Consider the following 144,179-nt stretch of genomic DNA (forward strand, 5'->3'; position numbering starts at 1 on the left):
CATGTGCTTTCAGTTTCTGGGCAATAGAGAGACATTTCCCTGCATTTAGAATTAACAGCTACCTTTTACAGGCCTCAAAGACTTAAGGTATATTTTATAATAGACATAAAAAGGCAGTGTCTTGAAGCACTGAGGAAAGATCCAAACTCCACTATCTCATTAATTTTAGATGTCCATGTGTAATAACCTATGCTACAAGCTATAACGCTCTCTGAGTTGAGGCTTGCTCATTGACAATATGAAGATGATACCATTTTGACAAAATATTCAATCAGCTAGATGAAATGAGCGAACAAGATTCTGTACCATAGCGGACACCATAAGATAAGAAAAAAAATAGTTTCATTAAATTCACAAACATTTGAGACTTAGAAATAATAGGACAGCAGGAATAAAAACTAATCGTCTGTCCACTCAGAGTGGATGTTGCAACTACTAGGTACTGTGTAGTCTTGCTTCCTCTGTGACTAAACAGATACGCAAGGACTCATTGCAAAATGGAGTAGCTCCAGTCAAGTTCTACAATACCCGGCCAATGCACATTGGGTGAATCACAGGTGTGGCAAATCATGTAGATGATGAGTACCTACCAGGCCAGTGTTCTCTGAGTGTAGGTGGCAATCCTTATTCACTCTTGCAGAGATTGTAGCCATCTTCAGTGCATTATCCAATATATAGATCAATAATATAGATTAAAGTAATCACAGACATGACCTTTAACCAATAATTAAAGAAAATAAAACTATGCAAGATAATTTTTAACTTACTAACTGCAGCTATGGCTGGAAATCATAGGGAGAGCTTCTATTTCCAGCTCTGTTGTTAGATTGCTGGTTGACTTTGGGCTTTGACCAATTAAATTTCTGCTCCTGTCTTCAGTTTCCTGTTCTTTAAATGGCAAAATGATGCTGCTATCAGTCAAAAGAATAAGCTTTGAACTACCTGTTTAACAAGTTTCCTGCTGAGTATAGAATTTTTACTTATGGAATTCTTACATTTATTAACAGTATTATGTCTTATTGCAAATTTATCAAGAAGTCTATGTGGATTTCATTTGCAACCATAGTGGATGGTACAAAGCAGAAGTTCTCACAAACAAATGCAGAGGTTCTAGAACGTAAAATAAGAAGCACTAGAAGATTTTGGTACCATATGAATTCGAAAAAAAATTGATGTGTTAGAATCAAAGCACCAGACAGACTTGTCTGTTAAAAGAGTGAAGAATTAATAGTTCACACAGATAGGTAAAATAGTTCTGGGTCTTTTCAGTATGCAGACTGGAGGACACATTATTACCACCTTGCAATTGTATTTATTTGCAAGCACTTAAAATATTGTAAATTTAAAAAACAAAGTAAAATTACAGAATACATTCTGAGAAAAATGACAGATAGTGCTAGGTTCTAATCTAAACTCCATAGTAAGATAGTCATTACACATTGAAAAATGTTTTTATTTTTATTTTTGAGAATTATTATTTAAGGCTCTTTCTTGTCTGTGTTTGGATATTAAACAAGAAGGTGTTTCACTGTGATCTGTACTAACTATATCATAAGTTGTTATTTACCTTCAGAAAGTATAATAAAATAATGAAATAATAAAAAGTTAATTGTTTATGACAGATGTGCAATCTTAGAAACAAGGGAGCCTCTACTTTTTAACTTGACAATATCAATAAGAGTATGGTACACTAATTCCCTATTAATGCACTTGATTGTATGAGTTTCACATATAAATATCTCTGCAAATTTTCAGATGGTAAACTCAGTACTTCTTTCAGAAAAAAAGAAAAAAAAAAAAAAAATCTTGCATTAGGGTGCTCCTAATCACCCAGCACTGTATTTAATTTTAAAATATTACCTGCCACTCAAGACAAAAAAAGCTATATGGGACAAAGAGTTTTTAAGACATAATGTTAGCATTCTGATACTGTGATTTACAGCCTATAAATAGGAAATTTCAAGAGCTAGGAGAAGGTAGGCATCTAAAAAGCTTAAAATTCTCATTTTCTTAGGTCTCTTAGACAACTCAGATTTAGATGTTAGAGCAATTCAAACAAATATGAGTCATTTTAGTACTCTCTGGTTGAACTATTTCACTACCTCAAAATAGAAATTTGTTATTAAAAGACTATAATAAATGAATGAATCTAAACTAATTCCAGATTCAATCAGTTCTGCTTAAAGAAGCCCCTTATTTCTTTATGTATTTCTTTGTCATCTTAATTAAAATAAATTAAAAAAAAAAACACCACCAACAACAAAAAAATCTTGCTTGACTCCTTGCTTTTTTGAGGAGTACTACATAACCAATAAGAACAGCTTGTTATTTAACTTTTTTGATGTAACCATGGAAACAATAAAAAATATATATCCTCAAGCATGGAGTTCACTTGAAAGCAGTCCCCCTGATTCTGACCCTAAAAGTCTCCCCGCAATGTTGGAAGCCTATCATTGCATACCATTTATTTTTTGCAGCTTATGATATTGTAGTAAGCTCAAAGGGCAATCTATTGCTGCAGCCTTAACCAGTATAACTGAGTCTGGTGGTGCTGGATTCTGTATTATTTGAAGCTGAACTCACAGCTACCGTAAATTGATCTTCCTAGGCAATATCTTTTCTCATATGGAAATGATTCAATGACTTTCTTTTCTTCTTGATTTTCAGGCTGCTACATATACATGGCACATTTTTTTTTATGTTCTTTCAATATATATTCCCTCTCACATAGCACCGAAAGAGACCAACTTCACAGTTTATCTATGGTGTTTGAAATTCTTTTATTTTGTCCATTTCCACAAAGGACAAAAAAATACATAAAAGATGTTCTTTTGATTTTATGAAAGAAAAGTTTCCTAATCAAGTGATTTTTTTCACAAATATTGAATATTTTCAGTATTTTTTCTGAAATACTCTGTGTGTGTACATATACATATACATATACATATACATATACATATACATATACATATACATATACATATACATATACATATACATATACATATACATATACATGTACATGTACATGTACATGTACATGTACATATACATATACATATACATATACATATACATATACATATACATATACATATACATATACATATACTCTTAGTGTTATCATGGTCTATGATAAATTAACTTTCTTGACAAATTTAACCTATAATACACAATGACCTCATAAAGGATTATTGAGAAATATTGAGAATTAAAGCTCTGGTAGATCAATGGCAAACTAAACATGACTATTCATTTTGTATTGTTTTACTCATAATGTGATTTTCAATTCACCAATATTTTGGGTCTTTGGGGGTCTGTATAACCTGCAGCAATGAGTGACATTGGGATCCAGAGGCAGTTACTGGGCAGACTTAGTGCCTGAGTCCAGCTGATGAAGGGGTGTGCATTGTATATGCATGTTTTTATTTATATGTTTGGATGGATGGATGGATGGATGGATGGATGGATGGATGGATAGATAGATAGATAGATAGATAGATAGATAGATAGATAGATAGATAGATTGATTGATTGATTTCTGGTGACCACTGACAGGACATGAGGAAATTGAATGAAATTGTGTCAGGAGAAGTTTGTATCAGGCATTAGGAAAAGGCTCTTCACTGAGAGGGTGTTCTTTCACTGGAACAGGTTCTCCAGGGAAGTGATCATGGCACCAAGACTGTCAGAGCTTAAGGAGCACTTGAACAGTGCTCTTAGTCATATGGTTCAGTTTTATGTAGTCCTGTGAAGAGCAGGGAGTTGGACCCAGAGAACCTTATGTGTCCATTCCAACTCAAGATATTCTAGGTTTCTATGATGTATATAATATAACCTTTATATATATATAAATATTTCCCACTAGCAGACCATCATCCTGATCAGCCATGGAGAGAAGCAGAATGAGGCCATTGCTGTTCTTTGTGTTTGTGTGAGCATGGAGCCTACCTGTCTGTCTGTCTTGATAAGAGAGGCCACCAACAAGTACATGTGTATATACTTATGTGTGTACTGTATACATTTGTTTCTGTGTCTACTGGTTGTACATGCTCAGTTGTGCTGCTAGTTGGACCTAAGGGCCTGGAGCCCTTATGGCCAATGGGCTGCTAGATTCAGCAAGACACAGCAACATAGGCCCATGGATCAGATGGGTCACAAGAAGAGAGCAGGAGCAGCAGTTCAGGAAGTCTCACCAGCTCCAGTTGAGGATGCAACAGACTCTTATGGCCATCCAGAGGGCAGCTGACCACCCCATGTATTACCCTATGCAACAGATTAGCAGTAAATTAGTTCTTTTAACAAACTGCTGTTTGTGACTGTGCAATGAAGGTACGTGATGTTAATGATGCACCATGCATAATGAGAAGAAAATACTCTCTTTTAACGCTTTTATAATTTTACCTAAGCAGAAGTAGCTAGGGAGGATGAGGATGAAAAATTTTAAGAGAAAGTGAACATACACGCTTTTTTTGTTTGGATTCTGATTTGATAAAAAGTCCTTATGCTTCATTTGGAGCATTATGTGCTATTTATATATGAATATGTAACTCACAAATTAAAAGCCCAAAATGAAACTTGTTAAAAAGTTTATCTGAAAGAGTAATGACTGTCATTTTCCTAGATAACTTCTGACATTTCAGACTAATTGTGGCAAATGTCAATATCCAGGGTATGTTACAACTCACACATTTCAAAGCAAAATTCGCTTTGTTGCTTACAAGAAAATGTTGTCTTTAATCGTTGTACATGTAAAACATTGAATTTTTTGAGTATCAAGTACTTCTTTCTTTCTATGTGTGTGCTAAAAGCTTATTATGAAGCCTAAGGATCTAGGTTATACTGTCACCTCTATTTTTTTCTGCCAAACAATTTTTTATCTTTCTCCTTTGCAAAGCCTGTAACAAATTAATTATTATGGCAGACTTGGTGCTGAAATTTTCACCATGCTTTGCAGCTGAATTCACTATATATTGATTTTATGGACCTAGTGGTTTTTCATTTACTTCTAACTTTTTAGGAGACTTAGAGTTTACTTTTATTTCTAAAATTTTCTTCCAAAAGACCTATGTTTATGAAGCACAAATCAGACCTTCCCCCCTCAAAAAAACCCAGAAAAACATGGGGATATGTTGTTGTCAGAAAACAAAGAAATAAACAAAAACCTCTCACACAAAAATATATGATACTGTTGTTTGAAATGCAATTTCCTTTTCTATAGATTTTCCCAGAAAGACAGAAGAATGGCAAGTTTTTGATATATTTTCTGTACTATGGAATATCATAACTTCACTTCCAAAATTAATCTCTTACCAACATAATTGTAACATTTTTTTTAAAGTACTTCATTCATTAGGTTTCCTCATTAGTGACAAATTCTGAAGTGAAAATTATGACATGACCTTATGGAAGTCATACTCTAAATAAGTAATGCCCAGTATTATAACTTATTTTGTAGAATAAAACAGACCACAGGGAAGAAATACAAGTAAGAAAAAAAAAAAGGTAAGCTAGGAAACATGTATAAACACTTCTACCTTGCTTGACTAAGCTTTTATCTGGAGGGTTTAAATCATATTCCAAAGTAATCTAAGTATTTTGTGTTTCAACTTAATATAAGATGATCTACTGTATATCCAGACACAAACCTACTGAAGTTTTTCCTACACCACAGTTGAACAGATGTACAGATGCACAAACAACTATTTTTTCCAAAAATACATAAGGGGGTAGGGGAGGGGTGAGGAGAGGTAGAAGATAGAGGGAGAAAGAAATGAGTGATCTGTCACATTCTTCAGCAATTCTCAACACACAATGTAGCATGTTCATATTCCTAAAATATTATTCACGGGAAAATAATTGGGCCATGTCCATGTTGTCTTCACTATGGCAAAATAAACATCAAAAAGTTTGAAATATGAATCCGTATATCACCTGAGAGATCTGACTAATAATACAGAACATCAGTTAACAAATCAGAGATTATCTTGAATACTTATTTTGAGAGTAAAAATAGTCTTCACAGAAATGTGGTATTGGTAGGCATTTCTTAATATTTCCTAAAAATCTTTTTATGTAACTACAAATGGAGATAAAGTATGAAACTAACTTTTATGACCAACAAAACAGATTTAATTTGTTCTAGTTTTTAAGGGCTTTTTAGGGTTTATATGTTTATATTTATAAAATAAAATTCTTATAGATGAAAAAGCAAATTCTATTACTTTGAATATGCACTGTATTTTAAAAAAGCTGCAGGGTAAATACGAATTCCCTAGTCTCATGTTATAAGAAACTTTCTTGATTTTATTGGACCTTTTTTTTTGCTATGAAAATTGCCAAAATTGAAGGTTCCATTTATTTTATAGAGTAAATTAAATTCTGTCATTTTGTATGACTTATCAACATACCTGTAAGCTATCAGATGAGAGCAATGCATTCAGAAAGGCTACCATATCCTCTTTCATAGCCAATTGTATTCAAATAACTAGTAAAATTTGTTTAACTTCCTTCTCATTATCATTATAGTTGGTCTCTTCGCATATTTAATCTGGAGCATCATGAATACTGCAGTACTTAATTTTATTTACTGTAACAAAAGCATTGAATACTGTTTAAATCAATAACTTGCAATAGAGAGAGATGTAATGCTTAAATTCTTTCATTTCATGACTTCTCATTAGGCTCTATTGACTTCCACAGCTCAAAGTGTGCAAAAGAAACTGTGAAGCTTTATAAAGTTTTTTGGTTTGTTTCTTTTCTTTTTCTTTTCTTTTCTTTTCTTTTCTTTTCTTTTCTTTTCTTTTCTTTTCTTTTCTTTTCTTTTCTTTTCTTTTCTTTTCTTTTCTTTTCTTTTCTTTTCTTTTCTTTTCTTTTCTTTTCTTTTCTTTTCTTTTCTTTTCAAGGAAATGTGCCGTATTACCTATGGTTTCAACATAAGTCTAGGGCTGCATATTAAAGTGTGATAGTTGGCACATACAGCCATGCCTTAGAAAATGCTTATACATCAGTGGAAAACACAACAGAGATTGATGCTGAATTCTTCAGGGAAGCATGCTATGGTGCCTGACAATGGTTAAAAGATTTAGGTTTGGGCCAGTGCAAGATCACTAACTATAAGGAAGAGTCCCTCAGTTCTTTACTTGCCTTGATCATTTATTTGCTGTGTGATCTTAAGCAATTCTGTTCCTCTCACTGTATTTTGCTGTGTTTTGTCTGGCACATCTTCAGGGCAAAGGTCATTTCCAAAAGCAAGTCACACAGTCTTCAGCTCTATTAATAACAGCAGTGGTCTGGATCCACTGAAAGGTATTTTATAATTTATTTTTAGTTAAGTAAGTTACTATAACAAAAAAATCTGTACTTAACGCTTTATTTACTATAACGAGTTACTATCATGGAATCACCAATATATAACACTATACTTATTTATTTGAAAATAAAAAGTAACAGAGGGTGAGGGAAGCTTTTTACAGCTTCTTTAGCTAGCTAAACGTGAGGATGTGACTACTACAATCTAGTTTTCATTCCATGGTAAATACTTTCAAATAATGATTTCTACACTATGTGTGGATATACAATGAAGTCATAAATACCTTAAGACTCCAATCTAGAAAAGAAATTCATTTCACAAATAGTCCCATTGGGTTCCACTGAAAGATTTAGGCATTCAAAGATAAATGTATGTTTCAGTGTTTAAATGTATCGTACATTTGATGAGTACAGACAAATGGTTTGTACACCAAAAGATGTTAATATGGTAGAAAATCTCCAGAAGCTATTTTGATTGAAGTAAAGCTATTGTTTGATGGCGGGGGGGAGAAATCTTAAGAACTATTTCCTTAAAATTAGTTACGTAGAAGACCTACACTACACAACAAGCAAACAGAAGTAAACCACTGTTTTCATTTGCGCTTCTTCATTTGGCTTTCTGAAAGAGAAAATTAGTACTATAAATGAGTAAGAACTAATTAAATTAAGTAACCGTGACATTTGTGCTAATGATACCAATTAACTAAGAGTGAAATAACATATTAAGTGAAATACAGAGCTACTGTCTAAAATATCGTAATATGAGACTGCAGTTCATACTGCTGTATTTTATTTAAAGCTGTGGTGTCTATGCAGAGGTGAGCCTTTCAAGGGTGAAATTCAGCACAGGATAAGAAGAAGCTTTTTGAGAGTTGTTCCTGCTAGCAAAAGGAGTGTGATCTGAGTATGACTTTCATTTGGCATCACTGCTGAGGTCTGCCTTCATACAACTTCTCCATCTGCTCTTTCAGCAGTTGGAAGTCCTGGCTGAGTAGAAGTTTGTACACACACAGAGGCAAACACAGTAGAACCTCAGATACTGGTTATTGCCAAGTAAACAACAGAAATAAACATTTACAGCAATTCATCAATGAATCACCCATTCCCATCATCAAACATTTAATAGAAATCTGTAATGAAATCACAACATATTATGTATTATGAATGAACTGCAAACTACTGTCCATGGTAGTGTGGACCATCAGTAATTTGCAGATCAATTAGACTATAATAACCCCGAGAGAACCATCTTGTTTTTTTTTTTTTAATATACAAGCAAAACAAAAATAAACTCTGCAAACCCATTTCTCAAATGACAAAGGGCAAAAACAAGTTAATAAAATAAATAGAGGCATAAAGAGGTTATTAACAGTGCAGGATTAGAACATATTTTTCAGTGTTTAAGTTACTCTATCATAAACTTTTTGGTCATTTAGGTTTCAAGTCAAGTAGAAAATGCACAGTATGAACATTTATTCAAGATTTGAATGTGAGTATTTAGACAGACCTGAGTATTTAGGCACCTGTTCGAGATGACTGGTGTAAAACTTTAATCTTGCCATACAGTCACTTAATTTCACATGTATTTACTATGATAAGTAAAAATTAATTTGCAAGAAATCTTTGAGATGCGAGACTAGAGAAAATATAATTGTTTGTTTGTTTGTTTGTTTTTAATTTCATTACTGAAGGTTTTGTTGGTTGGTTTGTTGGTTGGGGTTTTTTATGTTTTATGTTTTTAGTTGCAAAAGTTAAATTTATCTATAGACTAAGTTTTTTTAGATCACCAGTGTATCACCAAAACCAAATATTTAACTTAGCTTTTATTGTTTCTTTGGTTTTAGATACATATTTTCTATCTAAAAAAAATGTAATGTCCCATTTGAAACCATAGTGACGTAGTATATTGTACAGCTAGTGATGTGCAGAAATCACTTTACAGCCTCTGAGGTTATAAAGCTGGTATGTTTATTCAGCAATGGGGACAAACACGGATAACTCCTCCAAGGTGTGGCACTCTCCAGCAGCTGCAAACCTGGTTAAATGCTGTAAAGTATTATGTATTCATGAGAATTCTAGGAATGTCTATACATATTCATAACCTGTCCCCAAGAAGGCCGTTCTTATTACAATGAGTTCCGGGAAATCATTTCCACAGTTTCCACCTTCGGCCCCTTCTGGTTGTGCCTGTGCAGTGCCATCTGGTGGTCGTGGGCTGGGGTCTTTGGATGAAGGCTTCTCGGCTTCCTCGCTGTGTGTGTCCTTTTTACCTCTGGCCTGGTGTGCTGAGTTGGCCGGAGCTCAAACTGATGAGGTGGTTAGAACTGGCTTATGTCCTCTCCTATGCCCAAGATTCTCGTTATCTTGTCCACCCAAGGATGTAGCTGGGTTTTTTCTCTTTGCAAAGCCTGTGAAGTCGTCAGCGAGTTCCTGTTTCTCATGCAATAATTTACGCAAGGCTCTAAGCTAGGCAATTGCTATGTGGGTTAAGGGTTAGCTCTTTAAATGTTAGGTCTTTAAGTGTTAGTTCTTTAAGTGTTAGATAGTTCCCTGTATCACTAGCAAACATGATTAAAAAAAACAAAAAAAATCCGGTAAATGCTTTAAAAATAAACATCTGAAGACTTTAAAATAAAATATGAATATTTACATAAATCTGAATATAAAATGTGAGCAAGTTAACTATATAAATACATGAATATACTGTTTTTCAGTAAAAATTATGGAGGGCTGTTCATACATGTATTGTTTTGGAAAGGGAAATAGATGAGCATTTTTTTTTCTTAAAGGTGCTAAATTATAACATATTACAGATTGAGAGGTAAAAAATAATATTATTGGTAAAAATAAGGCCAATTAACATGGAAATGTTTATTACAAAGTAGCCGTAATTGTTTTCAATGGGGCTCAGACTGTTTTGATATTGATCCTGCAAGTGAAGCTAGCCTTTATTATGCCCATTGGTTCATTACTACTGAATTTCCTTTGGCCAAAAACATAGGCTGATTTGTTTGAAAGCTGTAGACAGCATGTTTCTAAATGGCTATCCTAAATTAAGTTTAACCAGTTAATGAAAATGGCCTCTTATCTTCTTCAGCTTTGAATGAATGCTAGTTGAGAAAGAGCGAGAGGGAGAGCTCACCATAATCAAGATAGAGATGGGGACAGTAGGTTTTTAAAATGAGTCATCTAATGTAGATATAACTTTTACCATCATCTGGTATATGATTAGGAAATTGGCTTAATTATGGTTATGTACCTTATGGTTATGTCAATGATGTTGATTGATATAATCCCACTCCATAGCCAAGACCACAGCTGAGGCTTCACATGTAAAATTATGGTAACATGGTAAACTGTAACACACAATTCCTTTAAGTGTTGGCTAAGATCAACATTGTCAGTTGCTGCAGTCTGTTGCATTTTGTATTGTAGCAATCTGATCACATTTCTGAGACTGAAATGGCTTTGAATACTGTTGTTCAGCACATCTGTTTTATTATAAGACTTTTTTTTCCAATAAAGGCAGATATCTAGTATATTGGATTTACTGAAGCAGTAGGTAAATGAAAGATTATATTAAATTTGCATACAAAGATATTACATCTCTTTTAAATATCTATTTCTTTAGTATATATCTATTTCCTTTTTTATATATGTAAATTTGACACAAAGCTCTAAGATAGTTGTGAGTTTGTATTTTTTCTATTTTTTATTATAATTTTACTTCAATTACACTAAAGGCTAATAATATAATTCATAGTTTTAGTGACAAAATGATCCCCTAAAAGAAAATAGGAATACATATAACTGAATAAGAAATGAATAAAAAAAGCTGATGACCACAAAATGCATGCTAACAAACAACCTGTCTGCACTCTTCCACACAAAAGAAAATTTATATTTGAAATCATCATGACAATATGAATAAGTAATCATTAATGAAAATGTGATTGTGATGTGATGCAATTTCAGATGTATGTTAATTTTAGTTTGTAGTTCAGATTTTGTAGCACTCCCTATTAAAATTCTCCTTTGGTCTCTGTGGGAACTGGCATAATTTCACTGGGGCCATGCTGAAGTTGGTATTTTTATGCAACATTCAAGGATTGCTGCTAGGCTTATCTTAGGAAAACAAAACAAAACAAAACACCACAACAAAACAAAACAACAACAAACAAAACCAAACACACACACACAAACAAACAAACACCAAACAAAATAACTCCCACACAGTGGCTGTAATAGTAACAGAAACATACTAACAATAAAACTAATGAACAATGGGATTTTTTTTTCTACTTCTGTCTTGAAATAGTACCTAAAACTCAAACTCCTCAAAAATTTTTGTTTCCTGCCCAGGAAGTAAGAGATTATATTGATTGTCTGCTACATCATTAGAATAAAGAATCAAAAATGTTTTTAATTTCATATTAGATGCCATTGATGCCATCAGTGAATGCTAAGGGACAGCTATAATTCCCAAGAGGAATTATTTTCCTGTTAAACAGATTTCTTCTGAGCAAGTCATGCTGGTGCATCCCCTGCACAAGTTTGTAAAAAGCTTTGTGGTAGCCACAAAAGTGAAAGCCTTTCTATGTGCCCTCTGGATACCTTGTGTCCATAGAAGACAGTGACATCTCAAATGATCAGGGTAATTAATCTTTCACTCAAACTTTTTATGCTTTGGAGCCATGTTTTGTTAGTAGAAGAAATTATAGAAATCAATGATTGCTACTACAGTGTAAGAATTAAGAGATGCTTCTAAGGAACAGTAGTAGTCTTACTGTTTGTGAATTAGTTCTTACTGTTAATGAATTGTTATTGGCAATGTTAATTATGATAAATATGTTATATTACTTACATTACATGTTTTGCATTTTAATTATAATGACTCCTGGAACAGTGGCTTTTGTTATTCTAGTTTTATCTTACATTAGATGTAGCTAGACCATTGCTTGAATAAAAAGATAACAATAAAAAGCTGCTTTCAAGTCTCTTCTTTCTTTTTTTTCTGCCTTTTTTTTCCCCAGAAGATTGAACTTCTTGGCTGGATACTCCATTTTCTTTAGATTTCCTATAGGGTCTTATGAATAGACCTAAAGAAGTGTAGTCTGATGAGCATCAGCCATCAGAGATTCATATTGGTAATGCCTTATGGACTTTTGTGGTGCTTTCCATTTGATGGGGTATATTTCATGCCCCCAGGATGCACATGTCACATACCGATAAGGATAATGGCGAAACATTGTGGCAAAACCAGTTCATCCAGCCACACGAGATTATACAGTCAGTATAGGGTGAACTGCGATTTACATATCAACAACAAGCTAACGAGCCACATCCCAGGCCGGCTGGCCAATACTGGAGGTGGGGGATGTGCCAAAGGGTAGGTACATAGCTCCATCTTCTGATATGCCCAGCATGGCACAAAGGGAAAAGCTGAGACCCTTCAACATGGCCTGAGACTTGTTGTTCTTTTGCAATCACTCTTTCCCCCACAGACTTTTCTCTTTCACAATAACACCTCCACAAAAGACCAGAAGTTACGCAAGCAGGCAACCCAGAGGGCTATAAAGGCCCACCTTCTGCAAGCACTGGAGGCACCCACCCACCATCCCAAAGATCACTCTGCTCACCAGTCTCACCACATGAACTGAACAAGATACCAGAGAATGCCGCATATCGCTGGACCTGAGACTGGGAACTCCATCACACATAAAGTGGAGCTGTAAGTATGGTGAAATCTTTCTCTCTCCTTTCTTTCCCATACTTCTACCTGCTTGCTTTCCTTTTTATATAGTAACATAAGTTTTACAGCCCCTGCAAACTTTGAATGTTTACCAATTGAACCTACAATAACATAAATCCTTCTGCCACCTAATCATATACCATTTGGGCCAAGCTGCAAAATAAAAGCCTTTGTTTGCAGACCTTAAGTACTGTGTGTACTGTTTTCCAACTGGGCGGGGGGAGGGGTGGAGTGGACCCATGAATCTGAGTCACTTCTCCCACACTCACACCTGAGGGCGGGACATGACAGCATAGCAACAAGACTTTAACACATAATTATTTCCACAACAGGTCTTAATTGTTCCAGTACTCAGCATGTCTTATTTTTAGATGACTATAATACCCAGCACAGCAGGTAAAGACCAAAATTCCCAGTATTGTGTGACAGAAACCTTGAGATACCTCTGTAACTTCTGTACAATTAAATAGCCACATCATATTTCCTACACAGTAAATAAAAAATGTTCCATGTGTACTATCCCTCCTTCTCTTTTTGATAGCTAAACATACATGGTCATGTTAATGTGATGCAAATACAGGTATTCTGGGAAGAAATATGACGAAGTAATTTTGTTAGGGTGAAACAAAGTTTACTTACTGTTGATAAATCAGCTCTAATAGAGACAGGGATTGCTTATACTGCAGTCCAGATCTTTAACACTGTAAATAAACATGTATATTTACTAAAGACAAAGTAAGCCAAAGAAACCTGTATTCTGGTAGCATTGTAAGTAATACCTAATTCAGGTAAGGAGTGGAGCTCTCATCACTGCCTGAATGGCTATTTCTCATCTCTAGCTCTCAAAGTTTCATCCACAACTGTTCTTTAAGCACTAATGAGTCTTACAGGAGCCCTTCAAGAAAGTGTATCACACCATGTGCTGCAAACAAGACAGAAAAAGGAATTTATAATGTTAAAATTTACAGGGACTATGAAGTGAATATGAGCTTCAAGTATTTAGGAGTCATGAAGGTTTGATGACCATTTTTATGCTTGCTGGAAGAAATGTAACTGCTTAGGGATACTTCAAGTATAAATTTACATGTCCTTCAAAATAAAAGAACAGATTAGCAATTTTTATGGATTTGAGTATTGCTCTGACCATTTAAATTTACTAACTGACATGGCATTTGGGTACACACCTAAACCCTTTTATGCTAATTCTTCTAATGCTTGTGTGGTTGTGCAGAGGACAAGAGCTATACCTTCACAAACATATTAGTCAGGATCTGGTCCATGTTGAAATTATTTTTCAGATCTGAGAGCCTTTTCATGCCATTTTGACTCATGCAGAATGCTACTTTACTTTGCAAGCATTTCCATTAAAAACAGCAAGACTACTGATTCATTTAAAAAAATGCATTTTTTTCTTGGCTTGCAAATTGTCATGAGCTGCTCAGCAAGACACGTAACAGGAACTTTTATCAGCTGACCACTCTTAAAAGGCCATTTTTACATATTATACCAAATGGAATCTGTGTCAGCTACAAAATGAAAGAAATATTTAGGTTAGAATGTGTCTTCAATAATAACAGTAATTATATTTAGCACTTACTTAGTAATTTTCATCTGCAAAGCACTTACTACCAGCAGTAGCTACCTAATTCTCACAGACCTTCAGCAGGGTAGGCAGATATTCCACCTCCCTGTAAGGGCATGCATTGTTGGTGCGGAGATGATTGTTCACTGAATAGAATGGAAAAGGGAAGAAGAAAGGAAAGGAAAGGAAAGGAAAGGAAAGGAAAGGAAAGGAAAGGAAAGGAAAGGAAAGGAAAGGAAAGGAAAGGAAAGGAAAGGAAAGGAAAGGAAAGGAAAGGAAAGGAAAGGAAAGGAAAGGGAAGGGAAGGGAAGGGAAGGGAAGGGAAGGGAAGGGAAGGGAAGGGAAGGGAAGGGAAGGGAAGGGAAGGGAAGGGAAGGGAAGGGAAGGGAAGGGAAGGGAAGGGAAGGGAAGGGAAGGGAAGGGAAGGGAAGGGAAGGGAAGGGAAGGGAAGGGAAGGGAAGGGAAGGGAAGGGAAGGGAAGGGAAGGGAAGGGAAGGGAAGGGAAGGGAAGGGAAGGGAAGGAAAGGAAAGGAAAGGAAAGGAAAGGAAAGGAAAGGAAAGGAAAGGAAAGGAAAGGAAAGGAAAGGAAAGGAAAGGAAAGGAAAGGAAAGGAAAGGAAAGGAAAGGAAAGGAAAGGAAAGGAAAGGAAAGGAAATCCAGAAGTTATGAGAAGAAAGACTTTAATAGTTTTAGGAGTCAGATGAAGTATGATGGAATAGTTCTGTTCCTCAAGACATACAGGAAGCTTAGTTTAATAAATAATCACTCACTAGACTCATAGTTCTGTGAAATATTACCTCCATACAAAAAGTATATTTTCTAACCTACCATCTTGAATGTGAAAGTCAAATGGAAAACTCTATCTTCAGAAGGTGTTCTGCTGAATCATTGTTTTCCTGAGTACACAGAGCACAAGCAAATTTCTCTCAGTCCCTTCCCTACCCGAGAGTCTTACAGGTTCTGCAAGTTCTCCACTGCTTCACTGTTACCTCAAGGCAAAATATGTCTGGTGTGTACTATACAAGATGCACCTCTGTTCTTTACACTTGGCATTTAGAAGATTGTGGCTGCTCTCTAGAGGGACACAAAGGAGCTAGAATTTGCCTGGCTGTTTAATAAAGAATTTAATTTTTCCCATTCCATGTGTATTCTATAACTGTGTTGGTATTGCCTGCCATTTATGTAAGCATAAGAGAACATATTATTGTAAAAACAGTTGTATGATCTAAACAGATGTCATTTCCATTAACAGTCCAAATAGATTGGGAGTGGGAAATATGACAAATAAAGAGCTATGGACTTATCTCTAAGAGAGGAATAATAGTAAAAAAGTCAACTTCAACAACTAATTAGGAGAGTTTAAAAGTAACCTGTCTTGAAGGAAGTGCAGTACATAATAGTAAGTTTTTAGTTGGTAGACCTAGATTCACATTTTTCTGCAGATTTTTTTTCTTTTCCGTTGAGAAGTGTTTACTCAATAGCACTGGAACTTTACACTAATCAATTTTTATAACAAGTGGTTTGTAGGACTGCATAGCTGGGGCATCTTGAAAGGATCATTATTCCATATTGTAATTATATTTGAATATAATCTGCCACTATGAAGATAATATAATGTAAATACCTCATTGTTCCTTCCACTTGTGCCTTTTCCTGCCAGTGCCATCTGAATTCCAGTTCAGTTTTGTTACCTTCCATGATACCCTGTTTATTGCTTTGATCTCTGCATACCTATCTTTCCTCACATTTTGCTGTGTATTGCTCCTTATCATGGCCTTCTATTATCTTTACTTATTCTAATCTTAGATATGACCTTTTGTTTTAATTTTGCCCACCATACCCCATGTTCTCTCCTTCAAAGTTTCTGTTTCTGTCCCAGTTGACTGTCATGTATTTGCTTCCTCTAGTCTGCAGCAGACAGATATCCTTCAACACTTTAAAGATTTCAATCTTCTCCCTCTTCTCCTTTTCCTTTTGCTCTTCATATCAGCATGTTTGGTTCCTGCTGCCTGGATGGGACATTCTGTCCCACGCTACAGAAAGCAGAATCTAAGTTTGTTTAGTCTATCTATCCATCTGCCTGTTGATCCATTGAAATTTCCACTATTCAAGTATTTCCAGTATTCAAGTTAGGCTAAAGAAGAATTTTCTGAACAAAATCCATCAAATAATTAGACTATATCTTTAAGCTATGTTTACACACAATCGATCATGACTAGTTGTAGTCACACAATAATACACAAATAGTGATTATATCAAATAATAAATGAATAGAAGTATATATAAACACTGTTTTCATAAAAATTTGGAAAGTTATTCTTCTTTTCAAAAAGCAAGACCTCTTTAGGGTCTATGGATTAATTCAGCATATACAGCATGTTTTTCTCTAACCATTATGATACAACTAATTTTGAGAAAGTATATTCTATTTCCAACACACATACCAGAATTAAATAACACAAGATAAATACAGTGCATGGAAGAAATTCTGCATGTACTGGTGTAAAAACAGATGATGAATGCAGTTTAAATTAAAGCATTCAGTCACAAAGTCAATAATGGAGATAGTGGGAGGGTGAAGGAATTAAAAGAGGGAAATGAGGACAAGCTTTTATTTTTTAATTAGATTTGGTGTGAGATGGAATATAGATAAGGTAGAATTATGCCCTTCTCCCAGATATTCCAAATATTATGGACTGCAGAAAAGAAAGCCAACAGGGGCAATATTTAGGACACAAAAGTTAATTTAGATATCATATTTGAGTAAAAAGTTATGAAGACCACATCTACTAAATAACAGAGCTGGACAAACTACTTGAAGTCAACAATTTAAAAAAAAAATATCTTTATTTTGTGTCTTTGGCAATCTTAGGTGTTTATAACTTGATTTGCATCTATGTAGCTGCAACAACATATTGTCTGAATATATAAAAACTTTCAAATTTCCAAAGCCAGTTAAATCTTGTTTTGTATTTTCTTACAAATCTCTCATTATTTAACCTTAATAAAGTAAGTTTTCATTTTCTCTGCAACTGAAAAATAGCAGCTCACTGTCACCATGACCACTACCAGCCACTTTTTCTTCTTCTTTTGAAATTTTCTGAATGAGTTATCTACAACCACTAAACTTTCTTCCTGTCTATTTAGGATTGCCTCTGATCTTCTTAATCTTTCTTTCACTTATTAAATATTTAAAAATTACTTTTTTGTTATATTTTGAGGCCTCATCCTTTCCTTGGCAAATGTTTTTACTACAGGAAATTGTACACCCTTGTTATCTTTTGGAGTTCAGAAACAGGCTCTTGTTTCTACTTTTATTTCTCTGCATGGCTTTAACTTTTTATTTGTCATTTTTTAACTCTCTGTCTATTTCAAAACTATTAGCTCTGCAAAGAGAAAAAATACACAAAATCAATGTTTGGCGCTCTGCCCCCAAAAGTATGGTAATAAGCTCCAAGGTTTTCACTTGGTTTCCATGAAAACACTATCTCTGGAACTCAAAGACTGTAAGAGGGAAGCTTTTAAGTAATTTGGACCAAATCTTTGAAATATATAAAGCATCAGGACAAATTAAAATATTATTTAGGATTGATATATATTAATTGTTTTGGACTGGTGTCAGAGATTTGCTATTTATTGAAACACATGATTTGTTATATAGACTTTCTAATGAGTGCCTCCATTAGCAGAAATGAAGGAATATGCATCTAAATTAGTATAAATTAGAATATACCTGGTACGATTTTCTGAGAAACCTAGTTTAATATTTTTTTCTTTTCTCCATTGTTTCAATGAGTTGTCCATTTGTTCTGCAATTTATTTTAACTCAAAAATATCCCTAGAAAATTTTATAAATATTTATTAACTTGGGGTGTTTACATTTTTGTATGTTTGTTTGTTTGTTCTTATATATGTATTAAGTTGCTTGAGCACTGCTTGAGCAATATAGATTGTCTTTTAAGTTACCTTTTGCAACGTAGTTAATAACACCCTGGCAAAGGCTTTAAAAAATATGTTTAATTACATAACTTGATATAAACTTTACAATAACATTCGTTTGTGACTTACATAAATGTAAATTTTAACATTACTGGACAAAAGCAAAAAATAGAGCTCAATAAACTCAAAGGTATTAGATTCTTTCTATTAATTATATACTTATTTTAAAATGACCCGTTCAGCATCAGGCAGTTAAATTTATGTTGTTGGCAAACTTTCCTCCTGGGCCATATTTCCACTACTTCTGGACATGTCTGTAGGAAAGGTGAGGAGTTACTTCTGGTTTTTCTGTCTTTCTTTTTCTTTCTTTCTTTCTCTTTCTTTCATTCTTTCGTTCTTTTGTTCTTTTGTTCTCTCTTTTGTTCTCTCTCTTTCTCTCTTTCTCCCTTTCTTTCTCTCTTTCTTTCTTTCTCTCTCTCTTTTTTCTTTCCATCTTTCTCTCCTTCCTTCCTTCCTTCCTTCCTTCCTTCCTTCCTTCCTTCCTTCCTTCCTTCCTTCCTTCCTTCCTTCCTTCCTTCCTTCCTTCCTTCCTTCCTTCCTTCCTTCCTTCCTTCCTTCCATCTTTCTTTCACTCCCTTGTATATGCCATAAATTTAGCAACAGCTCTTTTGATCTCAGGAGCCTGGCTAGACAATATTAGTCAAACATTCATTTTAACACAAGATTCTAGGTCAAAAAAGATGTTTTTCTTCTGGGAAGATTGGTAGCCACAGCTTGTTTTATTTTGAGTCTTTGCCACTTCCTTTGGGAGCTGCTATCTACTTCTCAGGATTATCTGGACATTTTCACTCAAATTCCCTGCTATGGGAATTAGTGCCTCAGAACATTGTCAATGCCCAGCAAAATGTGTGACTTCCTCTCTGACTGCAAAACTTTTAAAGTTGTTGTTCGAAAGATCTTAAGTTTATAAATTCTTGTGTGAGACGTGCTGTATGCTAAGTAAGAGAAGCTGAGAAAGATATGGAGTTAATATTGTATAAAGCTTTCAGTGCTAAATGTTAGAGGTTCATTTCACCTAACATTTATGTGTTAGGCATCTAAGTCTGAGCTGTTCACCTCAGGCTTCATTTATGGTTGTTGAAGATAAATATGCACTTCCAGAGGGTGACTGCTTTGATCTAATTTGGTTGCCTTTCATAGGGTGAGATTAATCTCTCTCTGGAGATGCCTACCTCTTTTCATTGAAGATAACACAAGCCCAAAATGACTAGCACAGCACTAGGCATTGAATTTTAAAGCATTGATGTTCAGGCAAACCAGTCTGACCTGACATTTCTTTTATGACTGTCTGCACTTTGATATAATAACTAGTCCTTACAATTCTGTAAGAGTAGGGGATGTTAAATATCTTTTAAGTCTCTCTACTTTGCCATTCTTTAAAAACAGATAAATAAATAAATAAACAGTATAGAAATATAGTTGCAGTCACGGACACATGATGGGATGACTTGCACAACTGGTAGCAGAACTTCTCCCTTGGACTTCCAGAGGGCAGACTTTGATCTGAATAGGAGACTGGTTGACAGAGTCCATTGGGTGGCAAAGGAGTCCAGGAAATCTGAACATTCTTCAAGAAGAAAATCTTCAAGGCACAGGAGCAGGGCGTCCCCTGTGCCAAAAGATGAACTGGCAGATAAGAACACCAGCTTGGCTGAACAGAGCGCTTCAGCTGGAACACAGGAATAAAGAGAATGTTTAATACCTTTGGAAGAATGGGCAGGCAACTCAGAAGTACTAAAGGGATGCCATGAATTTATGCAGGGAGAAAATTAGAAGGGCTAAAGCCCAGCTAGAACTTAATCTGGCTACTGCCATAAAAGACAATTAAAAATGCTTCTATAGATACATTAGCAACAAAAAGAGGGCTAAGGAAAATCTCCATCCTTTATTAGATATGAAGGGAAATGTGACAAAGGATGACCAATAATCAACTGTGTACAATCAAATTTCCTTCTAAAAATTTTTGCTAAAATTTGTGTATTGTATACAAGCCTGGAAAGGTAAACCAAGAATTTGGCAGTCTGTGTAAGGAGAGAGTTTGATTATTTTATATAATGAACTTTTCCTTCAGACTTCCACTGATTCATTTCACCTAGCTTTATACTCCTCATAACTGAAGTGCTCTGCAGAGAAACTGCATCTATTCATGGACAATGCACAGAGACTGGAGATAACTACAGACAGCACAATAAGTTTCTTGGTTAAGTATTTGAAAGTCAATGGCATGTGTCTAGGCCAAATATCATTATTGTGTAACTTACCTGTAGAAAAAAAGTGTGTGTATATGTGCGTACATGAAAATGTGTATCATTATCAAAAAGACATATAGATAGGTTAATGAGGCCTGTGAAGTATGTAAAACTTGGCTTTTCTTGTACATAATTTTCCCCCTACCAGATATTTTATAACAAGATTTTGTCCTGCCTGCCATATTCTCCTCTTTTCTTGCTTTTTACTCATATTATTCAGAGACTATTGTTGTAGAACAGGAAGTAAATGAATGTTTTATTCTGATCTCTTGTTGCCTGGAGACTAGATCCCAGAAGTACAAGATGTCTCTCCTGTTCAAACTGAAATATTAGATGCTTTGCTCATCTGTCATTTCTAGTTCATGCATTTGTTGTCTAAATACATTTTTTCTTGTACACCTATTGTTCTTAAACTTGCAACCTGTATATTTTATGTTCATTTGAGGCACTGAAAGGTGATTATTAAAGAACTCAGTTTATCACAGAGGACTCAAAATATTGCCTATAAATTATAGGTTCAGAGTTTTATTCAAAACTCAGTAGGAGTGTAAACACCCCATAAATGGCGATTCAAAGAAAATCAATACACAGGCACACTCTAGCTACAAAAATAGAAAATAATATATGAACTATTAAGTGGAAGGCTTGCAGACTTTCTATTCTATATTTTAAAATACATGCCAACATAGGTTTTCTGTTTTTTCCTGTTTACTGAGGTCAGATGTTACATTTTATTTTACTGTTAAACAACGTGTGTGTTGCACATCTGTAAAGGTAAAATGATTATGTCGGATTACTACAACACTAGTTAGACCATTTATCTTGAAGTGGTTTGGATGAAAGACAATTAAGAGTATTGCTATCAGAATAATGCAGAAATGAATTCTTATTCTCAGTAAACAATGAACTGCAGGGATTTGGGGTAAGGAGTTACGAGTAACACACACACACACAAAAGAATAAAGGACAGAGATTAACACCTTTATTTAGGATGAGTGGATGAACAGAACTATGTAAACATTTTTCTCTTGAATCCTTTCTGCAGTTGCAAGTAGAACAGCATCATACCATGACTGGTGATTTTTGAGGTTTGCAGGAGCCGTAGCAGCTCATGCAGACAGTAAAATACGGATGGATGTGACTTATCCTGGTGCATCTCATCCACTGTAATGCTGAATCTATACAATTGCCTGCCTTGAAGAATGAGTCAAAGCAGACCTTTACCTTAGAGTTTCTATCGAACCTCCTTGTCACATTTTTTTGTTTGTCTTTTCTAAATGTGCTATGCTAAGTAACTGTATTCTTGCTCTTGAACATTTTTTCCTACTGTATTGTCTTATATAATTGTTTTCATTGCAGTTCCACATGAAAAAAAAAAAAAGTACGTCTATGAGACCTTTGAACAAAAAAACACCAAAGCTATTTGTTCTTGCTTTGGTAATCTTTATATAAAGAGCAGAAGACTTTCTCCAGTGCAGATGATTAAATGGAGAGGTGAAAAAAAAGTTTTAACAGAGATGAAAAAAAAAAATAAATTCACAGCAAATAATAAATGCAGTAGACATTAAATTTAAAAATCATAAGGATTAATCTATTTGTGAGTCTCCAGAAAATGAGGGAAAATTGAGACCATCTTAGATTTGAATATGTTTAAGTCCAGTTTTCAGACTTAAACTTAAAGATTTCCCATTAAAAAAAATATATATATATATATATTGCTATATCTCTGCTAACCTTTTTTACTTACATGTATACACCTTTGACTTAAAGAAGTTATGTTCTAAGTGGGATACTACTGCTTAACAGTATTAATGAATAGTCTTTGTGGAAAGATCAGAGACGTAAATCCAACTTTTTTTCAGATTAACAATTTCTGTCTGTCAGCATAGATCAGACAAAGGCATTCAACAGAATTTCAGCATGCAATCAAAATATAAAATTAAATAAAACATTGAAAACAATAAAAAGTAGAAGAAACATACGGATAAAACACAAGATTAGTAGAAAGTTATATGGTAAAGGAAAGAAGAAACAACAGAGATGAGTGAAAAAATGTTAGAATTTAGAAAAAAAAATAGAATAAGAAAGGCATGACATAAAAGTAAGATACACAGATTTTTTTAATATATATGTAATATATTAAAAGTCCTGTGCATGGTCATTTTCTACTGTGTTCATTGTTGTTATTTTTATGCTTTCATTCTGAAGTTTGACAGAAACCTTGCTTAATAACTGTGCAGTTTTGATACCATTCAGATGAACCATGACTTTACCTTCTCTAGGACTAGATTTTCTTTCTTTGGAAATTAGAGGGTAAAACAGAAACATGAATGCAACTGAGACACATCCTAGTAAATAGTTGAGATGTAGCTGGGCATTCATCTAGACCAGTAGTATACATACACTTCCATGTGCTTTCTGTCTTCCTCAGGACAGCCCTTCACAAAGAAACTGGTACATCTTTCCAACATTTTAAAGGTCTGCACTGCAGGTTATGCTAATTGACTCTTTAGCAGCTTGTACTTGTACAAATCTTTCTATCCTTCACAAAGGCAATCTTCATGAACTGTGGCCAAATCGAATTGTGAAGCCACCTGTCATGTTTGTATTTGTCCTACTGAAATGTATTTTCACTGTACTTATCTTACAGAGGTATGTGCATTAAAAGCACCTGGAATGATATCTGGCATGAATTGGTTATATTGGATCACAAAAGGATAGCCTGCATAAACTAGCATTCAAGCTGAAACCATGCAATTCTTAACAAAGCCAAACTCCTGTGAAAGTCCTTGGTGTAACTGAGGCCTAAAGTTGTTTAAAAAAAAAAAAAGGGGGTTGTGAAAATCTGTCTATTTCTAGAAGTGTATCAGGATTGTTCCTAACTGCATATTCACATCAACAATATATACAAGCATCTGTTGAAAAAAAAAAAATCTCGTAAATTTGGACCAGTTTCATATCTCTGAAAACCTGAATGTTAGAAGAAGCAAGCAAAACAGTTAGCCTCTCACAGACTTTTGCAGGCTTCACTAGTTAAGTAACAGTTGCAGCTAATGATCTCACCAGGTTTTAACTAACAAATCAGTTAATTACTCATAAAAAGGTGCACTGCCTAAAGCTTCCTTATCTGAAGGATTTCAATCACTGTTGTTATTTACCTGCTTATCTGACTCAATTTTGCTGAAGAACAGGTTGTATAACCTAAAGGTGTATGAACTGTAACCACCCCATTTTGGTGGGGTTCATGTCTACAGAGCCTGTCACACTGTTCCTGCTGTTCTGACCTGATCGAAATCCTATTCCACTTTTCTGTGAGAGGTGAATGAGCAAGAATCACTCCAGGAAAGCTAATGTATGGCTCAAGTTAAAGGACTAACTTCACAAAATGAGCAATGTTCATCTCTGCTGGTGAGCCCGTGTAAGGAGCCAAGTGAATGTAAGCTGAATCTTACCAATAAAAAAATTTTAGAATCCAAACTCCAACTGACAAATTGTCATTTTTAGCATCAACCATTCTTTTCTTTTTCCAATCTATGTTTCCTCTCACAAAGAACCGTTATTCTTTAGCATTAAGGAGATCAAGACGAAAGATCTTTCAAGCAGCTGGACAAGAAAAGTGTTTGCAGGTGTAGAAAAGGAATGAAAAGTCATATACACTTCTCTAGAGAGATGAGGTTTTAACATCTCACTGAAATACATTTTTAGTGAATCTATGGTGGCACAGGATTCAAGGTCAATATGACAACAAGCTAAGAAAAGACAACTGCTTAAAGGAGAAGCAGTGATGCTAAACCAACACCGCTTATTTTCCCAGCCTCCATTCAGAAGCAGTTCTCCAGGTAAACACTTCTGCCTTTAAAGATAATCTTAAGGATAATCATAAAAACCTTCAATGAAAACTTCCTTACGCTGAAGAGTATGATTAAACGTGGCATTTCATACGCTGCGTTACAAACAGTTGTGAACAGAAAGCTTGGAAAAATAGTAATTGCAGTTTGGTGGGCTATTTTTTTATTTGTTTGTTTTTGCTTTTGTTTTTGTTTTTTCATTTAAAAGTACTTTTACTTGGAAAAGTAGCAGAAGAAAACTTGAGGCAGTAGGAGAACGCCATTCCAACTTCTCCAGTATTATATTGGAAGGTAATTTTTATTGCTATATGTGCAGTTTATATTTAAGGTTGACACAAAACTATTAAAATGACTCAGTTTCTTCTAATAAATATATAACAGCAGAGCTGCTGTGGTGCTCCATGAATTACATCTTCCTATATCGTGCTTCTAGGTGGGATTACAATGAAAGAGAAAAAAAATCCTTCTCCATTATCAGGCTAATTAGTTCCATAAATTCCTTTATGTCTTCAGTGAAGAAATGGGGTAATTACATTGTGAAATTTCATTTTCCTAAGGGGACACATTAATTTATGGGCACATGTAATATTTGTTTCAGCACAAGGTTTCCACATTCTGTACATGTACTTCATTATGTAGAAAAGATATCTTTTAAAGTGTATAAGATTCTACATATAGTACGATGTGTATTTTTTTTTTAATTTAGGCAATTTATTTTTAGCAAATCTCTTGGATTCTGACCTTCATTAAGTACACTATAAGGCTGAGAACAGAAAAACAAGTAATTTTACTTTTATTCCTTGAGAGAAGAAAATATTCAATTTCTAGACAGATATAAAAGTTCATAAAATATCATTAAAAACAGTAAGTGTGGTGGCAACTTATTTATTGCAAAACACTATGAGTAGGGTCAGGGCCCATGTTTTATTAAATTTTATTGCATAGGAAATATACTGTGGTAATTACTAACACAGCTTTATCTATCTTTCTATAAATCAAACAGTAATATCACCTCTGTTAAAGGTTAATAATATTATTATTATTTAATCCACTAGATTTTATTGAATGCTTTGAGACCTCTGAGGTAGATACTAGTCAGTCTGAACAGACTGTTTTCTAGTGTCCTCTTGTTATGCTCAAAATCTTGTGAATGGACAAAAAGGCAACACATCCTACAAATAAATTTGGGAATTTATTATTGGTATCATTGAAATCTTAACAGTCTAATTCAAAATCTAGATCTGATTATTACAGGAAAAGTGAATAGTAAGGTGGTTTCATAACAGTAATGATGTTGGGGATGCTGTGGTGCATCATCAAGCAGCTAGAGTCCTTTGCTGAGTAGTGTGGTGCTCATGTTCATGGTTTCTTGTTCCTTAATCTAAGTTCCACTTGTGGTCCTTTTTCTGTGTTTGTTAACACACTTTTACACTTCTTCTGTTTCTTCAATGATTTGCAGTTTAATATTATATCAAAAATTATCATATATTGTCTCATTTATGTATATCATATATATATATATATATATATATTAAAAAAAAGTATTTTTAAAAATTTTTGCTACCAAGACCAGTTTTGCTCCAGGTCTGTGTTTCTGTAACTGTCTATTACAGAGTTGTTTGTAGTTGTGGATTCGCCAATGTTAGCCTGTGCCCCATCCCTTATGGGGGGTGTACTCCCACTCCTGTACTCCTCTCTGGCATACCACAAGTTTTCACTTCTCAAGGACATTATTCCACAAGGTCTATATTCCTCCGCTCTATATCATTATGTTAGTCTCTAGTCTCATAAGCCTCTCATTCTACATAGAATAACTAATAACTGCTATATATATATAAAATTATGTTTTTACCATACAAAGACAACAGAAGTCAAGTAAGTTAGCCATACGTATCTAATCTATGAGAGAAATTGGTGTTACAGATAAACCAAGTGAAACAAAGTTTCAGGCAGGTCAAGACAAGTTTAGGCAGAGCGAACATGACAAATGTCAGCCTCGAGGCTGTGCAAACTTAGTACAGAGCTTCTGGCCTGTTACTAGCAATGGCAATATGATATTACAGGGCTATACAGTTACGCTATAAAGTTAGCAAGTAACTCTGCCTGCAGTAAGTAGTGACTTTCCCTGGGAAGCGAGTAAGGTGGCTTTATGCCTCTATGCACAATAAGCCCAAGCCTGTGATATGGAGAGTTCCCTGGGTGTGTGTTATGAGGCTGATTCACCAGATTTGCTGCTCAATGTCAGCTGGCTGCTATTTTCAACCTGGATACCTGGACCCTAAAAGTCCTATTGCTTTCAGTGCTCTTTGGGACAATTAGTAGTCAGGCTCTGATCACTGGTGGGCTTCCTTTACAGCAGACTCAAACCGCCATTGAAGTTCTGCCCCTACTGAGTAACACGATAGGTTTCAAAAGAGTCTGAATATCGCCCCAACAGTAGTTCTAAGACTGAACCGGACTATTCCCTCATCGTTAAGTGCACATAAGTAAAACAGATGGGCTGTAGACCCAGGGACTTTTTTTAAAAGACACCAGATTATTAGATTTTTCATCATGGAAATGGGTCAGTTGTGCAAACATATCTGGCTGTGTTCCTGCTTCCTAGCTCTTATTCATATAGCTCTGTTCCCACACTACCTTGCTCAGGGGAAGACACCTCAGCAGTATACCTTCTAAAACAGTTTATTTTATAAGGGTTAAGAGACTTATAAGGGTAGCACCATCTGTTTTTGCAGCATAATGTTTTATTACAATATGTTATAATGCAAATGGCTTTAGCACTTTCCTCAGGTTAGTAGGCAAAGTTCACAATTTATCTTGGCAGGAAAATACTGACCTTCTCTCAGGAGCTGGCTGTTACAGTCACTGTTGGTTAGCACTAAATTGCTGATTGTCTTGAATAGGTACAATTGATTCCAGGGAAACCTCTCACTGAGGACTAATTTGGGTACAGATCTAGAGTACACTGGAGCACGGTGTGGTCATAGACTACAGGTTTTTGTGTGTACTGCACTGCATAACCACTGTATAACTAACATGCTACTATTGGCATCTAAGGCAAATGATTTTGAAGCAAACCTTCATGCACTTGTATATCTGTCTCACTGCTGTCTTACTTTGAAGTAGCTTGAGAATATATCTAATGTTACACATATGGTTGGACTCAATGGTCCCGAGAGTCTCTTCCAGTCAAAATGATTCTATGATACCCACAACTGTTCTGCTAAGCCTTTTGTTGTTAGGTCAGGAACAAGTGTCAAGGTCCATCAGTTCCAAACTACTGTTATGCTGAAGTGGTTAATTGCTATTAAGCTTCTCCACAAAGACTTACGAAGTTGATGTCCGAATGTTTAATATTTTCTTCAGGTGTGATTGTTAGTTTATGTTCAGTGGAAGAACAAATCACAGTAAAACAGGTGCACTGAGTCAACAAACAGTGAAAGGAAGCACTCTAGACTCCTGTTGTGTAAGACACCATTATATAAAATGTAAGCAGCACTTCTTCTGTTGACTATATTTAAAAAAATCAGCTCACCATTATTTTGAAATAGGCCTGATTCAGTGAATGTGCCATGTTCTCATAACAACTTATTGGTCTGGACCTGTCAGGGAGCCAAAACATCACCCTTCTTAGTTTCTGTGTCCTTCACATGCCCTGCTAGGACCAGAGACTCATACTGAAGAGTATATTATCTCCAAAGTCGTACTAAGGCTCCTGACTTCTTGTTGAGTGAAGTGTGCTACTGTTTACCCCTGGACAGTGGCTAAACAGTAAACAGACACTCTCACCTTCCCCAGGTGGAAGGAAAGAAAAAGGAGGAAAGACTTGTGGGTTGAAATGGAACAGTTAATTTGACGCTCAATGTGGGACACCAAATTAACTGTTACCGTTTAGGCCTGAGCCAGCGGCTAAACAGTAGACAGCTTCTCTCCCTCACCTTTCCTTCCCCGGAGTGCAAGAAAGGGAAAAGGAGAAAAGACTCGTGAGTGTAAATAGGAACAGATTTAATATAACAATAATAAGAGTGACACAGAGCAATACTTAGCCACTGAAATGTGTGCTCCCAGCAATGGACAGCAGAGAGTAGACACTGTTAGCACAGCAAGTCCAGCAAAATGCAGAGGTCATAGCAAGTGTAGGGGACCCACAGGAGAAGGACTCCTCATGGCAGTCATTGAAGAAGAAGGGCCATCTCCATTAACTTCCCACTCATTTATGAAGTGTGAAGTTCATGGCATGAAATATTTCATTTATCAGTGTCAACCCAGGTGCTGTCCCATTATGTTCTCTCATAGCTGCTATCTTGCACCTACAGCTGGACAGTTGAGAAGTCTTTCACCTCCTTGGCAACAGCCAAAATACCAGTGAGTCCTTACATTCTTTTCATACCAACACCCAAACACTGGAAATCTACTTGGAGAAAACATTAACTCTATCCCAGGGTGCTATCTCATTATTCTCAAACTAAATCCAGAACAAAAGACCATGCTAGCTACTAAGAAGAAAATATTCTAAATGCATGGAAAATTACTTCAATTTAAGCTAACCAGCACTCAGTGGTATCCATTTCAAAAGAGACTGAAGACAGCTATTGAAATTTAAAAACCCTGAACCTCTCCTTAAGAACTTGTTTTTCACACAGGTGCTTAGACACTTTGCTTGTTTTTTTACAACCCTACATTTTTATTTGGGTCTAACCTTTAAGTACTTTAGACATATTTTTTTTTTAAAGCAAATTTTAAGCAACTTATCTTTCCCTTTTTTGCTTGTTTTGTTTACATGAAAGACATGTGAGATACTTTGAAAATCAAAATACAGTAACTTATCACCACATTGCTTGAGTGATTGTTTGGTTCCCCAACACTCAATGGGTTGAACCACAGCCCAGACTAAACCTTCATGAGAATTTGTCAGACAAGATATTTCTAGACACTCATGAACTTGCATTTTATTATCTACAGTTTATGACTATTTATGAATAATTGAGCAATGACTTGTATATTAATGAATTATCCACAAACACTGAAAATCTGAAGAAAGTATACTGGAATGGGATTATCCATGACTATTATTATATGGCTTCTCATTCTTAGTTTAAATATATTTTTATTCTTATTCCTAGAGGTCTTTCTCTTCTCTTGAATTTTCAACTATCAATCACTAATCAGAAAGATCATTGCATGATCAAGAAAATTACTGATCAAATTCCAAATATATAATAATATCTTACATGCTATTAATTCTGTGATGAGAAAATAGCTTGTCTAACATTCTGTGTATATGATACATAGGATGCACCCACAAAAAAGAAAACAAAAATGTTAGTGAATTAGTCCCATAGCTATAATCATCTCCAAGTTTTATAGAATCTCACTATTGACCCTTATTTACTCAAACTTGTTCTAATCAGCAGAAATAGCTTCTTGTTTCTGCCTTAAAATTATTCTTAGAGAAATAATGCAAATGCCAACTGCAACAGTGTGACTCAGAATCGTGGGAGGCATCATCTCAGGAAATGGTACATATCTGTGAATCTTATTCCTGTAATGAAATAACTTCAGACATTACTGTCATGAAGCTAAAGTCCAGAATTCTTCATTATAGTGTTGGAGCATGATGTTATAGGTATTTTTATTTTTAATTTCTTTGCACTTTTCTGGTGGTGAAGGCAAAGCTACAATGGTAAAAGAGGGAAAACCAGGACTACATCTGGATTACAGAACACAGAGATATTCTGGTTAGTATTCAAGCTAAGAAGACTGATTGCTTGATTCTTCAAGATGTTCAAGCTAAATGTCATGTTAGTATGTCCCACCCAAGCATCACCTCAGGTCAAATGCTGTTATACACACACCTTTTCCTACCTTTCCTTCTTTTCTCAGCAACTCTTCATTTTTCCATTGACAAATGGAAGACAGAATATTTTTATGGGCTAATCCAAATGATAACTCTGTTAAAAGATTAAAAATAGATTCTACAGTAAAATTCCTTTGTATTTTATAACAATTGTAAATCGGAATATAAATGTTAGAAGCTGAAACTGCTTCCAGGAGAGTCCTGATTGGGTGTGATAGTCAAAGCAATCTGCAGAACTCTTATTGACTAGTAGGGGTAGCTTTCCTGAACTTCTACAAGCAGTGTTTAGGAACTTTGCATAAAATGGGGCTGAAATTATCACAAATAATGATGAGACTAAGCCTAGTTCACTAATTTATCCATTGTCTTGAAAAATTGTTGAAACCACTGATTTCCCAACTTGTGTTAGTAATCAGAATATGAGTGGGGTAGTAATTGTCACTGTCTGTATCTTTGCTATTATTAAACACAACAAGAATTGCAAAGATAGAAAATGAAAATATGAAAGAAGTTTTAGGTTTGGGAGTTTTTTAGAGAGTTATTCCTGCCTCTTGGGTTCATTTCCAGAAGAAGCAATGTATAATAGCTGTATATAAAGCAAACTATACCTTCATTTCAATAGGTTTTTATGTATACTCTACCAGAGCAATGGTCAAAATTACTTTAGATGTGGTTCAAACAAATTGCTCAATTATATTTTGGAGAACATTGACACTCAAGCAGGGTATTATTATCAACTCAGGCATTAATTATAGCCAACGAAGGTCATATAAAACATTTTGCTGAAGTATTTGACAAGTTTACCATACAGTTAAAGTTGAGCAGAATTTATTAATGAAAGAGAAGTCAAATGACTGAGAAACTACTGACAGTGTATATAACAACACAGCTCATTAAAAAAAAAAATTAAAAAGAGTATTTAAATTACATGTTGTTTTCTATTACTTTCAAATATTGCAGAACAGCTGCCCATGCCTGGCATACCCACACAGAAATCATAGCCTCATTTATCCTGATTTTCTGAAGTGTAGGTTGTGCAGTAAATTCTATGTTTTCTTTATTCTTAAAGAGATTACTAGGAAAGTCCAGAAAAAGGGGAAAAAGAAGGGACAAGTTCACCCAGAAAAGCTTATTCAGGGTTTTAAGAATTAATCCTTTTGTAAAAATAATTCACACTGTAAGAAGGAAATTTTAGGAGGAGTGCCAAGTTTTATTCAAACAGAAGTAAATATGTAAAATAGCTAAGCTTCAGGTGGACATCTGATCACATAAATCAGACCTTGATCAAAGATCAACAAAGGTTCAAAATCTAAAGCAAGCCAAACTGAAACTGAGTTTCACTATAGGAAGGCTTTCGCTCAGGAAGGGTTGAAATGACTTCTTTGATCAAATTAGCTTCATCTTCTTGTCCTGACAAATAGTTCAATAAGCTTAAATAATTTTTGTAGAAATTCAGTGTCAGCTTCATGTCTTTGCCTGGGAAGATCATGGAACAGATCCTCCTTGAAGCTATGCTAAGGCACATGGAGGGCAGGAAGGTGATTCAAGAGAGCCAGTATGGCTTCACCGAGGGTAAGTCCTGCCTAACCAACCTACTGGCCTTCTATGATGAAGTGACTACATCAGTGCACAAGGGAAGGGCTATGGATATCTCCTGTGTGGGCTTCTGTAAAGCCTTTGACACAGTCCCCCACAATATTGTTCTCTCTAAATTGGAGAAGTATGGATTTAATGGGTGGACTGTTCAGTGAACATATAGAGGTGGAGTTTTCTGTTTCATTTTTTCTATCCAATCGCATGGTTTATAAACTCAAATTTCAGCATTTCATAAGATTTTACTACAAATGTGTTGTTTCTCTATATTCAAAAATGAAAAAAAACAAAAACACACACCAAAAAAAAAAACAACAACAAGAACATACACACACACCAAAAAAAAAAAAACAAAAAACCAAAAAACCAGCAATAACCAACTTACAAAAAACAGAAGTCCTCCAAAACAATTGCAGTTACAATCAATATTCAACCTGTGTGATCAAGTTTTTGTATAAAATGTAAATATAATACTTCCCTCATTTGCTTGCCATAGAACATTTATTTTTATTCTTTTCCCTACAAACTCATCAATTTTAAGGTGGACAGATTAAGATGAAACAAATTGGGATAGTTTCTTTTCCAGGAAAAAACAGCAATGTACAATGTGAAAATGTTGAGAACATAGAGAACTGTATTTGAAAGCATATAGGCAATGGGAAATAGTGGACCTTTCTAGATTTGTAGTCAGTATGATTAAATGGTACATCCACTTTATTTAAAAGAAAATGTAATATTTTTAAGAGATGTTACCATTTTACTGATTTCCTAAGATTCTCTGTTAAGTTACATCTTGAAAACACACTGTCACAGAAGGACCCCAAAGTTAGTTTTAGGTGGACAAAAAGGTCCATAAAAGGCTTTTATTTTGTCTGGGAAAGTCCAGGCAAACAAAAAATTAGAAATGGGGTTTATATAATCAGTTAACACTTCAATAACATAAAATACAGATTCGGATATCAACTTGAGGAAATTATTGGGGTACAACAAATAAGAATAATGGAGATCCACAGCGTGAATATATGTGGCTCACCAAAAACAACACCAGAGCTGTCCCTGACTTCAGGAAAATACACGTGCTTATATTTAAGCACAGAATACAGTCACTGGTCTAGTGAGGAAAACACCCGCCCAAGCAGCGAGGTATTATTTAATACACTCGCTTATCTGGAGAAGGAAATATGTAAGTTATCACTCAACCACACGCAAAGATGAGGAAGTCCCATTTTATTTTTGGGAGGTTACCTTAGATGGTGTCCCAGTCCCAGGATGGCTCTCGACGGCAGCATTTGTCCTGCACTCTGAGAGGACCACACAAAAGGCAGCCTCAGTGGGAAGTCCCATTTTATAGTCTTGTCAGACCAGGCTGTGGGCAGTCTAGAAGCTTTGCGGCTTCTCTACATCCCCTACTGTGGCTACATGTACCCCTGCATCCCTATACTGTGGCTACATGCGCCTCTGCACCCCCCTTCTGTGGCTGGTGCGCCCCTTCCTCTCTCCTAATGACTCTGGCCTGGGTCTCACAATAAGAGCCATTAACTTGTCCCATTGCAGGAGAGGGAGGAGGTGTTGGGGAAGAGGGGGGTGTGCACACATGCAGCTGCCACATCAGTTCTCAGCGGAGGGCGGGGGGGAGAGTGTACTGCCACACATGTTATCTATCTGTCCCCAGTCCTGTTGACTGTGGCTAGCAATTCAGCTGCACAGTCCATAATTTGTCTGTGTTTGCAAACTGTGCATAAAGGCACATTACTGACAAAAGTGTGAGTTGCTAGTGCTGCATGTTGAAAATATCTCCACTGGAGATGTCCTTTCACAGAAAGGTGGGCATGGGTGGAATTCATTTGCCCTAAGTGAGGACTTCAGCAAATTAGGTGTCTGAGCTGGTCACCTACATGAGAGTGGTAATTAAACCTGAGACATTATGTCTAGTGATCCTCAAGAAGTATTTAAGACAGGATGACTTTCCCTCTGAAGATGGCTGTTCCTCACTGCTGACAGTGTTGTAACTAGTTCAGAGGGCAAGCAGGAAAAGCAGGGGAGAAGTTCAGAACCAGAAGTTTAGCTTTCGGACACCAGCAGGGGAGGACCTCTGTGTGTGCATGTGTCTGGGCCAAGAAGATTTGTGTCTGTGTGGTGTATGTGGTCTCTTTCTAAAGCAGTCCCACTTCTCTCAGAATGAAGCAATAGGACCAAATTTAAGTTTCTGGTGTTGAAACTGTTATACAGAAAATTGATTGAGAGGCTGATGCTGTTAATATTGACTGAGGGAAAAGGGTACAGGCTTTTCTGGTAGTAGGTCATCTGTTTGGAATCCAGTCTTGTCATTCACTGAAGTACTGGCTCCTCCCAGTTCCTATGGCTGATAGGAAGGGGCACATTATGACTTGTTGGTACTCCTAAGACACTCAGCCTTTTGTTTTAATGATCTAGTTATGACAAGCTCCATATTGCCTGTTGACAGTCTCCAGAGCTGTATAGTTATGGTAGACACAACAGCTGGAATGAACCTTCTTGATACACATAAAATCTTAATCTACTTTAAGCAACTAAGAACAGTTTCCCCTTTACATCTTCTTGAGCTGGCTAACATAGCTGCTTATAGTCAATGATCTATGTTACAAACAGATATGACAGGGGAAAAATACAGTAAACATTGACAGGTCATACACCTTAACACCGCACTTCCTTTAATAGATACACAGAGATCACACGCCAGAGGACAGAAATGAAAGCTTGAAAAGGCTAAATATAAATATGTTAAAGCATAAATAATTTATGCTACCAAGGCAATAACATAATTAAGGTGACATTACCTTTCTTCCAGCCAGGAGGCACGTTTGTGAAAAGGTAAACAGAAAGTCACGTGGATTTATCCACAGACAAAACTAACATGATCACTCATAAATATTTGTGAAAGTGTTGCCAAAGTGGCTTATTCTGCTGTTATGCTGATATCCATATGAAGAACTTGCTAACAGTGTTGCAACACAGAGATTTAATGTGGTTTACGGATCAGAGGTTTACTTTTTAATGGATATGAAGATCATTTTACATTTTGCATTGATTATCTCTACAAGAGTGTTTTGCTTATGTTATGTGTTTATTGAGGTCTCTGTAATCAATTAAATAATACATTTGAAACTGTTAATAAATCTAATTTTTATGCCAGGAAGTATCTACCTCACACTGAACCTTGAGAAATAGTTTAGTAAGTGAAAATAAGTGGAATTTTAAAATGTCCTGTCTCTAAGCAATTTTGTTATTAAAATTAATATTTTTTTCTTATTATTAATACTAATGTTATAGCATAACATTCTGAAAAGGTGAACCTCAATAACTATAAGCACTAAGAGAAGTCAGTGGGGTTGTATGACTTTGTTCCTGATTATGTGGCTTTGCTCCTGAAGCTCTTAGCAATGAATAGGGAGTCAAACTGGGAGAGCAAAATAAAAGGACTGACTATATAAACAATTTTTTCTCTGTATTAGATGAAAAAGTATTGTGAAAAGACACTGTTTTTTCTAAGAAAGAAATTACTCCTTTTTGGTAGGAATAAATTATTTATGATGAAGATGGTAAGACACTTCAGAAACCAGAACTAGACCTAGCACTCCAGTTGTGTCTCTCCAGAGCTGATCAGAGGAGAAAGATCACATCTCTTGAGCTATTGGCAACCCTTTTCCTAGTGCAGACCATTACACTTTGCTGCAAACGTATTTTGCTGGCTCATGATCTTGTTTTCCACCAGGACCCTAGGGTCAATTTCTGCTGAGCTGCTTTCCAGACAGTCAGCCCCCAGCCTGTACTGGTCTACGGGCAAATTCCAGGACACAGAAAATTATTTCCCCTTGTGGAACTTGAAGAGCCTGTGGAACTCTCTAGCCTATTTTTCCAGCTTGTGCAGGTCCCTCTCAATGATAGCACAACCATCTGGTGTACCAGACTACATTAGCCAGCTCCCTCTGTATCCATGAGTATATTTCATCAGATGCTGTGGATTTATTGATGTCCAATTTGCATAAATGTTCCCTAATCTGAGCCTCCTCCACCAAAGGAAAGTCTTCACTGCTCCAGACTTTCCCACTGGCCACAGACGTCTGGGATTCCTGAAGTCCATCTTCTCAGTAAAGATAGTTTGATGGACCTGATACTCACGAATAAGGAGGGATTGGTCAGGGATGTGAAGGTCATGGGCAGCCTTGGTTGTAGTAATCATGCAATCACGGAGTTCAGTATCCCAAGAGAAGGAAACCAGGCAAAAAGCAGGATCACAACCCTGGACTTCAGAATAGGAGACTTTGACCTGTTCAGAGCTTAGAAGAGTCCCATGTGATATTGTCCTGGAAAGAAGAGGGATCCTAGAAAACTGGTAGATTTTCAAAGAGTTCCCTCCTCCAAATTCAGGAATAAGCAGTCTTGATGAGTAGGAAATCAAGTAAAGGCAGATGGAGGCCTGCATGCATGAAAAAGGAGCAGATATAAGGGTGAATAAAGTCCACCTTGAGGACCAAGTTCTGCGATTGTGACTTTTCCCCCATTAGGTTGAAGATACCCACTATTAGGACAGCCGCATTGATCTGGCCTCTAATCTCAACCCATAACCTCTCAGCATCACCTATTCCTAGACAGAGATTCACAGAATCACTGAACATTAGGGATTGGAAGGGACCTGGAAAGATCATCTAGTCCAATCCACCTGCCACAGCAGGAACGCCTAGATTTGGCTGCACAGGAAGGCGTCCAGGCAGGTTTTGAATGTCTCCAGAGAAGGAGACTCTACAACCTCCCTGGGAAGCCTGTTCCAGTGCTCTGTCATCCTCACTGTGAAGGAGTTTCTTCTCAAGTTTAAATGAAACCTCTTGTGTTCCATTTTATACCCATTGCCCCTTGTCTTATCATTGGCTGTCACTGAGAAGAGCCTGGCTCCATCCTCGTGAGACTCATCCTTTATATATTCATAAACATTAATGAGGTCGCCCCTCAGTCTACTCTTCTCCAAGCTAAAGAGCCCCAGCTCCTTCAGCCTGTCCTCCTAAGGGAGATGCTCCACTCCCTTCATCATCTTTGTGGCTCTGCACTGGACTCTTCCCAGCAGTTCCCTGTCCTTCCTGAACTGAGGGGCCCAGAACCAGACACAACATTCCTGATGCGGTCTCATCAGGGCAGAGTAGAGGGGAAGGAGAACCTCTCTCGACCTACTAACCCCCCCCCTTCTAATACCCCCCAGGATACCGTTGGAATTCTTGGCCACAAGGGCACAGTGCTGGCTCATGGTCATCCTGCTGTCCACTAGGACCCCCCAGGTCTCTTTCCCCTACACTGCTCTCCAACAGGTCATTCCACAACTTACACTGGAACCTGTGGTTGTTCCTGTCCAGATGCAAGACTCTACACTTGCCCTTGTTATATTTCATTAAATTTTTCCCTGCCCAGCTCTCCAGCCTGTCCAGGTCTCGCTGGATGGCAGCACAGACTTCTGGCATGTCAGCCACCCCTTCCAGTTTGGTGTCATCAGCGAACTTGCTGACAGTGCACTCTAGTCCCTCATGCAAGTCTTTGATGAATATATTGAATAGCACTGGTCTCAGTACCAACCCTTGAGGGACTCCACTAGATACAGGCCTCCAACTAGACTCTGCCTTATTGACCACATCTCTGGCTTCTTCCCTTCGGCCCTTCCCTTCCACCTCACTACCCGATCATCCAGACCACACTTCCTCAGTTTAGCAGCGAGAATGCTGTGGGAGACTGTGTCAAATGCTTTACTGAAGTCAAGACAGACCACATCCACTGCTTTGCCATCATCTAGCCACCTAGGTATGCCCTCATAAAACTCTATGAGGTTGGTCAAGCATGACTTCCCCTTGGTGAAGGCATGTTGACTGCCATTAATGACCCTATTATCCTTGATATGCCTTGAGATAGCACCAAGGATAAGCTGTTCCATCACTTTCACAGGGATCGAGTTGAGGCTGACCGGTCTATAGTTACCCAGGTATTATCAGTTTTTGGCAGTTTTATCTGCTATCTGCTATCTTTCTGTTATCTGCTTATCTGCTATCTTTCTGTTGTCATTGATCCATCTTGCAAGGTTTAGTTCTAAGGAGGCCTTAACTTTTCTAGTTGCTTCCCTACATCCCCTGACAACAGTCATATATTCTTCCCAAGTGGCCAGCTCCTCTTTCCATGATCTGTAAACTTTCCTCTTCCACTTGAGTTCGTTCAGCAGTTCCCTGTTTAACAAAGCAGGTCTCCTGGCTCCCTTCCTTGACTTCCTATGTGTCGGGATGCTCTGATCTTGAGCTTGGAAGAAGCAGTCTCTGAATGCTAACCAAATATCTTGGGCCCCTTTACCTTCAAGCACCCTTGCCCATGGAATTTCCCCTAGCAGTTACTTGAAAAGGCCAAAGTTGGCCCTATTGAAGTCCAAGATTGTGATCCTGTTTGGTATTCTGTTCCTGCGACATGAGATCCTGTACTCCACCATCTCATGGTTGCTGCAGCCAAGGCAGCCCTTGACCTTTACCACTTCAACCAGACCCTCCTTGTTAGCAAGGATGAGATCTGGCAAAGTTCTTCTCCTAGTTAGCTCATTCACCATTTGTATCAAGAAATTATCATCAATGCACTGGAGGAACCTCCTGAACTGTGACTGGCTGGTTGAGTAGTAGTCCTTCCAGCAACACCAAGGTAATTAAAATCCCCCATGACAACCAGGGCCTGTAGTTGTGAGGCTGCTCTCAGCTGCCTGTAGAAGTCCTCAGCAACTTCCTCACCCTGGTCTGGTGGCCTGTAATAGACACCCACAACAGTATCACCCCTGCCAGCCTGACCCTTAATTCTCACCCATACACTCTCAACTCGCTTCTCATCCACCACTGGACAGTACGTAATACATTGCAGTTGCTCTCTCAAGTAAAGAGCAACTCCACCACCATGCCTGGCTGGTCTGTCTTTCCTGAGAAGGACATAGCCGTCCATGACCACATTCCAGTCACGTGAGCTGTGCCACCATGTCTCTGTAATTGCCACCAGATCATAATCACCTGACCGAACACATGTTTCTAACTCCCCCTGCTTATTCCCCATGCTGCATGCATTGGTGTACAGGCATTTCAGGGAGTGAGCTGAGCACACAGATTTCACCCTAGAACTATGGGAAGCCTTCCAGTCTTCATCAGTTCTAGAGTGCTGCCTCACTGGTGCAAGCCCAGCTACAACCCCATTCCCCTTCAAATCTAGTTTAAAGGTCTCCAAGTGAGCCCCTGCTAATTCCCGTCCCAGCATCCTTTTACCCCTCTGAGATAAACCTTTCTCATCTGGACTGGTGTCTTACTTACCAGCCATTATCAAAGAAGCCAAGCCTTGCCTGTAGCACCAGTCTTGTAGCCAATCATTTAAGGACTGAATTCTTCGATTCCACCCCATGTCATCACCCAAAAATGGAAGGAGGGAATACAAAATTGCTTACACCCCAGACCGTCCCAAGGCCTTGAAATCTTTCTTCATTCCCCACAGACTACAGGATGCAGCTTCCTCCCCACCTGTATGGAAGATCAGCAACAGGTAGTAGTCTGTTGGGTGCACCAGGCTGGGGAATGCCCTGGTGATATCCCTGATTTGGGCTCCAGGTAGACTACATATTTCCCTATGATGAGGGTCAACTGCATATTGGACCCTCTGTCCCCCTCAGAAGGGAACTGCCTACTACAATGACCCTTCTTTCTTTCTTATCAGAAGCAGTCTTGAGCTGTGGAGTCAATTGCCTCTTCCTATGTGACTTTGTAGGTGGGCCTTGCACCACATCCTCACCTACCTCTTCTTCAAGATCCAGGACCTCAAACCTATTACAGAGGGGCGCTTGGGGAAGCAAAGCAGGTAGGGAGGGGGGTTGCCTGAGACACCAAACTGGAACTTTCAACCCTCCTCCTGTTTTTGGTCCCCTGGCTCTGCTCAACAGCAACAGGGCAGGGGCTGTCTCAGGTCTGTCGCCTCTGCCCGACAGGACAGGGGGTCCATCACCTTTTAAGCAGTATTTCCCTGGGGCCTTTCTGACTGGCACGCCAAGGAGTTACTCCACCAATCAATCTCCTTTTCACACTCCCTGATGGTAATCAGTCTCTTGACCTCCTCCTTAAGTTCCACCACCATGCTGAGCAGATATTCCACCTGTTCACACCTCACGCAGGTGGAGTGCTGGCCTCCCTTTCCTGGCAGCAGCAGGCTCTGGCACTCCCTGCAGCTGGAGACCTGAACAGCCACGGTTCAGGAAAGGTCCTCGGTCTGGGTCACCACCGTCTTTTTGTGGCAAGCTCTCTTTCTGGAGGAGACCACGGTCAGCAGCAGTCTGGGACGCTGGCAATAGGTGAGATGGTCTAACAACCAAGGCGTGACAACCTCTGCACCCTGCTGCACGAACAACCACACCGGTGGCTGCTGCAGCAAAGTGTGGGTGGTGCTCACTTGCTTCACAAGCTGGTCGCTCCTCGCAGCACCTGTTGGGCCCTCTCAGAGACTTTTTCAAGGCAAGGGGTGGGGCTGTGATTGCCATCACCGTGGTAACGCCTACGCCACATCAGCCACTCGCAAGGGCTGCCAGGTGCTTCGAAACTCAAAAGCCGAAAACCCTCCCTGTACCACAGGATCTGCCGTCTCGGCTCCAGCTGAGCTGACTCTGGTCAGCTGACCTCGGGGACTGAAGAGCTGGTTTCGGGTTTTGACCGCTTTTAAATCTCCAACTATTGATTAATGCACTCGTGCTCCTTTCTCACAAAAGGGCAATTGCCTATCCTCACTGTCCTGCTCTGTTCTCCTAAAGATGCTGTATCCATCCATGGCATCACCCATTTATATTTTCTACCCCACCACATCTCCATGATCCCACTGAGATCCCTTGAAATGCATGCAAGACGTTGAATTCATTCTTTTTTTTTGATTCAAGTTTTGTGCAAACACTTCAGAGAGGTATCCTATCATGCTGACTTCCCAGAAAAGGTACAAGAGCTTTCCCTATAAGGTTCTCTTGTAGGCATTTCCTTATTTACATTTACACTCTTGGGATGGGCTGCTGTTATGCTTGTATTGTTGCTTATGAAGTGTCTCTTGTCCTCCCTTTGCTTGTCATCCCATTTGACTGTCATCCCACTTAGTCCAAGTCACTATTTTTCTGGTATTTTTTGCTTTTCTTGAAGTAGATGGATTTTTTCCAACTTATTCTGATCATGTCTTTGCAGCCACAGACTTGATGATATAAGAAAAAAAAAAGAAAATCTCACATTTTTTAACAGAAGTTTACTTCAGGTTACTCTAAGTCATCAGTATACAGGCAGTGTAGTAAATAAATTGATATTTCAGTCACCATGGTTCAATCTATATAATTTATTTCAAAATGTTATGATCTACTTGAATAAAGTAATCTAGTCCAAAAAAAAACAAAACAAAACAAAACTGAAAAATCCTATGGGCAATTCACTTTTGATCCATTGCTCTGTATATGATCAGAATTATAAAGAATCTTGCTTTTCTTTCTTGTGTGTTGGAGAACTGTGGAAATACAAAGTACAAGCATAATTTTCAAGGGATTATATCTCTGCTGAATATAAGCAACTTCTATTATTCACGCATAGTTTACTATAGTGAATATTTCACAAACTGCATGACTCTGGGAGCAATTAACTGTACTCAGGGATCTGAATAATTCAAAATTCTTGATACCCTTTTGGAAACCTATAGAGCTTTAGCTAACTGAGATATATAATAAAGTAATGTTTCAGCTAACAACTGTCTTTCTCTCTGCTAAAATTTTCAATTATTTGTGCTGTGCCTAATAAAAAAAAAAAAAATAGTTCAAGCATACTTTCCAAAAGAGCATCGAACATGCTTACTACTTACTGAGGAGTACACAACACAAATAGAAAACTGAAGTACTGGCCTGCTTTATTCTTTTCTGTTCTTCTCAATCAAAGGAAAATGCACTTCCTACTACTAGATTTAGTGGAGTTCTAGCTGTGTTCCATGTCCATCTCTTTGCAGTGCAAGTTGCACAGGAACTATTGTATAGATTCTCTATCATCAGAAAATCATCCCACATTCAAGTTATACATCCAAGGAGTCTGTAGCACAGGGAGGCTTGTTACTTACCCGAGATGTGTCATGCTGTATGAAAGAACAAGGCTAATATTTCCTTTATAAGTCTTTCAAAACTATTTCACTAAATCCTGTTCTTTTCTGAGATCCTACTTGAAATCCATTTCCTACAGGAAATCCATTCAGTTTTACATGTTCCTTGTCCCATCCCAACAGATGGGATGAGGGATGAGTTAACTCTGAACGCGACACGCGCTCTGACTCAACAGATGAGACCAGGTGTGAGTTAACTCTGGGTTAATTCTGCACGGTTGTGTGAAGTGAATGGCAGACAGTCACTCCAGGGGTCCAATTCTATTATGAGTTTACTAAAAAGCACATGGTGGAAATACTAATTACAGTGATTAGTGACTTGGCAAAAATATTTTATGATGTCACAGAACTTATCATTAAAAGCTAAAGTCCTTCTACAAGTGATGGATTGGCACCATTAGTAGCTATAATACAAAACTTAACAAGACTCTAACAGCAGAACTTAAAATGATGTTACTTTTATAAGTTCAAGAAAAAAGGAGAGAGAGTGGGAGAGAGGGAAGGAAAACTAAGGTATAAGAGAGAGAGAAAGAGAGTAAGATATCACCACTCACAGAAGAAGAGACAAAGAAATAGGGATATAGAAAAAAAAAAAAAAGAAGGAAAGAGCAAAGAGAAAGGAAGAAAGATAACGTGAGGGATCCAGTCACTCTTACAGCTCTGCAACATGGATGATGAGACTTGTCTGATGATGCGTGGCCTCCATTGTCCCACGGCAAGGATGTTGGGGTTTGTAGTTCTGGAGCGCAGCATCCTCCAGTGTCTGGTCAAGTTCCCACGGTGAGGCTGGTGGGCGGAGAGGTCCTCAGGGTGGTGGGTTCCCTTCCAGTGTTGTTTTAGGTGAGCTTTTTATGGCCCTCTGAGTCACTTACTTGTGTAAGTGTTCTTTTGTGGAGGTGTTATTGTGAAGAAGAAGAAAATCTGAGGGGAAGGGGTGATTGCTAAAGATTGATGAGTCTCGACAAGTCTCGGGCCATGTTGAAGTGTCTCAGCATTTCCCCTTTGTGTGCCAAGCTGGGCGTATCAGAAGATGGAGCTACGTGCACTCCAGCATGTCCCCCAAATCCACTATCGGCCAGCCGGCCTGGGCTGTGGCTCGTTAGCTTGTTGTTGATATGGAAATTGCAGTTCACCCTATACTGAATGTATCATCACTTGTGGCTGGATGAACTGTTTTTGGCACAATGTTTTGGCCATTATCTTTATGAGTACACAACACACCTGAAAGTGCTTAATTTGTGGATTTCAATGAAGTTGTTGTTATTCCAAATAAGAGGTACTAGCCAGTTTTGATCAGGAATACACCTCAGTTTGCTTTATTGTGATGTAGAAGAAAATTAAAAAGAAAACAAACCACTACAATATAACTCAATGGAAAATTTAATAATTATTTCAGAAATATTTTTATATGAAAATATTTAATAGGTTGCACATTTTTTGAACCTTTTCACTTTGGAAAATAATGTAGAACAAACATTTACTAATTAATTCAGAAAGGAATATAAAAATGTATTCTTTTCACTAAAAGTATTCAAAGACAATAAGAAGAAATAAAGAAAATATCACTGATGTGTGTGCACAGCTTTGCACAATTTTAGATCTATTATATGGTGAGATGTTTTAGGTGCCATTGAAAATAAATCTTGAAGATACATCTAATACCATTTATAAAGAAATGACATAAAGGTAATATGTAAGAAGGTGATTTTAATTTAAATTGCCATGGAGCAAATAGATGAAAATACTGACTTGTTGTAGGAGAAAAAGGTATAAGTTACCCCTCTTGCTGACTGTTGAAAGTATCCTTTTTAATAGCAGCTAAATTTTGTTAGGATGGGTCGTGTGCTTTGATTCTAGCTTCTTATAAAATGCATGATATTTGAGTTCCTAATACATGGCATTAATCCCAGGCTTTCAGATAGGAGTGACATCCATTTAAAATAAAATCTGTGTTTGCCTGTCCCTTTGAAACCTGTCCCTTTGAAAGAGCTGCCATTTTATCTTCTTTCTTAGTAAAGATGGAGAATAAAAGCAACTAATATCCGGGTGGTTTATTACAATTGTATCTGAACATTTGCTCATTTGCTGTTTTCCTAAAATACGAAAGAGTATTTATCCACAGCAAAATATGTCAGTTGGTCATAAGGAAAATATTTGAAGTTCCTGGCCCATTCTGTAGCATTGGATCTATTAAGTTCTTTGTTCTTCTCTAAGAAAATTATCATAGTTTATTTTAAACAATCAAGCTGCTGGTTAACCTGCTTCCTAGATAAGGCAAAGGAAAAATGCTGCACTGCATTCAGAAGTTTAATTCCTGAAGCACAGGTAAACATTTTGAGAGTAACAAAGGCTGGATAAAAAATAATTGAGAAGACCAGGATTTGTGTGTGTTGTCAGGTAATAATTATTCAGGATAACAGTTTCAACAGTGCCCTAAATTCCCGTAATCACATGGATGAAGTTATTTAAGCCTGTTATCTGAACACTGAGTTTAAAAGTACACAGGTTCATTTTCAAATGCAAACAGATCTGCAGATCAACTGTAGACTTTACATTCTGTCACAGCAAAAAGGCTGCATTTCCAGCAGAGGTCTTCAGGTTATCCCCTCAAGGTACTTCAGTAATCTTACTGACTCCATTTGGCTTACGGATATATAGTTTGGTAAAACTGCGCTAAATACTCTTTTGACATTATTTCAAAGAAGGAATTCACACGATTCATCCCCTAAGATGTGTTTTCTTTCCAAACCAAGATATACAACAGCTACGAAGTGTAACTTGAGACCTTGTTCAAGTAAAAGAGTAAATTTTAAAAGAAAAGATATAATTTTCTCACAGTCATATTTCAAAACAAATAATGCAGGACTTTAAAACAATTATATGAAGGAACTTAACCTCATTTTTAATTGATAACAAATTATTTCTGTAAGTGAAATCTTCATCTTCCTTGATGTATTTAAACAGAGATGGACACACTAACATATGATGAGTAATAATCTCACTTTACACACAGTGGTTAGACAATCTATAAGGAGATGTTTTGCTTTTCTTTTTCATTACATATGTTGTTAAAACAAAAATATAGCTGGCTAGTGAGTAACAAATGGATTGTGTCTATGAAGACTTGTTTCAGTCTGGATGTTAAATTTGCAATATCGATCGTGAATTGTATTAGTGGTGTGGGGTTTTTTTTTGGGGGGGGGTTGTTTTGTTTTTGTTTGTTTGTTTGTTTGTTTAATTGAGTCTTGACATATAAGTTTGGTGCCTGCTAATAAAACATCATTTTAATACCAGGTGAAATTTTATTAACATGCAAAAGCCTACTTAAATTGCAGAACTTTTATAATCAAAAGGTAAAATATACTGTTTGCTTGGATATCAAAATGAGGGAGGAGAAAAAAGGCATACTGCTAAACCTACTTTTTGGTGTCCATCTCAACTAGCTGCTACCTTTAAATAATGAATACTGGTCAGCAAACTGAATGCTATCAAACATAGTGCTAATATTTTAGTCTGCTGTGCTTTCTAGTGAATTTCATACTGACCTGTGTGGCTTGTCCCAGTATTAATGTATCATTTCTTCTCATAGTCTGTGTGCTAAAAGATAGAAGGCTGCTGTTTAGCTTGCTAAATAATAAAAGCCAGATGCCAAAATAGAGTTAAATTAAATGCCAGGTCTTTGACAGTGCATTGCACATGTCAATGTTTTTCTGAATCATGCAGTGCAATATGCCCAAGTATTTCTAATCTACTGTTGCTCAGATAAATTGTGGAACTGGAGTCAGTATCTGTTCATCAAGAATGCAATGAAATATTCAAGAAAACAAGCCATGCCAAGTAGGGTTCATGAACCTGTATAATTTTGAATAATGCAGTAGCATCTCTGTACATTACTACCCTGTCATGTGACTAGAATGTTAATTTTGGAGAAGACCAAAGAAGATTTGTGACCTATGGTATTATGTAGGGAAAACACACCCTTGGATCTTTCACCTGTAAAGAGGCCCTACAAGCTGATTTTCTAACAAGGAATGTGCAGTACAGGAAAATACCTGAGTTAACCAATAAGAGATGGCATAGAGAACATGTGCCCCATAAGACTTCATTCATCACTGAGTTACAGAATTTTTATTTTTTTTTTTTTTTGTAATTATGATTCATTCAGGATCACATAAGGTACATGGAATTCTACTTATGCAAGTTCACAACCACAAGGTAATGCTTCGATGTTCAGATCTCTCAGGATTTTGGCAAGTTTATGTATGTAATGTTCTAAGCAGGTTCCGTGGTGACATTAGATTGGCATACAAACTTGCAGACTTAAAAGCCAGTTAGTGAACGTTCACTAGGTTGCTCAGTTTGGATTTAAGATCTCAGAGGAGTCATATATTAGACACATTGGCTCTTTGGGCTTCATCCTTAGCTACTAACAAGAAACTCTTTGAGGGAGAGCTTTTCTACTACCAAAATACCAATGTGAATGGCATGCCTATTTTAGGGACTATGACTGTAAGCGGCACCTTAAAATTATGATTGAGATTTCATTAATCATTAGATAGAGGCCTCTTCCTCCCTCTTCACAGAATCATAGAATGTCAGGGATTCAAAGGGACCTTGAAAGATCATCTAGTCCAATCCCCCCACCGGAGCAGGAACACTTAGAGGAGGTTACACAGGGAGGTGTCCAGGCCTTGACTATACAGGAAGCTTAACTTTGTACTCTAAAGTATAATTTCTAATTTAACAGTGTCTGAAGACAGGTTTCATGATTCTAGTTTTCTGTCTGGTGATGTTTTAGCAGTTAAAATGATTTACCCACTTGGATATATAAAGGAAATGCAGTGGTACTGTTTCTACGAACCACCAAATGCCTGTTTTCTCTTGCTTCTGTCAATATTTCCTATCAGGTAGCCTTATATGGAGTTGGAGTCTAGGGCTTTTAACCAAGAAGTTGCAGCTGGGCATAAATTGAATATTGTTATTGAAGCTTATATGAAGCATTTTCAAAACTGTTCACTTCTTGCTTTATTTATGTCTGATGTCTTTTTCCATACCTATAAAACCAAACAGATTTCATAAGAAACAGAATATATTTTCTAACCAATCCCTCAAATATTTCTGTGCCTATTCTTGAGAAACTGACTTATAAAAGAAGAGCTGGTTATAAACATGAAGTTGTTACCATGTGTTTTTCTTTTACTGGGGGACAGATTATGCCTTTTGTATTGGGAGACACATTTTGGTGTCAATAAAATCCCATCACTTTTTCTCTCATATGATGCTCAGATTTAAAGACCAAGAAGAAAGTATGGGAAAAAACAAAACAAAACAAAACAAAAAAACCTGCAGAATTCTTTCAAAAAACCTGAGTTTGAAAGTGAAAAGAAATTTCAAAAAGTTTTTATGTAAAAGAAATTGTATTTCAATGTGTTGACATTAAATATAATATTGATAATTACAAAGAGCTTACCACTTGAAATATTAATTAGAAATAAGGATAGGCATAAATTTACCCTAGGCAGCGTAATAAATTTTTTTATCTTTCTACTGGAAGGAAGAGATGATAAGGAGCTTCAGAATAGTTCTTGAAATTCCTGGAGTTCCATAGTTTCTGTATGGCTTTAGCAGGTACTGCAAAAAAAAAAAAAAACAACAAACCAAACCAAACCAAACCAAAACAAAACAAAAACTCTGTTCTGTCATGTCTTATGATAGTACATATAAGTATATACCAATTATTTTAGTGGAAATAATAAGAATGGAGTTGAATTATGTTTGTTTGATTTTTTTTTCAGTTTAAAAAGCACAAAGTGCATGTAATTAAATATGGGTTTTTTATTTAAGCTTCACCAAAGCTTAGAGTTATTTGGGTATGGGGTTTCATTTCAAATAACTTTGTGATGAAACCTGAATTTCTGCCAGTAATAATAATAATAGCGATCATTGTAACAATAATCATCATAATCTGCAAGAGCATGCTTGCCAAGGATAGCGATATATAACTGAATAAACACCAGTAAAGGAAGTGAAACTGTTGTTTGTGTAAATGCTGCAAGACTGGTCATCAGAATATGTTCCAAAATTACTTATTTCTTGGGAAAAATTTTCCACTTGCAAATCAGTTTTTTTTTTTTAGGAAAGCGGTGGAAAAGCCAAAATCTTCTTACACAGCTTTGGGGTCTCAAGATTTTGTGACTGTCATAATTCTATTCTAGGATATTCCCAGGTGGCTACGTATGCATACTCTGAATACTGGTTTCAGGATTGGACCTGGATTGGGAAATGAAAAGTTTCTCTGAAGACATTGCTCTCTAGTGTGACATGTAGGTTCACTTTCATGGACTTATTCCTGTGAACATTTGTTAAGAATTTGAAAAAAAAAAATTTTTTTTGCAGAAGGATGCTGTCTAGCATCACCATTAATAATGAACTGTTTCTGTTATCTTTACTAAGATTTTGGGGCGATGTTTGACAAAATTTTCAAAATATCTAATTCTCAATTAATTAAATAGAAACTAAGGATCATAGCATTTCTGAAAGTACCTCTAGATATCCGTCTGTATAATTACATACTCAGAGACTTTGGAGAACTGTGACAAATGGGATAAATGGGAGCCATTCATGGTAAATGAACATGCGGTTTGAAGAAGCACAAATAGCTTAGAAATTCCCAGTAATCAAAATAAAGCAGGCTCACTTTTCTTTGACCTAAACCTACACATTAACAGGGTTGTAAATTATGGAAGCTGTATTAGTAGACAGCAATGTGTAGCAGAGCTATGTGAGTATACAGAAGTATACTTTATAACATGCACCTAAATCTTTATCTGAATTTGCAGAAGTTCTCTATAAAGTCCATAAATAGAGATCATTTGCTGCTGAGCTGTACAAAACTGTTGTCCTGACAGGTGTCTAAACATAGGAAGACAGAATTTCTCTCCAGGTACCCACCTCTCCCTAACACTTACGTACTAATCTGGTGACCTCTATGCTACCTAAGGCATTAATGCCAGGATCAATCAATCTCTATGCTACCTAAGGCATTAATGCCAGGATCAATCCTGGCCTCCAGGTACAAAATGGCTTATGTGTAGGTCTAATGTCTTCTAGACTGACCATATATACATTACACAGGACATTCTCCAGCTCTTTGCCACATCCCCATGTCTCTAAAAAATAATCACTAATTAGTTAGTTAGTTAGTTCGTTTTTCCATTTGACATTCCTGAGAAAATTGAGCTGTGTCATATCTCGGAGGAATTGTTTCTATGGAATAAATCAAAAGCAACCTTAGTGAGACTAGAATTAGAGAAAAATTCCAAATGAGTAAATGTGGTAAAGAGGCAATTTGTTATGTACTCAGATTAATTACAACTTTCTGAAAGGTACCCTCTAAGGTCTCTGGGCCTTGGAAGTGAGATGTCTATTATTTAGGCATCTAAATCTGAGCTTTCACTCTAGGCTTCTGTTATAATCAGCAGAACAAAATAAAAACTTCAAAGACAAAGTTTATCTTATCTTAATGTTGATGTCTGAAACAGAATCCAACTTTCATTCCCTAGAACTGTCTATTTTTCTCCCTTTCTAATTAAGGAAAGAGTCTTATGGGGAGCAATTCAGTCAAAGATATCTGTATGATAGGTTTCTAAGGCTGAACAAAAAAGATATCCTAAACTGGCTTTCATCTCTTAAAGGTAGAAATTCACATTCTTCAGCACTGGGACTTCAAGCTACAGGCAGTCTGTAGGTTTCTCATGTGAACTCATTCAAAATGCTATTTGTCATAATACAAGTCATTTCAGAAGATCTTCTTGAAAACTTAAAACTTCCTTGTCCTATAAAATATGATTTCTTAGATATGAATTTGGGTTTGGGGTCTAAGCAAAGAGGGAAGATATTGCATTGTGTGTCTAGTTATTTTTGTGGTCTTACTTATCTCTGTTACAATCTCAGCAGAAATATAATAGCACAATTCAACATCTGGAAGTGCATGAAAAGTAATGTTATTCAATTAATCTTATTTGTTTTTTCATGGTGGTCACTGGGTATTGTGGGTTGTTTTACAGTTTTATTGACATTTAGAAAATAAGTGCATTTCTAAAGTAACAGAATAGGGGTAAATTAAATAAACTCACATATCCAATGGAATAAAATTAAATTATCCTGATTTCTTATTGCAGTGAAAAGAATTAAATGTTAAATTTAATTTTTCATAGTTGTTGTTAAAAGGCTGAATAATTTCAGTGTCTTTGACATCCATACATACCAAAAATTCTGATCAATATTAAAAATAAAAAAGAAGGATATGTTGGAATGTGAACGTCAAATATAGTCACTTAAAACAAACACTGCATGGTTACTATACGGACCACTAAAAGCCCTGCTTAGCTGAAAGTATTATAGTCAAACAAATATGTTAAATTAGACTGCCTATTTTTGTAGTATGAATTCAAAGCTATGGATACAGCAATAGATAAATTGTGTGCATCAGAATGAGATGTAAGAATTGCTGGGGATTTGAAAAGTCAGCAAGGTAATAGTTTCACGTGTAATAAGTTTACACTAGAAAAGCAGATTTAAAATTTGCATTTATCGTACTTGTTTTCTTTGTGCACATACAGTTTAAGAAAAAGTGTTCTTAAACTTCTTTCTTTTGAACAAAACCTGTTTTGTAACTGAAGTGATACACAGGGCCATACAAAATGTAGCCTTGGTTTTTTAACTGTTATGGAAATGAAGTCTTATTCATCTTGATGCAAAAATGAAACATATATGTAGAAATTCAATTTGTTAGTATGAATGTCGAAATAAATATACTTTTGAAAACCAAAGCTTGGATCAAAATGTTTAAGAAGAATAACTATTAAAGCCATATTGTTAGAACTTTAACAAATTATTTATTAATCAGCACATAGACATGCTAGTAGTGGAAAGAAGAACTTAGGGAGAATTGGTTACATAAATATAGGCTAGAGCTTTGAAATTATGAGGAGGGCTCTGACAAAATATTAGAGAATTAATCATTAATCACACTTTTATCTTGGGATTTACAATATAATTTAGTTTAATTATTTCTGATGTTTCAGTATCATGCTAAAAGTTGCAAGAGACAAAGAATTTTAGAGGACAGGCTCATTTAAGACTTGCTCCCCAATGGAAAATAATATCTATTAGAAATCATAAACAAAAGTTGATATTCTTGGCATTTATACACAAAGGAGATCAAGGAATGAGCTGGCATAGAAAGGCCCTTGAGAAAGTAGTCCTGCCAGTTTAGTGTTAAAAGACTTCATGAAATGGCTTGCCTTGTTGCAGTTCTGTGCATCACAAGTCATGCATGAAGAATATAAACAGAATTCTGGCTTTGCTTCATATCAAAATTTGTAGAATACCATCATGCATAAATAGCTTTTCTTTAAAGTTAATATATATAGAAGAGATTTGGCTTATTTTTTTGTATAGCAAGATTTATCAAGCAAGTTCTTCACTAATACTTGACTTTTAAATTTTAGGCATAAAAAAAATTAGACAATGTGTTTTCCTTTAGGGAAAAGGTTTAATTCATTGAGCTTCTTAAGTAAGTAAGTAAATAAATAAATAAAATGGAAAGGGTTTTTTTTCCAGTTTTTCCATGTCTGAAATAACACGCTTTGTAATATAAATTAGCTATCATTATTATTATTCCATGTAAAAGAGAGAAATTAATTTGACCTTTTTTTTTTTTCTTTTCTTGCTCAGTCCCTATATAAAGTACTGCTTTTGTAACCTGAGAAAAAAGGAAAAATATAAATTATACATGGATAAAAACATTCTCAATTTCAATCTATTAACCATCACCAAATAGGCAAATATAGAATATAAAATTTATAAAGTAAAATGTTTTAAAGTTTGGTGCAAAACCAAACTTTTTTTTTTTTTCCTGATTTATATATTTTCAGATTTATATGTAATGATGTTTAAAAACACTACCACTTTTAATTTCTCTGAAATTGCCAGTGTTGTAATTCCTGTTGCTATTTTGAGAAGAAAAGACTAACAATAAAGTTTTGTAAAACAGGAGAAAAATTGTTCGACAAGAAATGGGGGAAGATAATGAGTTCTTCACAGAAGAACAAACCAATTTATACACATAACAAAGCAATAATTGCACAACTAGTAAAACAAGGACAGAGGAGGATGAACTGTGGAAGATGAACAAAGGACTAACACAGAAGAAAATGTAGAAAAGTTCCCAAGTAGTTTTTGGAAGAATCATGTGTTTGTAATGGTTATGTGAATTTTTTAACATAATTTTGTATAAGCTTTAAAGAACAGTGTGTGTGTCATGAATGTCTTTTTCTTTACACCGAGGTGGTGCCTATTCCTTTGGCATCTCATGAAGAAAGGCACATAGACGCAAGGCTGGTTAATGATTTGTTCTATAAAAAAACAGAACTGGAAGGAATGTGATGCAAATTTTATGTCACTTCTGTAGCATCTGATGAGCCTCTCCTGATTGACCATGGCATCCTGTGCAGTTACTATCCATTGTGAAGTTCAGCAGCCTCACTATTCTTCACATTTCTACCCCTGTAATCTTGTCTCTCCTTTGTACCCCTGCAGTTAAAGTGGTTGTTATTACCCTCATACTATCCAACTTATGAGTCAATACTGACTATGAAACTGAGCAATTCTGTCTTTTGGGTAGTCCCACTGACTTCTGTGAATAAAACTGCATACAGTATTTTCTGTTCTCTACCAAACAAACCTCTGTTTGCTTTTGTTTTGTTTTGTTCTGTTTGTTCATTTAAGTGTATCTCCTTTTCTTTCTCACTATTTTTTTGAAATTTTACACTTAAGGGAAAGCAGCACATTTTTATAGAATAAATAAAATTATTCATAAGGTTAAAACCTGAAACAGTAACTCAAGTACAACTTATATTGTTAGTAACAGGACCTTTAACTGGATAAATACACCTACACTGTCTTCAGTGATTAAAGTTTCTGTCTTGGCAAATATTCACTAAGAATTCATGTTTTAAATGTTTGGTGGGAGCAGCATAAGTAACAAGGAAAAACTATTTTTTCTGAAATTTTGATCTTTTGTTGTGTATTTTTTGTCATGTGTCTCATTTTTTCAAGATGAGAGCTCCTTAACACTGTAATTTGCAGTAATAAGATGCTTTCAGTATCAGTTGTCTTCCACTCTTGAATGAAAGAAAACCAAAAGCAATGACCCAGGAATTAGTCTCAAAAGGTTAGTTTCCAGATAAGCCTACTTAATCCTAGGCAGGCTCTTTAGTTCTGTAGTGATTGGCCCAGTTACACAAGAACAAAGATAACATCATTGGGCTTAGAGGTGAATTCCCAAGGAGCTGATTTTCAAAGATGCTACGGTTTTGGCTGGTCATTTTCATAAAAATTCTTTCTTTTATGCATAGTCTCCTTTCAGGCTATCTTTACTGTAGCAGTGTAATGATATTCTGGTGGCTCTATTGTGAGTTGGGAGAGAAAGCAAAGTAAAAACATTCCTTCCATTTCAAGCATCATGATTAACAAGTGGGGCAGAACTACAAACCATAAGAGTTTTCAAGAGGTTTGAATCAGAAGACTCAAAGACAATAAAGAACATGCTGTAAATGTTCCAGTAATGTAAGTAAATAATATAAGAACTCTCACTGTAAGGAGCAGTGTTTACATTTCACTCAATGTTATCAGATCCATATAGTCACCCAGACATAGTCTCATTAGAGAAGCCCTAGATATACCACCTGACATCCAGCTGATTGTCCAGAGAAGGACAGACATACTTGTAGGCTTTGCTTATAATTGTCTTTCCATGTAAAAGTCTCAAAATCCTTTGATGAACCTGAATGGTGTTATGTACCCCTGTTTAATGTAATTAAATTAAACCCCCAGTGTGAAAGTCCCACACAGATATGGCCACGTGAAGCTTGTTGTGTTGAATTTCCTTTATAGTGAGAAGAAGGTGAAGAGCCGGATTCATCTGGTATATTTTACACAGGTACTTGATGGTGGATGAGTGGTGACCTAAAAGTACCAATTTTCCTACAGTGATTTCCTTATAACTAGTTGAGATGTAGATGTAAACACATTTCTACACCTGTTCAGAAAAATTGCCACCCAGAATGCTACAAGTACTCTCTCTAGAAAACTACAGCTTTCTGTCATCCCAGATGCTTAGCTATATTTATGTGACGAAACATTAGTAAGCAAGCCTGTACAGGATTTAAAATTCATTTTTAGGGCACACTGAGATTTATTGAACCACTAACTCCTCTACTCTGTGATAATTCCTGGAACTGGTTCAGAATTGGTTCTTCATTTTTAGTAATTAATAGGAAATTTGCCTGTGAGATACAATATAATTAGACAATTTATGTACTAAAATAACACTCTGTAAATTAGATTCATTTCTTTATCAAGAGGATTTTTCTTCCTAACTTCCTAAAGCTTTACTCATCTTTGCCCTATAACTCAATTACTTACATCCACTTGAAAAGCTCTTGACCTTAAGGGAATAGTCTAAGCCACTCCCTTGAGATCCCTTTCTAGCAGTTGAAGTAATGAGAAGTCAGCAAGTGTAATCATGAAAAGAAAATTATTTTCATCAAGAAAGTGTATGTTTACGCTTGTCAAAATGATCTCTGTATGGAGTATAAATTAGAGATATGCACAAAGTTGATCATAATTAAAAAGTAAGACTGAATTATTATTTTTTTACAAAAGCAGACAAATTCTATCTTCAGAAAACTCATATGGAATTATAAAACTTACTTTAATACATTTTTTTCTTGTTTCTAGGTAACCAACATTTAAATATTTTGGCCTTCTTCAGGCTTCCCAGAGGGAATTAGCTAATTAGCTCACTAAGCTAGTGTTAATAATTATTCTGAAAAGCCATGGACATTGGGGCAGGTATCAGAGGATTAAAAAAAAAAGGCTGGAAAAAAAATCCAGTTATGACATTAGTCTTTTAAAAATGACAAATAAAATAATGCTAGAAGTTCTTACCAAAAAAAACCCTGATCCTCATTGCCTTGGGGACAAAAATACCTAAATCATTAACTAAATACTAAGGTAAAAGAAAAATCCTCAAAGATTTGATATCATCTAAACATAAGCATTAATTAGTGTGGCTGTATAAGTAACACCGATAGTTGATGTTTTTGTGCTTTAGGAATGGATAGAGAAGTTCCCACTGCTTCAGACAAGAGAGAAGGCTGCACAATGCTTTACATGTTTCTCAATGCCTCACAGAACAACTGTTTGATTGCCAAAGTGACACGCAGACTTTATCCCTGCTGAAAGATGTTTATAATTCTTGCTCAAAAGCAAGGGCAGTTTTCGCCTTGAGGATATTAGGATCCATTTCCACAGAATTTTATAACCCTCAGTAAAAATCTTTGTGAGTTTTTCTTCCCTCCGGTGCTGAGCGCAGACAGTGCACATGAAAGCATGAAGCCAAACACTGTCACACACCAGAGACGGGGATTGGAAGGATGCTGTACCTTTGCCTGCACAGTAGCCCTCAGCAAGGGGGATCTCCACTGCCTCTAAAGCATTACAATTTTTACTGCTCCAAAAAACAAAGAAGGAAATCGAGACAAGATATTATATGTTTAGCCAGTGACAGAATCAGTAGCAGAGAAATGTTAAATATCAGAACTGATATCCTGCTCCCTCTGAAGTTATTGAGACCAGTCAACACATTTTATTTTAGGGTAGCTAATGCAAAAAACACCATGGCACATGGCTTCTTGACCTGGATATGGATTTATTTTTTTTTTCTTTTCACAGAACACATCATTGTGGCATAAAACTGTAAAAAATGAGTAAAGAAAATATATTAGAGTATTCTAAAAGAAGCAGAATTTTAATACAGTTTTACTTTTTAATAGTTAATTTCTGGCAAAAAAAAAAAAAAAAGCAAATTATTCCCGTTATATTTAATATTTTTTAAAAGAATTTGTTTGAACTATTTAAAATTAATGGGATGGCTAAACTTCTTTTTGGACACCATTAATACCAGTCTCTTCTTGGGAGATTTTGATGAGAGCCAAAATTTGTCTAACAGTAAAAAATAGTTTTGATTATGGAAAAGCTGCAGTCTCTCAATAAATTTGTATCTTTACACTATGAAAAATAAACTGTAGGATTTCTCTTTTTCTCCTTTAGCATGTGGCTGTTCTCTAGATTATTTGCATATTTTAAAAAGTATAGTAATTCTCTCACAGAGCATAGATTTGACATCAATATTGATCAACAATCTAGTAAAGAGAGGAACCAGGAAACTGCAATATGAATCTGGGTGTGTTAGGAAGAATACAGAAAGACAGTAAACACTTTCTTTGGGTTAAGAAAATAAAAACAAAATTCAAAATTCATAAACTCTTTAAGTTAACTATTTATTCTTATACCCTTTGAAAAATACTAATAGCCGCAGAGCTGCATAAAAATATTCACACCGAAAGGCTTAGATGCACTTATACATCAGCTGGGCACCCTTCATTAGTAAAACTGTGAACCTGATCCAAAACCAGCTGAAAATTCCTGATGCTTTGTATGACTTTAGATCAAGCATTTTGAATGATTATTTGGGGAATCACCACGCTAAAGTCTAATTCCTTAAAAATATTGGGTATTTCTATATTCTTGAATAGAACTGAACAACAGAAGCAGTAGCTCAAAAAGAAAATCCTGTAGACTTACAACAGAAGGTAAACTTTATTTGAACTGCATACAAGTTTGTAATTCTTGAATTACAAATTTGCTATTAAAGCTCAGAAGCAGGACTGGCCAAATGCACAAAGCTGCTTAAAAAATGCATTTTCTGAGTAGCGGCAGTACAATATCGATGTACAGAGCAAATGGTTGGTTTATAATCAGCACAATCTAAAAGCCTTTAGTTTTTCTACAGGGACTGAACAATTCATCATGTCAGACCATAAGGTCATTATATCGTGTAACACACCATAATGTCACAGTGCCCCTGAATGATGAAATGCCAGCTCCCAGCCAAATATTTAGAGTCATATGCTTATGTGCAAGAAGCCAAATTACTACAAATTTCTGGCCAAAGGCATTCCAATTGAAGCAAAGATGCAAATCAGTATCAGAAGAGTCCATTTTCAAAAAGCAGACTTTCATAGTTATTAAACAAGAAATTATGTATATGAGGATTAAAAAAAAAAAAAAGTATACTTATCCAAGTTACATCAAAAGATAATTGAGACAAAGATCTATAATATGACTGTGCCAATGAAAGGAATAATACTAATTCTGTTTCCTCCCTACCCCTCACACACTTGATTGGAAGTAGAGAAACAATGAAATTATGAATTAATGAGTTAATGACATTACAGATATTAAAAAAACTACATATGTATAATGCAAAGGTTAATATAAAATATCCAAACCACATAGAAAGTTACTCAGTGTGTTTTTACCTCTGTAGAGAATGCTTTGGTTTTCATTTTCCAAAGGTAGAAAAAAAAATCCTGAAATGTAAATGTTATTTTAATTAATTAATTGTGACTATAGGTAGACTACAAGTAGCCTAAACAGTGGCTGTAAGGAAAGCTTAAGAAACATGATCAAGGCCATAAGACTAGATTTGACTAATACATACACAAAAGAAATAGTACTCGCCAAAAAGTCTTGTTTGTGTTCATTAATCTCCCTGTTACACTGGTGTATTTTTTCCCCCTCCATTTAGTTTGGGAGCATTGCTAGCTCTGACTTAAACATTTTGTTCAGAATTTTCCTCTCACTTTTCTTCTGCAAATGTTTGTAGATACTTCTTCCAAATTACGTCCTCACCCATTTTTACTGTTAGACAAATTTTGGCTCTCATCAAAATGGGTGAGCTTCTTGCTTTGATTGTCAACCATCAACAGCTAAATGCACCTGAAAACACCAGTTTTCATATCAGAGAACTGACAAAATTAACATAGGATGAATGAATGCCATATCTGGATTTTATTAAAAAAATCATACTTTGGAACAATTCAAAATGGCTTCATTTTGAGATCTAATTCTCTGAATGGAGATCAGAAATAAAAACAACAGAAAAAAAAAAAGGCCGTGATTATCGAACTGTTACAGAAGATTCAGCTTTACTTACTTAACTCTAAACACTAAGGTACACATCCATGGGTGTATCATCTTGCCATTATTCTCAGGCAGTGTCTCATTAATTCAGGTAAGCTGGCTATTTCAGCACTTCAAGAGTTTATGCCACATTCTCATCAGAACTGGGTAGGTTTAAATAGCTCACTGCACATCATGCATATTTTTTTTTCACTGATTGAGATATTCTTAAAAACATAAATATTTCTTAAGAACATGCATGCAAACAAATGATAAAAGCCCCTCAAAAGTCTCAAAATGTTTAATTGAATAACTCAAAACACCTTAGAAATTAAGTAGAAATATGAAAGAAGAGCTTGTGGTATGCAATAAGACCCTAAGTCCTGTCAAAAGTCGGGTGTAAGAAGGATGTTTATGTAAAGTGGAAAAAGAGACAGACCCTCTGGGAGGAATACAATGAGGCTGTTAGAGCATACAGGGATGTGGTGAAGAAGACCAGGCTCCACTTGGAATTAAATTTTGCCAGGGATGTCAAAGACAAGGACTTCTTCAAGTATATCAGCAGCAAAAGGAAGGTTAGGGAATATGTAGGTCTGCTACTGAATGAGGTGAGTGCCCTGGTGACAGATAATACAGAGAAGGCAGAGTTACTGAATGTCTTCTTTGCTTCCATCATTACTACTAAGACAGACCCTCAGGAATCCCAGACCCTAGAGATAGGAGAGAAACTCTGGAAAAGGGAAGACTTTCCCTTGGTTGAGGAGGATCAGGTTAGAGGTCATTTAAGCAAATTGGACATCCACAAATCCATGGCCCCTGATGAGATGCACCCATGAGTGCTGAGAGAGCTGGCGGACGTTATTGCTAAGTCACTCTCCATCATCTTTGAATGGTTATGGAGAACAGGATAAGTGTGTGAGTACTGGAAGAAAGGCAGCATCACTCCAGTCTTCAAAAAAGGCAAGAAGGAAGACCCAGGAAGCTACAGGCCAGTCAGCCTCACCTCCATCCCTGGAAAGGTGATGAAACAAATTCTGGAGGGCACGTCCTAGCATGTGAAGAAAAAGAAGGTTATCAGTAGTAGTCAGCATGGGTTTACCAAAGGGAAATCATGTTTGACCAACCTGATAGCCTTCTATGTTAGTATAACTGGCTGCGTAGATAAGGAAAGAGCAGTGGATGTTTCTTACCTCGACTTCAGCAAGTTTTTTGACATCATCTGTCACAAATCCTCATAGGTAAGCTCAGGAATTGTGGTTTGGATGAGTGCGCAGTGAAATGGATCATGAATTGGCTGGATGGCAGAGCTCAGAGGGTTGTGATCAACCGTGCAGAGTCTGGCTAGAGGCCTGTAGTTAGTGGGGTTCCCCAGAGGTCAGTGTTAGGTCCAGTCCTGTTCAGTGGGTTCATCAATGACCTGGATGAAGAGACTGAATGTACCCTCAGCAAGTTTGCTGATGATACCAAACTGGAAGGAAGGCCTGATACACCAGAAGGCTGTGCTGCCATTCAGCGAGACCTGGACAGGCTGGAGGACTGGGCAGAGAAGAACCTGATGAAGTTCAACAAGGGCAAGTGTGGGGTCCTGCACCTGGGGAGGAATAACCCCAGGCACCAGTACAAGTTAGCAGTGGACCTGCTGGAAAGCAGCATTATAGAGAGGCACCTGGGAGTTCTGGTTGACACCAGGTTGATCATAAGTCATCAATCCTTCACATTGAATATTATTTCTATTATATTAATTTCTCTACTGGAAAAAGGTCCCAACAACTATGCAAAACTGTCACATGGGAAAATGATGGGGTTTTGTTTCATGTATTTGTATGCCTCTCCTATTTGTCAAGTTGTGGAAAGTATATTTTCACCCCTTTTATGACACACACCTTGCCAGTGACACCTTTGGGCACTGCTGGAGTGATCAGCTGCTTGAGGGATCATGTCGTTGGAGATGGACAAATAAGTACTTTCCCTCCTCTGCCTTTGCCAGAGCCCTAGAAAGTCAAGCTGGTTGCTGCTACCGAAGATGTGGTAGGGAAACAGAAGGTGGCAGATGTCCTGTGGTTTAAGCATCATTTTTTGTCTTTATCCTTCCATGGCAATAGTGGGAAAAGTATGATGGCTTTTTGGTGTTCCTCCTGTCCCTTGTCCTTCTTATCTATTTGTCCCACATCTTCCACCCTTTTCTTTTCTCTCTTTCTCCAGGGAGGAACATTCCAGTTTTGGTTGATCCTCATCCTGGAAAGTCAGGGTGGCAAAATTCAGCTATTTTGCTGGGAAGCCTTGGAATGATTTCATGCTTTGCAGTAAACCAGTAAAAGTCTAAATATGCTGGAAATTAAAATAATACAAGACTTCTGGGAATGTTGAATTTCTGGTGAGCACTTCACTTTGGGACAAATCTTTCCTTACAGTGTTACATATCTTCTTTCCTTTTTTAAGTAAGTCATACTGTTTGTACAATCCTGCTGTCACTGAAATTGAGCTCTTTGATTGTCCTAGTAAGCCTGAGGTACTAACCTAAATCTTTCCTCTTGGTAGTGCCATGCGCTAGCAGGCGAGTCATCAGACCAGCTTTAACTAAAGCCTTGAAACCATGTGCTGTGAAAATAGTCATGAAACAAGTGTGTGATTATCTAGACTTCAGGAATTTCTCTTACATGATCACTGTCAGTGAAAGTGTAAGCATTTCATATGATATTTTGAAATATCCTGAGAAATGTTTTTACAGTTAACTAACAGGAAGTTGTTTCATTTATAACTCAGAGAACAAAAGGCAGTGATTTGTAAATGAAATGTAATTATTATAAGGGGCTTAAAACTACATAGGGTCTAAACTCTTTAGAATGGTGCAAATAAAACAGAAATATAGTGCAAACTTTGTGAGCATTGTAGAAAAATGTGAGAAAAAGTAGGGAAAAATAGTAATTTCTAACTCCTTACTTGATATTAATGACATGTTGGGACAACAGCTTTCAGCATGTAAACTCAATCAGAAAGGAAAACAAAGTTATTGGAATGGATGCACAGTCCACATCTGTGCCTCTGACTGACGTCTCTGAAGATAGAGATCCACTCTTGCATCGTTTTGTAGTAGGATTGCTCCTAAATGTTTTATTAGCCACATATTATCTTTCAGACATGCAAATAAATAGTAGTAAGGAAAAGCTTTCCCCTTCCTTTATGTAATAGAACAAAGAATTTGTCTTGCCTCAAAGCTTCATATTATTTAGCTGAGAGGCATACTTTTTGAGTGGTTTTGGTACTGTTTTCTTTCTGAATATAAAATATGCATTACAACTGAGCTCATAACTTAATTGGTCATTACCCATCCCACCAGAACTGTAATTAATGCATAACTTTTTGTCATTTCACTGGGGTATCATTTCATGACGCAGTGATCTATTTTGATACCATTCTCTGCTCTGCCATCTGTAAAGCAGATTTTGAAGTAATGTGTTTAGAGCACATGGCTGGCTGTGCATTAGAGAGAAGAAAGAGGCAGTAAAAAAATTAGCCTCCTCCTTGGTCCATTTTCTGACCTTGAAATGGCCATAAATTTGTATGGTTTTACATTATTGCTATAATATTTATATATTTTTACATTATCTTTTCCACTACCACTGGGGGAAATTTTCCTGGGCTTGAAAGACAGCCCTAATATCCTAGCACAGCAGAAAAACTGAAGTATGAGATTAGTCACCACATATAATATATCTTCTCAGATATTAATTTGATTGTTCATCAGTTCTCCTCCTCCTCCATTTAGAGTTCTGATACTTTCCCTCAAACTCCTGACCCTTCTCTCAGCTCAGTATGTAAAGTAAAGCTTATCATTTATTCATACTTATCTCAGTATAATAAAATATTGATTCTAGAAGGTTATACAACTTGATATATGGCTTAGGTTTCTCCATCACATTCTTCAATACAATATTTGTCTTTACTCACCCCAATATGCAGCTTTAAATCCTCTAATTCACATCCTGAGACAGAATTCCAACAAGAAACTACAGAAGTATTTGCTTAGATATGAAAAACCAATATTTTTAACTGTCAGAAGTATCTAATTAATAACTCATAAGAGCAGGATACAGTAACTGGCAACTTTTTTATTGTATGCAAAACAGTCCCCCGAGAACAGTTTAGTTAAGTGTCACAGTAAATGATCTCATTATTGATGTTGAGTGGCAGCATCCTAGTTCAGGGCTCTCACTAGCAAGATATGGCAGATCTAAATGTGGAAAAAATGTTTGGGGCTGGGTTACTGATACTTTTATTTCAAAAATTTAGTTTCTGTGTTAAAAGAGCACTACTTATAGAACAAAATGTAAAAGGTTGAAATAAGATGAGTTGACACCCAAAATGTCTGTGTTTGGGAAACTGAATCTCTCTTTGAAGATCTAGTCAGTAAAATGAAGAGAATCTAAGAAGTTTTACATGTCCCTGCAAGCAGGCAACTGATTAGCTAAATCACTGTGCAGACATTGTTGATCATAATGCTGAAAGTATTAGATACCTATCTTTTATACAGATGTCTGTGTGAGACACATAAATTTTGTTACATAGTTTTGGAAATTAACTCCTCTGTGAATTTTTGTTCTAAGATTTCATGGAAGAAAACCACATCTGTTATTTTGTATTAATAGTTAAAGAACCTTCCAGTTTAATTTGAAAGTCATATCTATACCATATATCTAGTTAAATGAGATATTACATGGACCTGATATGGGTTTATTGTGCAAAATAAAAAAAACAGGAAAAAAAAAGAGAAATAAGCCAAACTTCAGTTTTCCAGAGTATCCTTGAATGGTTATACAGAGCATACACATTTGTTTTGGTCCTTGGTCTTTAGAACTGCCCCTTTTAATTTGCATCCTGGGTACTCAACAGCTCTTATTTTTTTTCTTCCCAACCTTAAATACATTAAAGATAATTTTATTCTGTGAGAAGCCTATCTGGAACTAGTGGAACTTTTAATGGATCAAGTTGTTTCCATGTGTGAGGAAGGATGGCAGAATTGTGTGTTGTATTGTTATTACTCCATTCAAAATGTTTAGATAGATAATATTCACAAAAACTGACAAGCACTAAACTAACAGCTTGAATTTATCCTCAGTACATTTTTAGAGAATGGTATTTAAATGCAACACCGAATGACAAACAAATACCAATATATACTATGTACGCTTCAACTACCAAATAACTTTGTATGAATTAAAACCTAAAAGTAGATGTTAAAATTAGTTCAGAAAAATTGGAGCTGTTACAATTCTTCTATAATTAAGGACATGATTATGGTGCCTTTTTATTTTCATTGTTTTGCTGCATTTATCTCAGACATGGCCTTTTGTTGTTACTATACTGATATAAAAATGATAGGTTTGTTTATTTATTTATTTATTTGCCTTATTACAAGGCTGTTTTCAAATAATTATTTTTCTGATAAATGTTGATTCCTTATTACTTTATATGCATTTTAATGACATCATAAAACTTCAGTTTCATGGTATAATGAAATACAAATGGAGCAACATGTCATGGTTCCATATCGTAAAAGTATTTCTTCATTGATTTGTCACATATCATTACAAAAATTAGTTTTACTCATGGCTCTATGCACAAACAGTCTTGTTGTCAAAGCCACAAATTCCATTTGTGTATTTGGGAATATTCCAAATCTTTGCAAATTTCTGCAAATCTGTCTTGATGAGCAAATTCCTTGTAATTTTAAAATATGTTTATGAAACAAATTGAAGTAGCTATGGCATTTCAGTGCTAAAGAGTGAAATGCAAAAAAAAAAAAAAAAAAAAAAAAAAAAAGAAGATATAGAGATGTAAAATAACCAGACTCTTAATGCAAATGGGAATTTTTACGTTAATTAAAATGGAAACAGGGACCAGAACACAATCTAGGAGAAGGCAGAGATAGAGAGTAACAAGCTCATTAACAGTGTTGAAAGTTTTTCCTTTTCTGGATATGCAGATTGTTTGCTTTCAGCTCTGCCTAAAACAAAGATGGAGAAAATACATTTGTTTCTGCTCTCTACTTTCTCTAAAGAAACAAATTACTTATTTACCTGATGGTTACTACTGTTTTCTTACTAACTCCAGCATACAGGATCATGAGGAAACCATAGAACCTGATATCTTCTCCTTCCTCCACTCTCTTTCTCTGTATGCTCAAGGCGAGTTAACAAGATTAATATAATTGATTTAAATCTGCATGTTCTGATCAAGAACTCTTGCCCATTGGGATATATAAAGACGGTTCTTACTGTCTCTTTATTCCCAGTACATTTGTGCAGTCCAAGTCAGAAGCTAATTTAGACTAGAGATCAGAGCTTTAGACCTCTGATGTGCTGACATACCCAGATGCAATTTTTTTCTCTTGAACTTCACTGGAGTAATTCCCAGATTTATACAAATATCAAGCTGATACCAGATCTGGTCTCCCTCCTCCATGGACTAGTGGTCAGATATAACTGATTTTTTGCTCTTCTTTTATGTTTGATTGCAGAATATTCTAAACAGGGTCAGTGAAAATGCTTCAGATTCAAATCAAAACAATTGAAAGAATTTGGCCCTATTTTCTGAGTGTTGTTTACCAACTTCCTTCTTAACTTCAGTGTTTCATAGTCTAAACAAATCTACTTCATGTTTTGATTTTAATGTGGGCCTTCCCCAGCCCTACTAGTAGGTTACACTTTTCTGCTCATAAAACAGCAGTTATTAAATTTTAACTTACTGGAGAGACAATGAGAATATTAGAAAAATATTTATTATAACTTTGCTTTGAAATCATCAGAACATTTATAAATAAATAAATATATAACTGACCTTTAGCCAGTCCTCTCCAGCTCAGAAACTAGAAGGCTTTTAAGTGATGATAAGATACCCTGAGAGGATTAATGATCAGAGAATTTCTTTTGCCTTTGTAGCCTTTCATGTTGAGCTGACATTAGTCACTCATCACACATCCCTGTTGGTAGCTATATCTGCATTTGTGCTAGAAGTGAAACAAATTCTCATGTTTACCTTTAAGAGTATCAGCTGTGCTACATTCTCATTACTTGGGATTGCTTATTTGTTAGTATAATATTCCCAGCTGCACCAAAAATACATTCTGAATAAACACTGGAAAGAGGACATCCTAAATACCTGACAACAGTTTTATTCAAGAAAGGCTATATGTACACTGGATCTCATCTCTTTACCTTCCTATGTGCACCTGTGACTCTTAACCTCAGTGACAGACAGACCTGCAAACTTACTGGAGAACTGAATTTGTCCCCCTCATTTGGGGATCTTTTTCCTTTTTTTTTTTTGTTTTATCAAGAAATAACAGGAAAGACACAAGTTTCCTCTGTATTTCTGTTATGGTCCTCATTACAAAGTTCTGATTAAACTGCACTATGTTTGGATACTATGATGACAAGCAGAAAAACAAAGCCACAGTTAGACACAGGTAAATAATTTTCAATAACGACAGGGACTACTCTGGTGGTATGGCTAAGAACAGAAGTGTTATGTATTTTCTTTCCACTGACTAAAGAGAAAAGCAAAATGGACTACAAAAGGATTTCTTTAGTTATATTTTTCCCTGATGGTTACTCTCACTGTCCTTCAGAGAGTGGCCCTCTCCATGAATATAACTCATCTGACATGCCTTTTTTGCATTATCACTGCTAATTCTTTCTTTCGTGACAGGGATCATTCTTCATGTCCAAAGAACCATATGAAGTTAGATGGTTTGAAGATAGGGCTATGGAGAGGATTTCCAAAGAGAAAATTTAAAACAGCCTCCAGGCTTCATTGGCTAGGCCTACATTAGCAAGTAATTACTTGCTAATGGTACAATAGGAGGAGTGAATAAACTGAAGCTCTGTTCTTACAGTACACTCTATGTGGCTGGGGGTTTAACTTCAGGATAGATTAGTTCTGTCTCCTAGACTTAATATTTCCATCTCACATGTGACACAAAGCTATAAAAAGTAAAGGTATTCCACAAGGTCTCACCACATTATAAAGTGTCACACTGGTCTTTTTTCTGTGTTAGGCAAATGATAGTAGTATATCACAGCCCACTTCAACATGACTCAGATAAAACCCCACAAATGGAAACAAACCTAGTTTCTATTCCTGCCTGTGTTCGTGCCTGTTTCTATTTCTGCTCATGTATCATTAACACACCAGCATTCAATTGTCTTGGGCATATGGGGTGACTATCAATAAATGTAATACTCTGTTTTTCAGGGGCAGTGTAGGATTTCTTCTGTGAGTTAATAGCACTGTGAGCTAGTATTAATTCATTATTATGGCTTAGCATTTCAGAAAATCATACCTATGTGAAAGGGAGTGGCTATCGCTCCTGCTGTCTCATGAAGCCCTGCAACATTGAACCACAGCTGATCATTGGTCTGAGCAGATTAAGGTCAGCAAAGCCACTACTGTGGGCAAAATAATGGTCAACAGGCGTCATTCTCCAAATCTTCTTTTTTAATAATGTGGATAATATCAGGAAAAATGCCCAGACTTTGGTTTCCATGGGCTTTTAAACTGTGTGTGAACTATCTATTGAATTATCCACTGATTTTTTTTTCTTTTATTATTATTTCAGTGTAGTTAATTATACATTCCTGTCTCAAAATTGTGGGGATTTTAGTATTTTCTTTGAAAAGATAGACTCAATAATTCACTATATTTGGTTCATGCTAGTTCACTGGGAAATGCTTCCTATTCCCCTCACTAATAGATCATAAGGTTGTATGTGGACAAGGAAGATATAAACTTTAATAGGGTGAAAATGAAGTGTAACTTTGGTTATCAAAATCTAACGTAGCTGGGGCTGTGTGACAAACAGAGGGCTGGAGCAGGCTACTCCAAGTATCTTCAAAAATATATTGCTTTCTATAAGAAAAGGTAATGCTGATGGTAATGGTAATCTCTTACTTTATCTTGCACTATGAGAACAGTACAGACACACACACACAGAAAACACAAAAAAAACAGACAAACACACTCCTGCTCTGAGCATTACCAAGTACAGTCTCTGAGGTTTTAGAAGGTAGCAGGGTCACCCACGCTGTGTTTTTGGTGACTGCTTTATATCCTGTAACAGACCCAAACAGGTGTGGATGTGTGTCATAAAGATGGTGAAAAAAACCCTAAGTCTGCCCTTTGTTAGAATCAGCTGGCTGGAGTTCTTAGTGATAATAAAGTTTGCTGTTTCTGATTTCAAACTAAGTAACAACAGAGCATTCAGTGAGACTGTGTTCCATGAGAAGTGATAGTGTGCCTGCAAAGCAGCTCACAACTCACAGCTGAGTCTCTACCTGCAGACTTCCTGCTAAAACTAGGGGTGAAAACCTGCTTCTGATGTCTTTCCTGCAAACCTGTGTCCACCTGAGGCTGAAGTGGTTACTCAAAACTACATGAAGAAATCTGTGACCCAGTGAAGTCCTAAGGGAAGGTTTGCTCTGTCACTGCTTACTTGCAGTAGCCCACTGAGGGCTGGACTGTCCTTTGAGACTTTGTGAATGATGAAAAAGGACAGAGGGAAGGGGATGGAGAAACATTACAACCAGCAAATGTTAAGTCTACCACTAACTGGTTTGTATTCTGAATAAAAAGACCCTTTCCCCTCCTTGTCATTCTAGCTTTTAGGCAGAGCTTTAAAAGGCCATATGACAGAAAACCATCCTATGGGTGCCTCTTTGACCATATAATCAGTTCATAACCCACTGTTTTTGAAAAGGGGAAGGAAGCACGTGCTTAGGTCTTCAGAGGAGCCTAGGGTGACTGCATTACTGCAGATTGACTAGTACCGGGGCTGAATTAGGGTCATGCAGGACACAGGCTGGGCAGGTGCTTTCTGACATACCTAAAGACCAGACAGAAGATTTCCTCACATCTCAGAGCCTCAGGTCAGCTTTTAAAGACAATACAGCCTTTATGATTCAGTGCTATGTAACTCTCTGCAGCTCTGAGACCAGGGCTGTCATTCCTCCCTCCCTGTGCACATGTAAGAATGACAGGTACAGAAGAACACTACAATTTTTTCAGGTTGGAAACTAGAGTGTTCACAGAGGCTGTTCCTGATACAATCTGTGACAGGGAGCAAGCTGGAAAGGTATCTGTAGATGTGCTCTTGTCCTCAGTGGGAAAAGGGAATGATAACACAGTGCTAGACAGGCTCCTAAAACTTTCCTATATGGTGATCCCAGTACTTCAGGTGTGAGCATGCAGTCAAAGAGTAGTCCTGGTGGTACCTTCTCACCTGAAGATAAACTCAAGAGATCTGTGATGGATGAACATTTTCTACCTTGCACCCAAAGTTCAGTTGTTGTCCTGAGTCTTCATAAAAAGTCTTCTGAAATCTTCATATCTTCTGATACGAATTGAGGCATTGTTTGCCTACCCTCTTGGTATCCTTCAGCAGTAAGATACTCCCACAAGATTCTCCGGCTCACATGTGAACTTTTGACACTATAATTTCCTTAGGAACGAGCTATCATTTCCTTGGGAACCCAGCTGGGATCTTGTTGAATCTTTGTCTTTGCAAAATACAGCAATAATAAACCAGCAATATTAAGAAAGAAGGAGACAGAATATACAAGATATTAATGAACTACAGATGAAGAAGACAAAAGCTAATTTGAAGCAAGGGAATTGCGGATGAATGAAGAAGGTGTATTAATCAAAGAGTTAAGAAGTAGCAGGTAATAGCATACGTGAAAGTACATATACCTCTCATAGGACATGTGTTGAAGAAACTCATGGTAGTGTGGAACAGTTGGTTCAGACCCTTATGACTCTGTGGCACACAGCTTGTAAGCAACTGGAATGGACATCCCAGTTTACCTTCTTGTAGAAGGAATCTTGGTTGTAGTCAACAAAAATACTCTTTTTGCCTATCAAACAAACATCCTTTTTGTGGTATGACCAGGGAACTCACTTCAGAACTGCTCTACAGCTCTGAAACTAAATGTTGACTTTGTTCCATTTAAACCCACCACATAGCCTATATAGAAATTAGCAAAGAGTGAGGTGGCCTTTTCAGTGGTTACAATATAGAAGGAAGCCCACAGAGTATTGCAGGTGTGTATGGAGAGTTGGGATAGAAATATAATTTTCTTCTTTACTGAATAGGGAAGCTAAATCTGACACCTAAAAGAGATGATATGAAGTAAATCTCACTGATCTTGCTGCTGAGATGGTGATAATGCATTAAAAATATATTGTTATATCAACATTTATTTGAAACATTGTCCTGTTAGTATCATTAAGACGGGTAGTGTGCATACTGTTAGTACATCTTTGTCTCACATGATCCTCTCTTTTCAATTTTAATTTTTGCAATGTTATTTTGATTTTGATCTAAAAAGTCTGAACAGCCTTTCTCTAGAGTATGGTCTTAAATATCACAAACATGCAGTAGCATCCTCTCCTTCAAGAATACCACATCTAACAGTACAATGGTTTTTATTGCTCTGTGCTCAAATACAAGTTGTTTCTTTTGCTGCTCTCAGGCAGACAAAACAAAGCAAGTCTTTGAGGAGGAAAAACATACTTAAAAGGAACGTGTACCAATTTGTCTCAGCACAGTACTCTGAAAAGGCATAGGGTGAGAAAACAATAACAAATACATAAACTGAAGAGAAGCAAATAAAATAATGAGTAATACTATTTAGATGCTTTTCCTGACATAATACTTCCCATCTTTGAAAGAAACAATGTCTCTGCAAAAATCTGCCACAAATGATTCACCAGCTGATAGAGGCTACATCAAGAGTTTAATATTTACTATGAACCATTTAGTTAAGATCTGCTACTCCCATATTCTTTTTCAGCCCTTTTATAAAAGATAACACCCCCACATCCCATGCCCCTGTCCTCCTCCCCCCTCTCCCAATCCCTTGCTCAAATTCATTTTCATTTCATTTGAAGATCCAAAAAACTGTTCTCTTATACCACAGCTACAGTGAACATAAATACTTTTCACCCATGTCTTTGCCCTAATTCTGTCTTTTGGAAATGCTTTGGAAATTGAGATGCAAGCATTATTTTTCCATTTCTCCTGTCTTCCTTTCTTTGCTCTTTTCCAGGTAAAGAGACAGCTGCAGTCCAAGCAGTGTATTCGCAAAACAGGATTCACAAGATAACTGGCCTTCATCCTGGTGTTTGTTTGTCTATTGAGAAGATAATGGAATGTGAGATGGAATTTAAATTGGCAAATCTAGCTCTGTTATTTTGTCTGTAAAATTATTCAGATACACTGACATAACATTCAGTCCTTTGGGATCACAGATAACTTGCAAGAAATGCAGAATGTGTATTTTTGGGTGCCTCTCAGCTTTTTACTTTTTCCTTTAATAGTTTTTTTTTTTTTTTTTCAGCTTTCAGATCACAAATGACTTCAGAGAGATCTAGTGTGATCATTAAGCACTGTAGTCAGCAAATGTCAAACTTATATGGCTTTATCTGTAGACCCTCTGCAGGCTTTCAATGTATGACAGCTTTAAAGCTGAAAAGCCTCAGTGCACTGTCCTGGTGAAACTCAGGCACCATCTTACCTTCTGACGAAACTGAAGCAAAAAACCACTCCTGAAATGCATTTAATTCAGGACAGCTCTATTCTCACTAATAAGATTCACAGGACCACTAAAAGGAGTCCCATTTTGCTTTCTGTACCTAGAGACATACTAGGTCTGAACTTCATTCACTGTCAGTTAGACCTAAATCCACCAGTGAGGTGCTGTGATAGATGGACCATATTTGCCTCCCAAAACCTCACTGATTAGGCTTATTGGCCAAAACAGCACTCTGAGATTCAACATCTAACCAAGAAATTTTCATTCAGGCAGTTTTTCACTTGTAACTTAGTTGTTATAATAAAATATTCTTTCATGCATTGGAGTATGTCTATTTGTAAATGTAATGGTCAAATAAAACCATAATGACCTGTCTTGACTTAATATGAATCTTTTTACACCCATTGCATAAAGAATCTGGCACATTTTCTGCCCTGTGCATACAGTGTAGTGGCAGTTAAATACGCAATAACTAACCATTTTGCACTCCAGACAACTTCATCCAGCTTTTGTTAGTGACTGAAACATACATCCTCTCTGCTGGAGATAGCTCTGGACATAAAATCAATCATATGTTCAGCAGTCATCCTTGTACTGTTGTGATAGAACTGCCCAGCCTCATAGGGTGAAGAATCATATAAGAGGGTAAGTTCCTTTCTGGCATCAGAATGCATTACTGATTGTAATGATCTTAACAGCTTTAGAACAGCAATAACAAGTTGTTTATTTTTGTCTTAAGCAAAGCTCAAGTTTTTACAAATCCTTTTTTTAACAGAAAAGATAGTTTGTCTGTGCAGATGATCGGGACAACAGAAACTGAAATTTATTAAGTAACCATTCAGAAAACTTACAAATATTTTGTTTTATAAACACTGTGGCAGCTGCAGCATCCACATTAATAGCTTTAACTTTTTTTTTTTTTTTTTCATTGAACTGGATGCAAGTGTTACGTAATTGCCTGCAAATCATTCTGTTATAGTTTAAAAGATATTCCTTCTTGGTTTCAGATTCAAGAACCTGAGAAGTATGTTAAAGAACTGCAAGTATCAGTATAAACTTAACATGGTGAATTATATACCGGTTTTCTGGTATCACAGCAGTAGAGGCAACTTAAACACTAATTAAAGAAAAAACATAGATACAAATATCTGAGATATATGAAAGTATACATTAGATGTACAGCACTTTACATGTATTTGTAATCATAAATGTTCTCTTAGAATGTTATTACATGCACAATATTGAATTACGATAACACTACACAGATTTGTATTTGTGTTTTGCCCACAGGGAAAACCAAGACATCTGCAACAGATCACAGAACTGGAAAGCTGGTCTGTACTTCTGCCTGTCTGAGTGAACCAACTTTCAAGGAAGGAATAGACTCCAACAGTAATCTCATTGGATCATTCAACCAATGGTGAAGCAGATTTGTCTTCATTAAGAAAGGTCGCATCTCTTCTCACATTTTATACACTACATGGGAAAGCAGTAATCCGGTTTGTGTCCTATCAGAATGCTAGAATTGCTTGTTTTAATCATCCTTCTAGAACACAAGAACAAAATAAAAAAAACTGGATGCCAAATGCCTCATTTTTGAATAGAATATACTGATAATGGAAAAACATTAGGATATGTGGAAAATCAAAGTCTAGAAGAAAGTTTAAGACTGAAGATGAGCTTGACGTGGAAAATATCACACAGTTTTTTCTAAAAGAGAAAAATGCAGTTTCCTCCTTAACTGTCAGCTAAGTTTGAGTAGCAGCCCTCCAGTCTAACTGGCAGCCTTCTTCAACAGGATGGAGAAAATTTGTTACAAGACTCAAAAATCTAGGTAATCTAATACTTAAAGGCTGATAGATACTGGCTATTCTATCCATCTTCTAGCTTATTAAAACTGAGTGACCTCCCTGAGAAGTGTTAATTTGAAACAGTCTTTTTCTTCAGAAAAAAAGAAGACTTTTTATTTTATAGATGAGCTGTGTTTCTACTCATGTTCCTAAGTAGAGACATAATTACAGAAGGTAAATTCTTTGCCCAAGGCAAGATTAAGACCTATGCTAAGCTGTTTTAGACATTAACCCTAGTGAAAGAGACATGTACCCTGGGTCAAAGAACAGTGTCTTGCATTTGAATTGATATGGATATATATTTGCAACCTAACAATGTGTGTCCACTTTGCTCTGCATGTGTCACAAGCTGTACAAACTCTTACTGTGGCCTGTAACGATGATTGTTTTTAGAAGGTCATTACTTTGAGAGGTCCTATTCAGGACTACACTTGAGTCCCTCATTGCAATAATGCCAAGGAGACTCTGGAAGGCAGATTTTACTTCCTTCATCCTCTTTACCCTACATCTTACATTCTAAAATGACTATTGGAAGGCACTGACATTTTTTTAAAACAAACAAGCAAGGGAAGTTGTAGACCTCCGAGTCACAAACTGGTTCCTTTGTGTTTGATACTAGGCACTGCCTCCCATTCAAGGCTTGATCATTAAATTAGGTGACTAATGAGAAAGGAATGCAACAGGTGTAGCAATGTTTTCCTCCATGTTCTACTAAAGTTTTCCTCCAGGGTTTTTATGATGTCCTTTTCTTTCTCCCCTAAGAGCCCTTAAAACATTGAAATGTGAGAATTATTTAATTCTTGACTGTTCAGTTACTTTAATTCATCTCTTATCAAATTGGTTGTACTTACTTAAGGGCCCATCAATAGCTGCCTGTTGTCTTGTAATGATTGAATGAGGCACATGCTCTGTGCCATGTTTCTCTCTGCACCTTCTCATTAATAATAGACACACATCTCTAGTAACAATTATGTCTGTCTTCAGCTTCCAGGGCAATTATCTCCCTCAGTGTCTATTCTGTAAAATGTATTTCAATACTCTGACGTCTTCATCTTATGTATTTGTGCATAAAGACCAATATCTTTTTTAAAAAACTTTTTACTGTAATATTTCATTGAAATTTCTGTAGTTCATGGAGCTCGTATTTCACAGCTCACTCAAGAGTCCACCTCTCACCTTTCGCTTCATTCTTCTTGGGTACCTTAGGAGAAGGTACCTTTGAAGAATTAAATTTGTTTGAACTTTAGTCTTTTGGAGATATCATTTTGCTATAGCAAATTGTTATTATTAGCAATTGTTTATTGAAGCAGGTAATAGAACTTGGGATTCAAAAGAGAGTATCCTGATGGCCAAAGAAGAGCCTTGTTGCTCTCCTAGTGACATGATAAAATATTTTATGTATTGGCACAACTTCAGCATGATAGAAAATCAACATATAATACTTTCATAACTGGTCTTTTGAGTAAGAGATGAGTCCTATTATGAGAGCTGACTGAAGCAAACAAGAAACTGTTTTAGACAATGTACCTTGCAGTCAAGTTTCTATCCACTAATTTTCTCTAGCCACCAAAAAATCTACTCTTTCACCCATTCACTTTTTCCTCTTTCTCAGATTTGACCTCAAATGCAGCTAAGACCAATTACATGTGTACTAATCTAAGATAAAATTCACAGATAGATGTCTGAAGTAAGAAAGATACTTAATTCTGAAAGAAATAAGGACACATATATATATAATGTGTTGGCCTTCACATTTTGCAAGACATGAGTTAGGTAGTTTCCTACTGAGAATACTAGTTTCTATAAGCCAGTTTTTATGTGCCTAATTCTCTCTATATATTGGATAAAGCACCTGTAAATCTGACTTGAAGCTGTGGATTCCACTGTTTAGCAGGAAAGCTAAAAGTTAGGTTTTTTGCGATAGTCAGCATTGTGATACTTAAGTCTCTTTATGGATCCAGACTCTCAAAAATCTATGATTAAATTGGTAGGTGGAAAAATAGATGCTGACTCTACCAGAAACTGGGAATAACTGTTGAATTTCAACAGCTACATGGCTGTGAAAGGCCTGAACCAATAGCTATAAGCAGGTCAAATGTGAACCCTCAAGCTCTCTGGATCCATTAACTTTCAGATAACTTCCTAACACATACACTAAAAAATGACACTAGGTTTTTACCACCTTCACCTCCTACTCATCTCTACTAAGGAAAAAAAAAAGGCAGGAAGAGTTGTTGCTGAATATAGTGTTATTTGATGGGCTAAGTGAAACCAACATAGTAAAAGCAATAACTCATTTTCTTTGCACAAAAATAAAACAAAACAAAGCAAAACAAAACAAAATAAAATAAAATAGATATTGAAAATGTTATTAAAATACACTGGGTTTGTTTCAGAGAATAGACCTCAGTTTCTCTTATTTTATTAAACTCTTTTATTCTGCCACCAAAAGGATAAAATTCCTCCTCTGAATATGGACATGTTATTTTGACAGTTATTTTTGTTTTATAAAAAGGAAAAAGTAGGAAATCAGAATTAGAAAGATTTGGAAAACGCACTTTATATTTACTCTCCACTGGGGTCACTGTAGGTCAGGAATATCTGCAAGCCTTGAGTAGGCAGGTTGGCATAATAGGTGCAGCTCTGGGCCCTGGCCTGCTTCCCTGCTCTGGGATACCATCTGGATGAGTTTGGCAATTGTCTTTCTCTTCCTGGTTCTCTTTAGTTTGGTCAGGGGTGGATGAACTGCCTCATTTCAATGTGTTAGCGCCATATGCTGCAAGATACAATTGATTTCAGTCTTAGGTCAGAAGCCAAGTGAGAAATCAAATGGAGAAGGAAAAAACAGGGAATGGAAAGCAGAACAAAGGGAAAAAAAAAGACAGGAAACAACCTCAGAAATGCTAAAATGAAGTCCTTACTACAAAAGCCATGGCATGAGATTTTTCAAAACTTGGGATTGAGACATCTCTGGAATACCTCAAATGCAAAGATAATCCCTAAATATTTGCAGTGATGCAGAAGCCGTTCAGACTTTTGTAAGGTTACTTCTCTGGAGACCTTGGCATTGATCACTGCAGTCTATTTTTAAAAAATTAGAAGAAGGACCCATGAGATGTGATGACTGGAAAAAAAAAATCTGCCAATATTTATAGTTTGTTCACATTTTCATCACTTAAAAATCTTGTTGTTCATAATTTTCAGTCTTCTCAAAGTAATGGGGTCAATGTAATTACTTATGTATATTCAAACTGGCATTTTGCATGTCACACTTTCATTTTTTTCTTCCCTGGACTTGAATTGCTAGAAATTACTGTGATTATTATTATTTTTTTTTTTAATCCCAAAATCTTTCATTTGTTTACTAAAAAAGAAGCTATTTAAAATGTCTATGTTCATTCTGTTTCATTTGAAAAAAAAACAGATTTCCTTTTTTTCCATTAAAAAAATCATAACTTCCTATATAGGGCTACCTCAATCCACTTATCTTTGCTACCAGAAAACCTAGAAGTAAGTGGACAGTAAACATTTTATTAGCAGTCACAGCTCATGGACATAGCTACCCTGTAGGCAGCCTTAACGCATGTTGCTTCACATACGGCCCCTCAGGAAGAACAAAGTCTGCTGCAAGGTAGGGGCTGTAGCTGTACGCAGAGAAAAGAGCAGACAAATCATAGCATACAGCCTACTACATTCCCCTGACTGCTTAGGCTACCGTTAGCTTACACAGCTCATTAACATGGTGGGGAAATTAAAAGAAAAAAAAATTAACCTATGTTTCATCTCCCTATGAAAATAACATAACATGCTAGAAAAAACGTAAGGCACTATGATACAATATTCAAATATTTCTCCTAAATCTCAAATGTAAATGAGAGCAGTCACCCAAAAGTGCTATGTTTTGTACAAGAGGAGACTGACTATCCCTAACCACCCTTGAACACCATGCTCACAACAGACACTAATCAGATTAAAATAATTTTGTGATTGGTGGTGTCAAATGCTCCTTAAAGATTCAAATGGTTAATTAAAAAGGAAGAACTTCTATCAGTTGTAACTGGAACATCTTTATATGCTTTAACATTGCCTCTTTCAACAAGAAGCTTTGTCTTTCTAAGAAATTTCTGTTGTGATTGCATTCAAGATTTCTTTACCTCTCTGCTTTTTAGGACAGATAATTTTCTGGGCAGGGGACAGACACAGTATTCATTCTATAGGTGTAGATGATACACATACGCATGTAACAACCCTCTGAATATAACTACCCCTTTCCTACTGCTTACCAGCTTACTATTCTGTTGAAAGCAAGAGAAAGGCAACGAGTGTACATGCATGTGGCAGAAAATGTTCAGTTATCCAAAATGAGAAGCCCCAGATTTGGCTTATTTTCCAAAAGACACACTACTTTTTCACCTTCAGGTATTTAACGTATAATCTCATGAGACCAAAACAATCCCAAAACACCCATATACCCATACACAGATATACCTTAACAACTCTAAAGATGGAAATTTCACTTGGAAATAGTAATCATTTATTCTTAGACAAACAGGTAAAGGTATCAGCACATGACATCTTCATTCACAACATATTGTATTTTTATTCGTAACAGACAGTTAGATGGGAGTGTTCCTTAGTGTATTTCCCTCCCCCCTCTTCAATTCAAGAAAAATAGAAAAAAATTAGAAAGGTAAAATTTACTTTTACACCAGTGATAAAATGCTTGTGATCAGATTTCAGTTCTACTAGCAGTTGTTTAGGTAAGTTTTAAGTTGTTGGTGTGTGGTATATGCTAGTCTACTAATGTTTTTCCGAAGTTATTTGTTTTCTAGCTTATGTTAAATCTTGTTCTCTGTTTTCTAGTTTATCTTCTTGTGGACACTGAGCTCCTCAATCTCTGGAAGTGTCATTATTGTGCTTTTTCTGTAGGCACTTCTTGCTGCTCCAGAAATATATATATCTACTATGGGAAATTTACAGAATATATCTAATTGTATTCTGAGGTTTAGCCACAATCTATGGATTAATCTGAGCATGATTTCTGTCTTTGCATTTGATATTTTAGTATGCAGGTTCTAAAAAAAATATATAATTAGAATTATCTATTTGTGCTACCATCTTTCCTATTACCAGTGTTATTTCAATGTACAAAATTAAAATATTTGCTTGTTTTCCACCTACTTGTTAGTATCACTGACTCCTGGTGGTCCAAAGTGTTAGTGAATGAAAACCAAAATATTCTTGAACAGTATTTTATCTTCATCTGCCCCTCCATTAGAAGACTGTGTAATTTGATTTTCAGTGGAACAAACTTCAGAACTCTCTAGCCATTTGTGATGAAAAAAAGAGAAGCCTGCACCCTCATATGATAAGTAAATCTGTTAGGCTGTGTGAATATTTAGTTTCAAATACATGGTCCAATAAGAAACCACATCTTCTGCATCTTAGAGGAGTTTTTGAATGATCTCCTTATTCAGGATTATGAGTGTCTCTCCTCCTTTGTCCAAAATATTTTTAATTTTTCAGGTTTTCCACAATGTAGAAAGCTGTTCTGAGAAAACTCTCTCTGATTTTGGCTGAAAACAACATAAGACTACTGAAACCTGAAAAACCCATCTGAATCCAAAATATTCTTTAAGTTCTCTATCATCTGACTCATGTGAGCCATTTATGCCATTTCAGGTAATGGTAGCTAGGTCATAAAACCAACAAGGGACAGAACCATTTATATGAGTAATGTAATATGTTTACTCCAAACATGAGTAGATCTTGCTGTGGGATGGATCTACCATGTATTTATTTTCTGGGAAAAAAAAAAAAAAGAAAAAAAAGAAAAAAAAAGAAAAAAAAGTTATCCCTTAGGAAATCCATTTAGCATAGTCAGTTTAGGTCTGTGATCACCAGAATAACATGTTACACATCATGTACAAGCTGATTTTAACAGATAATTAAATATAGTTTGAAAAGAACTATTATGGCCCAGTCAAGTGATATTTTGTATAAGAAGACTAACCATTTAGTTCACATTAGGCTCCTTGTTCTCTCTCTCTTTACAAAAAGTCAAAACTATAGTTAGAAATGTGCTTTAGAAATGCTTATGCTCCTTCAGATTCTTTTCTAAGCACACTAGTCTCGAAAAATATTTAACATTAAAAACTTCAGATATGGTCTCAAAGTACAATTTCTCTGATAACAACCCCAACTGAAGACATTCCTGCCTTAACCTTTCCCTACTGATTAAATTATTCCTTTAATTATTTCTGTACAGCACCTTGTGTGTGTTCAGAATTGGGAGAAAATAAATAAATAAATAAATAAAGATAGCATCTTCTTGAGATGAGGAGGATTGCTCTGAGCCCATTGGCCTGACAGCCCACAGAATCAGATCAAGCAAAGTTTTACTTTGTACAAGATATTCGGATTTATGTACCACTCAGGTGTGGCATTCCAATCACATTGAATTTTAGACAAATATATGTATACATAAGGTCAGAACTTTAGAAGCAAAAAGTTTCTCTTTACTGGTAATTTTTAGCATCCAGCTGGAAGCCAGGGAGTTATGAAATCTTAAGTCTAAATCTTCTGATAATTATTTTGATAGTCATGGTAGGCACAGCTCTTTTTCAGCATTAAGAGGTTGCAACTGAACCATAAGTAAGTCTCAGCAACAGGTTTTCAGGACACGTGAGATGGACATATGCTTCTCAGTTTGTTAGGGTGGAGAAAACTCGCATCTAGAGTATGACATATTAATTAACCCACATTAAGGTACAATGTGTACCTCTGTAGAACCAAAAGCAGATCTAAACATCATAGGTGTATCCAATGATCAGAATTCATTCTTCAGTTTCTCAATTCTGCAGGTGTAGAAATATATGTACCATATCAATATTAATTCATAAATCTCTGGCATAAATCCAAAGCTGTCTAGTGCCTTAGCTACTGTTTCTGAGCTAAGTTGTAGCAGAAAAGTGGTACTATCGTGTGGAACTGACTGCTGCAGCAGTGAAGTGCTGCCCACAAAGGTAATTCCTGCAGCACAACTCCAGTGACCAGGAATGCTTGCTGTTAGATGTGCCCACAGTTGATTCCTGCACATACTGCAGGAGTCATCCTGAATTATGAGGACAATAAAGAAAATAAGAAGATTCAAAATATATGAAAGATATCTGTTTCTCTTCTCTCTCATTTTTTAATACCCTCAAAGCTGAGAGACTGAAAGCAGGCTATAAAGAAATATAATTTTAAACTGCTTACTGAATGACCTCTTGTGGAGCTCAAATGCACAATTAAGAAGAGAAAAAAATATTGACTGCTTTTATGGTGTAAGGGAAATGTTATTCATGAGAAAGCATGCCATCATAACTAATGACTGTGAAAAAAATAACATTTATGTTTTTTGTTTCTTCATTGTGTGTTCCAAATAAAGCATCAATATCGTAACCTATTCTAAAAAAATATATAGTTTTAATGTGCTCCAAACAAATTATCAGTTTCCATTTTACAGTATCTTCAAATTTAGAGCTAGTTTCAAAGGATTTCTACAAATACGTATTTATTTGTGAAGAATATTTCCCACTTCCAGTCACTTTCATTCCTCTTTGTGTGCTGGGACCTCTCTCCATATCTGCTTTTTTTTAGGGGTCACCTAGGTCCCCAGATAGTTTGTGATTTAATATAAATTGATCTCTGCTTTTCCTTTGAAAGGTGTTCTGTTTTGTTTAGAAACATAGTTTTGACGGAAACATGATGCATGCTGTGTGTGAGTGTGCTGATGAACAGCCAGTCAAGGCAGTTAGCATCCATTTTTTAGCCTATTAAATACTGAGTTTGCATGCATGCTCCACATTGTCACTGAATGCTTTAATCCCTTGTCTGTTGGACACCTAGACCTACAAGAATGAAATGGTCTGGTTTACATGTTCAGGTTAGCTGAGTGCTCATGAAAAAGAATAGAGAAATTTCCTCTACAGTAGGACTTAATCATTGGCCATGTTCTTAGAATCTTCTGTTGACTACCTTAGTTCAAGGCTTTCTCACCTTTTTCACAGTATACTGATCCCATAACTTCAGGTTACAAATTTCACAGCTATTTCAAGCTAGTGTCTCAGTGCTGTGCCTGTAAAATCCAAGAGTTTTAAGGTTTCCATTCTTTAATATTTATAACAAAAAATTTTAAAAACTTAAGAGTTTAATTGACACAGGTATCTCATCTAATAAAACAACAGATATTTTAAAAATAAAGTTTATCTGGCCAAGTTCTAAATTCTATGTGTCCTGTTGTGCACTTCTTGTCTATGCTTCTGCAAAATGGCATCCTAGATTTTGTGCAAAACCACTCAGTAATTCTTAATTTTCTGCATACTCCTCTGTAAACTCTCTTTCACTTTTCTGACATCAGAACTCTTATTAACTATTATGGGAATTGAAGAGAGTCTCTTGTCCAGTTTCAAATCTATCATGTCTAATTAATACCTCTTCATTTTAGCAATGAAGCACCCAATTTAATACTTTCATGTAGCTGTGAATTAAGTTTGCATAAAACTCCTTGCTAGTTCAATGGAAGTAGTAATTATTCTTTATGTAAATTCTGCAAATGTGAATATCAAAATTGCCTGTTTCATTTTGTATTTTGTTGTTTCATGTAACTTTTTCTGTCCTTTGTTTCAACATCTCTGATATCCAAAGAGGGGATAGGCTTTGGATCACTTCTTATAGAGTTGACTAACTTGTTATAGAGTTAACTACTACAACTAGATGGGAAAGTGTCTTCTAAGCAACATTTGTTATGCATGGGTAAAAGTATTGATTTTATCTTTCAAATACATCTACCTTTTCTCATTAAAAAAATTAAGAAATTTGTGTTTCACCTAATCATGTCACATTCATTTTATTGTGGTCCACAGAGTATACTTTAAAGAAGTTCTAAAAATAGATATTGTTTAAATACAAATTTTGGTCTAGTTAGAAAACTTTCATGACAATCTGTCCTATAAAGGTAGATAAGGGACTCTTTTAGTCATGGTATTAGTCTTCAAAAATAAATAAATGTTTTATATATGGTAAACATATACAATGTCCCAAAACTTCAGAGTTGGTTTATTTATTTGTAGGTGCTTTTTTTTTTTTTTTTTTTTTTCCCTGCTTAGGAACATAAAGGTGTGCCTAGGAGTTCTTTCAAACACCAAAGAGTGTTATGTTTTCTGTTTTGAAGACACAAAAGAAGTCTGAGAATCCAGTCAAATGAGTTTGGATAGTAGAGACCAAAGAACAGACGTTGCTCTCTTTTTAATGCCCCAAAAGCATTAAATATCAAGAATAATTTCCTGTAACCCTGATAATGTGCAGAAAAAAAAAGTAAAATTGAATGACAAGTTATGATGAGATCCCAAAAGACACTTTAAGAACCTACAATTTGACTTCTGTGGAATGTGTTTGTTGTAAATGAAAGATCCAGAAAAACTTCGCTCAAGTTGCATAAAAGGCCTTGACGCTGTGCAAACATTTTTCAGCAGTAACTAAAACATGCCTGTGTTATTAACACTGTTTTGATCACAAGTCCAAAATGTAGCACCATATGGGCTGCTGTGAAGGAAAATAATTTTATCCTGGCCAGAACAAGAATGCTATGTCACAGCCTTCTGTGAAGTCAGGGACTCCAGCCCTCACAGTCTCTTTCCATGGAGAGGCCTTAAAACTGCACAGAATGATAAAATGGTTGAGGTTGGAAAAGACCTCCTGAGATTATATAGTCCAACTCCATTTCTTCAAGCAGGGCTGTTTAGAGCAATTTGCTCAGTGCTGTGTCAAGTCACCATTTGAATACTTCCCAGGGAAGAAACCCCACATCTTTTCTAGGAAACCTTTCCCTATGCTTGATTATCCTTAGCATAAAGAAACAATCTGTCCTGTTTAAATGGAATTTAAAGTAGGAATTAAATCAGATGTGGTAGACCAATCAATAGAAGATACTGGCTTGCATGTAGTTCTAGTGTGCTTCAGTCTCTTCTGACCAGGATGAAGACGTTACCCTGCCTATGATCTAAATGTGTCCAATTGCTCTCTTCCCTCTTACTAACACTGACTCACCTAAACTATCTGCAGTGGATTTTCCACCCTCAAATGGTATTTTTAGCTATCTTCATGATTTCCAGATTACCCAATTTTTATTTTGGGTTTTGGGGTGGTTTCTGTTGTGGTGTTGGGGTGGGGAGGGGGGTGTGTGTGTGTTTGTTTTTGTTTTTCAAAAAGTAGAGCAGGAAAATGGATGATATGACATTTTGAACTTGAATGTCAGCTTTGCATCTATTGTTAAGCCTTTTCTAATTGAGAATGTGGTTCTTCTGACTTATGCACGAGGCATGTGGGATTTCAGGACATTTACAATAATAGCTTAAGTTCCTATATTATGATTATTTTAAATTTAGTGTTAACCTGCATACTGTGTAGATATCCTTTAAGAATTCATTCATAACTGGATCTTTAGTTTGAACTGTTGGTGTGGATGGTAATAATTGATCTTGTAACCATGGTAATTGTTCAATACTAGTTCCTGTTTTGAAGCACTTTATAAATAAGAAAGATCATACTTGCTCTCCATATACCATTCAGCCTTGTAGTAGCTAGAGATATTCATAAAGTATCATAAACTTAACAAGAAGCAGGGCTATTTTGAAGTGAGTGACATTTTAGAGTTAAATTTAGTCAAAACTAAACCATGTTTCCTCACTGATTTAAGAAATACCTATTTTAGAACTTTCCTGGTTTCCCTAGGTTTTGAATTGTGACCTCATATGGGATGTGGTGTATATCTTCAGAACACTGTTAAGATAAGTATGGACCTGTATTCTTTAATTGTAGCACAGCATTCAATCAACCGTTAAACTATCAGATAAAATATTATTATATTATGTATGAAAAAAATATTATTGCAGGTATTGTTTTTATTAAAAACTATCACCTGAAAGTCTCAGCAGAGAAAAATAAGTGACCTAGTTGAGTGAATAAACTGATTTTTAGTTATTCACTTACTATGTTACCTAGAATTAAATTGCCAAATTTGCACTTACACTTGGTGAATCAAGGGAGAGTAAACACAGTCATTAATGGAAAGAAAAGAACAAATAAAGTTGAACCCAATAAGGCACATTTTTGATGCATTTATATGTTTCGTTTTGAGATAATATCATGTTCTACCATAAGGAAATGTTCCTAAAATAAAATTATGTGTAAAATGGTAAAAATATTTTTAAAAACCTGTATGTAAAAGCAAAAAGGAAAAACAAAATGAAATATTGCAGCCTTGAACTCGGTTCAGGAGTTTACACGATACAGTCACAATACATCTGAAATTTTTCTCTATGAGTCTGTGTATGCCATTGTGTTCACCCAAAACTGATGCAGTGAACCCATTTATGTTATCATGGACTCTTCTGCAAAAGTATTACATGAAGCAAACTATCTGTTTCTTCATGTAAAAATACTACTTCATTTTCAGTTGCCATTATTCAGTTACCAAATTGTCTTTTTATTTTTTTTTTCCTCAGTAAATCAGTAAGTGATATTTTATAATAATTTTCATTGTTATGAATGATAGGACCAGAAAGAATGTACTGTTTCCCTAATTGTTTTTCTGTCCTCTTCCCTTTTATCCAAACAAGAGGGAATCTAATGTTAAAAGATGGCCAGGCACAAAAAACCACAACCAACCAACCAACCAAAAAAAAAAACCAACAAAAAAAGAAAAACAAAACAAAACAAAAAAAAAAAGACAAAAATAAAAAGAACTCTTTTTATTTTGGATCACGCCACAGCATTTGTTATTTTTATTTTAATTCACTATTTATTTGATCAAGTTGTTTTGTGTTTTGTTTTGTTTTTAAAACAGACATAAGTTTTTGACAACTCAGCTGGTCTCTTTCATTGTTGAAAATATGTCTGTTACAGTTGATTTTTCATCATCAAACAAATGGATATCCATGTTATTAGGCAATTTCTTGTCTTAGTTTCCTTCAGTTATTTTGCTGAGGTAACTCAAGATTCCATGGTCACTTGATCAGTGTATATCTGTAATATATAATATTCAGCCTTACTTGTGTTGTCATCATGCAGATAAGTACAGGCTTTGCACACTGCAAAAATAAAATAAAGTTTAAAAAGCATGTCTATTTATATATATATATATATATATATCCAAATAAGTTATTTAAATGTAAAAAAACAAAGTTGTAAAACTTTTATTTTTCTCCATTTATTCAGAGAGTTGTTTTGCAAATGCCCTTGTTTTCTAATCTTGTTTTAACATTTTTCAACTTCTTCTCCAAAACAGAATCAGTATTGTACTGATATCACAAAACATGGATCATTAATATTTAACTATGAGGTAAAAATTAAGGCATAATCAAAGCAAACATGCCAACTACAATGCTTCCACAGAAAGTGATCTATCCGATTTTTTTTTAATAAATAATGAAGCAATATAATAAAAGGTAGATTGTCAAGCAATTCCAAAATAGGAGAAAAAAAGAAAATTTAAAAGACTAAATGAGTGAAAAAGCAAACTGCAATTCACTCAGTGAATTATTTACTATGAGTTCACCCAAATTAACCAAGGTATGTAAGAACAGTCAAAGTAAAGTTTCCACCACTATGTAAACATGATGATGATTGGGTTTTCTTAGCTAATTCCTACAAAATATGGGAATCTCAAAGTCTTTCTTATCAGGAAAATTCATTATCTGTCTTGGTTTTTGAAAGATTCCATTTCATCTTGAGAGACTAAATCCTGCTTAGTTAAGGAAAATTATTGTGAAACTAGTCTTTGAGGAAGGGGAATATGAACTATCCTACAGAAATATTTATTGAGGTCTCAGATACTGTAGCTTTGTGTCTCTTTTTAATGCATGTGTTTTGGTTTGTGTTTGTTTTTCTAAGAAGTAACAAATATATACAAAAAAATAAAAATATAGTAAAAAATACAGCATGAAAGCAGAACCTATATTCAGTAACTATTAAAATAGATACCGTTCAATATAAAGTTATATTGGATGCTGACTTATAGCTGAAGTTCATATTTAGAATATCATTACTGTTTCTTTAGCTGACTTCACATTACTTCAATTTAAACATTATGTCTTATCAGTTAAATCAGGGAGAGTTGTTTAGGCTTATGCCATTACAAAAATTAATTATTGTAAAATCTTATTTGTTGTCATTTCATAATTATTTTCTGGAAATTGCTTTCTAGTACAATAAGTTGCATCCAAAGCAAAGTAATGGAACACTAAGGGAAAAAAAAAAACAAAAACCAAAAAACAAAAAACCAAAAAACTTTTGCTTGTTTTTGTGGTTTTTGTTTAATTCTGACTTTCTACTTTTAGTATGTATACTCAAAAATCCTTCTTTACTTTCCCCTCCAAAGTAGATGAACATTATTTCCTTTTGAACCTGTATCTCTTCATTGGTAACAGAAATGATTGGTGAGAAATTCATTAACAGACATTACAACATTACATTGCATACTCTGCAAAATGGTAAAGTAACATCACCTTACTAGTTTTGTAAAAGTCAAGGTCAATGCAGCCAGGATAGTGAGATAATCTCTTTCCAGTTAGTAGGATATTACAAAACTGCATAACTATCTTTGCCTCAGTTTCTTTGTCTGTACATCAACACTAAAATCATTTTCCTAGCACCTGAAGGTATTGAGACAGTAATTATTCAATGTTTCTAAAGTGCTATATAGTCTAAATATCAATTATTGCTAAGGACTGTTAACTGTCCACAATTCATAAGTTTTATTAACAAATCTCTTAAGGTCCTGTCAATTTGACTGGTTTGGTGCTACTGAAACAGAAAACTGCCCTAACCATGCATCAAAGAGTGTGTTTGGAGAGTAGATTCCCAAACCAAATAGACTTTTTATTACATTGAGAAATCAAGGAAGTTTGCATTTAAATCCAGGAAGCTGGCAAAACCTTGAAAAACATAGCTATCCAGATCTAGCTATCCTATCTACAAACACAGAAATAAATCTGATTAACGCCACCAAATGAATTACAGAATTCAAAAGGATCTACTTGCTGGTGCAAGGTCCTGTTTCAGGCATTTTATTTTACTTTTTGCCCACAACAAATATTACCCCTCTACAAAGATGTTTGCTAGCTGCCAGTGCTGACTGCAGTCATTCACTGTCAGTCACCAGACTGCCAGCACAGCAATCAGTTAAACCAAGAGGCAGCAATGACTTGAAACAACCTTTGTAACAGTATGCTAACATTATTTATCATGTACATAGGGAAAATGTTAATTGCTTATAATGGTTTTGCTCTGGGTTCACAATTTCTGTTTGAAGTTTCACACAGCACTGTTACAAAATGCAGTTCAGGACTTAAAATATCTGTCACCTCCTCCAATAATTTGGGTTGTGATCTAGATCACTTGCGGTAGTTTGAGAGCACTTTATAACATCTGAATTCTTTTTCAATACTGTTTTAAATTCACTGCACAAAACAGCCCCAAAATAAGGCAAAGACAAGTGTCTAGTAATTTAGTCTAGGTTAGAAGGTCTGAGGAAACATAAAGAGAGACATAGAAATCACTACAGTGGACAGCCATTTTTTGTGGATGAGGGAAACTCAAAATAGAGAGGAAAGGTTCAAGCAGCATCTCCAGTGTTTCTGTTTCATGATTAGTTTAACTTTCCACAGAGTTGTGAGAATTAACACAATTTTAAAGGCACACACAAATTAGTAGATTATTTCTTGTTATGGTATTTATTTATTTCAAACCAAGAGAAACACTGCATTAAATTAAAGGACAAAAGGTCATTAATATCCTCTCGAGAGGATAAGGTCTAGTGGCTTAGCCTGAGTCTATCATTTATAAGCAATTAACCCAAGGGTTAAATAATAATACCAATAATAATAGTAAGCATATGTGTTATTTTCACTTTTGAAATAATTGTATGATGACAGATTATAAAACTTTATTTGTGATTATTTTAAGTGTAGTTAGAAGTTTAGAGATAAGATTGTTTTATATGGGCAGGTCCTTATTGGATACACATTGCAGCATGCTAGCGTTGAAAAAGATATCTGTCCATTATTTTGAGTTTTAATGCCTTAAAATATTTGTATATTTTAGAATGTTGTAGTACTTTGAATTCTAAACAGATGCTTGTTTTCCTTTTTGAGCTAGACTCCTGAGAAACACGGGGTATAAGTTAGTCCTTGGCCCACAAAGCTGACACTCAATGAAGACTGAGGAAGTATATGGAGAAAGAAATTTCATAACAGTATTTTTATGTGTAAGAAATGAAAAAAAATAGGATTGTCCATACTTAAAAATTTTGCTGCTTTAGCTGTTTTATTTTAGCTTACTGTGACCCAATATCTAAAGAATCTTTCTGGCATTAACTCAATGTGCAAGTGAATATAGTTGTGTTTTGGTTTGTGGTTTTTTTTTCTTTCTGAGGAGAGTCTTCTCTAATTTTGTTTAGCCCAGAGGTTCCGAAATTAGGGATCATGACCACAAGCATCATCACAGTAGTTAGGAGCAGACAACAAGCCTGGAAGAAATCTGACCTTTGTTAACTGTAGTATTCGTGTTCTCTAAAATTCATATTCACAGAATAACAGAAAGATAGGTCGCCAAGTAGAGCTAAAGGAGGAGAACAGCGCAACATGTAGTTCTCAGACTAGGTTAGTAGGGGTGGTGAATAGAGCACAATTAGCCACTTTAGTTCAGGAGAAGGATCCCTAGTCAGGATGCTAACAGTCGAGACTTAGGGGGCACATTCCAGAAGAGCAGGCTTGCAAAGCTGCATAGAACTGATGCACAGTTTTGAGTGCTGGTCCTTGATTGTCCTGACTCCTCAACTGATAGCACACAGCTGGCCATAACTCCACTCTGCAGGAACTTGTACACCCCAGAAAAGAGCCAGGCATGGTTCAGGGGATGTATCAGTCAGGTGATAATACTCACATGCAGTGTAACTGTCCTTAACTGTTTTAAATGGGAAGAAAGATTAGCTGTACATTTGTGACCCTCGCTATATCATTTGTACTCACAGACAAAGAAAGAGCCTGGACCCTTTTATTTTCTTGTTTTAAAGGTAGTTACAGTGGCTAGATAAGTGGCTATTCAGGAACAGAGACTGTGTTTCAAATTCATATTGTATTTTAATCTGCATTAATATAAAGCGTAGAAAAAACATGTTACAGTGGTATAAAAATGTTTTAGAGGCATAACTGCATGTATAGTATGTAGCCCATTGTAAGTAAAGTTACAAAAGAACTAACAAAATCTGTGCTTTATGTGCTCTATGTTCAGAAAAGTTAGAAGGGTAGACACGGTAATTTTTACAGAGTGTCCACAGCAAATCAACAAATTAATACTTTGAACCTCAGTTATATGCCTTTATACACAAAGACAGTCACTCTGTTATCATTGAACTCAATTTACACATAATTCTTCTATAAACCGTGGCAAAACTCCTGTAAGACTTTGAGCTTTCTTACAAAACAACTGCATTTCTGTGCTACACTGAGGCTCCACAACACCAGGTAACCTGGTGAATGAGATAGCCACAGACTGAGGGTGAAATTAAGGTGGAATAGAAAAAAAAATGACATTCCAGCATTTTATCTCAACATGCAATTTGTCTTCCGACTTCCCTTGGGAGGAAGTATGTCAAGAAGTAGCCTCAAGACAATGACAATAACAGCAAAAGTGGTTGCTTTAATTTATGGGGAGGAGGACAATGAAATATTTTGTGAATTACTTTAACTTTCTTTCTCCAAATAACGTTCCAACAGGGGATTGATGGTTGACAGCTGTGTTCACTGATAGGTAACCTTGTTGCAAGTTTCTGAAGAAAGATGTTCTTCTTCACTGGACTTGTCTCCGCTTTGTGATATTTTTTTCTATCCTTAGAGCCAACACAGCTATTGTTACATTTTAAAATATTTCTATCATGTATTTCTTCTTTGAAATAATTAATTTTTCTTTGCACTACTTGGCTGATAACATGTCATAATGTAGGCTGCCGAGTGCCAAATGACTCTCAGATTCATTGAAGCATTCAAAGCAAGAAAAACCATTCATCTAGATAAGATCTTATCTGACAAGTCAAGCTCAAGAAATCTCAATATAATTATACGGTGTTAATGAAGGCCATGTATACAGACAGTTCTCAATATTAACCTCTGTGTTAGTCTGTAATGTCACTCAGTCATTTTAAGTTAGAACAAGTAGCTTTTTTTTAAACAACTAAACAATCCTCCTCCATGGAAACACTTTATATGAGAAGTTTTCATCTATTGCAAAGGCTCACTAAGCCACAAGTTCCACAGAAATATTGTTATCCTACTACTGTTAACGTGTTCCTCTGAAGAGTTGTTTGTTTAGAAACCAATGAACCAGTGTTATTTAATATACAAGGACTACTGCTTGATACAGCATAGTGATTTAAGATTTGTTGTCACTTGTATTACCCAAAATTCTAAATTGAAAATAAAGGGTAAAGTTGCTTTTAAATGATTACTGTCATATATTAGAAAAATATTCTTAATGCCAAGTGTAGTGCTGCATAACTTTTGTATATGATCATAATGCTTATTGATTGATCTCAAATGTATGCAAAGTTTATTTATTTATTTATATTTAATATATTTAAGGTTTAATATTACTTATTTTTTTAAAATAACTACAACTAGCAAAAGTTAATTCAATCAAGTAATGCTGGTTTGCTTGTTTTGGAAAAAGGCTGAATTAAGAAAAAAATAAATATTTAAAAATATGTTTTGCATTGCAATGATTTCATTTAAAAAGTTTTTCCAGTGTAAGCTTCTACTTGCTGGAAAACCTACTAGTTTTCTCCAGAATTTCCAATAATGTATAATGTATAATTTAAATATTTCAGATAAGATCTAAAAGAACTGGGTTCAAATCTCCATAAGGTATTCGATAACACAGTATGTGAACTTTTTGTTAAGAAAATTGTAGTTACAGTGACCAAGATATGTCTGCATGTTTTTCTCTAACTTTTCTGTTTGTTCCCAGAGTTCATTTTTTGTCTAAAAACCAACTTTTTCCCCCAACAAGATAATGACCTCTAGTACCTTCTTCCACCTGATTTTTACTATTTCTTTCTTACTTCTTACTGTTAAAAACAAAACCAAAACCAACCAAACCAAACAAAAAAAAAACACCAACAAGACAGGTTGTTATGTTTATCTTCCTGGCCAGAATTAGACTCATTTTTATGAAACTTTATTTGAACACAGACAAATTGGCAATGGACAACTGCAGAATAAATGGAGGAAGCTTTTGGAGTCTGTGTGAAACCATATGAAAAATACATTGAGGTTGTAAATCTTCACTAAATGGCATCATGGAAATATTGCATCACAATGGAGAATAATCACTATTGGTATTGTGCGTATATTGAAGGATGTAGATAGATACATAGATAGGCATGTAGATCAATTAGATAGGTACATCAATCAATCACCTTTTACCAAAAAAAAAAACCAAAAACCAAACCAACACCAAAACCAAACCAAAACAAAACAAAACCCAGAAAACATAACTAAAGAGTATTTATCAATTAGGAGAGGGTTTGTAGACCTCAGCTCTGAAAATCATTTGCTCCCAGTCCTCTACAGAAAACAGCCCAATGCTCATATAAAGCAGTATTAAAATGAATCCTCTGTCATAAACAAACTCTTCATATTGACACAACACTGTGCTTAGGCATGAGTCTTTTTCTGCCATCCATGATACCCCTGTGATCTTATTTTTCCTGTGTGTGAGCTAAGGAGGACAGGAAGGCAAGCAGGGGCAGTGGCCTCATGAAGGGGGTCTTCCCACTCTACCTAAATAGGCTGAGCAGAGATGGTGTCAATAACCAGTTTCAGTCATGACAGACAAGCAAGCCCAAGGCTGGCTAAAGCCAGACCAGAATCAAGCCAGTCAGTCAAGTTGGTGGGTCAGCATTAGCAAGGCATGTGGCCAGGCACAGGCACACCTGCAGCATGGATCAGCCAAGGGCAAGGCTGTGAGCTTAAATGCAATTCTTGAAGCGAAGAATGGAGGAAAGCAATTAATGCTTCTCACAGCTCCTTCTCACGCAGCTCTTTTCCCAGCGGTTTGACCCAAGGTTACAGCAGCACAATATCAGAGCTGGGCTGGGGCACAGGCAGCGAAAACCCTGGCGGGGGGAAAGAGGTTGCAGAGTCCTCAAGGCATTAAAACTGAATACAAAATTTCTTTTTTTTTTAAACAAAACAAACCAACTTTTTTTCTCATTGTGTGGCTAGCTATTATTTGTCCAAAGTTCTAAGACCTCTTTATTTTTTATTTTAAAACACCTCTTCAGTTCTTTAGGTCTTTCATTTTTTAACAGATACATATGTTAATCCCATCTGTTCTGGGTTGTGTGGTGTTTTTATGATTGTTTGTCTTTTTTGTTTCAGATTGGAGAATACTAGTTTATTCAAACTCTCTTCCATTATTACGGACATCTTGTGTTTTTTCTCTGCAGTATTTCTGTTCTGCTGTATCTGCTTTTGAGGCAGGAAAGTTTTTATTATAATTGGTAAATATGAATCCACCTTTGATTTGTGCAGTGAGGTGACTATGATTTCTGTTTTGTTCCTTTCCTAATGATTCATAGCATTCAAATTGTATATTTTGACACTTCTCAGCTTCAAGCTGATATGCTTTGACTTCTGTTGTTGTTTTGTTGTTGATGATGTTTTTTGTTTGTGTTTTGTTGTTGTTTGTTTAGGGTTTTGTTTGTTTGCTTTAATAAAATGATTTGCAATGACTGCAATATCTCTTGCATAAGTGGTAATGGCTAATTTGGATCAAATATTTGTGTACATGCAGTTTCTGATGTTCTTCCTCATGCATACTTTTTTTTCCACCTGTCAACACAGAATTTTGTCTGCCATTTTATTTCCCAGACAATTAGTAGTGAAAGATCCATCTGCACCTCTTTGTAGACAGACTTACATTTTATAGCTCTCAGTAACTGCACAATCATCGGTAAGCTTTATCACCTTACTGTTCATCCTCGGGAAATATTGACCAGCACAAGTCTTAGCATAAATTATTCTGTAATTTCACTATCAATTCTCCTACACTTGGATTCAGCAAGGGAAAGAGGATATATCTAGTCCTTTGTTACCTCTTTTAGGCAGTTATAAATTCATTTGTACAACTTCCCTTTGTTACCATGAAACACAGTAGTGACTTTTTCAAGAAAGCTTTCTGGAGTTCCATACACAACAAATAACCTGATTAAAAAAAAAAAAAAAAAAAAAAGCTAGATGTTATTTGACTCCATTAATTAAATGTAATAGATTTAGCAATCATTAATAACACCTGCAAAAATGTTTTTCCCCAGTATTTCATATTTAAGTGTTCCACTGTGTTTATAGTACAACCCTGTTACATTGTTCTATTTGGGAACAGGATTTCAATACAAAGAAATCTGATGTTGATAGTCAGCAGTTAATTTTCTCTGTGTGTTTCTGTATTTCAGTCTAATCTTTATTTTAATGTACAGTGCCACTCCTCTACATATGCAATTTATTTTGTCATTCATAATATAAATTGTATACTAGCATCCAACCTATGGTGCTGCACTGTTTATCAGCCTCCCACCATATTTCTTCAGTTCCTAGTATGACAATACACTTATTCAAAATCAGGACTTTGATCTTGACCAGCTAATTCTTTACATTTCTGTAATTTGCATAGAACCACTTATATTTGACCCTGTTCTGGTTGTCAGTTTTTATGTGTGCTGCTTCAATAGAATTTATTTATAGTGATTGCTCCTATCTGTTACCTTCCTGAATGTTATTGACTTCTGTCAGGTTTTGTAATAGTGCAGAGATTTTTATTATTTTACCCTTGTACACCTGTTGGATTTTCCTGAGTCTTTAGTTTAAAACTTCCCCATAAACTTTATTTTAGGTTTGAGTTTCACTTGCTTTAGATGGAACTCATCTTTCTATTATAGGCTATTTCAAAGGTTTCCCTGGTTCCTAATAATTTGAAATTTTACCTCTGGTTGCTTACAAATGTGACAGAAAGAACATTTCAAATAGCAGAGTGTGAGTTTACTTTGCCATTTAGAAAGGTTTTCACACGTTTCTTCCTGTATTGTTCATCTGCCCAAGTGTGATTTACCTCCTAGGACTTACTGGGAGGCAGATGTCTTGTAGTATTTACCACCCACTGGCAATTTACTATGACATCCTCTCTGGCATCATTAATTAAGCACACTTAATGGTGTACAATTTAATAATTTATTTACTGTTGTATCTTTTCTGTATATCAGCTGGAATCCTGTTTTGCAAAGGGATCTGTACAACATACGTTGTAATTTTCCAGCTGAGGAAAAAAAGAGAATTCCAAACATTGGATTGCCTTCACCACAGGTACTAGGGCATAAGTTAAACCTATTACTGATGGCAAAAATACTGAGAAATGCGAATTTAGCTGCTTCTACTAGTCTTTGGTTTCGTTAATAGGCTGATATTCTATTTTGAATGTGGTAATGCGGTGTGCAATAATAAATAAAATACATCTGCATATGAAGGGTTATAATTTTGTATTTGTACACATATCTATGAAACCTGTAAGTCTGATACAAATATTTTCTGAACGGTAGATTAGTGAAAACAAAATAGGTGAAGGTTTTTTTAAGCAGCATTTTTTTTCACATATTTATCTTATGTAACATTTTAAGAATCATACTTACAGGGTATATACCCTGCCCTCAGCTCAGAGAGGTGACATATCTAAATTATAAGAGACCTATATACACTGCACACATGCATGTTGCCACATTATTTGTCAATATGGTCCTGATATTTAGTATTTTTCTTGAAACCTGAAGTCTTAGAGTGAGATTCAGGTCAAGAGAACAGACATCTACAGATCAATTGAATTGTCTGGTGCTGGATGTCTAGTGCTATTTCACTACCCTAGGCTGTCACAGACATGATATGTCATAATAGCTGTCAGAATTTACACAGCACACACAGAAGGCTCAAGTCCCTGAGCATCAGCTGGACACTGGATAGGATACCACAGGTCATCTGAAATAGCACTGGATGCTGATGTTGAGGGGATTCAATCAAGTCTTTAGGATTTATCTGTTATACTAAATCTCCACTGACTATAATTACACTTAAACACTTAGATAAATGTTATGACCAAAAATGCCCACGTTCTAGAGGTGAATACCGTTCTTGCAGTCACATAAGTATTATAATACTCTACATTTTCTTTCTTCTTTTTTTTTTTTCCCCCCTGCATAATTGACATTCGTAGAGAAATAACATGATCTGAGCGTGACTTAATATGAACTGATTTCTGAGATAGTTTAAAAAGCTTTCTCATAAAAAGTATTAAAAGCCCAAAGGTGTCTTTATTATTGCTGATATAAAGTCAGTTTCATAATTCAGGGGAGACTCAACCATATGATTGGGATCAAGAAAGCTGTTTGTGATTTTTTTTTATTTTTTTGAATACTTATGCTTGGCATTACATTATTTGGCATGGCATATACCCATCTATCTGGTTGACAGTCACATCAGAGTACTGGATATGATGATTTAGGAGCCCTGGTCCAGTTCCTTTTTCCTGTTTACATCACCTAAATTTAGAAGTCTTATTTTCTTGTCATTTATTAGCAAAGATAGTATGTTTCTTTATAGTTTGGATTATTTTACATTGTGTTTAAAGTTGAATAATCTAAATATGATTCAGAAAAATTAGAAAGAGGAATTTTGCCTTATGTCCTCTGTTTTGATATGAAAATTTTTCCCTCGATTTGGAGGGTTGGTTATGTTAATTAATGCATTTGATCAACCATGACATAGAATTAATTGCATTTTCTGTAGAACATGTATTTTGCCATAGAAAAGCTTCTGCCTTCTGCTTTACAGGCTTGTTTGAAAGACTGTATGAATGAAAATGAGAATTATGGAGAGGCATCAAGTAACTTTTCCAGAGAGAAAGAACTACCATTTTACCCATTAGATTTCACTATTGGTAATGTCTTTTACTTGATAATTCACATCACTGCTTCGAACAGAAACAATACATGACAGTGAACTTTTAGTAAATTCATGTGATAATGATTCTACAAGGTAGAGTGTCTTCAAGACATATGAATCATATCTTCTGAAGGAGTAAGTTCAGTATCTTTGTCAAGAAATAAAGCTTTGTAGTAAGTACAGATCATATATATTACAAAAGCCTGATTCATTCATTTTCTGATTGAAGTAAAATGAAGCTTAACAAAACTCTTATTATCAGAAATAGATTATGTGATAAGAAGAATATATTCATAACAACTGTCATTTCTTTTACATTTTAAATGGATGTAGTAGGGCAGAAATGTTGTAAATGAATACAAAAGTTGCTGTCATTCAAGTAAATTTGTCAGTCATTGTGATTACCTCAAGACTACTTTGATTTTAAAGATTGCTGTTAAATGTGTGTTATTGTTGGTTAGGGGGTTGGTTTATTTGTTTGGTTTTGGTTTTGTTTTTTGTTTGGTTGGTTGTTTTTTGGTGATGTAGTCTAGATAGATAAACAAAGATGTCAGCAGTTGCTGCAGAAGAATTGCTCACTTTATGAAAGACAGAAAAAAAAATGTAATCTCCAGTATTATAAAACAGAAAAGATTAACAGTCCAATGAAGCCATAAAGGAATATAAGGACAGATGGTGAAATACTACAATGCCTTTCTTCCCATGATTTTTTTCTAAATTCCAATTAGTATTTGGGCTGAATCGCAGCTTACCCTGTTTCTTTCCATGTACTACTCAGACCTTTCACAGATGCCAAAAAACACTTGTGCATAAATAAATAAATAAATAAATCTAAAATGATACTCCTTTGCTGCAGCCATCTATTCTGTGATTTTTTACTTCCTCTTTCCTCAGGTGATATGCTTCATTTAGTGTTTTTATGTTTTTAAAGCTCAATTTCCATGAAGGCTGCTTGTAACAGTTCCTATTCTTTCCTGTGCTCACAACTAAAGCTCCTTATCCAGCAAGCTGCAAGCACTATTTTGTAATTCATCAATTACTGCTAAGTGTATCTCAAATCTCAGCCATCCCATTTGGCAAAGGAGAAAAATGGGTAACCATGTTTCAGAAATGCACTCTACCAGCTTGTGATGAATGAACACAAGGCTTAGATGACAGTCATCACTCCTCCCCTCAAACTCCAGATCACATTTTTGGCCTTTTGGTTGAGGTGGACCAAAATCAAGCTGCAAGCGGTCAAAATCTTGGAGATCTGAGCTGTAGCCATGACGTTAACACATATAATTGAGAAGAATAGAAAAGAGACATCAAGAAGACACTGCAATGCAACATATTTTCCCCATTTCCAAACAGTACTGGATACAGAGAAAACATTTTTTATTAAAATAAATAAATGGTAATATTTCATTTTACAGCATCCCTTAGTTTTTCATATTTTTGGTGATACATCCCTTTCTTGACAAGTTTTAGAAAAGCACTCCTCTTCTCCCCCAAAACAAACAAGACAAAACCACACAAAGCTTCAAATTGATGCAATTTTTCTAGAAAAGTATCATTCTTTTATTATATCCAAGAAAGAATTAAAGGGGTTTTGTTCAGTATTTTTTTTGCTTTTATCTCAGTCAAAAAAACCACTAAAAATGTCTTTTATTCTTTACTTGTTAGGAAAAAAATGTGTTCCCTACAACATCACAAAAAAGGTTTGCATTGCAGTTTGTATATTGTGTAGTGTGAACCCATACTCTTTCCTTTTCTTTTCTTGTCTTTTTTCTTTTTCCTTTCTTTATTAAATAAGCACCCAGATACTCTGTTCATAGGCACTTTATATAATGAATAGTTATACAGAAACACTTTCCTCCTCCCATTTAATTTACGTATCAATATGTTTTTTATTTAAAAACTAAAAACAATTTTGTTTGAATTGATTTTTAAAAATAGTCTTTTATTGAAGATCATGGATTTAATAGCTATAATATGAATTATTTTTTTCTGTAACAAATTAGAATTGTTCTCAGTATGAAGGAATAATTCTGAAAAATGACTTAAAAGGTATTTGTTGCAAGAGCTACCTTGCAGGTTAATAATTTAAGCAGTGAAAAACAACATTTTGAATGAGCCACGTACCAAGTAAGCAGGTGTATGCTAGTTCTGATCCAAAACTTCTTTAACCATGCAGGTACTTCTCTAAACAAGAGCTGAAAGATGGCAATGCAAGACATTATTCCAGTGTTACTGCAGAAAGGGCTGTCATTTTAAGATGTCTCTACCCACCAGTTACTTATTGCCACCTCTCAGCTGGGTGTTATAATCTCATATAACAACTATTTGGTTTCAGTATGATGGTGTACGGTTTCATGTAAAGTCTCTGAACAGATTTTAAGAGGATCAATCCACCTTGTGTTCATTGAAATAAAGGCCATAGGAAATTACATTGTAGGAAGGATATTCTGAACCTTCAGAGAGAGAAAAAATAAAGTACTTGGAAACAAAACAAAACCCTTTGAAAAAAAAAAACCTTTAGAATTTTTTGTTAGTTATAAAAAGAAGTATACATTAAATCTGGTCCATTGTCTCACTACTGATAAGTGATTTTTACCTCCTTTAAAGTTTTATACAAGTAAACATATATTATTTACACATCTTTGCTGTACAGGTTTGCTGTTATACTAAAGAAAGTGAAAACAAATGCATATACAACATAATACAAATGCTCATCAAGAATGCTTTGTCACTTGTAGGTGGAAAATTAAACTACTATCTTTCAGACATGTTATCGTTCTGAGATTCTGTATGACAATGAGGTGGTATTAATCTAAGAAGGACTGAGAAGGAGGGAAAAATGCTTTGACACTTTTTATGGATTTTTATAGCTCTGGTGCAGCTTTAGATTCTGCTCCTGTAACTTTGTACTTTTACTAACATTTTAATCAACAGCAGAATGGAACAATTATTTATTTATGATCAATATCCAGCACAACTTAGAGAACTGATGGCATGATACACAGAGCTCTGGGTCCTCTTGTGCCTTTTATTAATCACATTAATTACAGACCCACAATGTCAACTGGTGAAGATTTGTCTTAGCAAGGTAAAGAGTATGGCAACCCTTCAGGTTTCAGGATGGTGGAGCAGAACTATCTTCCTTCCTTCACTTTTCTACTGAAGTCAGGGATCATATATTTGAAAGGGGAGAGGTGGAAAAGCAAAATGAGGAAGTGGACATTCTCTGTCCTTGCTTATCTATGAACTATTAATCTGGGGACATTTAGGGTCACTGTCTTCTATAGGAAGCCTATTCCCATTTTATTTTCTATTCCTTCCTTGCATAAGGCTTCCTCAGGCAGCATCTTGCTATTCTGCCCATTTAGCTTGACTTCAGTCAGTGTTGCTTTATATTATAATAGATTTCTAGATTCACTGAAGGCAATATTTGGTACTATTTGTTACTAACTAAAAAGAATTACTCTAAAGTAATAGTATCACAGTATCACAGTATCACAGTATCACAGTATCACAACATGTTTGGGATTGCAAGGGACCTCAAAAGATCATCTAGTCCAATCCCCCTGCTGGAGCAGGAACGCCTAGGTGAGGTCGCACAGGAACATGTCCAGGCGGGTTTTGAATGTCTCCAGAGAAGGAGACTCCACAACCCCCCTGGGCAGCCTGTTCCAGTGCTCTGTCACCCTTACTGAGAAGAAGTTTCTTCTCAAATTTAAGTGGAACCTCTTGTGTTCCAGCTTGATCCCATTACCCCTTGTCCTATCATTGTTTGCCACCGAGAAAAGCCTGGCTCTATCCTCATGGCACTCACCCTTTATATATTTATAAACATTAATAAGGTCCCCCCTTAGTCTCCTCTTCTCCAAACTAAACAGACCCAGCTCCCTCAGCCTTTCTTCATAAGGGAGGTGCTCCAATCCCTTAATCATCTTTGTTGCCCTACACTGGACCCTCTCCAGCAGTTCCCTGTCCTTCTTGAACTGAGGGACCCAGAACTGGACACAATATTCCAGATGTGGTCTCACCAGGGTGGAGTAGAGGGGAAGGAGGACCTCTCTCGATCTACTAACCACCCCCTTCTAATACACCCCAGGATGCCATTGGCCTTCCTGGCCACAAGGGCATAGTGCTGGCTCATGGTCATCCTGTTGTCCACCAGGACCCCCAGGTCCCTTTCCCCTACACTGCTCTCTAATATGTAATCTCCCAACCTATACTGGAACCTGGGGTTGTTCCTGCCCAGATGCAGGACTCTATACTTGCCCTTGTTAAATTTCATTAGGTTATTCCCCGCCCAACTCTCCAGCCTGTCCAGGTCCCGCTGGATGGCAGCACATCCTTCTGGCGTGTCAGCCACTCCTCCCAGCTTAGTGTCATCAGCAAACTTGCTGATAGTACACTCAATTCCCTCGTCCAAATCGTTAATGAATATATTGAATAATATTGGCCCCAGCACTGACCCCTGAGGCACTCCACTAGATACTGGCCTCCAACTAGACTCCGCACCATTGACTACCACTCTTTGGCTTCTCTCCCTAAGCCAGTTTGCAACCCACCTCACTACTCTATTGTCTAGACCACACCTCCTCAACTTAGCTGTGAGGATGCTGTGGGAGACTGTGTCAAAGGCTTTACTGAAGTCAAGGTAGACCACATCCACCGCTCTGCCATCATCCATCCGCCTTGTTACATTTTCATAAAAGGCTATGAGTTTGGTCAAGCATGACCTACCCTTGGTAAAGCCATGCTGACTGCCCCTAATAACCCTCTTATCCTTGATATGCCTTGAGATGGCACCAAGGACAAGCTGTTCCATTACTTTCCCAGGGACAGAGGTGAGGCTGACCGGTCTATAATTACCCGGGTCCTCCTTCTTGCCCTTTTTGAAGACTAGAGTGACATTTGCTTTCCTCCAATCCTCGGGCACCTCTCCCATTTCCCAAGACTTGGCAAAGATAATGGAGAGCGGTCCAGCAATGACTTCAGCCAGCTCCCTCAGCACCCGCGGATGCATCCCATCTGGACCCATGGATTTATGGATGTCCAGACTATTTAATTGCTCCCTAACCCAGTCCTCATTGACTAAAGCAAACTCCTCCATTGACCTGGCTTCATCCGGGGTCTCAGGGGTACAGGGCTCCCCAGGACAGCCTCCGGCAGAGTAGACAGAGACAAAGAAGGCATTCAGTAATTCTGCCTTCTCTGTATCTTCTGCCACAAAGGCATCTACCCCATTCATCAGTGGGCCTACATTGCCTCTGGTATTAGTTTTATCTGCTATGTATTTGAAAAAGTTCTTTTTGCTGTCCTTGACCCCTCTCGCCAGTTGTAATTCTAAAGAAGGCCTTGGCTATCCTAGCTGCCTTCCTACATCCTCTAACAGCAGCCTTATATTCCTCCCAAGTGGCCAGCCCCTCCTTCCACAACCTGTAAACTCTCCTCTTCTGCTTGAGCGTACCCAACAGATCCCTATTCAACCACGCAGGCCCCTTCCTTGACTTCCTACGTGTGGGGATGCTCTGATTCTGAGCGTGGAAGAAGCAATCTCTGAATGCCACCCGGCTATCTTGGGCCCCTTTTCCTTCAAGCAGTCTTGCCCATGGGATTTCCCCCAGCAATTGCTTGAAAAGGCCAAAGTTAGCCCTGCTAATGTCCAGTGTTGCAATTCTACTTGCTATTCTGTTCCTGCCACACAAGATGCTGAACTCCACCATCTCATGGTCACTGCAACCCAGGCAGCCCTCCACCTTTACTGCTTCGACCAGACCCTCCTTGTTAGTGAGGATGAGATCCAGCAGTGCACCTCTCCTAGTTGGCTCCTCCACCATCTGCATGAGGAAGTTATCATCAATGCACTGGACGAACCTCCTGGACTGTGGCTGTCTGGCTGAATGGTCCTTCCAGCAAACATCAGGGAAGTTAAAATCACCCACAACAACCAGGGCCTGTGACTGTGAGGCCACTCTCAGCTGCCCATAGAAGGCCTCATCAACTTCCTCAGCCTGATCTGGTGGCCTGTAACAGGCGCTCACAACAGTGTCACCCCTGCCAGCCTGCCCCTTAATTCTGACCCATACACTCTCAACTCGCTCGTCATCCGCTCCTGGGCAGAATTTAGTACATTGTAGTTGCTCTCTCACATAGAGAGCAACTCCACCACCACGCCTGGCTGGCCTGTCTTTCCTGAAAACGGCATAGCCATCCATGACCACATTCCAGTCATGTGAACTGTCCCACCATGTTTCTGTAATTGCCACCAGATCATAATCTCCCGACCGAACATAGGATTCTAACTCCTCCTGCTTATTCCCCATACTGCACGCATTGGTGTACAGGCATTTCAGGGAGCGAGCAGAGCACACCAATTTCTTCCTAGGGGCATAGGAGGCCGCCCGGCCCTCATCAGTTTTAGAATGCAGCCCCACTGGGACAAGCCCAGCTACAACCTCATCCCCCTTCGAGCCTAGTTTAAAGCTTTCCAAATGAGCCCAGCTAATTCCTGCCCCAGCATCCTTTTGCCCTGCGAGATAAACCTTTCCCGCGTGACACTGTCCGGACTGGTGTCTTATAAAACCAAACATTATCAAAAAATCCAAAGCCCTGCCTGTAGCACCAGTGCTGGAGCCAACCATTTAGAGACTGAATTTTCCTATTCCATCCCACATCATCACTTGAAGATGGAAGGAGTGAAGAGAAGATCACTTGAGCCCCTGAGTCTTTCACCATCCTTCCCAAGACCTTGAAATCATTCTTCATTCCCCTCAGACTATGGGAAGCCGCTTCCTCCCCATCTGTCTGGAAGACCAGCAGCGGGTAATAGTCTGTCGGGTGCACCAGTTTGGGGAGCTCTCTAGCGATATCCTTGATCCGGGCTCCAGGTAGACTACAAACTTCCCTAAGATGAGGGTCAACTCTGCATATTGGGCCCTCTGTTCCTTTCAGAAGGGAATTTCCTATTACAATCACCCTTCTTTCTTTCTTATCAGAGGCAGTCTTAAGTTGTGAAGTCAACCGCCTCTTCCTATGTGATCTTGTAGGCAGGCTTGGCACCACCTCCTCACCTACCTCTTCTTCAAGATCTAGGGCCTCAAACCTATTACGGAGGGGCACCTGGGGAGACAAAGCAGGCAGGGAGGGGGGCTGCCCGTGACGCCGAACCAGAATACGCTTCCAACCCTCGTCATCTTTTCGGTCCCCTACCTCTGCCCGAGAGCGACAAGGGTGGGGCCGTCTCAGGACTTCCGCCCCTGTCCGAGAGGGCAGGAGGTCCATCTTCTTTTGGGGGGTACCTCCCTGGGACCTTTCCGACTGGCACGTCAGGGTGTTACTCCACCAGTCGATCTCCCTTTCGCACTCCCTGATGGTCCTCAGCATCTCAACCTCCTCCTTAAGTTTGACGACCATGTCGAGCAGATCTTGCACCTGCTCACACCTCACACAGGTGGAGTGCTGGCCTCCCTGCCCCTGCAGCAGCAGGCTCTGGCACTCCCTGCAGCTGGAGACCTGAACAGCCACCGTTCGGGACAGACAGACAGACAGTGATGAGGTACTTCAGATGGATGTGTTTCCTCATCTACATGCTGGAGAAATACCCTAAGGAATCTCGTTGTCTTACTGTTGAAACTGTTTTGGCGTGCATGCTGTGCTGATGGTTAGCTAGCTAGTTTGTCAAGTCAGCGATTTGGTTAAAGTTAAAGGAAGTAGACCTTTAACTCCTTTAGTCCAAACAAAATTGTTGAATTTTATGTTAGCATTGATCTTACATTAACAGAGTATTCTTCTTTGATATTGCCCAATTTATGTTCCAATGTCTATATTTACCTTTTGTTTAATTCTGAATTACCAGACCTATATTCAAAAACAGAAGTAGGTTTCTACTGAGCGTGACTGGAGAGACACGGAAAATTGAAAATGTTAATCAGGTGTATTTCAGAACCTAGACTCATGAGATAATAGTAATAATAATAATTAATAATAATAATAATAATAATAATAATAATAATAATAATGTACTTCTAAATAGTTGTCCATCAGTTATTTGTCAAGTATGTGTTAATTGTGAATAGCTTCAGACTACCCACAGCCACTGAGAATAGGCTAAGCATTGGCTAAAACAGCCCCAAAAGTTGAAAGATTAGAGGTGAGGACAAGAAATATGGTTACGGAGCTCAGGGTTGAGACTCAGAAATGTAGAGGCAAGATCAGGAGGAGGATCAAAAGAAGTATGAAGGTTCTGGGTAGAGCAAGTTCAGTGTGGATATATGAGAGATGTTTTGGGGATAAGCACAATAATTTTCTCATTGTTCTCCTCTCTCTTCCTCCTCCAACTTCTAACATCCCTCCACCCTATTATGCTTGTCCCAGTTGTTCCCTGCTTAGCTATTAAAGTCAACAGGGGGCTGCTCTACCTGGTGAGTAGGTAGAAACAGTGTTGAAGTAGTATCGGCAGGGATAAACACAGGCTTCAATATCAGCTGTCCTTTTAAAGAGAAGCTTGAACTGAGAAACACGTGACATCATTTGAAACCTTCTGAATTAAAATATGTCATTTTTTGATCAAAATAAAATATAATATTTTTTTAGTTATATGGGTAGTTGACTGGTAATTTGACAACCATAATTCTTTTTATTTTGTGATTATGACTAAACAAACTGTTTAAAAACATATACAGGAATTTATCTTTAAAATTATCCTTTTACCTGTTATAAAGCTATGATATAGCTTTTGCTCTTGTTCCTGAATATAACATTCAAGAACTGTTAGACAGCTTTCAACTTCTCCTTGGCGTGTTCTTTATGTTATAACAGATAAAGAAAAGTTCCTCATTTCAATTGACAATGATACGTACCTATCTGATCCTCTGGAGGTATTCTCTATCTCCTGTTGCACATGTGCTTTTCCACTGACTTACATCCTTGGAATAGCTGACAGAAATTGCTTCAGCAAACACCTGTATGGCCATGGAAACTTTCTAGGCTTTTCTTCAGCATGTTTCCATCAAGTATAAAGAAGTAATCTCTTAAGGGAAGAGGCCTGGATTTGGTAGCCCAAGAGCCACAGCTCCATGTCCACAAATCCAGCCAGTACTGATTCTGAGCATGTGTTCCCAGCAGCCACAAACATACGTGTACACCACAGATACATATACATATTACACATACACGTATACAAGACTGGTAAAAGAGATCAACACAGACATACACATTCAACACTCACCCAAACACAGACAACCCTAATGGGTCACTTCACTGGCAGAGCACTATGAAGCTCCACTGGTGAGAACATATACATACATACATACATACATACATACATACATACATACAGTGTGAATCCCTCCATCAGCTGTACTCAGAACTTCAGTCTGACCAGTAGCTGTCCCTGGATCCCAGTCCCACAGCTGCTGGCACCTGGACATACAAATTCCAGAGGCAGGAACCCCACTCGAATTGCTGGTACAGACTACAGCATTCAACCCCACACCTGCACATGGACACGTGCAGAATTCCCTGGGACCCTCTTGTTCCCAGTAGCTAGCTCCTATTGATCTCAGTCTCAGAGACACACACACACACACACATCTCACTCTGGACACCCTCAGACCCTGCAATCTCCTTGGCCAGGACTCCTCTGGTCCTGCCAATAGCCAGTTCCTCCTATGGTCTCAGCCTTAGAGTCACCCTTAGCTTTCAGGTCACTCTGCCTGCTTACCAGCTGGTCTGGCTTGATTTTCCCTATCTGGACATGGTTTGGCTGGGATGGAGTCAACTTTATTAGCATCAGTCCAAATGGTGCTGTGCTTCGCACTTGTGACAAAACAGTGTTGATAACACATCTATTTTTTGGCAATTTCTGAAGAGTTCTTGCACAATCATAGAATAGTTTGGGTTGGAAGGTAACTTCAAAGGTCATCTAGTCAAAAGCCCCTGCAATGAACAGGGACATTTGCAACTAGATCAGGTAGCTGAGAACCCAGTCCAGGTTGGCCTTGGATATTTCCAGGGATGGGACATCTACCACCTGTCTGGGCAACCTGTGTCACTATTTTACAATCATTACAAAAAATTTCCTCGAGATGTCTAACCTGAATTACCTCTCTTCTATTCCCTATTAAACCACTATTCCTTGTCCTGCTATAACAGGCCCTTCTAAAAAGTCTGTCTCCGTCCTTCTTATAGGATCCGTTTAAGTAATGAAAGGTTGCAACAAGGTCTCCCTTGAACCTTCTCCAGGTTGAACAATCACAATTCTCTCAGCCTGTCCTTATAGGAGAAGTGTTCCAGCCCTCTGATCATCTTGGTGGCCCTCCTCTGGACCCTCTCCAACAGGTCCATGTCTATTCTGTGCTGAGGGGTCTATAGCTGGATGCAGTCCTCCAGGTGGGGTCTCATCAGAGTGGAGTAGAGGGGCAGAATCTAGGATAAGACAGACTGCACTGATCCCATGAAGAAAGGTTTACCAAGTCACTTGGTTTGTTCGTGTGGAGAAGAGGAAAATGAGGGGAGACCTCATCACAGTTTACAGCTTCCTCACAAGGGGAGAAGGAACAGCAGGCGCTGATCTCTTCTCTTTGACAACCAATGACAAAACCCAAGTGAATGTCAGGAAGATGTGCCAGGGCAGGTTTAGGTTGGACATTAGGAAAAGGTTCTTCACCCAGAGGGTGGTGGAGAACTGGAACAGGCTCCCCAGGGATGTAGTCATAGCCCCAGGCCTGTCAGTTTTCAAGAAGTGATTGGGCAATTCCCTCAGACACATGGTATGAACTGTGGAGCTGTCAGATGCAGGGACATCAGTTGGACTGGATGATCCTTGTGGGTCCCTTCATACTCAGGACATTATACAATCCTAAGCAACAAATTGTTTGCATGTGACAAACCATTTCTATCCCTTCATCCCTCTATTTTCGCATGTTTGTTCCTCAGCAGATCAACTAGATCCACCCTTTTCCTGCCTTTGGCTCCTCTTCTAAACATCCCATGAGAAATCCTTTGTAATCCAAAATGCCCTTCCCCTGTTCCATATAACATGTCACACACTTCTGGGCAGTGACCTCTCTCAGTCTGGTGTTCACACATCGTGACGGATTTTATATCTGGATGCTGGGTCTGAGAGTCTCTTGCGATATTTCTGGGAACAGTCCAGACAATCTTTTTCTCTGAGTCTTTATTTTGGGTTCCCCACATTTGCTATTGTTACCCCTGTGATCCTCTGCAGAGATGGGTTTTTTGATGGGCTGATGACTCCTGTGATGGGCCTGGGAGTGGTCTGGCAGGGTATTATTTGGATGCCCTCCTGCCATTGTCTCTCTTTTCTCATTTGCGGGTATGCAGATGCGCTTTTATCACATAACCTAATACAATCCAACTGTAGTAAATGGATTCAGTCTTTTGGGGTTTGTTCCTCTTTTTATTGTCCCCATGACACTCTTTCTATTATAATGCAATTAAGGAAGATGAGTTTCAAGGGGCTTTACCAACATCAAAGTAGAAAATAACTATTAAATTAAGTAACACAGGCCCTGCCCAAAGCAGCACCTGAGCAAATTTCAGACTACTACCAATACTCTTAACTAAATACGATGAATTGGAAAGGGAGAGTGTTGTACTGTCTCTACTGGAATATACTTCCTTCTGGATTACTCTTCAATTAATTAACCTGCCGGATACTACTTACGCCTTGAGCTATAAAATCTCTGTATTTTTTTTTTTAATTATTTTGTATCAAAATGGATCACACACATAGTATATTACATAGCGTGTGTACAAGATCAACATGTATACACAGTTACACAATCCATGTATTACAGACACACACAATTGTACAAATACACAAGTTATTTTTTTTTTTAATAATATGCCACCATTTTTCAGAAAGTTCTAGATAATGTTGGGTAGAGGCATAGGAAAGCATTTTCTCTGAGACATGTTGATCTATTTTTTGACACCACTTTGACATCAAATTCAGGAATTATGTGAAAGGCAGATTTAGGTTACACACACAAAAATAGAAACCTCTCCTAGCAGTAAAAATACTGAAGTAGTCAAACAGATAATCTAGAGTTGGTGTCCGATCCCTATCACTAGAAGTTTTTTGAGAAAAAAATGATAAAAGCAACTGTCCAGAGCAACTTTGACACAGTCTTTACCAACTTCAGACAGAAATGAGCTAGTCATCCTGTCAAGACCTATTCTTGTCCCCATTTTCTCAGAAAATGGTATTTCTATGATCCTCAAGGTTGTACCATCATTTCACCAAACGACGAAACAGAGAAGCTTTCACAAATGTTAAATAGTTTAAAAAGGTAATGATGTCTGAAAGTTAATAAGTATATCAATGCATACTGATTCCGTGCCCCCCCCACCCCCACCCCGTGAGAATAGTAGGAACAGAATTGCATTTACTAGCCTAGATATAGTTTCACTCAGGGAAGCTTAATATAACAAGGACTGCAGCTGGGTATGGAGCTGTCATGCTGCTGTTGCACATAGTGTGAAATCATTTCTCTTCTGTTGAAGTCTTATCATCTACATACAAGGGAACAATATCACCCCAGGAGAAGCTCTGTTTCTCTGTGGATAAGCTGTTCCTGGAAACCAAGCTCACATTGTGTCTTGGTGAAACATTCAGGTATCCCTTTGTATGATCAGTCTCTGAATCCTGAATATAGAGAGACAGGTTCTGGTAACAAAGCATCTAATGTCTACAGAAGGGACTTCAACCAGAGCTGTTCCAACATGTTGGGTCTATTTGGGCTGGCCTCTTCTTGTCCTGAAAGGTGTTCCTTAGACACTGGGGGTGGAGAATAGATGTTCAATTTCAGGCTGGATATTGTGTTCCAAGGGGCAGTTGTGGACTTCTACCACTAGTTCAGCAATATCCAGAGTCTTCACTGAACTTAGGCCTTTGTAAGAAGGGAATAAATGGATAAATGAAATGTGGGGACAACTATATAAAATAGAAATAACAACAATATATAGTATACAATATCCAGCATACAATATATAGAATATAGGACATAGTGTGTAATGTGTAAGATATACATTTTGATGTGTAATATGTAATATACATGGAAATTAAGTATACTGAGAGAATGCTGGATTCACATCAATTAACAGAGGCATCCTTTTCTTCTCCCTTCTCTGTTCCATGATGCCTTGCAGTGTCATTGAAAATTAGGGCCATAATTTTCCTACAATTCCTCAGAACATACTAACTGATTAAGAAAAAAATAAATACTGCCTAGGCATTTGTGCTTTGTATGCATGGGAAAACCTTAAATGAGGTGCTTCAGGCTGTGTTTGATTTTCTGGGCTTGCAAAAGGGTGTTTAGTCATTTGTGTTTGGCCAGCAGGGATTAGATTGTTCATGTGCAAATGCATCCTTATATACATAGATGAATGTATGTGTATGGTAGGTCTTTATTCCTCCAGTGATTTTGTCTGACTTGTTTGAAAGCATGTACATCATTCCACTTACTTGTCTTTCTTGCTTTCAAAAAATAAATGTTTTTAAAAAATACAAACCCCTCAAAACCAGTACATTTAAATCAGTCCATCATTAAAAAATCATGGCTTCTAATTAATTATTAATTATGGAGAGAAAAGACAACATGCAGTAGCCCCAGGCTTGACAAGCTGTCAAGAACGCCTGCCAAGGCTGCCAGGCTCACCAAGCTCCTGGGTAGTCACCACATTAAACACAGAAAGTTAAATGACATTTCCTGGAACCTGGAGAATAACAATTGGACATAAAAGAAAGTTTTGGGTATTTTTTAAAAACATTTATATCCTTTATTGCTTTTTAATCTTGGCAAAAGATATAAGACAGTGGAAAATCTGTTAAGCAGACAGTGGAACGTAAGTGGTGGAGCAGCTAACAGATTCCTACAACAGCAAGTGAGGAAAGATAGTTATCACAAAGGGGTAAACTCCTTCCTCATAAATATATTTTATGTAAGTATAAAAGACAAAGTAACTGAAGTCAAAAGAAGAACAGAAATCACAGGGTGCAGAACAGCATGCAGATCTGTCATCACTTTAGTTTACAATGTAGAGGTAATTTTAGCTGACCATTTACCATCCAAATAGATTTTATTAAGCACCCGAACAAAGAATAGGACTTTATAATGAAAGTCTCTGACTTGTTGCAGTGTTCTATGCACTCTTTCAAAATGGACTTAAAACATTACAAAATTGTAAATAGTTAAGGAGACACCTTTTCTTAGAAATCATAATACAGGCAATCCTTGTAGAGAAAAATATCTACTGTGAATCTATTTGAAGGAAAAAACATGTTAAAAGAGAAGGAGACACTAGGATACCTCTAATGTTCAAATGCCCTTAGTCAAAAAGAATTTAGTAAACCTTCCAAAAATTGATAGTCTCGGGGACTTGTCAGGCTACCTACTGAAAGGATATTACTAATAGAAGTAGGTAAATCTATTTGAGTTGAAAATATTGTTTTTCAGCTAAAAACACATGTTAAAACAATCTTTTGATGCACCACATTCCTAAGAAATTAATAATAAAACATACAGATATTTTGAAAAATTTGAATACTACTCGGAACTCTTGAAATAATTACAGATAAAAGTATTTTCTTAAAGCAGCCTTTATAGTTTCCTGGAATTTTGCTGGCAGGGATCTCAGATTTGCAAACCTTTTCCTGAATGAAAAAGCAGAAAGTGACATTTTTTTACCCTAGTTATAAATACTCAAAGAGCTTTAAAGCTTGTTTCTAAAGTACAATGTCCGTGTAAAATGGATTATATAAACCTAGTTTCCATAGTCTGAATGGAAGTCAAAGTGTTTCAACATTAACTGATGGAAGATCATAGGTGATCATTTTTGTATGGTCAGTTTTACCTTTGATAATTATATTCAGAAAAAACTACTGTGCAGATAACTGTACATTGACATGGTTAAATGTTTTGTTAGGAAATCATGCTTACAGATGTACTGCTATGGCATAAACTTTCCGTATGTCAGGGCCTAACATAATTAAAATCTCTGTTGTTAATTTCAGTAGGATCATGCCTTTAATTTCTGTACTGAAAAACTGAAAAAAAAAATATTGCAGGGGTGCTGCAATTGAAATCAATATTTACCAACTTCATTAGTGTAGAAATTTGTACCCCTACCAGAGATGGATCTGAAAATAGAAACACAATAAATTAATAAAATAAAGCACAAGTTTTTCTCCCCTATTTCTTTAATATACTAAGAAAATACTACCATGGGGGAAAAAAAAATACCATAAGTAAATCTGGGAATAAACATGCCACATGTTTATTGTATGTGCAATGTTACAAAAAGAGATAAAGATGAACCAGTTAAACAATCTCAGTAAAAACAATTATATACATCCCAAAACAATTTTCAGTTCAGCATACAGTAAATGATCAAAATGATACAAAAGAACATTTCATAAAAGTCCTAGAAAATTCACAGGAGGTGCATATTCTTCAGGGGACTTCAAGAGTAAAGAACAGCTTTTTTTCAGGGACTGCGTTAGGGTTGAAAAACGAGGAACACAAAAATCAAACCAGCATGGTTTATATTATTTTTATTATGGATGACTTATTAGATATGTTATTTTATTGTAATATATATACATAGAATCATCAATAAGAGACCAGATTCAGCAGTGCAACTAGTTCTCATTCAGAAGGATTTTGACATGCACAGTACTGTGTGGTATTCCCCCCTGCCTCGTCATTGCCAAAATATTTCATCACATTTTAGTGCCCTCCTGAAAGACATGTATGATTTCATTGTTATTACCAAAGTATCTGTAAGCTAATGGATGGTCATTTAAAATTAAATCATGAATTTCAGTGGATTTGTACTTGGCCACAAAAGATTTACTATGGGGTGCACATGATTTTTCCCAGTCTGTTTCTCATTCCTGTTTAGAAATGTGAACTTTCTGTTCCTTAAGGAATCCTTCTTTTATTTTGAAGGCAGCCCTGAGCCTCCAGCTCTGCTTTTTACCCTCTTCCAGAGTCATTCAGGCTACAGATAGGAAACATGCAGGACTACTCTTTCTGGCACTGTGGCCAGTTGGCTTGAAAGAGCCTATGTCCCTACTAATAAACTCTTTTACTTTTAGAGCAAGTTGCCTGTATCCAAACTACATCCTGGGAATGATCCTACTTCCATGCAAACTCATGAGACAGAGCCAAGAATCCTTTGGCACAGGGCAAAATCATGCCAGAGACTAAGGTAAAAACTGAATGGTATAAACGATTCTGTTTCAGTACCTGGGAACGATGCCTGACATTGTTTTATTTTCTATTACTGTTACAACTTCAGAGTTTTCATAGGATATAATTAGACAAGGCTAAGTCCTCAAAGGTATTTATGCATCTAGTTCCTATTTCTTTCAATGAATTTATTCCCCACAAGTACCTTTAGAAAGTGGTCCAAAGTTCACAGAATAATCACATACACCTCTGCAAATTGATGTAGTTCCAAGTCCTGTTTGGTGCAGAAGCATCTTCCTGGAATTCTGCACAACGGTATATACAGAACATCCACCTCTGTAAAACAGCTGTTACTCCTTGCTCATTTTAGTTTGCTTTTTATAAAGCCTCCACAACTGAAAATATTTCTCTGAAAACATCTCACCCCTCACTCTTGAAAGCTTATGTCAAACAAATGTTGGTGACTTATGTCACTAGCTAGAATGATAGATTTATTTACCATTTGGAAAATCTGCAACTAAAGCAGCTATGTTTAAAAGCACAGTCCTCCCCTTCCAGCAGATTTTATGTGCATAAAGATGGCTGGCTACTGTTCAGATAGAAGTATGAATGACATGAGGGCAAACTACTGACGCCACGCATAGGCATTTGAGAGCAGCAGTAGCAAAGAGGGCTGTGCTTTGAACTGCATAATGTGTACTCTGTTTTCCGTGTGGACAGCTGTGTCCTGAAAATCTCTCTCAACAAATTTCCACCCTATCACTCAGTTGTGGCTGGCTGGACCTGCCAACTGAGATTACTTCTCATGTTCTGTCTTTGTCTCACCTTCTGGCTGTCGTTCCTCTCCCTAGGCATCGCTGTTTTGATTCTTTGTTTCATAAGAAGCTTTAGCAGTAACTCTAGCATATTAAGCTACCAAAAACCTCCCTGTGCTCAGCATACACTAAGGGATTGAATAAAACACATGAAAGCAAGTGGACCCAGATCCACAGCAAGGCTTCACTGCATGTCCATCTGAAATTACTTATAAGGTGGCAATTAATGTTGTGCCTGCATAATATTTATTTATTACTACACTAATACAGCATTCATACACATACATAGCAGGCCACTTCTGTCATTTTTGATTCAGTCATTCACTGAATAGATCACCTGGAATCCAATGTCTTTCTCTCACAATGGATTTGCTGTTACTGAGAGGCTGTTAATATTGTTGGTGGTATTATTGACTTCGGACAAGTCCCATAAGCTCTCAGTGTGATAAGTTTAGCCAAAGTCACAATGATTTTACCCCTTAAAAATATTTTGAGATCTATGCATAAAAATGATGGTATTATAAAGCAGTTTGTCCTATCTGAAATCTCAGGGACCATCCAGGTAAAATACATCTCAGCTTGAATAAAAATGTGAGATGCGAATAAAGTTACACCACATTATTATCAGAGTATATTTATTTTTTATTAGTCTTTCAATGAATGTGAGAAAGGCTAATAAACCAAATAAGTCTAAGATGTGTGCAGGAAACGTGATCAGTCATCAAACTAAGTATTACTATCAGAAACAGAAAATGTGAAGGTTTATATCCTGTGGCTTTCCAGCTTTTAAAGTTTGCATTAAAAGTTATCTGTCACTAAAAACACTGATTTAGCTCTGTCCTCCAACAGATGCTTACTTTCATAAAACCTGAAAAACTTCATCTCTATAGTTGTAATTAAATAATCATCTGGGAATAAGTTCAAGTATTGGATTCCTGATTAGTTAAATATTATCTCTCCCAAAGGCTCTGGTTTGCATTGCTCCAACTAGATCTCCATGTTATACAGATCTGGTGTTGATGAGGTTAGTTATAAACACTGTATACATGAGTCAGGGTCATTTGTCTTACAGCAAGGGATTGAATTCTAGTTTTGTTTGGGGGGGGGGTGTTTGTTGTTGTTGTTTTTTTGGGATTTTTGGTTATTTTTTGTTTTTGTTTGTTTTCTTGCTTTGATGTTTTTTTTTTTTTTTTTTTGTGTGTGTGTGTTTTGTTTTGTTTTGTTTTTTTAATTTAGTTACATAAATAAAATATCAACATTGTCAGATTTGGCCTACACTGATAATTCACTTAAAAACATTACTACAGACAACTGATGGATAAATACAGAAATATATGCACTTCAACATTTAGGCAATCTTCTTGTATCATCGTTAAATTATGCAACCAGGACAACAATTGTGATTCCTGAATGAGCAATAGTATTCGTATCCATATTGCTGTCACAGGCAAAGCATCTTAAATTCATGGGAAAGATGTGATCCCAAAATAAACGTAAGAACAAAGCTTTGAGAAGACATGGTAGAAAAAGAAAAATCTTCATTTTTAATGACTTTTAAGAAAAGCACTACATTTCTTTTCAAAGTCCTTTCCTGAAGATTTAGTTGTTTTCACTTAGTGATTATCTGGCTAATCCATTAACTCACTTTATGTGCAGAAGGGGAGGGCAAAATTCCCATTCTTTTAATTTGTTAATCAAATGTAAGATTCATCTCACTAACTTTAGAGCATCTGAAAGTCATTTATTTTAGTCTACAGTCATCACACCGTTTCTTTCTAGAGTCAATGGAGAGGAATTGGCATCATCACAGAGTGATTAATCTGCTTTAACAGCAGTGTACAAAATAGGTAAAAGAATCACCCTCTGGAGATGCCTGCTTTTCGGTATCATCTTACACCTCCAGTAAGTCTCTAACAATAGACATTTAACTTGAAAAGCTTACATTTAAGTCTGATCAATTCCATCTCAACTGATTTTTTTCTTGTAACAAACCATGGTTACTTGAAACAGTATTTCCACTGGTGACCAGGGTAAAATGTTCTTTGTTTTGGCATCACAGATCATTCACACACCCCTTCTGCCATTCTGACCTAAAAAGAATGATGCTTTATTTGTAGTGAAGAATGACTCCCAACATTGAAGAAGGGTGGAAGAGCTTGATGCGAGGTTACTAAGTCCTTATAGAGGAGGCTGAAGCATTTATCTGCCAGAAATTATTTTTTTCACTGTTCGACTGCACTTTACTGATTGGTAAGTATTGCATTTCCTGATTGCTTTTGATTCAGATTGCCTAACAGAGGATGATTTTTCCTGATTCTTTTTTTTTTTTTTTTTTTTTTTTTACAATATTCTGCCTGGCCTTTTTTGTCTTGTGTTCAGCTTCACTTTTGTGAGTTCATCTATGGCATTCACAGATCACATTAAGGTACCATCTGTCCTGTGTTACATAAAGCACCCTACATTTAGGCTTCTTTCCAACATTATCTTTGTGACACTTGCTGTTCCGATACTATTTTTCTACATTTGCAGCCTTCAGGACACTAGACTTAAAATCTGCCTCTGAAGTTTTTTTTTTTGCTAGTAACACAAGCAATTTTCGTTCCTTTATGATACATAAGAAATTCCTGATACCTGCATGTTATTTTGAGCATTAAAAGTGAGAGAGTGAGCATCTGCTTAGAAAAATCCTTCAGCACCTCTCGTCCTTGTTTAAGGTGTTGAAGGCATACCTACTGCATTCTCTTAACACTCCTTTCACCATGCCAGAGATTATCTCTGTTTATCTCATTTCACATGGGATCTCTTCCTAATCTGCTAGCTACATCTAATACCTCAGGCAGTTTGCTTCACCTTTGTAGCAATATACATGGCTTGCAGTTCACACTCAAGCCCTTCGTAAATTATTTCTGAACTCATTTATCAGCTTTATGGTAAATTGTACTAAATTAGCTCGTGGTGAGTGCTAAATAGACTTTTAGATATTTACATATTTGATCCTCTAGAGTTCATATATTATTTAAGCTTTTACTGCTTTGCAAGGTTTTCTTTCTTAATGGAGCCATTAGAGCCTGCAGTTCTCTTAAACTCATTTGACCATTCCAAATTTTTTATTCTAGCTGCTCTGTGGTCAGCCTACTTGTGAAAACAATATAGTTACTTTTTGTCTAGAAATAAGGGCCAGTGTCATACTCCTGAGTCCCCTCCTCCCCAGGGTATATCTCTCCGGGCTCAGCACCAAACTAGAGACAGCATTGCTGGTAGCCATGAAGGATCTAGAAGGTGTTTCACTGGGGACTTCCCCAAACATCTCTACCAGGAAATCTCAGAGTCACTCCCTGCTCCTTCCTTGGGAGATGTTTTTAAGCTGAAGCTCCTGTGCTCGATGCCCACCTGAACTCCCACCCCTGCCATGTGGTAGCCATTGCTTTGCCCAGCCATGAGCCTGACCCCCCCACTCACAGGCCCATGTCCTGGCCTTCTTTTGGTCTCTCCCCACCTTCATGGATGTGCCCAATGCTCAGGGCTGGTGCTGCTTTGGTACCGTCCAGCTGCCTTGCTCCCAAATGGGGAGGTGGGACAGCCCTGGTTGCCAGGCTCTGCCCTGACAAACCTCATAGGGACCCTCCACCTCCCCCAGGGAGCCTCCAAGCCCAGCACTGCCGTGGCAGTGAACTACCAAAAGTGAGCACAGCCACATACTGGCCTATCTCACCTGTTGTTGATAATCAAGCTAATCTGTTTTGTGATACTACATATATCAAAACAGAGCAGACACCCTGCAACAGGCTTTGGAGAGAGTCCTAAGTACAGGAGCTATCCAAAAGTTAAAAATGTGAAGATAAGGTGAAAGTGAAGAAAGTGCAGAAAACTGCTATTAGTCAGAGGCTTCACAAAAGTGAGGTCTTTTAGAAAAATAAAATGAAAAATGCTCAGCCTAAACATTTTTTCACTTTTTTACTAATTTCAAGATTTTGTAGTTCAACTTGCTTTGCTTCAGTGATTCACTTCATTGTTAACGATTCACTGAGCTGGGACAATAACAGACTGCACAATAAATGTTCCTTATGTCCTGTACCGATTTCATGTGTGGGGATGATTTTGATGAAATGTACTGCTTATGAAGGGAATCAATAGGTAGTAATAGCCTTAGCTGGGCCAGGTACATTGAAGAAAGAGGCTATACAGGCTTTCCCAAGCAGGTTTGCCGATATATCTCTATCACTTGGAGCAACTTGACTCTTCCAGTCCAAAATGTGCTGGAAGGAGTGTTACGGATCAATTTCTGATTGCTAAACTGCCAAATACAATCTAAACCTTAGAAAACATCCCGTGAACAAACCTGACCTATAGGATCTTTAAGAACCTGCTCAATCAGGTGATGCAGCTGCACTTGTCAAATTTTGTGAAACTACTAATAAAAGCTATACTAGCTTACGATGTTTTCTTTCTTTTTTTTTTTTTTTTAATTATTCTGAATATTTCCAGTTAATATGTATACTAAGTTTGTATTTGTGTTTGTGTGTGTATATTTGTATAAAAATGCATATACATAGCTTTTTCTATGGGAAAATATCTGGCACAAACAATGTGACGTATGGTTGACACTTGGTAGATATATAATCATACCAAACCATTGCATTTATATGTCTGCCTGGAACTTGAAAAAGTATTTTGGAACAAATGTTAAATCACGAGTGATAGTAGAAATGTAACATCACATATTACAGCAACCCTAGTGAAATATGAACAGAGGAAGATCTCTTTTCTGAGTAGCGAGAACATGATAATTTTTTCCAGGGAATATGGAATCAGAACTATGTGGTAACTGTTAAGATGGAACACTTAGCTTTGCAGCAGCCAAACTCTTTAAAGTGAGGAGAGGGATCCTGAAAATAGAAATGAATTAAAGTCCTTACAAAGAAGAAATGTGTTTCATTCTATTTTGTCATTTTTCTTTTTTTGTACTTGGTGATATTGTGAGAGGGAGGCACTTTGACTTCAAGAGATTTCAATCAGACATCTTTGTGTAAGTCCAATGGCTTAACTAACACCCTTGCATTATGTGAGAGGAAAAGAAAACCAATTATTAACAAGCTGGTCTGATGCACAAAGAAGACCAACTAGAATGAGGCACATATAGATGCAAAAAAGGAATCAGGTTTGCCCTTCTCATTTCAGCCACTCATATTTTGGGGTCATTTCTATCACATTGTTAATCAGAAAAGTATCTGTCTTTCATAACCTTTGTTAAGAACTGCTAATGAACTACATACATCATGCCAATTTCTTTGTATATATGATTGGAATTAATAATTACAAAATTATTTGTTGGTAAATCACAAACAACTAGCAATGAAACTTATTTGTATTCAGAATCAAGCTGAATCCCAACTTTATCAAATTATGTGACCTAAAAGTTTGCTAGCTGAAGGAAATAAATGGAAAAAAGCATATCTGTAAACTAGAATCACAGCCAGAATGACTTGTGTTACACTATTATTCCTCCATGTCTACTTCAAAATCTGGCATCAGATTTAATATTATGCAAATTTTACTATAACAAAATTTTGGGGGTTTTGTTGGTTGTTTTTGTTGATTTGGTGGTGTTTTTTTTGTTGTTGTTTGTTTAGGTTTTTTTAGCATGTGATTTTTTTTAAAGCTAATAAAGATAGTTTTAAAAATTATTTTTAGGCAAATCACGGGTCTTTTGTTTCATGTGGAGAGGTAATGCAAAACAAGGCATGGACTTGGCATAAAGCTTGTATATAGAATACTTTATTGTGTCCTGCATTGCAACAAAAAACATCTCACATCTTTCATGAGGTCGCAAGGGCTATAAGGATCATGTTAAAAGTTGTGGCACCTTGTAAACATATGTTATGCAGCGTGACTTCAGCATATTACATTATAGTGTAAAAGGGGCTAAAACTTGGAAATCTTCTGTGATTATGGTGATAACATTTAACATGATCGCCAATCTCAATACTTATTGTGGCCAAAAGAGAATGAAAGCTCATTTTTCATGTCTTCCCACAAGTAACATTCCTAGACTAGGTGGGGCAGAAGTTTGGTCTATAAGCAAATAAAATGAAATGGCAATGAATCATAAAAGTAAGATAAGCAAATGACTATTTGATATGAAATAAGGTGGTTTCATGGTGGGCAAGAAAGACACAGAAAACATAAATTCCACTCAAGAAGCCAAAAGCAATATAGAAAGAGAAGAAATACTGAACCGGTTGCTAGTCTTCTAATGAATAGGAACAGCACATATAGATGAACACTGGTATCTGAAAGCCAAGAGCCAATCAAATAGGTGTAATGATCAGGAACCACAAGAAGCATCACTTTATCTACACACTGCTTAACCCCATACACAAGGTGGTTCAAAATGCATCAGCACACTCATGAGAGAGGTGCGTCAGAGCAGAAGAACAGGACTGGAATTTTGCAATGCATTGATATAGAATTTCTTAACCCTTAAACCTTTTCAAGGTCTGTGAAGTGTTCCAAAAACATTTTGTGCTTTAGTATCTTGGGACAATGTATTAAAAGCATATTACAATTTTTTCTGGTTTATACACTTTTAATAATGTTTTGTGAAGACTGCCAATTATGGAAGGATGAGAAAATATCCATAATGTCCTGAATTGGTTCTTTTTGCCATTTCTATTATAATTACTTTTTCTAGACAAATGACATTCTTACATGGTCTTTTTTTGTTGTTATTATTTTTTTGTTTGGGTGGCTGGTTGTTTGGCTGGTTGTTTTTGTGTTTTTATTATTTGTTTGTTTAATCAAAAGTTTAGCTAAAGAAAAAGTATATTTTAGGTTCCCATGTTTAACATAGTCATTTTTTAGTTTTTGTTTTCTGGACCTGACTACTGAGATTTTAATATAAAACAATGTATAAAGTAGTATCAGGATTAAGCTCCATTGGATCAGAATTACAGAAAGCCATCAGTGGCTCCATACTGCATAAATACACAGAAAATGAAGTCTGACAGAAAATGAAGTCCGACAGAAATTAAACCTGTAATGATATTACAAAAATCATTACAAAATTTTGGAAGTAGGACTTCTTAATGTATGTACTAAGATCGGTTAGTGACAGATCCTCAGAAATTATGAAGCAGACTTCCTCTGTTGTTTATATCCTGAGTGGGATGTGCCCTGCAAAAATGAGTTGAGAGTCCTCAGGATGTTATTAGAGCATAAAGTAATTATTTGTCTTTTATATATTATCAAGTCTTTTAAATATTCTTAAAATATATTGACTTTTCTTTATCACGTATCAATTAGTTAAGTATGGCAACGTTAAATGCAGCAATACTTTAGATATGTGGTGACTTTTTAAAGACCATTTTTGTCAATTACTTTATTTAACTTGTGTATAGTGTCAAATCAAAAGACTGGACATCTCACCATCATGCTGGTCTATACAAGGGTCCTCTATACTAATTTAACAAATATTTTAGTCTTTCAGAGAAATAATGTAATGTAAGCCTTTTTTTTCAAAATCACTACTGTGAACTGGGTGCATCATTACAAGTTTAAATTGCATTGTGAATGAATTAGAGTATTATTATTACAGTGGTTTTTTGTTTGTTTGTTCTAATAAAAAGTAGTGGTTAGTGACATGCAGTTTTGAGAGGAAAGGTTCTTAATCTGTTGGGTTTTCATAGGAACACTTAGCACAATAGTGCTAGAACCTGCAAAAGACCAATAAGATATAGAAAACATACATTTTTAGTAAGTGAATGTGCTATCTTAATTTCTGGATTCAAATTAACTTTTTGAGTATCAACCTGAAAATGAATACACAGGATGTTTCAAAAAGATGGACCCAAATTGAAATCACTATATCTCTGCAAATATGAAACTCCCATGAATGAACCTCTTGCCACTCAAAAGGACAGGGCATAGAGTTTCAAGTGATAAAGTTTTTGTGTAATAGTAACATGTTGCAATCATGAAATACACTGCTTTGAAATTGGATCCATCTTTTTGAAACACCTTGTAAACATTGATTTAAGGTGGAGATCTGGATATCCTGAGGTAACTATTTACGTCCTCAGAGTCTGTAGAGAGGCTGATTCCTTGAGGGAACCGGGGCTGTTTAGCCTGGAGAAAAGGAGGCTGAGGGGAGACCTGATCGCTGTCTACAACTACCTGAAAGGAGGTGGTAGTATGGAGGGTGCTGGTCTCTTCTCCCAAGTGACAGGCAATAGGACAAGATGAAATGGCCTCAAGTTGTACTAGAGGAGGTTTAGATTGGACATTGGGAAAGATTGCTTTACTGAAAGGGTTATCAAGCACTGTAACAGGCTGCCCTGGAGGTATTTTAAATACGTATAGTCGTGCCACTTAGGGGGAACGTGGCTTAGTGGTGGACTTGGTAGTGTTAGGTTTACTGTTGGAATTGACCTAAGGGTCTTCTATAAAGTTAAAGTCGGAGTAAGAAGATGAGATATCCTGGTTTGTCAACATATTGCCAACAGTCAACACCAGGCTAGATTTGAGACGTAAACCCTGTTAAATATGTAATCACCTGTGAGACACAACAACTGCATTTTCTTGACCTCAATGTGGTAACGTTGGACTTAAGACAATATATCGTTGTCATTCATACCAGAAAAAAAAATGACAGCACAAAATTTGGAGGAAAAATCCTCATAAAAAAAGAAACCTGCAGTTTCAAAACAAGTCTATATGGGAGGCACCTGACTGGGAGCAACCAAGAATTAACAATAGTTCTAGCAGAACAGTTGCAGACATAGAAGATGCATTCATGTCTAAACTTCAACTCTTCCCAAAGTCAGAAGTTAAGTCTTCCCTAACGATCAAACTTTATGACCTGCAGGGCATCTCCACTTTGATATGAAAGGAGGATGAACTAGTTTTTCTCAAATGTCCCTGTGTCATCAAAAGGCTTCTTACTGATCAAAACTGCTTTTCTTGTTGTTGTTTTTTTTTGTTTGTTTTTTGTTTTGGTTTTGTTTTTGTTTTTGGTTTTTTTTGGTTTTTTTTTTGTTTTTTTTTAATATGCTACTTTTAATATGTCTGTTATTAGTGACATGGAAGGATGCAAATGTATCAGAAGACTTAAAGTAATCCTCAATAATCAGAACACTCAAGCGTTAACTCATATGCCCAGAAATGACTATATTACTGCAAAGTCAGTGTTTGTCTATTTGATTTGCTTATGTGAAAGGAGGACTTTTTCACAGATCTCTACACAATTTGCCTTTAGAGTAGTCACATGAGATGGGGTCTACTTACATGTTGCTGACAAAAATTAAAAAAAACAACTCAATTGAAAATTGCAAGATTATGGTCCTACATTCCATCATAGCTACTCCCTATGCCTAATCTTATGATAACAAATTTTTCCACTTGTACAAATTTCTGTTGCTCATCAGTCACCTCTCAGAACTGTTTAGTTTCCTTACAACAGCAAATATTATCTGGAAAGCTAGTAGACAAGTTTTCTTTTTTTTTTTTTTTTGCATAAAAGATGTAGGATCACTACTGCAGTTTTCCTTATAAATAGTTTTTGTGAGATATCAGCTTTCAATACCTGTAGAACTGCCGTTTCTGCAAATGAAGAACTAGTAGTCCAAAATCATGTGTTATGTGTGTTGTAAACTGACCTGCACAAAAAGTAACGCATGCACCCTCTGCAAGTTTGCCAACAACACCAAACTGTGTGGTGCAATCAACACACTGGAGGGAAGGGATGTAATCCGGAGGGACCTTGACAGGCTTGAGAGATGGGTCTATGCAAAACTTACGAACTTCAACAAGATCAAGTACAAGGTCCTGCACAGAGACTGGGGCAATCCCAAGCACAAATACAAGTTGGGCACAGAATGGATTTAGAGCAGCTCTGTGAAAAAGAGCTTGAAGCTGGCAATGTGCACTTGCAGCCCAGAAAGCCAACTGTATCCTGGGTTGCATCAAAAGAAGCGTGACCAGCAGGTCAAAGCTCTCGTGAGACCCCACCTCGAGTACTGTGTTCACATATGGGGTCCCCAACAAAAGAGGGACATGGACCTATCGGAACAAATCCAGAGGAGAGCCATGATGATGATCAGAGGGCTGGAACACCTCTCCTGTGAAGACAAGTTGAGAAAGTCAAGGTTGTTCAGCCTGGAGAAGATAAGGCTCTAGCAACACCTTATAGCAGCCTTCCAGTACCTAAAGGGTGCCTCCAAGAAAGCTAGAGAGGGACTTTTTACAAGGGCCTGTAGTGACAGGACAAGTGGTAATGGCTTTAAACTGAAAGAGGTTAGATTTATATTAGATATTAAGAAGAAATTTTCCACCATAAGGGTGGGGATTCACTGGTACAGTTTGCCCAGAGAAGCTGTGGATGTCCCAACCCTGGAAGTGTTCAAGTGCATGTTGTATGGGCCTTTGGAAAAAACTGGTCTAATGGAAGATGCCCCTGCCCATGCCAGGGGGGTTGGAACTAAATGATCTTTAAGATCCATTCCAACAAAAACCATTCTGTGGTTCCATGATTCTATGCGGAGAAGATGGTTGAAATGGTGACAGTTTTCTACTTCATATGTATTTGCAACAGGTTTATTTTGTATAGGTTGCTTAGTATTGGGATATTTTTCAAATACATTCCTAATCACTCCTAGATTTATAATACTCACATTTCCTATTGATTTTACTGGCATGTCACAACACTGCTAATGTAAAAGGCTCTACTTTCAATCAGTTGCAGGATTCATGTTGTTAGAAATTATTAAAATGTTCTATTAGATACCTGTCTGCTACTGAAAATAAAATAGTGCTCATGCATATAAATGCAATGCCCAAAGGGAGATGTTTTTCTAGAAGCCCAGATCATACCACTTCTTCCATAATCTCAGAAATCTTACATTGTTTCCACTACTATTTTTGTTTTGAATCTTTCAGAAATCAAGCTATTTCTCATTCTTTCTTCAATTTTATTTTATTTTGTTTTATTTTGTTTTAGCTAGGGGACAAATAAAGCATTTCTATATTCAACAGTATTGAAGGTCAATCCCCAGTTTAGTTTGCAGTTGATGGACCCAGTCTGTGAATCTTATTATCAATCATTTGGTGCCTCTGTAGCGACAGATTCAGATTTATACCAAATCACTGACATAAACCCATTCCCTCCGAAGCAAAATGTAAGGGGTAGAAGACAGTGTGCAACACAACATCCTTTAAGCAGACTTCCCATTTCAAGGTCACTAGCCTGAGGTTCAAGGTCATCTATGGCACTTCTGAACATTTAGCTTTTATTGTCTCAGCTCAATCTCAGAGCAAGTTTAGGGTTGCAGCAGCACCTTCCCTTTGTTTCACGGTCTATCATGATTTCTGGAGTAAAACAGTGAGTATGAGCTGGAAGACAGTTTTTTGCACTTTGTTCAGTTCCTTAGTTTGGATGAATAAATACCATGATACACAGTACAGCCAGCCTGTTTACCTTTATAGTACTAATACAAGTCTGCAAGACCGATCCTGCTTTTAACTGAGAAAATATATTTACAGAGTAGCTGAGCTAAGACTAGACACTTCTCATAACAAAAATGGCTTTACTTTTCCTTTAAAAAGAACAGAAATTATCAATCCTCATGGCTTTGATGCATCATTCCCTTGCAATCTCGAGTAAAAAATACACAGAAAAAAACCACCTAAATTTATCTTTTTTTCTTTTTTTTCTCCAAACAATTATAAAAAAAAAAGGAAAAGAGAAAGACAAATAAGTTAGTAGTTTCATGTTTATTTAAAAATGAAGTCTTCATTTAAATAAGCATACCTAGATCTACAGGATCAATATTAGGATGTGAATAATATTCTGTTGAGGGCTCCAAAAAGACAACTTGGTACTTTGATCTTGAGATGCCATGGTCAAAAGGAAATTAATGCTCCAAACATTCCTGTTCTGTAACTAAACTATCATTGGCAGCCTGCCTCTCTAGCCAGGAATACATGTGAGATTTTTCTTTCTAAATTTGGTGCATCAATGGAAGTGCCACAGAAGCTGTTGGAGAAGCAGTTTGCTGATGTTCTGATACAGCTGTCATTTATTTCTCAGGATCTTGCAATTACAAGGCACATTGTAGTACAGAGGCAGTTCAATGACAAAACTGGCAAACTTGCTGTAAAGAAAATGGTAGATTATTTTGGAAGCTAAGAATGCTGAAAGCATACTGATAGATTTCTTTGTTAGCTTTCAAATAATCACAGAATCACAGAATGTTTGGGGATGGAAGGGACCACTGGAGATCATCTAGTCCAATCCACCTGCTAAATCAGGTTCACCTAGAGCAGACTGCACAGAAATGTGTCCAGGCTGCTTTTGAATATCTCCAGGGAAGGAAACTCCACGACCTCTCTGGCGAGCCTGTTCCAGTGCTCTGTTACCCTCAAAGTAAAGAAGTTTCTCCTCATATTCAGACGGAACCTTCTATGCTTCAGTCTGTCCCTGTTGCCCCACATCCTATGATTAAGCAGCACTGAAAGGAGTCTGGTCCCATCCTCTTGACATCCACCCTTGAGATATTTATAAGCATTGATGAGATTCTCTCTCAGCCTTGTCTTATCCAGGCCGAACAGACCCATCTCTTTCAGTCTTTCCTCATAAGAAAGATGCTCTAGGCCCTTGATCATCATCATAGTCCTCTGCTGGACCCCCTCCAGTAATTCCTTGTCCTTAAACTGGGGAGCCCAGAACTGGACACATTACTCCAGATATGGTCTCACCAGGGAAGAACAGAGGGGGAGGACAACAGATGGCAAGGACCTACTTGGAGGAGGAAGCTACTGTTTTCCAAATTGCTACCTGGGCACTTAAAAGCAGATTGTTTGCATTGGTTTTCATTGTCCACATTCTGCACAGCCCTCTACCTCAAAACAGACTTGATGAAGCTCTGATGAAAGAGGACCTCAGCTCAACTTTCCTGAAGGTAACAGCTACTGACAGGACAATTCAGCTGAGAAAATGCTAACAGGATCATTGCACAAAGTGCTATAGCCAACCTGCATCAGCCTTGCTCTCAACTTTGGCTGAGCTGCAGTCTGATAGTTGACCTACGCAGGGTTTGAGTCCACAGCAAGAAGGAAGTCCTTTCTTAAAAGACATAAACACATAGGACCTCTACTCTGGGTGAGGAGAAGACACTGTACATATAAGCCTCAGCTACATTGTGAGATGTGTTAAATGGAGCGCCTTTTCAGAAAGTGTCATCTAGAAACCAGCTATATGTAAGCTGGTCCAAGAGGCCACCCAGGACTACTGTCTACCTTGAAAAGTTGTATAAGTTGTATCAATGCTCTTAATTGGGGTAACATGGATTTAAGAAGACTTGAAAATTTTTAGACTTGAAAAATTCAGAGCACTTCTAATTTTAGATTTAAGCCAACATCAATTTTTTTTTATACTTGGCCAAGTTGCATAAATGTATACATTTCAAAATTCTATGTAAGAATTTATATATGAGACTGCTTATGAAGAATTTGTTATTTATAAATACAAATAAAAACTCTATTTTGAAACCTTTTTACTCATAGACAACTTTTACAGGTTCTTAGTTCTATGTGTTTGACCTCTTTCACTTTGACAGTAATGCCTGATAAAGGCTCCTCTCTGGACTAGAACTCAGTTATGTCTTTCTGAGGCATGATTCTTCCTCAAAAGTACTTAAATGAGAAAGATACAAATTTGTGCACCGTTCTTCACATTCTTTCCCAAGCCAGCACACTTTTACTTCTTTGCTGAGTGGCAAGAAGACCTTAAGGCTTTGTAAGTCAGTCTCCTGTTCAGAACAGAAATGATATAAAGTCACATATCCTCCTACAGATTTATTTGTCAGCTGTGCACAAGTCCTCAGTACTTCTTTACAGGCAATGAGAAACAATAGGTGAAACCTCTGTTTCAGTATAACTTGACCAAGACTTTTAAGCTATGGATGTGAGCAACCAGAAAGGTGACTAGGTTAGAATGGGAAAGTTACAAAACAGAAGAAAATGTCTACTGGAACACTAACAATTAAAATGCCTGCCAGCCTGGGAACTAGGCCCGTGAACCAGAACCATCCTTGAAAATTGCAGCTGGCATCTTTGAAGTACAACTGCCTACCTACAAACTGGAGACATTCTGGGATAATATTGATAAGCATAAAACTATAAGGAATAAGCATAGAACTATAAGGGCAACTTTTCCTCTGAAAATGGGAAAAATATTCTGGAAAAAGGGCAGAACATTCGAGAAAGTGAGTGCTCCATAACTGCTGGTAACTGCAAGAACAGTCAAAAAGCCTGGAAACTTAAAAATATGCCTGAGAAAATACAAAACACCACAATCTATTGGCTGTCCCAGGTGAAAAATAGAAATTAACAGCATGTATTGGCTGATTGAAGTAATGGTATTCAATGCCCTTTTAAGTCTGTGTGACATAAAAATGAATTAATTTTTGCCCAAAATGGACTTTCTCTGTCAAGAATGTTCCAAATTGTTTCTGATTTTCTCTTTACATAAAAAAGTAAAATTTGTATTGTCTTCCAAAGATGAGTTTAAGCCAATGGTAAGTACTTAAATATCTCAGCACTAAAATGTGATGAATGTTAAAAATTAAAAGATCAGTCTAAAATGAGATTTCCTTGAGAGTTACTATAATTTGAATTACTATAATAATTTGAATTTTACAACTTCCAGTTATTTCTCAAATTCATTTGAATTATTCTCAGCACATTTCTTATCATTCTTATTATGAAGTCATGGGAACAGATTAATTTCCATAAATTCAAGTACTTTCTACCTCAATTTAATATTGAATAGCATTTTGTTATCTAAGCCTAGATATGACCATGAGCCAGCACTATGCCCTTGTGTCCAGGAAGGCCAATGGCATCCTGGGGTGTATTAAAAGGGGGGTGGCTAGTAGGTCCAGAGAGGTTCTCCTTCCCCTCTACTCTGCCCTGGTGAGGCCGCATCTGGAATATTGTGTCCAGTTCTGGGGCCCTCAGTTCCAGAAGAACAGGGAACTGCCGGAGAGAGTCCAGCACAGAGCAACAAAGATAATTAAGGGAGTGGAGCACCTCCCTTATGAGGAAAGGCTGAGGGAGCTGGGTCTCTTTAGCTTGGACGAGACTGAGGGGTGACCTTATTAATGTTTACAAATATATAAAGGGTGAGTGTCAGGAGGATGGCGCCAGGCTCTTCTCGGTGACAGCCAATGATAGGACAAGGGGTAACGGGTTCAAACTGGAACACAAGAAATTCCACTTAAATTTGAGAAGAAACTTCTTCTTAGTGAGGGTGACGGAGCACTGGAACAGGCTGCCCAGGGAGGTTGTGGAGTCTTGTACTCTGGAGACATTCAAAACCCACCTGGACGCATTCCTGTTTAACCTCATCTAGGTATTCCTGCTCCAGCAGGGGGATTGGACTAGATGATCTTTTGAGGTCCCTTCCAATCCCTAACATTCTGTGATTCTGTGATCATGAACTTGTAAATTAAAAGAGGCCATGTTCTCCAGCTTTAAGACTAAATGGCATAAAAAGGCTCAATCCAGAACAGTTTAGGATAAATCCTCTCCTACAAACAAGTAGCCATACTGCTGGATTAAAATAGTGCCTATATCAATCATTGTCAGTGAAAAGGTTAGTTGGAATAAGGTAAAACTATAGAAAAAAAAAATATTAAACTATACAGATTTGTTTCTGTTAATTATAAAATGAGTATATATGAAAAGACTCTTCTTCAGTGACCAGTCAGCTGTGTATGAACAGCAGACCCTGCATGCTATAGAGGTTGCACACTGGCCATGTTTAAAGACTGAATTTACATGCTTATAGTATTTGACTGACATCTGTGGGATGACAAAAACGTGATTAAGGCATATGAGTGAAACTTTCACCATTTAGGTTAGGCTTATGATAGACCTGTTCTGAAAAACATATTCAGAAACACCATACTGTGAGACCATATATATGAGTATATGAGACCATACTGAATCCCATGATTCTCTGACTGAATCCTCAACCTGCCATGAAATTCAAGCTAATTAGCCAAATTAGTTTAGTAATCAGCAATGTCTCCTTGTACAGAGACTGTTTTGCCCTTTAAAAGGTCAGTTTTAGGTCAATGAAAAGACTTTAAATGACTAAACAGATTTTTAGATGAAATCTACTCCCAAGCACAATGTCCATACTTTATGAAAATCATGAAAAATATCAAAAAGACAATCCTATCCAGTGGATGCTCCACCAAATTACAGAACACTCATTCCTGCTACTCTGAGACTCACTACATTAAGTTAGTCCACATTTATCAGATTAATATGATATTTTTTAGGATTTCAGATCACATTTAAGAAAAACTTTCACATAATTAATATTATTAGGGTTTTTTTTGTTGTTATATTTTCTTTTAAGTTTTAAGCCTAGACTCTTTGGTCAATCCATCCAATTATTTCCTCTTAGGAATGCAAGATGCATCCACATGTTTTTTTTCAGGTTGATTTTTATTAAAAACAAAACAAAACAAAACAAAACAAAACAAAACAAAACAAAACAAAACAAAACAAAACACAAAACTAACAAACAAAAAAAAAAAACCCCACACAAAAAACCACCCAACTTCTGTTAGCAGAAAAGATGTTTTATTTAAGCTTTCATCTCTCCTGAGTGTGCTTCTCGAAAGAGAAGAATGGGTTATTTATTATTTGAAAGATGAAGGTGGTATTGGAAGCTTTGACTATTACTCTTTCCTTCTGCTTCTATATGGCAATGAAAATTACTTCTAATGTCTTTGAAGTTTCTCTGTGTAGTTTCATGTCTTTGGTACTTTAGGGAATATCTTTGTAGCTGCCTGCAAACTATTTTGTTATATGCAGAGAAAGGTAATATGATTTGCCTTTGGTAATCTTTCCCTTTATGCTTCTAGGCATAAATTGTTTTGATAGAGTTAACTGCCTGTCATTTAAAAAAAAAAATATTTTACTGTGATGCTTTTGTTTCACATAATGTATTATTACACAAATTATGCAGGCTACTCAATTGAGTTATCACAGCATGCCCTACAAAATACATATATTAAAAATAAAAATCTTAAAAAAGGCTTTAATCAGAGATTTCCGATTCTAACTCAATAATGTAGGAAAATGTGCATCATTAAATGGATGACTGAATAGCTACATGTGTAAAAGAAACTTAAATTCAGAATGTGATATTCATAGCTAGAGATTTGGTAGGAGATCATTTTACAAATTAGGCCAATGGAGCAGTTAAAGCGAACGCCTTGTCTTCATAGAATCAGGATTATTAATGGAGAAAGAACACAAAAAAAAAAAAAAAAGAAAAAAGAAAAGGAATGGCTTGTAGTGAAATAAAAATGTTTAAGGTCTCCACCATTTTGAATAGGCTATGCCTAATAGATATACACAGATAATTATTAAAATAAAAGAGAAAAACATAATGTCTGGAATTTCTTAACATAACATGGTATCCCTTAATTTAATCTAAAATCTAAATTTAATCTAAATTAATCTAAATCTAAATTAAATCTTAATTTAATCTATAATCTAAAAATAAATAAGCTTTTAAAATTGTAGTAAATATAATATATAAATTAGGATACTTTTTTCCTGTTAAATAATATGTAATTCTTGTGTTGTGCAATGTGTTTTAATAAGAGGGAAAGATTGTATGGATAATGAAAATTCTGCAGTTTATTTTATTTAAAGTTTGAAGAACTTACCTTTTTTTTGTTTTGTTGTTTTCTTTTCTACTAAAATACTGGTAAACAAACTACAAAAGTAATTTCATCTCCCTGAAAAGTGAGGCATGCAGAATCGCTAAGACTATAAACAAATGTTTCAGATGTTATGGTAGATTTTTTTAAAAATAACAAGAAGTATTAATTCATGTTCCAAAACTGTCTAAAAATGTACTAATGGGGAATAGTGTATACTGCCACAAACTGCAACTGAAATTTGCTATGAATAAAAACTGAGCACACACAGAGTCACAACAGTGTTGGGAGCTGAGAGCAACAAATCCTGTGTTGGCAAAAGTATCTTCCACTGCAGCAAACACACTAGCAAACACTCTTTATCACAGCACTTAGGGTGAATACATCTTCCTTGTTTTTAAGGTCTGATGACAGGAGGAAAACTTGAGAAAAAGGTAATTTTTTCCATTATCGATACTTTTTTTTTCTTTGTGCAGAACTCATCTCTAGTATGAAAAGCACCTCCTCCAAATTTCAATAATAAACTGATGTTATTACTCATACCACTAACTATTCTTCAAACTGGTCAGTGAATTCTAGCAACATATTTCCAAAACTACTCTGAAATAATCTTACCTATCCTCTCATTCAGTCTTACAAAAGTCTGTGCTCCAACTGGATTACATATTCCTCTTTCTATCATGAAGAAAACCGTTGACTGACTCATCCACAAAAATTGTAATCACCCTTGGTCTTTGAGGGCTTATTCTATAATTTTATAACTGTCTCTACATAACCAGCTTAGAATTGGGAAGAATTTATTTAGGAAAAAAAGAAAATGTTCTTGTTCTGGCACATCTGAAGAAAAAAGCGTTGATCTTTTACTGAGGTGTGTCAACTTCCCTTCAGTGCTTCATGCATGGTACTTTCTTAAATGGCAGGAAATCTGATATTCGATTCTGATTCACCATGGCTTGCTTCAGCCTTTTAAATCTGGCTGGTGCGGCTTGACACTATATATCTGGTTGAGCAATATGTTGTCTAGTCACAAAGAATTTTTATGTCTTATTACCTTTAATTGTTTTCCATTACAAAACCAAGATCTGTCCTGCTGACATTAAAAGCATTATAACTTTGCCTTCAACTTACAGGATTTGGTTAAATTCCACAAACTACAACAGTGCAAACTTCATATATATCAATAACACTACAGATAAAGCAGTTATTTTACTTACCAACTTGAGAAGGGAAACCTGAGAAAGTCTTTTTTTGTTCATACAATCATTTCAGCAGGATGGACATATAAATTGTTGAGCCAAACAGTAACAGAACACAGGGACACTTATGTTTAGCACTCAAAGATACTTCTTTGTGAAACTCTTAAGAACTATGAAAAACAGTGTGCAATCCTGTGATCTAGGTGACTGGTTTTTAGTACAAGACTGACGTACAAAACCCTTCAAAACTAAAAATTACTGAGAGCCTTCAAAAAATAACCAGTTTCAAATTGCTCTCATAAAAATTATCCAAAAACTCAGGAAGATTTTGTTTATTACTAGCTAGTCCTCACGTAATCCTCAAACCACTTCATGTTACTGTGTAGTAGCACTTACTCTAGTATCTTCTGGATGTGCTTCCCCTGTCAAGCCACATTCACAGCTTCTGGGTAATTTGGGTTTGTCATCAGTTATCTGCTAGGTGCTTTTCATTTCTTTGTTAGCCCTTTTAAAAAACAATAAGATCCTTCAGTCCCTTATGCTGCTGGCATTTTCCCCTTTCTTCCTTTCCATCCTTGTCATATCTGCCTAAATTAATCATCACTATGACAGTGAAAAAGGCCTCACTTTGAAAGGCTCAGCTAATGGACATATTGCAACTTTTCCCATTAATCTCTCCCAACCAGTTACTGTCTGTCTCCAGGATCCAAACTTACTTTTTTCTTTCTTTTTATCCTTTTTCTCCATCCTACCAAGACTACTCAGCACTTAATACTTATATCTTGAGACACTTGTGTTCTAGAAGTATCACGTAAGATAAAGATATGCATGCAATTGGATCTAAATTTTAACTTTAGATACAGGTGCGTCACCAATTAATCTGGTGTGAGTGTAAACTACCAGGAAAATGGGTAGTTTCTTTCCTTCTCTTCCTACATTGCAAACTTCCTCTGCCTGCTCAGCAATCATGAGGTTGAATGGTGATCAGTCAGGGAATCTATCCCAAGACACATAACGCAGTAACCATAGTCACATATTAAGCAAATCAATTCCTTCTCAAGGCCATCCAAATACTCAGATCTGCATACCAAAGGCACTGAGAGCAGGTAGCTGGGGATAGAACTGCAGAATTGGAGTTCCTCTTCGAGCAGCAACCACATTAAAGGGAAACAGGCTGTATTGTGAATCTTTTTGTTGCAGACCTACTGGTTTCAAAACTTTGATTGCAATCACTTCACTCATTTAAGTACAAAAGCCCCAAGATTTCAGACATGAGTAGTCTCACTGGATAATGTATTGTCAATCATTATTTTCATTTCACTGACAATGGTATATAGGATCCAAATACATATCAAATGTATATCTGTATATTAAACAATAGATTTACATTACTTTTTAATGGTTTGCTGCTGAATCAAGACAAGAATTCATAGAAACATAGAATCATAGAATAGCTGGGGTTGGAAGAGATCTTAAATATCACCTTGTTCCACTCCCCCTACCATGGGCTGGGATACCTTTCACTAGGCCAGGTTGCTCAAAGTCACATCCAACCTGGCCTTGAACACTCCCAGGGATGGGGCATCCACAGCTTCTCTGGGCAACCTGTGCCAGTGTCTCACCACCCTCACAATAAAGAATTTCTTCCTAATATCTAGTCTAAATCCACCCTCCTTCAGTTTAGAGCCACTACCCCTCCTATATCCTATCACTACACTCCCCCCCATCCTTCCCCCCCATCTTTCCTGCAGGTCTCCTTCAAGTACTGGAAAGCCACTATAATGTCTCCCTGAAGGGGGAGAACCACCTCCTTCAACCTACTGGGCACGAATTCTTTTGATGTAACCAAGGATAAGGTTGGCTTTCTTGTCTATGAGTGCACATTGCAGGCTTATATTCAGTTTTTCATCCACCAGCACCTCCAAGTCCTTCTCCTCAGGGCTGGTCTCAATCCACATATTGTTCAGCTTGATCTGTGGATCATCTTACACTTAAATAAGCTGAAAAAATGATGTACATGTCCAGTTTAAACAGGACACTCTCTACCTTCAACTGGATGTAATATACTATCTGCTCATAGTTTCTTTTGAATACTCTAAATTATTCACGCTCAAAAGGAGATTGAAAGTATTATGAATGAAGCATGGAATTTGTTTCACCTATCTTTAACAATCCAAATGTTATGTGTCTGCTCTAGTCAGACAGGTTTTTTTCCTAAATATTACAAAGAAACAAAAGGTATGTGTGCAAGCACATCTTAAACACTTTCTCCTGTAGTTGAATGCAATATTTTTCTTAGAAATTCTATTTTTTCATTCCTTATGATAGAGAAGACCTAGGGACATCAGTTCAAAGGCTAACTTTCAGATTGCTAAAACTGATAGAGAGAAGTATCTCCACTCAACATCTTCAATTTTTGTTAATGAATCTCCAGAGGTTGCTTGATAGTTAACATTTCTCTTATGATCTCTGTTTGGAAGATAAAGACTTCATAGATTTCTGTGTTACTAATCAAGCTGGGAAACTGTATTTTTAAAGAAAATCTTATCACATAAATTTCAAGCTATTTATGTATTTAAAAATTGAGAGTTTCTTTGGAGATCAAACAGCAGAATAATCTCTTCTCTTTGTTTTTCCTAAACTTAAAGATATCGTATGAGATGGTGTCCTGGTTTTGTTAAAAACAAGTTTCTCTTTCAGTGAATTTTGCCTGTCAGCTAAAGCCTTCATATTAGCTGCATTTTCCTGGAGAACCAGACACATGTTTTGGTAAACCTAGCAATGGAATGCAAACTTATTGATAAGCATGGATGGACATCTCGCGAGAGGGGCGACGAGAAACAAGTGACCAAGAAACTGACCAACTGTGTATAACATTCCATTCACGTGAATACTTCATATAAAAGTGGGAGGTCACGAGGATCTCGTCCCTTTTCCCTTTTGCCTTTGCTTTTTTTTTCCCTTCTGCTTATGGCCGACATTAGGAGAGGACCTTGGTAGTCGTCCCTGCGAACTGAGGCCTAGTGAGAGACTGAATCCAGCTCCGGTTGGCTGCAGAGTTGGCTCTGCAGTTGCTGAGACTTTCAAGATTGGTTTTGTATATTTTGTATTATTTTCTCTATTCTTATTAGTAGCATTAGTAAAATGTCTTTAATTTTTCCAACTCTCTCCTCTCTGTCCTTCTTTTCCTCCCGATCGCCTGTCCTTAGTGGGAAGGGGGAGAGGGAGGGGCAAAAGGGGGAAGTGTGGGGGGGAGGTGGTTAACAATACATCTGCCAGGGTTTTATTGTCACCCCGCAATCTTAACCCTCGACAGATAAATTACACTAACACTACCTAGTTTAGTATTTCCAGGTGCAAAATGATTGTCTGGCCATATAATTTTGTATGTCAATAGTGAGGTAAAGAAAATAATATAGTGACATCACAGGATACAGTGACACGGCCATGTCACATTTTGTCTTCTCTCAAACCGTGTTTAAGTATCTTCAAAACACAATGGTATATGAGAAAGTTATAACATCGGGACAGTTATTTTATGCTATTTCATGTACTATCCTTTGAAAAATTACACTAGCAGAATGTTCATCCCAGCACATAATTTAACCAAACATTTTGCTCTATATTTGGCCACATATACAAGTGAATAGCAGCTGGACAAAGATCACATCTTTTTAATGATCAGTGGCAATAAAACCTAATACAGTCCTTGTATTTAAAACGACATGTAAAAGTTTTTAAAAACTGTTCTCTGACTTGTAAAAAGTCAGGAAAAAGTAAATAATAGGATACCCAGTTTCCAAGTTCCAGGCTCTCAGCTTTCTTTTACAATGTCTGTGATTTACACTTCCCTTGGGAATAGCTCAGCTCCCTAGAAAAGCTTCAGTAAACTAGGTGTCTGGGTATTCTGAGACCCACAGCATCTTCTGTGGTGATACCTGAGGAAAACAGATTCTAATAATTCAGGAATTAGAGGTAAGCATCCATAAAATTCTCAGAAGTCACACCAACTCTTGTCACTAGTTACTAGTTCTCCTCTAATGGTGGCTGTGCTGTAGTGTGGCAAATTGGCCAAGAATACCCATGAGTCTGTCTAATTTAAGAAGCACCCTCAATATTATCAGATAGAATGGTGTATGGTTGTGTTTTCAGCAATATTTTCAGATTCTATACTTTGTTTTATAAAGGATTTTTTTTTTTTTTTTTTAAAAGAAAAAAGGCACATGTTTTCTGTGTAAATACAGTTGGGTTTCCTAAGGGTGGCAGATCTTAGCTCAAAAAGGTCCTAAGAATTTGCAAGCATAAATTGTATTAAGTGTGTTAAGTCACTATTTTTGTCTGTTGGGCTAGAAACAATGTTGGTGTCAAAGTCTGTGTTTTCTGTCTCCCTTGCCCTTTCTATCTTTGAGAGCGTTTGCCTGTGCTCTTCTTCAAAAATTAAGATCTGTTTTTACCATGTTAGATCAGATAGAGTCATTTCCACTGACTAGTTTCCTATTTCTTTCCAAATGAACATTTTATACCTTCTGTAAGTGCATCTGAAAAGACAATTAAGCTTTGTATAGGAGACAGTGAAGTTAAAGGGAATGTGAGAAAGAAAAAAAAATGTTTAAAACAGATATATAAATTCCAACAACAACAACAACAACAAAACCCTACCCCCCCAAAAAACAAAACAAAACAAAACAAACAAACAAGCACCAAAAAAACCCCACAATCTAACTAATAAAAAACAAAAACTAATGAAACCCCACAAACTAACAAAAACAGTATTCAAAACAGATTTATGAAGGTTTATGGCTGAGGCTAAAGGAGTTAGCCTGGATGGATGGACAGTTAGATGGATAGATCTCATATTACTGGAAGTTAGGTGGCAGAAGTTAACAGAATATGAGATAACAGTAAATCTATACATTTAGCCAGCTTCACTGAGTAACTTGCCAAGGCAGTCCAAAAAGCTTAGAATGTGATTCAGCTGACCAGACAGCAGGAAGCAGTTTATTTTGTCAATAGAGGTACATGAGTCTAGTGACATTTGGGAAGTCTTAGAGTGCTCTGCCTGTGTTCCATTTGCTGTTCCAAAGGGCTTGAATATCTCATAGGTTGTATGTCTTCTCTGTCAACTCCATCAAAATGTCTGAGATGCCTTGAGGTATTCAGATGACTCCAGATGTTTGTATTGACTTGGGTTCTCAGTGTCTATTCTGAGCTGAAGTTCTCTCCAGACTACATTGGTAATATTGACAATGGGCAAAATTAGCTGAGTAAACATATTTTTAGGTATTGTAGGGTACCTAGTCTTCAGATGCCCCATCAAAAGTTAAGTTCTGTTTTATATAAGTCAGGTCCATAGAAGTGTATTTACTGTTATCTGAAATAATGTTTTGTACGCTTTCAAATATGACTACCTTCCACAGAATCTTCAGGGCAACATTATACTAGATACTATACTGTACAATTAAAACCAAATCTAACAGAAAGAATAAGATTAAAACACAGGAAACAAAAATAAAATTGAGAGAATAAATATTAACCTCTGACCTATCCCTCAAGTGCAGGAAAAATAAATGAAGGCATGAGTCATTAGAAAAATATCAGCATCTGCAATATTTTGCTATCACTTACTTGACAGATTTAGATCACAGATCAAAAACTGGAGCATCGACATTATTCAGTCAGATAATTGCATCTGAAATCATTCTTGCCTTTGATAAGTTATCTAAAACATAAAGAACATATTAAAGGCAAGAGTTTTACTTCATACCCTGTCATTCATGTTTCATATATTCAGGGTTACTAGGTATTTGACTTCAAGACTGCAGTAACATTTTATCCTCAAACAAAATGCTTACTAATATCTAATCTTTCTCACTGGTATGCGCTAGCTATGTATAGTAGTCATGGTATTTACTTCATAATTTCATTTTCTTCCATGGAGCTATTTCTTTTCTTAGCTTTGACCACTGTGCACTGTGGTCACTATTTTGCACCACTGTTTGTTTTGGTTTTTTTGTTTGTTTGTTTTTGTTTGTTTGTTTTTTGTTTTTGTTTTTTTGGGGTGTGTGTGTTGTTTTTGGTTTTGTTTTTTTAATAGCAAAAAACTATTGCTTAAAAACTATTGATTTCCTGTTTACTATCAGGAGGCTAGTGATTCAATGCAGTATTTATCACTCCTAGTTTTTAATAATGTCATGAACACTGTAATCCTTGCAATATGGTGTGGGATTTGCTTTATTTTTTCATACTGTGAATTCAGTGTAAGCTTTAGGAATTGATTCAGGATGCAATGGGACTCATGATTTTCTTCTTCATCTTTGGTATATATGCCAAAAATCTCTGTAACAAAGCTGATATTTACTAATTTTTATATGGGACTTAATTATTATTAGTGCCTCTATACAATCATATGAACTTCAGAACAGTCAGAAAATTCTGTTATCTTAGCTGCTTTTCTTTCCATGTAAGATAAAATGCAAATTATGAGTGTGAATCCTCTTGCGAATGAGGTGAGTACCTGAAGGCAAAGTCACATCTCTTTCAATGTCCAGCCTTTTCTGTGTGAAAATATCAGGAATTTGCTCATTTGATAAAGTCTTTCTGAATGAAAGTAACCTCAGGGTAAAAGGCTGATATAAGACTTCTCCCAGTATTCCAGGAGAGATTATCATGAGGTCTGTGCCTATCTTCTTTAAAGAGAACTTTGGACCAGTCACAATATGTTATAGCAAGATAACCACAACTGGGAAGTCACATCTGTATCCCTGAAGCAATCTTTGTATCTGTCGTTATTCAAGAAAAGCTGCCAAAACTTTTACAGCTTCCCTGCAGTAGTGTATGTATTATAGTTAAAACAAGAATGGAGTATTTGGACAAGAGATACACAGTTACCAACATCAGGCTTGGAGATGGTTCTCATAACACCATTCTGAACATTTTACCAATGCAGAGGACATGACTCAGACTTTCCGTAGCCTAGAACTATAGTACTATTCCCACATGGCTTCCTACTCACTTTCCTATTACTTCCAAAAGAAACAACTTAGAATTACAACATGCACTGAAGTTGGCAATGCAATATTGCATTCTAAAGATTATTTGTTATAAATTGTTGAGGCAATTAATGTTGAATTAATGTTAGAAATTTGTATGACATCTTCACTAATTCTGAAATAATTCTTTTGGATTAATGATAATATAGTAAATATCAGAAGAATTAATAATGATTAGGTTATCACTTTAAAGAGTCATCCTCACTTTAAAAAACCAGTAATTTTCATATATTTTAAGCAAGTTTGTATGGCAGGCCTTTATAACAAGTTACAATTCATTATTATGTCTTTTCATATTCATGTGCTAACATTAATCAGTGTAGCTACTTATGCATACGTGTAGATAGCAATGGAGCTGTGGATCTCCTAGAATTACAGAGTAATTGACTGTCAAGTATTATTACACTAGGCATTCTTTTGAGATTTTTCTCTGATGTTCATGCTTTACTTATTATTTATTTATTTCAAAATCTCCTTTTTCTCTCTTGTATTCTATTTTTTAATTTGAAATAAGAAAAAAAAAAAAATCAAATGGTTGGCTTTGGGAGAAAACTTAGATTTGTGTTAAAACTTAGCGAATTAAAAGGAAAACAGCCTTCAGAGAACTGAGTGATTTTAAGTGCCCAGTCTGAAATATACTGAGGATAATCCTAAGCAGGTGAGTGCTCCAGTGCTTAGCATTGTCAAAATCCTAGTGACAGTGAAGGTATTTCAAGCTGGTTACTCAAAAATATAGGACACTTTGAATATCTGCATAGTGGAAAGTAGTCAGGCACACTCCCTGGCAAGTTTATAAGTTTGGTTTCATGATAGCTAATGCTCTCCAGACAGCACTTAGGAACAGACTGGGGGACAGCCATGGATGAGCCATATTGTTCCCAAGTGGCAGTATAGTAGTAATTCTATTTAAGGGGAGAAGAGAGTTTAATTGTAGGTAGCAACTGGAGACAAATGCTCTTCCGCTAGTCTTCAGGAGCAAAGGAAATATTCTACCATATTTTATTTTCTGCTCTGAATGCAGCCATTACAAACAGCTTCAAATTCTTAAGGCTTTCAACAGTATTTATTTAGTTTATTCACCTTCTTCATGCCTGAAGTGTATTTCAGAAAATGTCGTGTTGATGCTATCTCAGTTCTTGAAGAGATTTGTAATTCTGTTATTCAATTAAAATAGTAAAATAAGTTATAAAGCACCTTATGAAAGCCACATGTTACAGGTGGTTTTTTTTTGTTTGGTTGGTTTTGTATTTAAAAGGACGTATCTCTTGCCAGAGCTAAGTGACTTACACAGCATGTTAGACAATATTTTAAGCAAGTTGTAAGCCATTCCAAATATGATGAAACAGTGAAGCTACAGCTCCTAAGGAAATTCAGTTTTTGTTTGGCTCCAAGAATAACAAGAGGTTTTTTTAAAAAAACTAAGTAATTAAAAGCAATTAATGAAACCACACTCCAGGTATTCTTTCTAGAATCACGCTGCTAATTCGACTTGTGTATCTGGCACATCACAAAATCATTCTTTCCTCTCCTTGTGGTTTTCCATTTCAACATGGGTGACAAAGCTATGACCTTCACAGCACCTGCTCTGAAAGTTGTGGTCTGTCTCCTGTGGTGTGTCACTTCCAAGTCTCCTGTGGCACTTGGCTCTCTGAGGACTATTTCAGAGAAGACATAGTTCCCTTGCTTTGTAACTTCACTGCAACACCTGTCTGTATGATCCATTGAGAATAAAGTATCCATTGCTATTCCCCTTTGCTGAAAGAAAGCAGCACGTATAAATGCAAGCAACATCAAGAACAGTAAAATGTACTACCTGAAAGATTTCAGAGACACTTATATTTCCTTCAGCAGTATAATTCCTGGATTTTTTAAAAATGCTTACCTTAACCATTTTTTAATTCTAATTTCTAAATAAAATGTTCAAAGCATGGCAGGTGATTAAAGATTATTTTTATTTTTTTGTGAATTGGAACTTCAGTCTAAAATTTTACGAAGTCACAGTGGAAATCCTGTCAATACCAAGGGAAAACTTTCAAATGAAAAATTCTTTCTCACCTGTAATACCCACCTAACCACTATTCATTTGCATGTTTTGTTCCTATGAGGACTAAAAATAATGTACAACATTTGAAGAAGAAATGGAATGAAAACATTTTAAATATACTATCTAAATCTGTGTTAAAGGAGACAGAAGAGGTAGAAAATGCACAGAAAAAGATTAAGATAATTTATGTATAAAAGAATAAAAGACTCTGAGAAGATTAAATTTAGTCTTTTCTGGCAGTTTCATAGCAAGAAGTTAGAGATGGAAAAGGCCTATTAGATTATTCATTTCATCTCTCTGTCAAGGTAGGATTTTCTCCAACTATATTTTTTCCCGTGCTCTGCCCTGTCTAGTGTTGAAAACGCCAAATGATGAATCTTCTACCACTACCCTTAGGAGACTATTCCAAATCCTAATACATCTCCCTGTCAGGATATCTACTGATATTCAGCCTAAACTTTCCATTTGTTAATCTCACCTCATTACTTCTAGGATAGCCAGTGCTACTTTTTTTTTTTTTTTCTTTTTTTCTCTCCCTCTGTCTCTTTACCTCTCTTACCCTCCTTAGCTACTGTTCAACTAAACTCTTTTATTTTAGTTCTGTTCATCATAACTCTGAAGTAATTTCCTCAAGCTCCCAATATCATCTGTTCTTCTATTCCCTGATTTCTGCCAATTTGTTGTTATTTTCTTGGTAATATGATATCTAAAATTTCCTGGTACCTAAGACAGAAAACTGTAAACCAGTGGAGGCTGAGCCATAGAGATTCTGTTTTCTAGATATACTAACACCTAGTAAAAATTACTTTGAACTGTCACCTTTCAGAAAATAGGCAAAGGAGGAGATCCATGACACTGAAGGAAATGCAATTCGTAGGAAATGCAAGGTCAATGTAGATAAAGAAGGAAGATGTTACATAAAGATTAAAATATTTAATTTTGATAGTGTCAGCAAACATTAAGACCATTGGGAAAAGCTCAGCCAAACCTAAATCCTTTATTAAAAGTACTTGAAAACAAAACAAAACAAGCAAGCAAACAAACAATCAATCTTGCAGAAACACTAAAAGTAAGTTTACATGGAAACTGAAGTTTATTTAAAATTAATATTAAGAAAAAATTTAGAATCTGCCTTTTTTACCTTATGATTAAATTTATTGTTTTCTTCATAACAATATGAAAGAGTATGTTTGACTTCTTATATCTACATATGGATGTAAATGACATATAAAGTGAAAATTTAGACTTGAGATCATCAGTTTTTTGATAGCAGTGCTTTTCCATGTTGATGAAACTTCTTTTTCAATAAAAAATTCCTGTCGTATTACATTTTCAATGATCCTATATGTGTAATAAAACTATAAGCTAAAACTAAACCACAGAGAATAGGTGTGCCTAAAGCTAATATAACTGATTTATTTAAATGTTCTGTTTTAATCAGATTAAAGATAAATTATCCTTCTAGAAATGAATTAATAAATTCTTTCATATATTCAAGATAATCCTACTAGATGTAACACATTTTGATAAATTATGTATTGTCACTGTAGAACAGAGGACATCTAAACCAAATGAACCGCATATCTCTGAAATGGCTGAACTGCAAAATGAAGACATAAAATAACTTTCTCAAATATGGTCAAAACACTGCTGTGATATACATATCAAAATTAGAAGCTGTCATTTAATAATGAAGCCAACAATCTAAAATTCCAGACAGAAAGTCAGTTCAGACTGCTGGTTCTTTATATAGTACTAAGAAGCTCTTAATACTATGATTTTTGAGTCTAGGTAAAGTAAAGGTTTTGATAATTACATGACTAAACACAATGATCACAATGAGGACATCTAACTGTAATGCCAACAACAATGTTTCCATGTTCTGCTGTATTGAAGAGCATAGTCCATTTTAGTAACACTCAGCTCATTTAACTCAATGAAAGAAACTCTGATAGTGATCTAATCCCATTACTTTCTTTCCACGGAGTGGATTAGAGACTGTGAAGCGTTCTTGGTGGTTTGTTTTCACAGTATCACAGTATGTTTGGGATTGGAAGGGACCTCAAAAGATCATCTAGTCCAATCCCCCTGCTGGAGCAGGAACGCCTAGGTGAGGTCGCACAGGAACATGTCCAGGCGGGTTTTGAATGTCTCCAGAGAAGGAGACTCCACAACCTCCCTGGGCAGCCTGTTCCAGTGTTCTGATACCCTTACTGAGAAGAAGTTTCTTCTCAAATTTAAGTGGAACCTCTTGTGTTCCAGTTTGAACCCATTACGCCTTGTCCTATCATTGTTTGCCACCGAGAAGAGCCTGGCTCTGTCCTCGTGGCACTCACCCTTTATATATTTATAATCATTAATAAGGTCACCCCTCAGTCTCCTCCAAGCTAGAGACCCAACTCCCTCAGCCTTTCTTCATAAGGGAGGTGCTCCACTCCCTTAATCATCTTTGTTGCCCTATGCTGGACCCTCTCCAGCAGTTCCCTGTCCTTCTTGAACTGAGGGGCCCAGAACTGCACACAATATTCCAGATGGGGTCTCACCAGGGCGGAGTAGAGGGGAAGGAGAACCTCTGTCGATCTAATAACCACCCCCCTTCTAATACACCCCAGGATGCCATTGGCCTTCCTGGCCACAAGGGCACAGTGCTGGCTCATGGTCATCCTGTTGTCCACCAGGACCCCCAGGTCCCTTTCCCTTACACTGCTCTCTAATAGGTCATTTCCCAACCTATACTGGAATCTGGGGTTGTTTCTGCCCAGATGCAGGACTCTACACTTTCCCTTGTTAAATTTCACTAGGTTATTCCTCGTCCAACTCTCCAGCCTGTCCAGGTCCCGCTGGATGGCAGCACAGCCTTCTGGCGTGTCAGCCACTCCTCCCAGCTTAGTGCCATCAGCAAACTTGCTGATAGTACACTCAATTCCCTCGTCTAAATCGTTAATGAATATATTGAATAATACTGGCCCCAGTACTGACCCCTGAGGCATTCCACTAGATACTGGCCTCCAACTAGACTCCGCATCATTGACTACCACTCTCTGGCTTCTCTCCTTAAGCCAGTTTGCAACCCACCACACTACTCTATTGTCTAGACCACACCTCTTCAACTTAGCTGTGAATTCAGTCAGCTGATC

Source organism: Streptopelia decaocto (assembly GCF_964273445.1).
Source record: "Streptopelia decaocto genome assembly, chromosome: 1".
Taxonomy (NCBI): domain Eukaryota; kingdom Metazoa; phylum Chordata; class Aves; order Columbiformes; family Columbidae; genus Streptopelia; species Streptopelia decaocto.